The sequence below is a fragment of the Saccopteryx leptura genome, chromosome 2 (assembly GCF_036850995.1).
Source record: "Saccopteryx leptura isolate mSacLep1 chromosome 2, mSacLep1_pri_phased_curated, whole genome shotgun sequence".
Taxonomy (NCBI): Eukaryota; Metazoa; Chordata; class Mammalia; order Chiroptera; family Emballonuridae; genus Saccopteryx; species Saccopteryx leptura.
In genome coordinates, this window is record NC_089504.1 from 367562647 (window position 1) to 367684542 (window position 121896).

A 121896-nucleotide genomic window follows, 5' to 3' on the forward strand; every position below is an offset into this window, starting at 1 on the left:
GGGCACTAAGGATTGCTCCATGAACGTCCACTTCAGGTGCTAAAAATTGCTTGGTTGTGAGCTTAGCCCCAGATGGGCAGAGCATAGGCCCCAGATGGGGTTGCTGAGTGGATCCCTGTTGGGTCAGATGTGGGAGTCTGTTTCTCTATCTCCCCTCCTCTCACCTGGACAAAAGAAGAAAAAATACATATTATGTTTTTTACTCTTCTAACAACTTGTGTATAGAATTTTTATTTTTTCAGGGAGAAACATGGATCATGTAACTTGCTCAAAGTCACACATTTTGTAAGTTAGACTCAGCCTGTGCTTCTTTGTCTGGTGTTCATACTACACGTCTGAAAGAAGTTCCCTTTAGTCAGGCCCAGAAAAAAAAAAGTCAGTATTAAAAAGGAAGTCTCTGAGACAAGAAGTGAAATGGAGGGAAAGGTGAGCAAAAGAACTGTAAAAAAGCAAAGCATAACTAGCAAGAGGAAAATTGGGTTCCCAGTGGTGAATCCAGGCACACTAAGAGGATGGATTGTCATACACAGGAATCAACATAGGGAAAAACAAGATTTCTTAAAAGAAGGGCCCAACTAAGTTGCTAGGGGAGGAGGCCTTGATGATAAGCCAAAATTTTCACCCCTTGTTGCAGTACTTACAGGGTCCAGCTTTGTCTAGTTGACAGACCCTTGCCAGAGTTAGCCCTCCAAGATTCTGCATCTGGTTTGCTGCCCAACAAGCTAAGGAATGTGATTTGCCAAGGTTTTTTGGTTGTGACAGCAGTTTAACCTGAACAATTTGAAGCAAAAAAGAAATTTCTTCTATCATATAACAAAGTATTGCAGGAAACCGGAATAATTGGAAATTAGATAGTTAAAATTCATCATGGTTATCGCTCATCTCTCTTGCTTAGCTCCTGGTGTCAGCTTCATTTTTTTAAACCTTCTTACACTTTTTGATGGGATATGTATCATCGCTGGTCAATATAACTTCTTGTGGTGTGGGAAACATTCTATCCCTGTACTGCCAGATACAGTAGCTGTTAGCCACATGTGGCTACTGGACTTTTAAGTGTGGTTAGTTAGACTTAAGAAATAAATTATAAATTTTAATTAATTAAAAATTAAATAAATTTTAATTAATTAAAAATTAAATGTAGCTGGTGGTTAACATTGGGCAGTGTGGCTTGTCATTTAGGGAAGGGAAGAGTTTTGATGGAGCCAGTTTTAAAAAATTGTCTTGGTGAAAGACATAGGTCACATGTACAGCTCTGGATCAATCACTATAGCCAGGAGGATAGAATACTATCCCAGGCTGGACCATGTGCCTAGCCCCACAGCCACAGATGGCGCTGATCTATTATCAGAAGGAATGGAAGAAGGAATTATAAGCAGACAAACTAAAATCTTCTGAATGTAGAAGAGATGTATTCTATTTTGATCCTTCAAAAAATGTTAGTGAGCATTTATTAAAATACTATTACATGTATGCATTTTATATATACTACCTTAATTCTCTCTTTTAAAACCTACCCCACAAAAACTCTTGAAAGGTCAATTATTCCCCCTATATTAGAGATGAAGAATCAAAGACTCAGATCATGTGACTTGCACAGAGAGCAAATTGCATAGCCAGAGTAGAAATGGAAGTTTGTCAAGTTTCTGTTCCCTGTACTATAATATGCTGTCCTTAGACATTTGGGATATAGAACAGAACATGTGACGATTAATAATGAATAATTACAACAATCACAGTAGAACACACTGTGGCTAGTTTTCTTTAAATAGTTACCATGATACCCTGTTTTTATTCCATAAAAGATTTTTAAATTCCTCTTTTCAAATTGTTTTGGATCCTGCAACATATTTTTTAAGTATCTTTAATGATTGCAGTTTTTATACTTTAGGAGTATATTTCCTAAAAAACAGTCAAAAGTGTGATGAATAATATAGGTAACCATTTATAGATAGATAAAATCATTTGGGCCTAAACTCATTTTATTTAAAAGCAAAGTCTCCCATCTTAGTTGAGCTTCTATGGCATCAAAGAACAAATATCCCAGTGACGTTGCCATCACTGGAGAGGCACAATGCATGGATCTGGGAATCTGGCGAGTTCAAACACTGAGGCAACTTCTGGAACCAACTTTTGCAGGTAGTTCTGAATCTTCCTGCTTATCTGCTTCATTTTCCAATCTTTACCAATTGACTCCATTTTGATCATCTAAGGGGTCTCTATGTTACAAAAAATATAAAATCTAGTGCAAATTGGCATCAACAATAAATAACTTTACTGGATCACATATTTAAAATGTCTAGATATAAGGCTGTGTCGAGAGTTAGCTTAATTGAGAGGCTCAAAACTGTCAACAGGGAATAGGAAGTAAGACTTTAAATTGTCCTTAGGCCATCTCCTTGAAATGTTGCCAGTCTCTTTGATGGAAAGAAAAAGAATAATGGTAAGGAGGCTATAAATTTCAACACTAGGAATTATTTGGCCTGAGAGCTGTCAGTACCCTGGTCTCTGAGGCCTAGCAACACTCAGGGGTGTTCTAGTTGGGTTTTCCAGGAAGCAGAGCCTGACACCCAGCTGCATGTTCAGTATGTTCATCAGGAAGTGCGATTGAGATTGACACCCTGTAGAAGAGAGGAGGAGGAAGGTGTAGTGAGCAAAGGGGGAAGCTGAGCTGCGATGCAGGATACACAGTCTCAGCCAACCCTACAGGGAGCTCAGAAGCTGAAATGAAGGCCCATTAAAGTTGTTCCAAGTTAGGGAGAAACAGCGGACATTTACATCCTCATATGCATCAGTCACTGGATGTGGCTGCTTCTCAAAGGAAGCACGAAGCTACTCTCTTCTTATATTTTTATTTTTATTTTTTTATTTTTCTTAAGTGAGAAGCAGGGAGGCAGAGACAGACACCTGCATGCACCCTGACCCAGATCCAGCTGGCAAGTCCCCTACTAAGCGATGCTCTGCCTATCTGGGGCCATTGCTCTGTTGCTTGGCAACCCAGCTATTTTAGTGCCTGAGGCTAGGCCATGGAACCATCCTCAGTACCTGAGGCCAACCTGCTCCAACTGAACCACGACTATGGGAGGGGAACAGAGAGAGAAGGGAGAAGGGAAGGGTGGAGAAGCAGATGGTCGCTTCTCCTGTGTGCCCTGACCAGGAATCAAACCCAGAACATTCACACTCTGGGCCTATGCTCTATCACTGAGCAAACTGGCCAGGGCCATGAAGCTGCTCTCTGAAGCTGAGCCAGTCCCTGAAGGAGCTGACAGCCAAAGAGACAACAACTCTCCCAAAAGCTGAACTATCTGGTCAGTGCATCTCTGTCTATCTTAGATGAGTATTTGATAATATAGAGAGACACTGTTAATTTTTTTATCTTCCACCATGAGAAAAGAGAAAAGACTTCTGCATCCATTGATAAAATTAAAGAATCTTTTGCAAAGATCAAGACAGCAGATTCTATGGAAACAACTGGGCTTCACTGGAGCAGTCTGCTATTGGTGCATTGACAATGAAACGTTGCTGCAGTCTTGGTCTGCATAAGCAAGTGGAAGAGCTCTCAGCCAGCACTTAGTTATAAAGCTTATTTTGAGAGGCGAATAAGGAAGAGAAAGAACAAAGGACAGTGTTATGGTCTGCTTTCAGGACACAGCTCAGAACATTGGTTTGCCCTGGAAAATCCTGCTCAAACTTGGGGAAAAGAATGAAAGTCGGTGTGACTCAGTTGCCTGAGTTGAATTCCCATCATCCAGATCCCATAAGAGTTGGAATAGGCAGATTTCTACTTCTGTAAAGGTTCTTTTTAGGATAGGCTCTTAGCACAGATAATCAAGTTTTCTAATTTGCTGCAGGTGTGGGTCAGTCAGCCACAAGCAGATGGTGGAGACAAAACAGAAAATTTCCCTGTGATACTCAACAATCAGGTCTGTTTAGAGTGGACTGCTGCCAAAGGCCCATGATGTGGGGCTTTGAGCAGTGATGGCCAGAGATCCCCCAGCCATATACATCAGAGATTATTCAGCTCTGATGAGGAGTGCCCTGGACAGGGCCCCAAAACTCTGTTGCCAGCAACACCTATTCTTTCATATTTCTTAAAAAGACTGACACTTCCAAGCAAATAGTTCCCTAAGAAACCAACTGACCAGCCTGACCAGGTGGTGGCGCAGTGGATAGAGCGTCAAACTGGGATGCAGAGGACCCAGGTTCCAGACCCCGAGGTCACCAGCTTGAGCTTGAGCTTATCTGGTTTGAGCAAAAGCTCACCAGCTTGGACCCAAGGTCACTGGCTCGAGTAAGGGGTTACTCGGTCTGCTGTAGCCCCATAGTCAAGGCACATATGAGAAAGCAATCAATGAACAACTAAGGTGTCGCAACGAAAAACTAATGATTGGTGCTTCTCATCTCTCTCCGTTCCTGTCTGTCTGTCCCTATCTATCCCTCTCTCTGACTCTCTCTCTGTCTCTGTAAAAAAAAAAGGAAAAATAAAATAAAAAAATAAACCAACTGACCATACAGAAGATAAGCCTTGTGAAAAGGTCAGAATAACAAAAGTATAGATTTGTATGAAACCACTGGCACTAGACCTTGAGGTAGAGGGTTAGAGAGCAATGAATATTCAATAACACTTCTTCCCAGTGTTGGTGTGTGTAAATGTACAAATCAATGGCTCTCTCAAGTGGAGGCAGTTTTCTGTTCCTCACCCTTCTGGGTGGAGGTGGGATGGATTCTTGCTACTTGGTTACTCAGTGTTATTTATAAACCATTCTGCCTCCTTTTTCTTAGCTTCACCCCTCATTTTGCATCTAATGTTATTAGACTACAACCATCACTGCTTTCTTTCCAGGTTATACTCATCTAACCAACATTAGGTCTTTTCCTAAAATTCCTTGAAGATTGTTGCTCCTTGCTCCAGCCAACACTATTGTCACATATCATATTTCCCCATGTATAAGATGCACCCTTTTTGGAAAAATTTGGGGTCTAAAAACTGGGTGCATCTTATACAGTGGTTGTAGATTTTTTACTTGCATTTCACTCTTGTTTTTATTCTCATTGTTGAAGACAATGATTTGTCATCAGACACAGATGAGGACAAGCTAATGGATGAGAGTTTTGACAGTGATGAGGAGTTGTCTGAATTTTTTTTTGTTTGTTATTTTTCTGAAGTTAGAAGTGGGGAGGCAGACAGACAAACTCCCGCATGCGCCTGACCAGGATCCACCAGGCATGCCCACCAGAGGGCGATGCTCTGCCCATCTGGGTCGTTGCTCCATTGCTGTGGGGGCCATTCTGGAGCCTGAGGCGGAGGCCATAGAGCCATCCTCAGCGCCCAGGTCAACTTTGCTCCAATGGAGCCTTGGCTGCGGGAGGGGAAGAGAGAGACAGAAAGGAAGGAGAGGGGGAAGGGTGGAGAAGCAGATGGGTGCTTCTCCTGTGTGCTCTGACCGGGAATTGAACCTGGGACTTCCACATGCCGGGCCGACGCTCTACTGCTGAGCCAACCAGCCAGGGCAGGAGCTGTATGAATTTAATAATGAATAAAACTTGAGTTCAATAACTAAATGTTCAATAACATTTGTTTTTATTATGGGCCCCAAAATTAATGTGCGTGTTATACATAGGAGTGTCCTATACATAGGAAAATTTTGTTTATTTCAATAACCTTAAGAATAATCCATTCACAGGTCTGGCCTCTCATTTCTATGACCTCTTCTTCTCTAGGATCTTGTTCTTTAACCTACCTCAGTGCTCCCTCCTTTGGTCGAACCATAGACTTTGACAGTACCACTATCTGCAGCCCTTCCATACTCTCGGTTTCAAGCATCCCACTTTCAGATCACCACCTCTTATCTTTTCAGTGCATTCTTTCTAGTATCCTTCTCCAACAAACCTTAGGCTCACGTAGAAATCTACAATCTTTAAAAAAATTTTAATTTTAATTTATTGTGTTGACATGGTTCAAGTATCCCATTCTATATTTGATTTTACCAACTTTACAATGTTCCTTATTTCCCATTTGTTCTCCCTTCTCACACTACCTATCTTAAATTCCTTGGTCAGTTTTAATTACTTTCTTGCATTAATCTTTAACTCTCTGGCTCCTTTCTTGTTTGATGGAATATTTTGGCAAAAGCTCAATCCTGGTTAAAATAAATACTCCACCTACTTCATGCCTATAACCATGCAACTGAAGAAAAACACTCAACCATGCTGATTGGTCTCACTTTAAATTCAAAATCATGAATTTCACATGGGTGCTTTAAGGCCACTTCACAATTGTATGTGTCTCTCATTCATACTTCTACTCTTCACTTTTTTTTTCTTGAGACAGAGAGAAAGAGAAGGGAACATTGATTTGTTGTTCCACTTATTTATGCTTTCATTAGTTGATTCTTGTATTTTCCCTGACCAGGGATTGAACCCACAATCTTGGCATATTGGGATGATGCTTTAACCAACTGAACTACCTGGCCAGGGCCTGAACAACTATTTTATACAGTATCTTCTTTATTCAAACCTCCAACGGTTTTCATCTATTATATTAATGAACTTGCTTCCTATCTGTACTAGTTATCTCTTGCCATGTAACAAATTATCCCAAAATTTAGCATCTAAAAACAATAAACATCATGTCACACAGTTTCTGGCTGGGTGGTTTGGCTCAGGATTGCTTACGAGTTTGCAGTCAAGTTGTTGGCCAATATACAGTCTGTGAAGACTTGATTGAGGCTGGAGGATCCACTTGCAAGATAATTCACAGAGCTGTTGGCAGGAGGTTTCAGTTTTTTCTCATATGAGCCTTTTTATAGGGCTGCTCATGACATAAATTCTTTCCCCCAAAGCAAGTGATCTGTTAGAGAGTGGGAGTGAAAGCAAGAGTGAGAGAAGGGCACAGCATCTTTCATAACCAACCTCTGAAGTGACATACCATCACTTCTGCCATATTCTACTGGTCACACAAAATAACCCTGGTATAATGTGAGAGGACAGTATAAAAGGGTGTGAATACCAAAAGGTGAGGAAAATTAGAGGCCATCTTGTAGGCTGGCTACAATATTATTTCACAGAAAAAAATAGAGCAATCAGGAAAGAACTACAACAAGCTCCCATCACCATATTATCCAATACCCAGTATATATTCTGCTTTCGCTGCTATTGCTATGATGAACCATCTGTCCCTCTTGCTATCTAAGGCCAACACTTCCACCTGTTCACTAGGTTTCCTCTTTCCCACTTAAGGGCATAGATGCAAAAATTATCCCATTTCTCTCCTGCATCATCACTTTTCTCCTGTCTACTGGATAATTCCAATTATCATCAACAACAAAAAATACAGTATGCTGCACTCTTAAAGAAAGAACTTCTAATAGTCCTACCTCCTCTTTTTGTCACGCATTTCTCTGTCCCTTTACAACAAGACGCATTGAAAAAGTTGTCTAACATCGCTGTCTCCCAATTCCTCCTCTCCTCTCTCTTAGTCTGCCCCATTAGGCTTTTGCTCTTCAATTACTCTGAAAATACTGGTGTTTTTCTTCCTTTTTTTTGTGACAGAGAGAGAGAGAGAGAGAGAGAGAGAGAGAGAGAGAGAGAGAGAGAAGGACAGATAGGGACAGACAGGAAGGGAGGGAGATGAGAAGCATCAATTCTTCACTGTGGCTCCTTAGTTGTTCATTGCTTGCTTTCTCATATGTGCCTTGACCAGGGGGCTACAGCAGAGTGAGTGACCCCTTGCTCAAACCAGTGACCTTGGGCTCAAGCCAGTGACCAAGGGGTCATGTCTATGATCCCACGCTCAAGCCAGCGACCCCACATTCAAGTTGGATGAACCCGCGCTCAAGCCAGTGACCTTGGGGTTTTGAACCTGGGTCCTCTGCGTCCCAGATCGATGCTCTATCCACTCACTGCACCTTCCTGGTCATGCCAAAAACACTGTTTTTAAAGTCATTGATGACCTCCACATTGTTAAATCCAATAGTCAATTCTCAGTCCTCATCTTATTTGACTTACCAGCAGGACTTACCACAAATGACCTGTCCTCGTAAATGAAATATTTTCTTCACTTGGCTTTCAAAGTATTGAACTTCTAATTTTTTTTCTTAGATTACTGGCTGATTGCTGAAATTACTTTGCATAACCCTTCTCTTTTTCTCAGCCTCTTTAATATTGGAATACCTCTCTCACCCTTTTGCCCTCCCTGCCCTTGGGCTCAGTCCTTGGACCTATTTTCTTATCTGTTTATATTTAGTTCTTTGATGATTTTATTTGATCTTATGGCTTTACATCAATAGGCTAATAGCTCCCAACTTTTATACAGTGTGTCCGTAAAGTCATGGCGCACTTTTGACCGGTCACAGGAAAGCAACAAAAGACGACAGAAATGTGAAATCTGCACCAAATAAAAGGAAAACCCTCCCAGTTTCTGTAGGATGATGTGGGAGTATATGCGCATGCACAGATGATGACATAACACCGTGTATACAGTGGAGCAGCCCACGGCCATGCCAGTCAAGATGTGGATGGTACAGAGGAAAGTTCAGTGTGTTCTGGGGCTCGCTAAATTCGAATCCATGACCAAAGTGCAACGTGAATATCGGTGCGTTTATAACGAAGTGCCACCACATAGGAATAGCATTACTTGGATAAATAATAAGCAGTTGAAGGAAACTGGCAGTGGTGGAGAAACCCGTTCTGGTAGGCCATCAGTCAGTGACGAGTCTGTAGAGCAGGGGTCCCCAAACTTTTTACACATGGGGCAGTTCACTGTCCCTCAGACCGTTGGAGGGCCGGACTATAAAAAAAACTATGAACAAATCCCTATGCACACTGCACATATCTTATTTTAAAGTAAAAAAACAAAACAGGAACAAATACAATATTTAAAATAAAGAACAAGTAAATTTAAATCAACAAACTGACCAGTATTTCAATGGGAACTATGCTCCTCTCACTGACCACCAATGAAAGAGGTGCCCCTTCCGGAAGTGTGGCGGGGGCCAGATAAATGGCCTCAGGGGGCCACATGTGGCCCGCGGGCCGTAGTTTGGGGACCCCTGCTGTAGAGGCTATATGGGATAGCTACCTAAGGAGCCTTAAAAAATCTGTGTGTGAGCCCACATCGAACTGCACTGAATACATATGAAACTGGGAGAGTTTTCCTTTTATTTGGTGCAGATTTCACATTTCTATCGTCTTTTGTTGCTTTCCTGTAACCAGTCAAAAGTGCACCATGACTTTATGGACACACTGTATTTATATTCCAGAACTTACCCTCTGAACTACAGACACTGTTATCATACTACTTTCTTGAATGCCAATTAGATAAATAAAACTTAATCTGTCTCAAACTGAAATCTTTATCTGCTCCCTCCCAAACCTCTACTTCTTCCACCATTTCCCCCTTCTCAGTTATAGCAACTCCATCTTGTCAGTTGCTCAGGAGGAAATCCCTACAATTTTCCTTGACATTTATCTCTCTTTTGCTCACACGCAAATACACACACATGTGCATGCACTCATATGCATAATCTATATCCAACTTTCAACAGGTCCTGAAAATTCTGCCTCCCAAATATATCCAAAATGCAACTACATCTCAACATCTGTACTAAGACTTCCCTGATTCAAGACATCTCAATCTCCTATTCGTATTGGAATATTCTTTGAATTGGTCTACTTACTTATACCTTTCTCCTCTATTCAGTCTATTCTCAGCTCAGCATTGAGTAATTTCTTAACATTTGAAGTCACATTATGGCCTTCCTTTGCTCAAAACCCTCCAATTGCTCTCCATTTCAATGTCTTTCAGTGGCTTACAAAGCACTTACCCACTCCCTAACTTTTGACCTCCTATCTCAACACTCTACCCTCTCTTACTCTGCACTAGTCACTCAGGCTTCTTGCCAGGCTGGACCTAATCACCTCTGAGTGATTGTACTCGCTGTTCCCCTACCTAAACCATTCTTTTAATTTATAAAACTCTTGAAGTTTACAGTAGCTTGTTCCATTATCTCACAAGACTTTGCATTGGAGTCTTTGTTGGAGAGTACCTCAGTGAAGCCCTCACTGATCATCCTAAAATTTCATGTCTCCTCCCACTAACACACTATCCTTTTTTTTCCCCTGCTTTTACTCTACAATACTCATCGGCATCAGACACACTTATTTATTCAGGTGTTTATTTGGTTACTATTTATAATATTGTAAATTCCATGATCAAGGGGTATTTGTTTTGTTTACTCTTTATATTTCCAGTGCCCAGTACAATACTAGTAGATAAAAAGCTCCCAACTATATGTTAAATGAAGAATGAGTGGGTGTGATAATGAAATGCCCAGGATTATAACAGACCGTGGAGTAGGGACGGAGACCACTCACTAGGCTGCCATGTTCAAATACATGAATAAGTATGAATAGTATCGTAAACGTAATAAGGTGTACAACGGATCACCATGACTTATTGCTCCTCGGGGAAGGCTATTGGGCCCGCAATCTTCCTTCCCTTTCCCGCGCTCCCCTCACTTGGGACACCTGCCGCCCAGCCAGTGAGCAATCCACCCCGGCGTATCCCTTATCTTGGAGAATTTGGGACGGCCTCAGCCTGAGAACTACGGCCGCTCGCCAGCCTGCCGAATTGGTCGGTAACTCCAGGCCGCCAGCCCGCGAACTCACTCATCTCGAATCTGCTCCTCTCGCCCTTAGCGGAAGTGACGGACACGAGAGCGGAAACGGCTGTCACGCCCTCGTCCGGAAGGGGCGGGCTCAGGGAAACCGAGGGGCGGGACGGGGCTGCCTTTCGAGAAGTGGCGGTTTGCTAGAGGCGGTTACTTGAGTATCTTGAGTAGTTTCAGTCTGGCAAGTAGCGGGTTCTCTCTCAGCCGGCGTGCGACCCCGAGGCCTTAGGGGTGGGCTTCTGTCTGTGTCTCCGTGCCCAGCGTCTTCCCCGTAACCGGACACGGATTATCTGGACTCTGCCCCAGACGCAGGCTCTCGCCCTAGCCTCCAGCCCCTTTCTCTCTGGCTGCTACGGTCAGTCCCCTGTCCCACAGCGCCTTGCCACGGCTTGCAGCAGTCCTTGTCCTCTCCACCAGGTCATACTGTCCCTTCCCTCCCTTCCCCATTCCTTCCGGAAGGCACTCTCGAAGCCTTTCCCTCTTATTGGTTTCCACATCTCTTCCCTTCTTTCTTTAAGAATCGTCCTCGTTCTTCTACTCCCTGTCAGGCCGCTGCCTTCTCCACCTTCTTCACGATCTTCAAGGCTTCTTCTCTCCGTCTCAGGGGACTGTGGCTCACGTGTTAGGAAGTTGCACTTTTAAAGCGGTCGTTTGAAGATGTTAAGCTTTTCCTTTCTCCTAACCAGGAGTCACAGATGCCAGGAAGTATGGCCCCCTTCAAGAAGCGTCGAAATGCCACAAGGTTGCCCCTGGCTTTAAACCCCCAGAAGAGCAAGGCCGTGCTTTCGGTGCTGGCCGAGAGGAACCCGGCTGTCGTGCCCGTGGGGGCGTGGGTGGAGCCTGCCTCGCCGCACAGCTCGGAAATCCCAGCGTCTGTGAGTGTCAGTTTGAACCGGACGGTGGGCTTCCTACCCCACCTTTCTTTTTATTAACCTCTCCGGTGCTTAGATAAAGATGAACAGTCTGGGGATGTTGTTCCTATTCTGTCATAAATAGATATATTGCATTACGGTTACAGAACAAACACGTGTGTATTTGCCCAAACTTACATACACATATATACAGTATTTCAGTTTACTTCACAAACTTTTGATTGCTTGTTATGCACAATCAGTAGGCACTATTTTTCAGACAATCTACAATGTAGGCAGGGTGACTTTTGGCCACATTTCCTGTAACATTAGTTAATGCTTAAAGTTTTTGCTAAATTTGGTAATGAAAATTCAGGCAACGTGTAGTAATAGAATACTGGAGGAGAGATGGATTCTGACTGGGATTCTGATAAAGCTTAAGTATAAAGTCCATGAGGACATAGACCTTTATGTTCTGTTCATTCCTGTCCTGGTTTATAGTAGGTCTTCTGGAATTATTTGTTGAAAGAATGAATGAGGAAATACAGTTTGTTTTGTCCTTAAAGCATGGGTATACTTTAAGAACCAAACAAGGCAGTAGAGAGGAAGAAGCATTTCAGATGAAGGGGAAACTTGCAGTTTACACGTGTGCCTATGTATGTGATGAAGCTCATACATACTAATTAACACATGAGGAAAAATTTGTAAGGAAGATGGTTACAGTCTTTCACCAAACTGTTTCACTTAGCTATTTGTTTGAAAAAAAATTTTTTTAATTAAGTGAGAGGTGGGGTTGGTGGGGAGGCAGGGACAGACTCCCCCATGCACCGGACTGGGATCTACCTGGAAGCCCCCTACAGGGTAATGCTCTGCCCAACTGGGGCTGCTGCTCTAACACCCCCGAGCAATTTCAGTGCCTGAGGCAGATCATGGAGCCATCTTCAGTCCCCAGGGCCAACCATTGCTTGAACCATTCTGGCAGTGGCTGTGGGAGGGGGGAAAAGAGAGAGAGAGAGAGAGAGAGAGAGAAAGAGAGAAAGAGGGATGGGAGAGGGGTGGAGAATCAGATGATTGTTTCTCCTATGTGCCCTGACTGAGAATTAAACCCGGGACTTCCACATGTGGAGCCCATGCTCTTACTACTGAGTCAATTGGGCAGAGCTTATTTGTTTGAATTTTACTGTGGCACTTAAGTAAATTGTTTACATACCTACTCTTCCTAATGAAGTCTGAGCTCCTAGATCTTATCATCATATTTCCACCTTTATCTTAGTGCCTAATAAATATGGGCATTGAGTTAATATTTATGGAATGCACAAAATATGTAAAGATCTTCTGAATGTATAGACAGGGTGCTGAGCATGATGTTGAAAAATATGAGGTATGTTTACTTAGTGGTCCTTGATATCAGAAAAGAAACTAAATATATTTAAAGTAGATGTTAAATAGTAGTGCAATGTTGTATATTCATTTATATTATTTATGTTTGTATGTATGTATAAACATATTCATTTACTTATTTCTACACTGCCTATTTCCAGAAAGGACTTTAAGAGTTTGGGTTGTATATGATTAAGTGCTAAGACTATGGTATTTAAAGAAGAAAGATAAGACTTTGTGAATACTGATCAAGGACTCACATGAGATAAAATGTTCCAAATTGTTTAGAACATATTTTGGAATCGAACATTACATAAACATTGAATACCTTTATATTCAAGTCTCTGTGTTATATACTATAGAGGAAACAAGGTAGAATTAAATACATTTTTTGCATTCAAAGAGATCATAATCTAATGGAAGAACCAAGAAATACTGTACTCAATATTAATCAGAGGTCATAGCAGAAGAAGGCTTAGAGGAAGAAAGGATTGTGGAAGGTAATAGGAGGCAGGTTTTAGATGGTCTTGAAGATAGAGATTACAAAAAGGGCATGCTAGGTTAAAAAATGGAGCATAGGCCCTGGCCAGCTGGCTCAGTGGTAGAGCGTCGTGTGGAAGAGTGGTAGGCCTGGCGTGTGGAAGTCTTGGGTTCAGTTCCTGGCCAGGACACACAGGAGAAGCACCCATCTACTTCTCCACCCTTCCCCTTCTCCTTCCTCTCTATATCTTCCCCCCCTGAAGCCAAGGCTCCATTGGAGCAAAGTTGGCCAGGGCACTGAGGATGGCTCCATAGCCTCTGTCTCAGATGCTAGAATGGCTCTGGTTGCAATGGAACAATGCCCCAGATTGGCAGAGCATTGCCCCCTAGTGGGCATGCTGGGTGGATCCTGGTCAGGTACATGCAGGAGTCTGTCTCTCTGACTCCCTGCTTCTCACTTCAGAAAAATAAAAAAAAATAAAAAAAATAAAATAAAAAAAAGAAAGAAAGAAAAAAGGAGCATAATTCTAAGTATGAAAGCATTTTAGAATAAGACATTTTTGGTGAGTGATAAGCAATCTGCTGTATCTGGACTGTTTTACCCATTTTAGAAAATGTATAACGTAAGATAGATTTGAATTCATTAATAAAGTCAGTTAAAAAAATAAAATTGTTATCTTGGCAAAAAAAAAAAAAAAATCAATTGAATAATTAAAACATTTGGCCAGAAAAAGAAAGAATTAATGAAGATAACTTTATTTTCAGTTCAATGAAAAATTAAGATTTAATTTGAATACTCACAAATTCCAATTTTTACTTTGTGATTTGATTTTAAATTCTTGGTACTAACTAGCTATGTCTAGATTATCATCTCTGAACTCCTGTGATTTCCTTACTGGGAATTTTGGATTATAGAACTGAGTTATGTTTTCAGGATTGTTTCCTGACTGCTTTGTTTATAACAGAACTACAATGGGGAAAATGATTGACATTTAAGTTCATTTTCTGTCTTTTGTCTTGGTAAAGACTTCAGCATATATGATTGAAGAAGAACTAAAGGAACAGCTAAGAAAGAAAAAAGAAGCTTTGGAACATTTTCAGAGACAAGTCAAACATCGGGTAAATCAACAAATTAGCCTGAGAAAAAAGCAACAGCTTCAGAAGTTTTATGAAGCAGTAAGTTCAAAGTGAGCCCTGATTAAAGAATGAATGGACAGTGTGTGTTTTATGAGATAAGCTACTAGGCAGAATCAGATTACTTCTTTTGATTACATCCTTTGTGTATTGATTTGCTGGTGTGGGCAGTAGATTTGTATGTCGAGAAACTTTGTTTTATTCCTATGTAATTCTGATTCATTCTTTGCTTCTACTAGTTAAAAACAATGTCAGAGTTTTGGATTCAGATTTGAGTTTGAATTTTGGCTTATGCTATTTTTAAAGATTAAATTTATTGAGTTAACAGTTAATAATATATAATTTTCAGGTGTACAGAATAATTCATTATCTATATACTCTATTGCAGGGGTCCCCAAACTTTTTACACAGGGGGCCAGTTCACTGTCCCTCAGACCATTGAAGGGCCGGACTAAAAAAAAAACTATGAACAAATCCCTATGCACACTGCACATATCTTATTTTAAAGTAAAAAAACAAAACAGGAACAAATACAATATTTAAAATAAAGAACAAGTAAATTTAAATCAACAAACTGACCAGTATTTCAATGGGAACTATGCTCCTCTCACTGACCACCAATGAAAGAGGTGCCCCTTCCGGAAGTGTGGCAGGGGCCAGATAAATGGCCTCAGGGGGCCGCATGTGGCCCGCGGGCCGTAGTTTGGGGACCCCTGCTCTATTGCATACTCACCACCCAAAGTCTAGTTTCCTTCCATTACCATATATTTGACCGTCTAAACCTATTTCACCCTTACCATTTTGTTGTCTGTTAACTATGAGTTTAATTTTGTCTTGTTAGTTTGTTACTTTTCTGTTTGATATTCCACATATGAGTGAAAACATTCAATTTTTGTCTTTTTTCATCTGACTTATTTCACTTAGCATAATACCCTCAAGACCTATCCATGTTGCTACAATGGACAATATATATATTTTTTAATGGCTGAGTTCTAGTATTCCATTGTGTGTATGTGTGACTGTGTGTGTGTATGGGTATGTATTTTATACACCCATACACACACACACACATACACACGTACCCACATAGCGCATCTTTTTTATCCATTCATATATCCGTTGACACTTAGGTTGTTTTCCTGTCTTGTCTATTGTAAATAATGCTGCAGTAAACACTGGGGTACATATTCTTTATGAATTAATATTTTTATATTTTCAGGTAAATACCCAGAGAGGAATTACTGGGTCATATGATAATTCTATTCTTAATTTTTAAAAGAATTCCCATACTGTTTCCCACAGTGGCTGCACCAATTTACATGCCCTCCAACAGTGTACAGGTCTACCCTTTCTCCACATTCTAACACTTGTCATTTTTTGTCTTTTTGATAGTAGCCATTCTAACAGATGTGAGATGGTCTCATTGTGGTTTTGATTTGCATTTCTCTAATAACTAGTGATATTGAACCTCTTTTTATGTCTGTTGGCCATCTTATGTCTTCCTTGGAAGAATGTCTGTTTAAATCTTAATCTGATTTTTTGTTTTTTGTTGTTGAGTTGTATGAGTTCTTTATATGTTTTAAATGTTGACCCCTTATCAGATGTGTCATTTGTGAAGATCTCCTACCATTTGGTTGGTTGCTATTTATTCTGCTGATGGTTTCTTTTGCTGTACAGAAGCTCTTTAGTTTGATGTAGTCCTAATTTATTTCTGCTTTTGTTTTCCTTGCCTTTGGAGTCAAATTCAGAAAAACATCTCTGAGACCACTGTACAGAAACTTAGTTTTTTTTCTATGTATTTTATTGTTTTGGGTCTTAGATTAGGTCTGTTAGATTTTAAGTTAATTTTTGTGTATGATGTGAGATAGTGATCTAGTTTCATTCTTTTGCATACAACTGTCCAGTTTTCCGAGCACCATTTATTGATGAGACTTTTCTTTCTCCATTGTATATTTTTGACTTCTTTGTTGTAAATTATGTGTAGGTTTATTTCTGGAATCTCAGTTCTGTTCCATTGGCCTGTGAACCTGTTTTTCTGCCATATTATTTTGATTACTATAGCTTTATAGTATAGTTTAAAGTTGAGGAGCGTGATACCTCCAGCTTTGTTATTTTATTTTTCTTAGGATTGCTTTGGCTATTCAGGTTTTTTTTTGTGGTTCCATACAAATTTCAGAGTTTTTTGTCCTAATTCTGTGAAAAATGCCATTGGGATTTTGATAGGGATTGCACTGAATCTGTAGGTTGTTTTAGGTGATATGGGCATTTAAACAATATTAATTCTTCTAATCCATGAACATAGAATTTTTCAATTTCTTTGTCCTTCAATTTATTTCAACAGTGTCTTATAATTTTCAGTGTACAGGTCCTTCACCTTCTTTATTAAGTTTATTTCTAGGTGTTGTATTTTTTTTTTTTTTTTTAAGAAGGAGAGACAGAGAGATAGGAATATTGAGCTGTTCCTGTATGTGCGCTGACTGGGTATCGAACCAGCAACCTCTGCACATTGGGACAATGCTCCAACCAACCGAGCTGTTCGGCCAGGGCTTAATTTTTTATTGATTGGTTGGTGTTTAGAGAGACAGAGAAAGGAGGGGAGAGAAGAGAGGAGGGGGAAGGGAAGCATTCATTTATTGTTTCACTCAGTCGTGCATTCATTGGTTGCTTCCATGTGTGCCCCAACCAGGGATCGAACCCACAACCTTGTTGTTTCAGGACAATGCTCTAACCCAGTGGTAGTCAACCTGGTCCCTACTGCCCACTAGTGGGCATTTCAGCTTTCATGGTGAGCGGTAGTGGAGCAACCAAGTATAAATAAAAAGATAGATTTAACTATAATAAGTTGTTTTATAAAGATTTATTCTGCCAAACTTAGCAAAAATCTGACATAAAGTACTTGATAAGTAATTATTATTATATGCTTTAACTTGCTGTAACTCTGCTTTATAAATTTTATAAGGTAAAGTTACTTCCCTACTTTATAAATCACCATTACTGTGGAACTGGTGGGCGGTTAGAAAATTTTACTACTAACAGAGATACAAAAGTGGGAGGTAGGTATAAAAAGGTTGACTAGCCCTGCTCTAACTGACTGAGTTAACAGGCCAGGGCCCGTATTTTATCCTTTTTGTTGTGATTGTAAATGTATTGTTTTCTTTATTTCTTTTATATCTTGTTAGTATAATAGAAATGCAACAGAATTTTGTATATTGATATCCTGAAACTTTCCCATACTTGTTTTTTACTTCTAGTAGTTTATTGGTGGAGAGTTTAAGGTTTTCTTTATATAAAATTATGTCATTGCAAATAGTGACAGTTTTTCTTCTTTCATTCTAATTTGAATGCCTTCTTTTTTTTCCTTATCTAATTTCTCTGGCTAGCCCTTCTAGTACTATGTTTAATAATAGGTAAGAGTATTTTGTCTTGTTCCTAATCTTAGAGGCAGAACTTTCAGCTTTTCATCATCGAATATGATTTTAGCTGTGGGTTTGTCAGATTAGCCTTTATTGTGTTGAGATACTTCCTCTTATTACTAATTTTCTTTTTTTTTTTTAGGTGAGAGAAGGGAGATAGTGAGGCAAACTCGTGCATATGCCCTGACTGGGATCTACCCAGCCAACCCCATTTGGGGTCAATGCTCAAGTCAACTGAGCTATTTTTAGCACCTGAAGCTGACATGCTCAGACCCACCGAGCTATCCTTAGTGCGTGAGGCCATGCTAAATGAATTAAGGCATTGGTTGTGGGAGAGGAAGTGGGAGAGAAAGGGGAGACAGAGGGAGGGAGAGGCAGATGGTCGCTTTTCTTGTGTGCCCTGTCTGGGAATTGAACCTGGGATGTCCATATGCCAGGCCAATACTATCCACCAAGGCCAGGGCCTTACACTCATGGGTTTTGTTTTTTGCTTTTTTTTTTTAGTTTTTTAAAACCATATGTGTATATAATTTGTCAAATGTTTTTTCTGCATATCATCTGTTTTGTTAATGTGGTATATCACATTGATTGATTTGCAGCTGTTGAACCATCCTTGCATCACTGGAATGGATCCCAGTTAATCATGGTATCTGATCCTTTTAATGTATTGTATTTGATTTGTTAGTATTTTGTGGAGGGATTTTTTCTTTTCTTTTTATATTGTGTGTTCATTACCAAATTGTAGTAGTCATAATTATATTTAATGCTTTCCCCCCTTTTAATCTAAAGTTGTTGACCAGTAATTTTCTTTTTGTGTGTTTTCCTTGTCTGGTTTTGGTATCAGAGTAATGTTGGCCTTGTACAATGACTTAGGAAGCATACCCTTCTCTTCAATTTTTTGGAAGAGTTTGAGAAGGATAGGTATTAAATATTCTTTAAATGTTTTGTAGAATTTACTGTGATGCCACCTGGTCTTCAACTTTTGTTTTTTGGGAGGTTTTTTATTTCTTACTAGTTTTTTTACTAGTGATTAGTCTATTCGGTTTTCTTACTAGTGATTAGTCTATTCAGGTTTTCCAATTCTTCAAAATTCACTCTAGGAAGGTTGTTTGAGTCTAAAAATTTGTGCATTTCTTCCTGAATGTCCAATTGGTGGTGTATAGTCTTTCTTAGTATTCTTGTATTATCTTCTGTGTTCTGTGTTATCTGTTGTTACTTCTCTTTCAGTTCTGGTTTTACTTATTTGAATCTCCTCCCTTTTTACTTTGTGCATTCATTACCAAATTGCAGTAGCTATAGTTATTTTTAATGCTTTATTCCTCTTTAACCTTTATGCTATAATTGTTTAATACCCATTCTAAAATATAGTTGGAATTTTCTGCTTCTGTCTGCCACCTTATTCAAACTTTTGTATACATTTTATCTTTTTGTTTCGGGTAGAAGAGCTCCTTTTAACACTTTTTTGTAATGCAGGTCTTCAGGTGATAAATTCTCCCAGCTTTTCTTTGTCTGGGAAAGCCTTTATTTCTCCTTTGTATTTAAAGGATAACTTTGCTGGATATACAGTGTGTCCGTAAAGTCATGGTGCACTTTTGACCGGTCACAGGAAAGCAACAAAAGACTATAGAAATGTGAAATCTGCACTAAATAAAAGGAAAACCCTCCCAATTTCTGTAGGATGATGTGGCAGCATGTGCGCACGCACAGATGATGACATAACACCGTGTATACAGCGGAGCAGCCCACGGCCATGCCAGTCGAGATGTGGACGGTACAGAGGAAAGTTCAGTGTGTTCTGTGGCTCGCTAAATTCGAATCCGTGACCAAAATGCAACGTGAATATCAGTGCGTTTATAACGAAGTGCCACCACATAGGAATAACATTACTCGGTGGGATAAGCAGTTGAAGGAAACTGGCAGTTGGTGGAGAAACCCTGTTCTGGTAGGCCATCAGTCAGTGACGAGTCTGTAGAGGCTATACAGGATAGCTACCTAAGGAGCCCTAAAAAATCTGTGTGAGCCCACATCGAACTGCACTGAATAGGTATGAAACTGGGAGAGTTTTCCTTTTATTTGGTACAGATTTCACATTTCTATGGTCTTTTGTTGCTTTTCTGTGACTGGTCACAAGTGCACCATGACTTTACAGACACACTGTATTATTCTTGGGTAGCAGTTTCATTGTTTCAATATTCCATTCTCTTCTGGCCTGTATGGTTTCTAATGAGAAATCTGATGATAACCTGATAGGGTTTCCTTTATAGGTTACTGTCTTTTTTACCCCTGGCTGCCTTGAGATTTTTTTTTTTGTCATTTAATTTATAGTAGTTTTAATATAATGCCTTGTGGGAGGTCTTTTTACATTTAGATAATTAGTGTTCTGTTAGTGTCTTGTACATTTGAGAAGCTCTCACCAGTTATTTCTTTGAATAGGCTCTCTCTTCTTTTCTCCCTCTCTTCTCCTTCTGGATACCCATTGTCCCTATGTTGCTCTTTCTAATTGTGTCAGATTGTTCTCATAGCATTCTTTCATTTTATTTTTTAACTCTTATTTCTCTCCTACAATTGGTCTGCTGTATTTCCAGTGCTTTCTAATCTTTTCGTCTTGATTTAATGAATTCTTCACTTCCAGAATTTGTTTCTTTTTTATTGTTTCAGTTTCTTTAGTAAAGTATTCCTTTTGCTCATTAATTTTATTCTTGAGACCACTGAACTGCATTTTTGAATTTTCTTGTATCTTGTTGAGTTTTTTTTTCTTTTAATTACAATTTTGACTTTTTAATTTAAATTAGTCTTTTGTTTCTTTGAGTTTGTTTTCTGGAACCTTTTTATTTTCTGAGTTACCTTGTTACCTTGGTTATTGAAGGAACTTGATGGGTTTTCCCTCAGCTTTTGCATTTAAGGTAGTGGATGCTTTTTGTTTAGATACTGTTTTGATCTTAACAATTCAGCAGGTTGCTAATTAGAGGTCTTTCTTTTGTTTTCCAGTAGATGGTGCCATAGCACAACTTTTTGTTTTCTCTTACCTGTGCTACTTGAGCCTAGGAAGATTACAGTAGAGTGGTGTCGCTGTTGGTGTGAAAAGTGACTCCTGGGTGACTGGAGTGGTTGGTGTCCCACTGTGTCTAGGTTGCCTTGGTCTTTGGGCACCCTCCTGTGTGGGGGGGTTATGGTGGGTAAGGAGGAGCCAGGTTTGCAAGCCCACAGTGCTGCCTCCTTGTTCCTAATGGCTACCAGCACCCTTGTGCTCTTAGACACATCTCTGCTGCTGCTACTGGGTTCCCTTCAATGAAAGGTGGTGGTGGGGAGACAGAACCAGATTCTTTGGCACTGATGCTACTTTTTCCCTCTAAACCTCTACTTGGCCATAGTGTGGGGACTGAACTCGAACTCCTTTACCACTACCCTGTTAGCTGTGGTCACAGTGGCTGTCCAACTGCATCTGTAGACACCGTCCTTACTCTTCCCTCTATCCTGCCTCCCCTATGTATTTCAATATGCCCATTTCTAAATGTACCGATGTGTGGATCTCTCAAGTGTGTTTGTGTGTTGAACAGAGGGATCTTGGTTGGATTATAGATGTTTGACTTGCTTTAAATTTAAGGGGAGATACAAGGTGGTTTTCTCACTTCTTCATGATGCTGACCTGGCTTATGCTATTAAACTAGCAATGTGACCTTGGGCTAATGACTTAACTTCTACAAACTGTAGTTTCTTCACCTATAAAGTGGGGATAGGATACTTGTCTCATGTGACTGTTGTAAGAATTAGATGAGATAATATAAATTATTAGCACATAGTAAGTGCCTGGTAAATGTTAGTTTCCTTGCCAGCTAAAGCTTTCTGCTACCTCCTCCTAACATCAATTTTATATCCTTTGGGCTGCTTATAGGTATTGTTTAATTGCACTGGGTTGGAGTGGAATCTCAGTAGAATCATGTCACTCTTTCTTCCTTTGTGTAGGCAGAAAAAGAAGGCTCTATAGCCATGCAGTCTTCAGATCCAGCACACTCAACTTCTAAAAGAACAAGTGTTTTTCCAAACAATTTGAATGCTGCTCGGTTACCTCATTCCCAGATGCTTGGGGATGGAATAGAAGATAGAGAGAATCAGAATCAATTATTCCAACAAGCCCAAGCTGTAAGTACATATAAAATTTATTTTATGTATGATTTTTTTTAAATGAGGCATTTTGTTTGATTTTTTTTTTCTGTCCTTTAATCTGATTATCACAATAAATAGATCTAAAAGTCAAGTGATAATGTAGGAAACTCTCAATTAACATAGTCAGAGCTTTTTAAACTGTAACTTTTATTTAGAGATTAATTTTATATATTGGATATTTAAACGTTAACCACCATGAGTAGTTTCATCCACTCAATTCACTTGATGCCATTCAATTAACTCCCCTTTTAGTGTACCTGAACTTTTGTCCATTTGGTATCAAATTTTTTAGCTCTGCTATGAAAATTATTCTTCATCTTGTCAGTTAAAAATCGTATTATATCCCAAGAGCACCATATCACTGATTCAAAAAAAGAAATGCACCCTCATGTTTATGGCAGCATTGTTCATAATAGCGAAGATCTGGAAACAGCCCAAGTGCCCATCGGTGGACAAGTGGATTAAAAAGCAGTGGTACATATATACAATGGAATACTATGGGGCCATGAAAAAGAATGAAACATTAACTTTTGCAACAACATGTATGGACTTGGAAACTATTATGTTAAGTGAAATAAGACAGGCAGAGAAAGAAAAATATCATATGACCTCACTCATTTGAGGAATCCAAGGAACAATGTGAACTGAGGAATGGAATTAAACCTGAAGGGAAGGGGGGAGGAGCTGTTGGGAGAGGGTTAAGGGAGAAATTGAAGGGAATATGAGGGAGGGGGGATGCATTCAGGGAGACACTAAAATCAATGTAAACACACACACACACAAAAATCATATTCCTAGAGTGAGAGGAGAGTAAAATGTGGAAAATGATAATATGAAAATAAAAATTTTGTGACCACTAATGTGCTTGGTCATAGCATGAAGCAGTAAATAAAATGTTATAAAAATTTAAAAAGTTTTTATAATGTTTTTTCTTAAAAGATTTAACTACTGAAGAATGTTCAGTGACTTGAACTACTTTTGCTTACACAATACCATGACAATAGAAGTTCTTTTTGAGCGAGAGAGAGAGAAAAGGAGAGAGATGAGAAGCATCAATTTGTAGTTGCGGCACTTTAGTTGTTCATTGATTGCTTTTCGTATGTGTCTTATCGGGGGACTCCAACTGAGCCAGTGACCCCTTACTCAAGCCAATGACCCTGGGCTCAAGCCAGAGACCATAGGACCATGTTGATGATCCCACATTCAAGCCAGTGAACCCATGGCTCAAGCTGATGAGCCTGTGCTTAAGCCGGTGACCTCAGTGTCCCAGGTCAATTGCTCTGTCCACTGTGCCACCATTAGTCAGGCGACAATAGAATCTTTTTAATTTTATGGTTTCTGTTTCCATTTTTATTCACTAGAGGTCATTAAGAGTTAGACAATGAGACTGATCTAGCACTGACTGACCTTTGGGTTTTCTAGAACTGATTGAGTACATGGCGAATGCAATTCACTTTATGAATGTTAGTGTACTTTTCAATTTTCTTGTGCCTTGGAGAGGTTTTAAAAGTTCACCTGACATATTGAAATATTTAAGGATGAAATGGTTTGACATCTGGGTTATATTTCAAAATAATATAAGGGTGAGGTGAAGTAGGGGTTTATGAATAAAGCAAGATTGGCCAAGAGTTGGTATATTCAAGCTGATTGATGTGTATGTGGGGTTTGTTATAGTATTCTGTCTACTTCTATATGTCTTTGAAGTTTCCAATATGTTTGAATTTATTTTATTTTAAGTTAAATGTTAGAAAAGAAAAGATATTATTCAGTCTATCACTCTTTAAGGAATTCTCTCTATAATGTCTCAAATATATATGTGGCCATCTGATTTCTGTTAGAACACTGTCAGTGTTGATCAACTCACTTTTTAGACTTTAATTTTTAGAAGGTTTGAAATTATTACAAGTATTTATATATAGAGGAGGAGAGATAGATTCCTGCATGTGCACCAACCAGGATCCACCTTGCAATCCCCTGTCTGGGGCTAATGCTTGAATTAATTAATTAAGGCCAATGAGGTATCTCATCACCTGAGGCTAATGCTTGGACCAGCTGAGCTATCCTCAGTGCCTGGACCCAACACTGAACCAGTCAAGCTACTGCCTGCAAGAGGGGAAGAGAGGGAGAAGGGGGGGGGGGAGCAAATGGTTGCTTCTCATGTGTGCCCTGACCAGGGATCGAACCCACAGTGTCTGTACTCCAGGCTGATGCCCTATCCACTGAGCAAACTGTCCAGGGCCTATTCAATATAGTGAGTGAAATCTTTTTCCCTATAATTTTTACCCTTTGGGCCTATGTTTGTACTCTCAAGTAATAGAGAATAAGATACCGTGGTGATCTCTTAAGGACATGCCAAGTATTTGATTGTAGCTATCATTTTTCTCCTTTTGGATTTCTACATTCCCTATGCCTACTTGTTCTATGATCAGATAAGATTAGGTACCTAAAGTGAGGAACTAGAATCATAAAACTAGTTCCATAGAAGAAATGACAAGTGTTTCCTCATAAAGCAGAACTAGCTCAGCCCCCTGCTTTTTGTAGAGCTGATATTTATCTCTAGGGATTGAGTTTCAGTGGTGTCCCTTGATAACTTCATTTTGGTGGGGAATTGTAGAACAACTCATCATTCTCACCATGTAATAACTTTATTTATCTGGAGATTATTAAGTTTGCTACTATTTCTCTTCTAGTGTGGTATGTCTCATCTTTTTCTTTCTCATTGAATCTTTTATTATCTTGTTTTTCTTTTTTTGAATTAAAAAATTTGTTTTTTGAAATTAAAATTTTTATTTCTTTTTCTTTTTCTTTTTTTTTTGTATTTTTCTGGAGTGAGAAGTGGGGAGGCAGAGAGACAGACTCCCGCATGTGCCCGACCAGGAGCCACCTGGCATGCCCACCAGGGGGCGATACTGTGCCCATCTGGGGCATAGCTTTGTTTTGACCAGAGCCACTCTAGTGCCTGAAGCGGAGACCATGGAGCCATCCTCAGTGCCTGGGCCAACTCTGCTCCAGTGGAGCCTCGGCTGCAGGAGGGGAAGAGAGAAATAGAGAGGAAGGAGAAAAGGAAGGGTGGAGAAACAGATGGGCGCTTCTCCTATGAGCCCTGACTGGGAATCGATCCCAGAACTTCCACATGCTGGGCCGACGCTCTACCGCTGAGCGAACTGGCCAGGGCCTTTGAAATTAAATTTAATGGAATAACATTGATCCACAAGAGTACATAGGATTTTGCTGAACATCTTTATAACCTTTAAGCTACTGACTGTGCTGCGTGTCCACCATCCAAAGTCAAATTTTTAGTCACTATTTGTCCCTCTTTTCTCCTCTCTCCCACCCTCTCTCCCAAGTAATCATTTCACTTTTATCTATGTCCATGAGTCTCAGTTTTATATCCCACCTATGTGTGAAATCATATGTTAATAGTTCTTAGCTTTTTTTGATTTACTTATTTCACTTAGTATAATGTTCTCGGTCCATCCATGTTGTTGTAAATGGTAATATGTTGTCAATTCTTATGGCTGAGTAGTATTCCATTGTGTACATGTACCATATCTTGATCCAGTCCTCTGTTGAAGGACATTGTGGTTATTTCCTTGTCTTGGTCACTGTGAATAATACTGAGATGAACATGGGTGCATGTGTCTTTGAGTACCAATGTTTTAGACTCTTTTGGTTGATATCTGGTAGAGGGATTGCTGGGTCATATGGTAATCCTATTCTTAATTTTTTGAGGAACTGCCATATTTTCTTCCATAATGGCTGTACCAGTTTACATTTCCATCAGCAGTGAATGAGGGTTCCTTTTTCTCCCCAGCCTTTCCAACACTTCTTATTACATGTTTTGTTGATAATAACCAGTCTAACAGGTGTGAGGTGATATCTCATTGTAGTTTCGGTTTGCATTTCTCTAATAGCGAAGCTGAACACCTTTTTATGTATCTGTTGGCTTTTTGTATGTCTTCTTGGGAGAAGTACCTATTTAGGTATTCTCTCCACTTTTTAATTGGATTATTTGCTTGTTTGTTGTTGAGTTCTTTTTTTAAGTGAAAGGAGGAGAGATAGACAGACACACTCTCTTGCTTGCACCCCGACCGGGATCCATTTGGAAACCTCTATCTGGGGCTTATGCTCTGCCCATCTTGGGCCATGCTCGCAACTGAGCTATTTTTAGTGCCTGAAGTGGAGGCTCCATGGAGCCATCCTCAGCACCCAGGTCTCTTGAACCAATCAAACCATAGCTGTGGGAGGGGAAGAGAGGAGAGAGATAGAGATAGATAGATAGAGAGAGAGAGAGAGAGAGAGAGAGAGAGAAGGGGGAGGAGTGGAGAAGCAGATGGTTGCATCTCCTATGTGTTCTGACTGGGAATCGAATCTGGGATATCCACACTCTGGACTGATGTTCTACCACTGAGCCAGCCGGCCACGGTCTATTCTATTTCTTTAAACAATGACATTGGGAATTAATGAGGATTGCGTTAAATTTGTTTATTGCTTTGGGTAATATGACCATTATAACTGTTCATTATTCCAGTCCATAAACATGGAATATTTTTCCATTTCATTGTGTCTCTTTCAATTTCTTTTAATAATGCTTTGTAATTTTTAGTATATAGGTCCTTCACATCCTTTGTTAAGTTTACTCATAGGTTTTGGCTTTTTTTTGCTATTTTTTTGTTGCTATTGCAAAAGGAATTGTTTTTTTTCAGTTCATTTTCTAAAGTTTCATTGTTGGTGTATAGGAAAGCAGTAGACTTTTGAATATTGATTTTTTATTCTGCAACTTTACTATATTTGTTTATTGTTTCTAATACATTTTAGTGCAGTTTTGGGGGTTTTCTATACATAGGATCATGTCATCTGCAAAAAGTGAAATCTTTACTTTTTTCCCCAATATGGATGCCTTTTATTTCTTTCTCTTGCTTGGTTGCTCTAAGACTTCCAGTATACGTTGAATAGGAGTGGAGAGTGTGGGCATCCTTGTTTTGTTCCTGATTTTAGAGAAAAGGCTTTCACTCTTCCACCATTTAGTATGGTATTGACTGGTGGTTTGTCATATATGGCCTTTATTATGTTGAGGTACTTTCCTTTTATTCCCATTTTATTGAGTGTTTTAAACACAAATGGGTGTTGTATCTTATCGAATGCATTTTCTGCATCTATTGAGAGAATCATGATTTTTGTTCGTTTTGTTGATGGTCGATTTGCATATGTTGAACTATCCTTGTGCTGCTGGAATGAATCCCACTTGATTGTAATGTCTTACTTTTTTTACCGTGTTGTATTCTGTTTGCTAGAATTTTGTTTAGAATTTTTGCATCTGTATTCATTAGAGATATTGGTCTGTAGTGTTCTTTTTTTATATTGTCCTTGCTAGGTTTTAGTATCAAGGTTATGTTGGCCTCATAAAATATGTTAAGGAGTATTGCTGCTGCTTCAATTCTTTGGAAGACTTTGAGAAGGATAGTTACCAAATCTTTGAATGTTTGATAGAATTCACTAGTGTAGCCATCTGGTCCTGGACTTTTATTTTTGGGGAGGTTTTCAGTATCTTTCTATTTCCTCCCTTCTAATAGGTCTATTTAGGCTTTCCACTTTTTTGTGACTTGGTCTAGGCATTTATCCATTTCTTCTAGATTGTTGAATTTTGTGGCATATAATCTCTCAGTATTCTAGTATGATCCTTTGTAAATATATGATGTCTATGGTACTGAAATTTTTTTCTCTTTCATTTCGTAATTTTAGATGAGTCTTTTCCCTTTTTTCTCTGCTTTTATTTCTTCTTTGACCCATTTTTTAGAAGTATGTTGTTTAATTTTCACATTTTTGTGGGTTTCTTTACTTCCTTTTTGCTATTGAATTCTAATTTCAAAACCTTATGGTTAGATGCCTGACCTATGGTGGCACAGTGGATAAAGCATTGACCTGGAATGCTGAGGTTGCGGGTTTGGAACCCCAGTCTTTCCTGGTCAAGGCACATTTGGAAGTTGATGCTTCCTGTTCTTCCTCTTCTTTCTCTCTCTCTCTCTCTCTCTCTCTGCCTCCTCTCTCTCTAAAAATGAATAAATAAAATCTAAAAAATAAAAGCCTTATGGTTAGAAAATAGGCTTGATGTAATTTCAATATTTTTAAATTTGTTGACGTTTGTTTTGTGGTCCAACATATGATCTATCCTTGAGAATGTTCCATATATGCTAGAAAAGAATGTGTAATCTGAAGTTCTGTGATGAAATGTTCTGTAAATGTCTGTTATGTCCACTGGGTTTAATGTGTCATTTAAGGCTGATATTTCCTTATCGATTTTCTGTTTGGATGATGATCTGTCTAATATCTAATGCTGTCAATGTTGTGTTGAGATCGCCCAACTATGATTGCATTTTTGTCTGTTTCTATTTTTAGATCTGTTATTAGATGCTATATATATTTTGGTGCTCCCTGATTTGGTGCATATGTACTAAGAGTGTTATATCTTCTTGATATATTGTCCTTTATGAAATGTCCATCTTTGTCTCTTTTTACCTTTGTTGTCTTGAACTAGGTATTATCTGATATAAGTTTGGATACATCTGCTTTTCTTTGGGTATTATTTGCTTGGAGAATTGTTTTCCAGCCTTTCACTTTGAGTCTACTTTTATCCCTGCAGCTTAAATGTGTCTCCTGAAGGCACGATACTGTTGGGTTTTGCTTTTTGATCAAATCTGCAGCTCTATACCACTTTATTGGTGAATTCAGTCCACTTACATTTAGGGTAATTATTGATGTATGGGGATTTCCTATATCCATTTTATGTTTTGTTTTCTAGTAGCTCTGTGTCTCCTTTGGTCTAGTCTGTGTTTCTGTCACTTGTTTTTGTTTGGTGGTGTTTCATGCTTCTTTCCTCCATTTCTTCTTTTTTTAAAGATATGTATTTCAGTTTTGTTTTTTTCATGGGTGGTTACCCTTAGGTTGTTGAGAAAAAAGTTTCATATATACAAGAGTCCTTTGTCTTATGAGTGCTTTTGCACTCTATTCTCCTTTGCTACTTTTAGACCCTTATCTTCTCCCCTTTTATGTTTTTGTTGTCACAGATTATCCTTGTTTATATTGTAATCCTGTTGGAGCTTTTACTTGTAGTTTTGTGTTGTTTTATTCTTTGTATCCAGTGGAATAACCCCCTTGAGTAATTTTTGCAGTGGGTGTTTTCTGGTGATAAGTTCCCTCAGCTTCTGTATTCTGGAAAAGTTTTAATTTCTCCTTCATATTTGACAGGCACCTTTGATGAACGTAGTCTTCTTGGCTGGTAATTCCTCTCTTTCAGGACTTTGAATGTTTGGGTCTACTCTTTTTTGGCTTGTAGAGTTTCTTCAGAGAAGTCTAATTATAACCTGATGGGCCTTCTCCCTAACTTCCTTGAGGATTCTTTCTTTGTCATTGATTTTTGACAGTTTTATTACATGTGCCTTGGAGAAGGCCTGTTTGGGTTAGGTAACTAGGTGTTCTGTTTGCTTGTTGGATTCAAGGATCTAACTCTTTCCATAGGCTTGGGAAGTCCTCATCAATTATTTGTTTGAATAGGCTCTCCATTCCCTTCTCCTTTACTTCTCTTTTTGTTCTGAAATACTCATTATTCTTATATTGCTCTTTCTGATGGAGTCAGACAATTCTTGTAGAGCTCTCTCATTTTTTAAAATTCTTGAGTCTCTACCTCATTTTTTAGTTCATGTGTTGAATTCTTTATCTCTGTTTTTAAAGTTTCAATCTCCTTGGTGAGGTATTTGTTTTATTTTCTGAGTTCATTAAGTTGTCAATTGGTGTTTTCTTGCATCTTGTTGAGTATTTTCAGAAAGTCAGTTTTGAATTCTCTATCATTTAACTCCAAGGTTTCCATGTGATTGATATTTTTTTTCTGGAGATTTTTTATTTTCTTTCTTAACTGCGTCTCTTTCTTGGGTAGTCATGGTATTCCTTTTCTGCCTTGAGGCCATTTGAGAGTGGTACTGTTAAAAAAAATCAAGCCTGACCAGCCAGTGGTGCATGGATAGAGCATTTGCCTGGAAAACTGAAGACCCAGATTTGAAACCCTGAGGTTACCTGTTTTAGCATGGGATCATAGACATGACACCATGGTTGCTGGCTTGAAACCCAAGGTCACTGACTTGAGCAATAAATCATTGGCTTGGCTGGAGTCTCCCAGTCAAGGCACATATGAGAAAGCAATCAGTGAACAACTAAGGTGCTGCAACTATGAGTTGATGCCTCTCATCTCTCTTCCTTCTTGTCTGTCTGTGTTTCTTCCTCTCTCTCTCACTCTCTTTCACTAAAAAACAAACAAAATTCTAGCAAAGAATAACAACAAAAAATATAAAAATAAATTTTAAAAAGTTAAATTTAAAATTAAAGAAAAAGATTGCAAAAAAGCAAAAAAAAAAAAATCTAGCAAAACCGATACAACAACAATCACAAAAGAACTAAAGAGGCCCTGGCTGGTTGGCTCAGTGGTAGAGCGTTGGCCTGGCGTGCAGGAGTCCCGGGTTTGATTCCCGGCCAGGGCACACAGGAGAAGCACCCATCTGCTTCTCCACCCCTCCCCCTCTCCTTCCTCTCTGTCTCTCTCTTCCCCTCCCACAGCCAAGGCTCCATTGGAGCAAAGTTGGCCTGGGCACTGAGGATGGCTCCATGGCCTCTGCCTCAGGTGCTAGAATGGCTCTGGTTGCAACAGAGCAATGCCCCGGATGGGCGGAACGTCACCCCTTGGTGGGCATGCTGGGTGGATCCTGGTCGGGTGCATGTGGGAGTCTGTCTGACTGCCTCCCTGTTTCCAACTTCAGAAAAATACAAAAAAAAAACACAACAACAACAAAAACAAAAAACTAAAGAAAAACAAAAAGTTAGTAGAAAATACATCCAAAAGGTTTTTCTCTTTTTCTTGTAGGTGGTACTGTATTACAGGTTTTAGTTCTGTAAAATCCCTGAACTCTGCTGAGAAGCTACTATCACGAAAGTGGAGGCAGGGCTACAGTCATGATGATGGGTGGGACTTGGGAGGGCTTTGTGGCATTGGCAATGGTGATTTCGGCTTTTGCGTGCTCCTCCCTGCATCTCAACAGAACAGGGGATCAAACACAGAGCACCTCTGTTTTTTCACCAGTGTGGTATGTCTCTGCCACTCTCCATACCTGTGAAGGGAGGGAGGCAGTTTCTGGGAGGCTGGGGGGCTGCACTTTGTATTTTTGTATCTCTGTTGTATTGTGGGCTGTGGCCATGCTGGCAACACTGATGGTGACCCCATGCTCTGCTGCTTTGGTTCAGGAACACACCAGATTCCCCCCAATCTCTCCACTCCTCACAGCGGAAGACCCAGTCACTCTGGGCTTCTTTCTATCTCTGGAGACAGAGAGAGAAAAAAACCCCAGACAGTCAGGGCCTCTCTCCTCTCCAGAGCTGACCACGAGTGTGTCTTATCTTCTGCCCCCCTTCTCAACCCTTCCCACCTGTAGTTCATTGGGTGTGCAGATCTTTTAGGCAAGTCTGTGAGCCCAGATGGGATTCCTTCACTGAGTTATAGCTGTTCAAATTGTTGAAATTTTAAGGGGAGAGATGAAGGGTTATCTCTTAGGCCCCCATTACTCTAATGTCATCTCATTTATTCTCTTTATAATGCAAAATTTCCAGCTTTTTCAAACTGGGAAATAACAATTAATTTTGGTAGTTAAGTAAAGGTTTAAGAGATGTGAAATAACCTGCTAAGGATTGTGTTTGTGTCATCTATCATTGAAAAAAAAGCAGTGTTTCAGTGAGGCATTTAAGTGTACATTTATTTTAAGAATATGCATTGGGTAATAAAGACAGTGTCACAAACTCACACGAGTCTTCACTCTCCTAGGTAGTCTGTGGACAGGGAGTTTTTCTGGATCTTAGGTAGCTGCAATGATCCCAACAGCATGAGATCTTTGACTTTCACACTACTGTTTGATCATTAATCAGATTGATTCACTTGTTCTCTTAGGGTGACCAGCCTTCCAAATTTGCCTGAGATTGAGGGGTTTCCCAGGGGTTTCAGTGCTAAACCTGGTAGAGTTCCCAGCAAATGGGGAAAATTCGTCCCCCTGTCTCTTCATACGTGCTTCTCTTATTTACTGATTTTCCCACTATTAACTGGTATTGACATCATCACAGCTTCAAAATTTTGCCATGCTGGAGGTTTCTTTAGCCTTGTTTTTACAGCTTAGGACCTTTAAAGTTTAGGTCCTATCTCTGACTACTTCCTAGTTCATTTAGTAAGATAAGGAACCTTTTTTGGCCTGGCCTGCCTTTCTGTATTAGATTACTAGCTAGCCTATAGCTTGGTATGCCTACTTAATGGTAAAAGAAAGCTAGTGCAATTGATGTATTGCATTAAGGTTCATGGGCTATAATTAGGGACTCATAGCGGTTGAAGTTTTAATTTTATGGTATTTTTGTGGCCATTGAAATTTGAATACATTTAAAAATCAGTCTGCTATCATTTGCAAATAAACTGTATCATACTTGGGGTATAATTTTGGGTAGATTTTGATGGCATTAACATAAATTTTAAATTGACATTAGGCCTACATAGCAGTAGAGTAAGTGAAATTCTATAAATGTAAGGATTATCTATACCTTTTTTCTCATGACCTACATAGTATCACTACACTGATTCATTTATATAGTTACATATAAGTTCTTTTTTTATATTTCTTAATTGTCTAAAAATATTACATGAACAAATTAAAGAGAATTGAAGAAAATATGATCTGTGAATGGGGAACAATACCATAGATATGTAATCTATGTATTTGTCAAATTGCACCCTACATACTTGAAGTTTTTTTTGTTTTTTTTTTTCAGAGACAGAGAGAGAGTCAGAGAGAGGGATAGATAGGGACAGACAGGAACGCAGAGAGATGAGAAGCATCAATTATCAGTTTTTCGTTGCGACGACTTAGTTGTTCATTGATTGCTTTCTCATATGTGCCTTGACCGTGGGGCTACAGCAGACCTAGTGACCCCTTGCTTGAGCCAGCGACCTTGGGTCCAAGCTGGTGAGCTTTGCTCAAACCAGATGAGCCCGTGCTCAAGCTGGCGACCTCAGGGTTTCGATCCTGGATCCTCTGCATCCCAGTCCAATGCTCTATCCACTGCACCACCGCCTGGTCAGGCCATACTTGAAGTTTTAAATTTTGTCTTACTGTATGATCATTGTTTGCTTTAGATTTAAGCCTCAAAATTAATTAATTAAGTGAGAGATGGGGAAGCAGAGAAGACAGACTTCCTGCTTGTGCCCGACTGGGATCCACCTGGCAAGCCCCCTACAGGGCGATGCTCTGCCCATCTGGGGCTGGTTTTCTGTTGCTTAGTAACTGAGCTATTTCAGCACCTGGGGCGAGGCCATGGAGCCATCCTAGTGCCTGGGGCTAACTTGCTCAAACCAATCTAGGGATGGCTGTAGGAGGGGAAGAGAGAGAGAGAGAGAAAGAAAGAGAAAAAGAGAACATGGTTGCTTTTCCTGTGTGTCCTGACTGGGAATCAAACCTGGGACTTCCACATGCTGGGCTCTACCACTGTGCCAACTGGCCAGGGCCTCAAAATTTATTTATATAGTACATTTTTATTTTATCAGTCAGAAATTCTTTTGCTTATTGATAGTTATATTTACTGAGTTTTCTATATAATTATGAATAACTCATTTTCATCAGGGAATTTTTAAGTCTTGGATAAAGATTCAATGCCAGTCTTATTATTAATGTTAACTGTGGTCCTTGTATTAATTTTCAGTGACTGCTGTAACAAATTATCTCACACTAAGTGGCTTCAAATGACAGAAATTTATTTTCTCACAATTCTGGAGGCCAGAAGTCCAAATCAGTTTCATTGAGCCAAAATCAAGATGTCAGCATGGTTCTGCTTCTTCCATGGAATCTAGGGAGAAATTTGTTCCTTGACTCTAACAGCTTTTGATATCTGTTGGCATTCTTTTGTTTGAGGCCATATCATACCAATCTCTGCCTCTGTCTTCATTCACATCACCCTCTCCTCTTCTGTTTGTCAAAAATTTCTCTACCTCTTATAAGGATATTTGTGATGACATATAGGGCCCATCTGAATAATCTAGTATTATTTCCTCATCTTGATATCTTTAACTTAATCACATCAGCAAAGACCCCTTTTCCATATAAAGACACATTTAAAGGCTTCAGGGATTAGGACCAGTTTTCTTTGGGTAGCCATTGTTCAGCCCTCATAGCAGGTGATCAGAAGGGCCTTTGGGTTGAGGTTTGATGAAGGGTTTTGGTAATGACAGAGAAACAGAATGAATATAATGTACATTCCAACTTCTGGACCAGTTGAAATTCCTGCTTAAGAGACTGAAATCAACCTGTGACTCTAATTTATGGTTTAGGTTAATGGGAAATGAAAATTATGTACCCTAATTTAAATCTGTTACATTATGCAGCACAATAACATGCATCATACTTGGCAAAGAGTAAAAACAGGCATGTTCATGGTTTAGAATTTTTTCATAATCTCAACTGAACATATATCTCTTTTTGCATTGTAAGTATCTCCATCGTGACCCCTTTAGCCACTGTGTGCTAACCAAATGTAGAAATCTTCATCTTAGGAGAATTAAGGATGATGTTTTAAGCTGATTTCTCTGGCTGGAGCTATAGACCTTATGGAAGCAAGGACAAAATAGAAGTGATATGCTGTAAGGAAATTGGGCTGGTAGTAAGAAAGTATTTTTTATCCCTTGCTCACTATTAGTAAAAATCACAAAGTATTTATTTATTTTTTGTATCTGTAAATCACAGTCATGATTTCCCTTCAAGGGAGAATTAATCTCATTAAACTTTCACTGTTTGGGTTACTAACCTTTCCCACACTTTGCTTATTTTACCATAAAAATAATTAAAATGATAAATTTATAAAAATACCCATATATTGCAAAATTCCATGATATAGCGAAAAATCTGCGATACAAAATTAGATATATACAATTTAAAAATCCACGATACGGTGAGACCGTGAAAAGTGAACCACGATATGGCAAGGGACAACCGTACCTTTTTTCCATATGATATAGCACTCAGCCTAAAAAATATGGGACTTTGTTGAGTTTTGTATTTCCTTAAAAGACCATTCTCTACAGACTTGTGAAATACAAAGTACACTGTGCTTTTCTGAAAAAAGAAATTAAAATAGGTGCTTACTGGAATTATTAGGTACAGATTAGGAGTGAACGCAAAGTTTAATATCAATACGCATTGGTACTGTTGAGGTTGTTTGAGTTTGTGTTCTCAGTTAACTTAAGAAAAGACTTCCTAGAAGAAGGGAGATTTGAGAAAAGACTTTAGCTACAGTTTTTGTTTTGTTTTTTACTTTTCCAAGTGAGAGGGGGGAAGATAGAGAGGTAGACTCCCGCATGCTCCCTGACCAGGATCCACCTTGCAACCCCATCTGGGACCATGCTCACAAGGGAGCTATTTTTTTAGTGCCTGAGGCATAGGCTCCATGGAGCTGTCCTCAGCACCTGGGGCTGCTGTGCTTGAACCAATCTAGCCGTTGCTGCAGGAGGGGAAGAAAGAGAGGGGGAGGAGGAGAAGGGATTGATCACCATATGGTCACCTCTCCTGTGTGCCCAGGAATCAAAACTGGGTCATCCACACACCAGGCCGATGTTCTGCCACTGAGCCAACCAGCTAGGGTCTACAGTTTTCAAATGTGGAAGTGAAAAAGGGGTTCATGTAAATAGGAAGAAAGGCTTTTAGTAGGACTAGGAATACAGACGTCTTGCAAGGAGTGATAAAAGGTAATTAGGCATGCAAGGACCAGTTGAAGAAATAATTCCTCATTGAGAAGATGAATAGAAGGTAAGGAATATGTCTATTTAATAATTTCTAACTGTGTTAATTAAAACATTTAGGTTCTGATATTCATGTGTACATAGTATAAAACAAATTATTAAAAAACAGCCTTGGCGGGATGGCTCGGTGGTAGAGCGTCAGCCTCATGTGTGGAAATCCCAGGTTCGATTCCCAGTCAGGGCACACAGGAGAAGCAACCATCTGCTTTTCCACTCCCCCCTTCTCTCTCTCTCTTCCCTTCCCACAGCCATGGTTCGAGCACATTAGCTCTGGGCACTGAGGATGACTCCATGGTCTCACCTCAGGCACTGAAATAGCTCCATTCAGAGCAGCGAGCAGCAGCCCTCGATGGGCAGAGCATCGCCCCCTAGTGGGCTTGCTGGGTAGAATTCTGTCCGGGTGCTTACGGGACTCTGTAGATCTGCCTCCCTGCCTCTCACTTAATTAAAAAAAAAAAGAAAAGAAAAAGAAATACAGTACAGTCTCTTAGTATAATAAAAATAATGTAGAAGCACTGTCAGCAGATCACAGTCTCCTTTGCAAGTAATCCTCTTGTTTTAGGTCTGGCATTTTTTAATAATAGGGGCCTATTTTCCTGTTGGAACACTTTAGTGAATTGGGTATTAAGACTATCCTGTTTTTGTTTACTTTTCCCCCCCTTTCCCTGACAGCTTAGTCAAACCATGAAACTGGCACGTCACCGGCTGGCATCCTTTAAAACTGTGAGTCACGAAAAGGCATCAGTGTCTCTGGATGATATAAGAAAAAGTTTTCTCACCCAGGAGGTAAATTAATTTTTAATAAATTATTTTTAAAAATAGAGGTAGAAATACAGATAAAGATTTATTTATCTCATCTGAACATTATCAAGAACTATAATATAATTTGAAATAACCTTAAATATCCAATAGTAGAGAATGCTTAAAAAATTATGATATATGTAGCCTGACTGGTCATGGTGTAGATAGAGCTTGAACCTGGAATGCTGAGGTCACCAGTTTGAATCTTGAGGTTGCTGGCTTGAGTGTGGGCTTCCTGGCTTGAGTGCGGGCTTGCCAGTTTGAGCGCAGGATCACTGGCTTGAGTGTGGGATCGTGGACACAACCTCAAGGTCACCAACTTGAGCCCAGAGGTTGCTGGCTTGAAGCCCAAGTTCCCTGGCTTGAATAAGAGGTAGCTGGCTCAGCTTGAGGCCAAGGTCGCTGGTCCAGCCCCCACTCAAGGCACATAGAGGAAGCAATCAATGCGAAATTAAAGTGAAGTAACAACTTAATGTTTTTTTCCTCTTTCTCTCTCTCTCTTAAAAAAAAAAAAAAAAAGATGTTTATCTCTCTCTTTCTGAAATCAATCAGTAATTAAAACTTTAAAAATATTTATGATAGGCCCTGGACAGTGAGCTCAGTCGGTTAAAAGCATCATCCTGAAACAACAAATAGATGTTCCTGTCTCTCCTTCCCTGACTCTCTCTTCTCAAAAAGAAAGGAAAAATATATATATATATATATTATGTGATATAGCTATATGTAGTCATTCTAAGAAATATGCTTTTGCCTGACCAGGTGGTGGCGCAGTGGATAGAGCGTCGGACTGGGATGCAGAGGACCCAGGTTCGAGACCCCAAGGTTGCCAGCTTGAGCACAGGCTCATCTTGTTTGAGCAAAAAGCTCACCAGCTTGGACCCAAGGTCGCTGGCTCGAGCGGTTACTCGGTCTGCTGAAGGCCCGCGGTCAAGGCACATATAAGAAAGCAATCAATGGCCCTGGCCGGTTGGCTCAGCGGTAGAGCGTCGGCCTGGCGTGCGGGGGACCCGGGTTCGATTCCTGGCCAGGGCACATAGGAGAAGCGCCCATTTGCTTCTCCACCCCCACCCCCTCCTTCCTCTCTGTCTCTCTCTTCCCCTCCCGCAGCCAAGGCTCCATTGGAGCAAAGATGGCCCGGGCGCTGGGGATGGCTCCTTGGCCTCTGCCCCAGGCGCTAGAGTGACTCTGGTCACGGCAGAGCGGCGCCCCAGAGGGGCAGAGCATCGCCCCCTGGTGGGCAGAGCGTCTCCCCTGGTGGGCGTGCCAGGTGGATCCCGATCGGGCGCATGCGGGAGTCTGTCTGACTGTCTCTCCCCGTTTCCAGCTTCAGAAAAAAATACAAAAAAAACCCAAAAAAACAAAAAAAAGAAAGCAATCAATGAACAACTAAGGTGTCACAATACGCAATGAAAAACTAATGATTGATGCTTCTCATCTCTCTGTTTCTGTCTGTCTGTCCCTGTCTATCCTTCTCTCTGACTCTCTCTCTGTCTCTGTAAAAAAAAAAAAAAAAAGAAATATGCTTTCAAAGAACATCTGAAGACAAATGAATTGTGTTATAAAGTTCAGTGAAAAAAGGATACAAAATTATATACGATATAATCTCAACTTATTTTTTTTTTTTTGCTTTGAGAGAGAGACAGGAAGGGAGAGAGATGGAGGGAAGAGAGAAAGAAGCATCAACTTGTAGTTGCTTCACTTTAGTTGTTCATTGATTACTTCTCATACGTGCCTTGACCTGAGGGCTCAAGCAGAGCCAGTGACTCCTTGCTCAAGTCAGTGAACTTGGGATCATGTTGATGATCCTGTACTCAACCCAGCAACCCGGTGCTCAAGCTGGTGAATTTAGGGTTTTGAACTGGGGCCCTCAGTTTTCCGGGTTGATGCTCTATCCACTGCTCCACCCCTAGTCAGGGGAATATAATCTCAATTTAAAAAATTAATTCAACAAATATTTATGGAAAACCTGCAGTTGCCAAGGCATTGTTTTAGGAGCAGGATTTACAGTGATGAAAAGATAGACAAAGATCCCTTAAGGAGCTTCTGTGGTACTAGGGAGGCATATAAAAATAAACAAGCAAATAGGTATCTGTTATATACTATATAATGATAAGTGCTATAAAAAAACCCCAAAATACATAAAAAGATGGGGAGAGAATGTTATGTGAATAGACAAAAGCCTAGAAAGAAGTTGACCAGGAAGTCTTAATACTGGTTTATTTCTGGGTAGTATTATAACAGGTGATTTTTATTTTCTTCCCTTGGTTTTCTTTACTTTAAAATTTTTCTATAGCAGCCCAACCTGTGGTGGTGCACTGGGTAAAGTGTCAATCTGCAATGCTGAGGTCCCTGATTCAAAACCCAGACCTTAAACGTGAGAAGCAACTACTATGAGTTGATGCTTCCCGCTCCTTCTCCACCTTTCTTTCTCTCTCCTCTCTCTAAAATAAATCAATAAAAATAAATAAAATAAATTTTTTTTTTTTTTTTTTGCATTTTTCCGAAGCTGGAAATGGGGAGGCAGTCAGACAGACTCCCGCATGCGCCCGACCGGGATCCACCTGGCACGCCCACCAGGGGGCGATGCTCTGCCCCTCTGGGGCATCGCTCTGTTGCATCCAGAGCCATCCTATCGCCTGAGGCAGAGGCCACAGAGCTATCCTCAGTACCTGAGCCATCTTTGCTCCAATGGAGCCTTGGCTGCAGGAGGGGAAGAGAGAGACAGAGAGGAAGGAGAGGGGGAGGGGTGGAGAAGCAGATGGGTGCTTCTCCTGTGTGCCCTGGCCGGGAATCGAACCCGGGACTCCTGCACGCCAGGCCGATGCTCCACCACTGAGCCAACCGGCCAGGGCCTAAAATAATTTTTATAGTGTATATTTTGCTTTCTAATTAGGAAAAAATACCATTAAAGAAAATATTGTGTTGATTCAAAAGATAAGGTAAAAGTAAACAATTAGAACCCAAATGTAGAGCTAGGCTTCAAAGAATATTTAAGGCTATATTTGTAAAATAACATTGTTTTGGTTCCTACTTATTTCAGTGTTCACAAATTTGGATGCTAAACTCATGTACTTTACTGTGTTTACTTTATTTGAGGATTAATTTCAAGTTTTGATAAGCAGCATCTAAAAAAATGGACCATTAGGCTGTTTTACTCTATTTTTTTTGCCATCATTAACTCGGTCTTATTTAGGTCTTTCTCAGTAAGTATCTCAACATAGCAGTCAAAAACATTTCTCTTATGTTTCTAGTTGGTAGAGTACTAAACTATAATGTCTCCTTCTCCAGTGCTAATTGAGAAGTTTGTAGTTAACTATAAAAGTACAAAGTGGGCGTGGCATGAGTATGTGTTCATATATGGCATTTTATCTTGGATGCTTTCAGAATGGTTACCCTTTTCTAGCATTGCCTTATTGTGACAGAAGGTGGAGTTTCTTTTGTATCTAAATTCTTTTCAGTGGCTTGGTATCTTGACAGTTTTCATACCTAACCCGGATTTGGCTATACTACTGACTCAGGGTACCATAAGAATGAGGTGATTGGACACATTCTAATAAACCAGAAAAAAAATGTTATCAGATTCTAGAGACTGATATTTTATATTTGTGGAAGGAACATGTTTCAAACAGCTCAATTGTTTTTCCATGGAGTACTGTTCACGGGTCTGACTGAAATAATTATCCAATAAAAGGGAGAAAGATTAAATCTGAGATAACATCCTTGAATAAACCAGTTTTATGCATCAAATGTGCCATTTAAGTATAATACATTATTATAACAATGATGATTTTAAAGAATCATTTTGACTCCAAAGAATGCATGTATATTTTTCAGGTTTAATTTTAGAAACAAATCTCCATTTAATTGAGAATGATTGAGAAATTAATAAAGTTTTTTTAAGTTTTCTGCCTCCTCAGTTGTCTGAAGTGGGAAACTTCCAGTCAGAAAGGCAAACAATTTATAACCTATTTGAACTCTGATTTCATTTCCTTGTTAGACTTACTTTTACTGACATTAGAATCTGTCTGGTTGTTATTGTTGTTCCAGATTTGGAGATATAAATAGAAGATATACTTGTTTGCCCACTGTCAGGTCACCAAGACAAAAGTCATAAGCCTTTCAAAATTGTTCCTGGCTAGTATAGGAGCAAATTGTCATTTATAAGTTTAGTGTTTCTCCTACCAGCATGTTTCACTCCATTTGTTTGATGTGTGAATGACTTGTTTGTACATTTCCTTTATTATATATTAGACTACCATAACCTGCTAAGATCACTTCAGATCTTTCACAAAAGCTCAACTTATTCTCATCAGTAAGTTTTCTCTAGACTGTATTGCTTTCTTTAGACCATTTATATTTGTATTGATTTTTTTTTTTCTGGAAAGCACTTCGTAGGAAATCAGAATCCATCAGGATAGGCCCTGGCCGGTTGGCTCAGCGGTGGAGCGTCGGCCTGGCATGCGGGGGACCCGGGTTTGATTCCCGGCCAGGGCACATAGGAGAAGCGCCCATTTGCTTCTCCACCCCCCCTTCCTCTCTGTCTCTCTCTTCCCCTCCTGCAGCCAAGGCTCCATTGGAGCAAAGATGGCCCGGGCGCTGGGGATGGCTCCTTGGCCTCTGCCCCAGGCGCTAGAGTGGCTCTGGTCTCGGCAGAGCGATGCCCCGGAGGGGCAGAGCATTGCCCCCTGGTGGGCAGAGCCTCGCCCCTGGTGGGCGTGCCAGGTGGATCCCGGTCAGGCGCATGCGGGAGTCTGTCTGACTGTCTCTCCCCGTTTCCAGCTTCAGAAAAATACAAAAAAAAAAAATAAAATAAAATAAAAAAATAAAAGAATCCATCAGGATAAATATAGGAACTAAATGAGAATTACCCTCTAAGAATTACCTTTATTAAGGTCTTTTAGATACTGCATACTACCAGAAATTTATGGAAAATCAGGTGGGGTAGTGTAAAGAGTAGAGGGAAAAAAAATAATGGCTTGTTAAAACTATCCAGAGCATTGAAGGATGGGGTTAAGGGTTAAGCTTATCACTTCTAGTATTGTTTGTTAACAGTTCTATTGAGATATTATTCACATACCAAACAGTTCACCATTTAAAATGTGTAATTCGTCCCTGGCCAGCTAGCTCAGCGGTAGAGCGTCGGCCCAGCGTGTGGAAGTCCCGGGTTCGATTCCCGGCCAGGGCACACACACAGGAGAAGCACCCATCTGCTTCTCTACCCTTCTCCCTCTGCTTTCTCTCTGTTTCTCTCTTCCTCTACCACAGCCAAGGCTCCATTGGAGCAAAGTCGGCCCTGGGCGCTGAGGACAGTTCCATGGCCTTTGCCTCAGGTGCTAGAATGGCTCCAGCTGCAACAAAGCAATGCCCCAGATGGGCAGAGCATCGCCCCCTGGTGACCATGCCGGGTGAATCCCGGTTGGGTACATGTGGAGTCTGTCTGGCTGCCTCCCCGCTTCTAACTTTGGAAAAATACAAAAAAATAAAATAAAAAAGTATAATTCATTGGTTTTTAGTATATTCATAGGGTTGTGCACTGTCACCACAATCTAACTGAGAACATACTCTTCACCCCTAAAAAAAACCCTGTACTCATTATCTGTCACTCTCAGTTCCCTTCCTAAGCACCCACTAATCTTTGTTTATAGATTTGCTTACTACAGTATTTCATATAAATGGAATCATAATACTGGCTTCTTTTACCTTGCATAGTATTTTCAAAGTTCATTCATGTTATAGCATATATAAATATTTCCTTTTTATTGCTGAGTAGTATTCCATTGTATGGCATTATCACATTTGGTATAGCTGTTCATTGGTTGATGGACATTAGGGTTGTTTCTACTTTTTGGCTTTTATGAATAATTGTGCTATGAGCAGTTGTATATACTTGTATGTACATTCATTTCTCTAGCAATAGAATTTCTGGATCTTGTCATAACATCATGTTTATTATTTTGAGGAACTGCCAAGCTGTTTCCCATCAGCAATACATAAGGCTTTCAGTTTCTTCACATCCTCTCAAATACTTGTTATTGTCCATCTTTTTACTTTTGTTTTTTAAAGTTGACTTTAAGAGGTGAAGGGAGAGAATGAGAGAGAAACATCAACTTGTTGTTCCACTTATTTATGCAATCATTGGTTGATTCTTGTATGTTCACTGATTGGGGATCAAACTTGAAACCTTGGCATAATGGATGATACTTTGTAACCAGCTGCTAACCCACCTACAGTGTTATTGTCCATTTTTTTGATTATAGCCATCCTAATGGGTGTGAAAGAAAGGTATCACATTGTACTTTTGATTTGTATTTTTCTAATGACTAATAATCTTGAGCATCATTTAAAATTTTTTTTTTTATTTAGTGAGAGGAGGGAAAGCAGAAACAGACCCCCACATGCACCCTGACACCCCGATGGCGATCCACCCGGCAAGCCCACTAGGGGTGATGCTCTGCCCATCTGGGGCCCTCAATTTATCTATTTTTTCTTTTGTTGCTTGTGCTTTTGGTGTATCAAATAAGCCATTCCTTAATCTGAGATCATGAAGATTTCCTCCTCTAGGTTCTAATAATTTATAGTTTTAGGTCTATATTTCATTGTGAGTTAATTATTCTATATGGTGTGAGGAATTATTCTAACTTTATTCTTTTGCATGTGGATCTGTAGTACTTGTCCCAGCACCACTTGTTGAAAAGATTATTCTTTCTCCACTTAATTTTCTTGACTCTCTTCTTGAAAATTAGTTGACTGTATTCCTGACCTGTGGTGGCGCAGTGGATAAAGTGTCGACTGGAATGCTGAGGTTGCTGGTTTGAAACCCTGAGCTTGCCTGGTCAAGGCACATATGGGAATTGATGATTCCTGTTCCTTCTCCCCCTTCTCTCTCTCTTCTCTCTAAAATGAAAAATTAAAATCTTTTTTTAAAAAGGAAAATTAGCTGATTATAAATGTATGAGTTTATTGTCTTCTGAGAGTCATGAAGATGGGGTCTTTCTATTTATTTTGATCTTTTTAAATTTATTTCAACAATGTTTTATAGTTTTCAGTGTACTTTCTTGTACTTTTTTTGTAAAGTTCTGTTTTTATATTTGACTCTACTGTCCTACTAAAATTATATTAGTAATGTGCTGAAGCCTAGGATTTAATTGCTATCACACTGTTTTTACCTGTAATAGATACATTTGGGGTCTTTTTATTGTTTGGGGGATTGAAAAAAGTTTTGTTTATATTTTTTAGGAACCTGACTTGGAGGAATCTTCATCTATTATGATAGACAAGAAAGAGAGAGAAAATTTGATTTGTTGGGACCAACAGGATCTCCTTTCTGAAGAGAATGACAAACCTTTCAGTAGAGTTCAGGTAAAGCAGAGTAAAAAGAGATAGTGTACTAGAAATAAAACTAATTATGACTTAGACTAGGGATGCCAGGACTGTGTACTACTGGTTTGGGATTGTAGATCTAGGTTAACTTGAGCGGAGACTGTAATTTCACATTTTATTTTAATAATTTGTTTGATTACCATATCCTTTTAAGATTATTTTAGGACTCTCATGGAAGACCTAGATTGTTGCTGCTGCCTGGCATTCTATATTTGATGTTTATGTTCACTTTTAGAAAGTACAGTTCAAAAACCCATTATTTGCTGTGATGGAAGAGGAGGAGGAGCTACAGAAGTTACATCTTCAGGGTGTTCAGAATATTCTGCCAGAAACTCAGGATTACCTTCCAGAAGCCCAAGGTGATCTGCTGGAAACTCAAGGTGATTTGACAGGAGTCCAGAGCATTGAACTGGCAGCTCAGAATATTGAGCCACATACCCAGGCTTTTGAGCTGGAAGGCCAAGCTGTTGAACCCAAAGCCCAGGTTGTTGAGACAAAAAATCAGGATGTTATGCTGGAAGCCCAGAGTACTGAACTAGAAGATGGAAATATGTTGGAAGTCCAGGATTTTCAATTCCCAAATCAGGCTTTGCTACCCAAACACCAGAATATTCTACCTACACGTCAGGACCAAAATTTTCTATGCGAAGACCAGCATGTTCTCCCCAAAGACCAGCATATTCTACTCAAATTTCAAGACCAGCATTTTCTACCCAGAGACCTGTGTGTTCTCACCAAAGATCAGTGTGTTTTCTCCAAAGAACAGAATACTCTGCCCAAATGTCAGGACCAGGATTTTCTACCCAGATATCAGGTAAAATAGAGTGGAAAAGAGATATATAGCAAGAAAAAATAAGCTGCTTAAGGTTTGGAGTGGGATTTGCAAGGACTACATTACAGCTGATTTGGAGATTCATAGTTGGAAAAAATAATTTCCTGGTTGATAAAAGAGTTTTTGTTAAGTCTTAAAGTAATATCAGTAGCATATTACCCCTATCTGAACAATTTACTTTTTAAAAAAATCTTCTTTATTAGGAAAACTATTTCTGGCAGCTGTCTGCTTTGACAGCTGAAAAATGGATAAAGGAGTGGCTTGCAAGTGTCCAACAATATCTTTTTACTCAGGTTCCAAGGCCAGCCCTCTACCAGAAATCAGACCAAAAGGGAAAGGAAAGAGATCAACAAGAAGTCAATTACTTGAGGATGTGGCTGGGCTTATGTGGAATAGAGTATAGTGTTTTGTTTGATTCCATAAGATGTCCAGTTATACTATGATCTCAGATAACTCCAGGATTTTCACTACAGCCTAAAGTATTATTTGTTAACCCATCTTTGTTAACTGAACAATTGATATTTTGTGTTTGTTCTTTTTTAGAAAGCAATTTAAAGCTGTCAGTATCAATTTTAATAGGTAGGAAAGGAAGAGAGGTCTTTCCTTTGAATGTCCATCAGGATCTTCCCCATAGGCATTAAGATCAGGCCTCCATCAAGGGCGAAGGAGAACAGGAGAAGAGAGCCCAGAAAGAACTGAGTTGTTTAGGTTGAGTTTGGACCTTGCAAAGCTTGTTCTCAGCTGGACTTTAGAACTGACAAAAAGTATGTTGTTCAGTTTTATCCCGTAGTATTTCACATTATTCTGACTTTAAAAAATTACTGTAGGGTTCTCAATATTCTATCACATTACTCGTACTAGATAATTTGCAGTTTGTATTTTTTTCTTTTAGAAACTATGCTTTAAGGAGCCATATTCTGATATGATGAGTGAGAAAGAGAGAGGTGACTTTGCTCTGGCAGGTTATCCGTCTCTGACTCCTCAACTCCAGGACCAGGCCATCGTCAGAGATCAGGTAAAGCAGAATAAGAGAGAGAGAAACAGGAAATAAAATGACTGGATTTTAGATGTTCTCAACAACTGGTTATGTGAAATGTAGAGTAAGGTGCGAAAGTCCCTGATCTCGTGAACTGTATCAGTCAAATCAGTTCTGTCATTCAGAAGGCTGATAAATCATGTTCTTATTCTTAATGTAGAATTAATTAGACTACTATTTTAATTTAATAGGATGACATTACAACTTTTGCTGAAGCCCATGGAATTACTTTGTGGTAATTGCCCCTACATGAATAATGTAGGAAGAAGTAGCAGATCCTAAATTACTTAAAATTTGAGGAGTTTGTTCATTTATTCTGTACATGGTTTGGGACTAAAAAGGTCTACAGAGTTGACCTAAAAGTGTAACATCTTGTTCAAATCAAAATGTATCAGAATATCTTAATCTGGTACCATTTTCCTGGAGTTCTCACTGAAGCCTACAATATTATTATGATTAGCATGTTTCCTGATTACTTCTCTGTTTTTGTTGTTCTTTAGAACATGTTTTTAAAGCAGTCATCATCTTTTTTTTTTTTTTTGGTACCTTTCTGAAGTTGGAAACGGAGAGGCAGTCAGACAGACTCCCGCATGCGCCTGACTGGGATCCACCTGGCATGCCCACCAGGGGGTGATGCTCTGCCCACCTAGGTCGTTGCTCTGTTGCAACCAGGGCCATTCTAGCGCCTGAGGCAGAGGCCACGGAGCCATCCTCAGCGCCCGGGTCAACTTTGCTCCAGTGGAGCCTTGGCTGCGGAAGGGGAAGAGAGAGACAGAGGAAGGAGAGGGGGAGGGGTGGAGAAGCAAATGGGTGCTTCTCCTGTGTGCCCTGGCTGGGAATCGAACTCGGGACTCCTGCATGCCAGGCCGACGCTCTACCGCTGAGCCAACCGGCCAAGGCAAAGCAGTCATCATCTTTTATGAGAGATGAGAGAGTGAGAGCTGCATGGCCTCTGGAGTGTTGTCATGTTGACTGTTGACTCTAAGACCAAGTCTTCCCTGGAGATCAGATAGAGCAGCATGTAGTGGGCTGACTGTCACTTTCCATGAGAATAACAGACGAAATTACTTAAGATTTGGGTTGCAACTTGTCAAACTAGCTTGTTTGTAGGATACATAGAATTAAGGCTTCTAGAGTTAGGCTAAGAATATAATCTTTTCAGTAATCTCAGAATGAGCCCATTCTAAAGACAGGTTAGAAAGCATACCTCTGTCATTTGAGTTAAACAAGAGACAGGTTTTATATAATATTGATTGGTTAACAGTAAATTGTTTTTTATTTTTATTTTTTTATTTTCCAAGATTAAAACACCTGGTTTATTGGGGGAAAATTCATAATAAAAACTGTAATGGCTTATTCAGCAATTTACAAAATAATAATTTGATATATCAAATGAATTGGTTTTCATTATGTAAGTACAAATGGTAAAATAATAATAATAATAACAATAATCCATGTGATATATCTTATATTCCCCATTCAGAGATCTCACATCCCTGAATTCTCCTGTTGTGGGTTTTACATCAGATATTTTAAATCAGTTTACTATGTAAAACCAGGTTTTTAACTTTAAGTTTTTGCTTTCGACAAGCTTAGTAAATTGTTTTTTAAAACTCAAGCTCTTTAGCATATTTATTTGGCCTTATATAAATACATTGTTTTATAAATACTGAAGGGCTTCTGCTCCTGGTCAACTGAAGCACTACCCCAAACCCAGGCATCCAGTTTGCAAACCAGTTATGATAAAGGATAAAACAAGCTGTTTGCTGCCTCCAAATGTCCCAAACTTTACCACCTCCTGTATTTATGCATGGAATTATTGGGGACACCAAGTAGGAGTACTTGTGGAAATGACACCAGCTTGTCTACTGGCTTTCCTCTGGGAAAATGTTAGAACATCATAAAAATATTGCCTGTTGCCTTATCTCCTTTCAGATGTATTGTTGAATAAAGAGTTTCCCCATGCAGGAAATGAAGTGACAGTAATCTGGAGTTTGCTTTAAAATACTCCAGGAAAAAAGTGAGAGAAAAGATAGATGAAACATTAAATATTGGTAATTGTTGAAGCTGGTGATGGGTATTTTGGGATTCATTATACTTTTATTTTCCCTACTTTGATGTGTGTTTGGAAATTTTACATTAAACATATACATGTACATCCCTAACTGTTAAATTATTCTACCTAGTATTATTATTCTGAGGTTGTCACTGAAGTCTACATTATTGTCACTATTTTTTCCTTTTTTTATAGAATGTATTGGGGTGACATGGGTTAACAAAAGTGAACAGGTTTCAGGTGTACACTGTATTGTGAGTTCACCACCCCAAGTCGAGTCTCTGTCCATCACCATTTATCCCCTCCATCATTTCCACTTAGACAATTAATTTTGCATTTTGTTGTTTCTTTAAAACAAGTGTATTGAGCAACCCTCATCTTTTGTGAAATGGAAGTTTGAAAGAAGGATTGCTTCTGGAGTGCCTTTGGCGTATTTCACCCAGTTCAAGACCTAGCCTCTCCCAGAGATTAAATAGAGCATGCTATAGTGAGGAGAAGGCAGCAAAGAGTAAATTACTTAGGTTTTGGCTCAATATTGACAGGGCAAGGTAGTAACTGCTTTAAGGGTTTAGTTTTAAGGTTAATAATATTGGACAAAGATATAATATTCTCTTGTTCTGTGATTTACTACACCATTCTGACCTATTAAAACTATTTCATGCCTTTTCATTGAAACTTTTACTGTTGCCCTGGCATGATGCTCCTGTTTGGAAAATTGATGTTTAATGTTTATGTTGTCTTTTAGCACAGGAATTTTGAGCAGGCCTCACATAGCATGGTAGTTAGGACATGTAGAAGGGAGTTATTTCTGGAGTGCCATGAATATGTTTTACGTGGAATCCAGGGTCCAGGCTCTGCTGGAGAACAGGTAGAGCAGAGTGTAGTAAAGAGTAAGCAACAGAGCCTGACCAGGTGGTGGCACAGTGGATGGAGCGTCAGTCAGCCTGGGATGCTGAGGATCCAGGTTCAAAACCTTGAGGTTGCTGCCTTGAGTGTGAGCTCGTCCGGGTTGAATGTGGAATCACTAGCTTGTGCGTGGGGTTGCTGGCTTGAGCATGGAATTATAGATATGATCCCAAAGATCGCTGGCTTGAGCCCAAGGTCACTGGCTTGAGCAAGGGGTCACTGGATCGGCTGGAGCTCCCCAGTCAACACACATATGAGAAAGCAATCAATGAACAACTAAGGTGCTGCAACTACGAGTTGATGCTTCTCCTCTCTCCCCCTTCTAGTCTGTCCGTCTCTGTCTGTCCTCCTCTCTTGCTAAAAAAAAAAAGAAAAGAAAAGTAAGCAACAGAAAGTAGAAAGTACATTGGAGTTTGATCTGGGTTTGCCAGAGGTATGCTACTAACAATAGTGGTGATGATTATGATGTTAATGTATAATTATGACTAACAGTTTATATCCTTAAGTACTTACCATAACTAAGATTGTTCTAGAACTTTGTGTCTGTTATCTCATTTAATTCTCGCAATAACCCTTGGAAATATATAGATTCTATTATTTTCCTTGTTTTATAGATAAAGCTTATGATTGCTTTGTGGATACTGTTAAGATCTATAATAGTGGAAAGAAGTATAATGTCTACTTCTATGCTATAATGTAACAGACAAGTCTGACCTACTTAGATTACTGCAGGACTATCATTGCAGCCTATGGTATTCCATTACCATTGTGCCACTGCTCATGCAGTTTGATGAGTGCTTTTGTATCTTCTAGAGCTCATACTTCAGGCAGCAGCCACCTGTTGTGATAGCTGAACGACGGCAAGATTTACTTCTGGGTGGCCATCAGTATCGTCCGGTATCTTCCACCAGTATCAAGTACCAAAGAGAGGCTTCCAGCGGAAGACAGGTAGAGCAGACCATAGAGCAGGGGTCCCCAAACTACGGCCCGCGGGCCGCATGCGGCCCCCTGAGGCCATTTATCCGGCCCCCACCACACTTCCTGAAGGGGCACCTCTTTCATTGGTGGTCAGTGAGAGGAGCATAGTTCCCATTGAAATACTGGTCAGTTTGTTGATTTAAATTTACTTGTTCTTTATTTTAAATATTGTATTTGTTCCCGTTTTGTTTTTTTACTTTAAAATAAGATATGTGCAGTGTCCGTAGGGATTTTGTTCATAGTTTTTTTTATAGTCCGGCCCTCCAGTGGTCTGAGGGACAGTGAACTGGCCCCCTGTGTAAAAAGTTTGGGGACCCCTGCCATAGAGTATGAGCAGTAGAACTTAAGCAGGATTATAGGCACTTACTGGGAGTGGTAAGGCTGAACAAAAAGCGGACTCTTATTTTATTTCATAGTGTGTAAAATCTGTCCTGACCTAAGATTACTCTAGAGCTGTCAATGAAACCTAGGGTATTGTCAGGAACACTTGTTCTCTGTTGGAAAAATTATATTTTATATGTATGTTCTTTATAAAATATATTTCTAGTGGCCATTGTCTTTGATGGTGTGAGAGGAGAAGAAATGAGTGGTTTCTGAGGGGGAGGGGCTAGGAAGATCTTCTACCCATTGACCAGACTACTGCTCTCCATCAGTAAGCTGGTAGAGCATAAGGCAGGATCACTAAGAAATGAACTATTCAGAGTTTGGGCTGGTGCTTGTTAGGGTTATGTTATATTGCCTAAGTTTTGGTGTAATGTTTTAAGGTCAGTAGTTTTTCAAGAGAATATTAAAATACCCTGGCCTAAAGATTTTTCCATGGCTTAAGTGAAGTCGAGTTCATTCGCATTAGAATTTTACCACTGTCTGAATAATTTCTATCTGTGATTTTATGTTGTTATTTTAAAAATAGCTACAGGCAACCAGTATTAAGATACAGGTGGGACAAAAAGAAGTTTACAGTTGTTCATATGGAAAATAATACAATAAATAAATAACAATACAAGAATAAGCTCTGTGTTTCATGTACTCACAACTGTAAACCTACTTATGCTCACCCCTGTATATGAAAGAGATAAAGAGAAATTTCCTCTGGCCCATTTAAGAGAGCAAGAAGAAAAGGAGGCATAAAGGCGGAAAGTAAGATTTGGACCTGACCAGGTGGTGGCGCAGTGGATAGAGCGTTGAACTGGGATGCGGAGGACCCAGGTTTGAGACCCCAAGGTCGCCAGCTTGAGCGCAGGCTCATCTGGTTTGAGCAAAGCTCACCAGCTTGGACCCAAGGTCTCTGGCTAGAACAAGGGGTTATTACTTGGTCTGCTGAAGGCCCCTGGTCAAGGCACATATGAGAAAGCAATCAATGAACAACTAAGGTGTTGCAATGAAAAACTGATGATTGGTGCTTCTCATCTCTCTTTGTTCCTGTCTGTCTGTCCCTATCTGACTCTCTCTCTGTCTCTGTTAAAAAAAAAAAAAAAGAAGAAAAAAGATTTAGGCTGAGGTTTTTAGGAAACTGCCGCTCTTTTGTGATTTTTCGTTTGGGTCTATAAGGTTGGCCTAAGGGTATGTATACTGTCATGTTTTATTCTGTTTCATCATTTATATATCTTGATCTATGCCCAGGTTCTTTCTTACCTGGGTCTTTTTCAGATTAGTTTTCCTCTACCTGAATATTCTTCCCTTTCATCTTCACAAAGCTGGTGCTTTTTTATCCTTCAAGTTTCAGCTAAAATGTCACCTCCTTAGAAAAGACTGCCCTGAATAGATTATAAAAAATAGGTCTCCTCTTGTTTATTTTTTTAAAAAATTTCTCAATTCTATTTCCTTCTCAGTACACAAAACACTTTGTACCATTTGTAATTATTTACTTGTTTACATGTTTTTCACTGTCTATAAGCTTCACTAGGGGGGTGCCACCACATGTACTTTGTTTACCAGTGTATGGGCAGCCTTTAGCACAGTGTTGATACCTAATAGTCTGTTGCTAAATGTGTTTTTTTTTTTTTTTTAGAGGTCTTGGAATATTTTTTTTTCTTTTTTTCTTTATTCATTTTTAGAGAGAGAGAGAGAGACAGAGAGAGAGAAGGGGGGAGGAGCTGGAAGCATCAACTCCCATATGTGCCTTGACCAGGAAGCCCAGGGTTTCGAACCGGCGACCTCAGCATTTCCAGGTCGATGCGTTATCCACTGCGCCACCACAGGTCAGGCGCTAAATGTGTTTTGAATGAATTAGTCCAACATTTATTGAGCACCTGTAGGTGTTAGCCATTATTTAGGAACTAAATATCAGAGACAGAGATCTGAACAAGACACAGCACTCACATTTCTAAAGAAGAGAGATTGAGACATAACACAGATGGTTATGAAGCAATATAACTACCATGTTTCCCTGAAAATAAGACAGTGTCTTATATTAGTTTTTGCTCCTAAAGATGTGCTAGGTCTTATTTTCAGGAGATGTCTTATTTTTCCATGAACAAGATTTCACATTTATTGTTGAACAAAAAAAATCAACATTTATTAATATACTGTAGTCATGTCATCACAAACATCAGCATAACCAGCCAAACTCTGAATTCCATCAAGAATTTCTTGTGGGCCCTGGCCGGTTGGCTCAGTGGTAGAGTGTCGGCCTGGTGTGCGGAAGTCCAGGGTTTGATTCCCGGCCAGGGCACACAGGAGAAGCGCTCATCTGCTTCTCCACCCTTCCCCCTATCCTTCCTCTCTGTCTCTCTCTTCCCCTCCCGCAGCCGAGGCTCCATTGGAGCAAAGATGGCCCGGGTGCTGGGGATGGCTCCATGACCTCTGCCTCAGACGCTAGAGTGGCTCTGGTTGCAACAGAGCGACGCCCCGGATGGGCAGAGCATCGCCCCCTGGTGGGCATGCCGGGTGGATCCCTGTCGGGCACATGCAGGAGTCTGTCGGACTGCCTCCCCATTTCCAGCTTCAGAAAAATACAAAAAAAAAAAAAAAAAAAAAAGAATTTCTTGTGACTCTATTTCCATGTACAACAATCTACCCTGTTTCCCCGAAAATAAGACTGTTTTATATTAGTTTTTGCTCCTACAGATGCGCTAGGTCTTATTTTCAGGAGAGTCCTTATATTTCTAAGCTTGAAAAAAAATTGCAGTAGGTCTTATTTTCCAGAGATGTCTTATTTTCAGGGAAACAAGGTTTGTAGAGGATGCGTAGGGCATTAACTGAGCACAGAAGAGGCGTGCGTAACCCCAACTCTCCAGTGGAGGGTGCAGCTTTGTAGTTACAACCTCTTCTTGTCCTTCTGCCATAGTAGCCCTGAAAATTCTCAAACCTCAATCAGTCCTTTCTCGCTTTAGGTTCCCAAATAACTGAGCCTTATGGAAGAAAACACTTTATATTCATATAGATTCAAACCACATTTATACTAGTGTTTACAATTCCAGCTGGGTCTCCCAGTGTTGCTTAGCATTTTTCTTGCCCGCCCCTTCCATAGCCCACACTGATAATTCTAAGCCTTAAACACCTGTTAAAGTTCTTGCTGTTTCCCTGTACTCTGGCTTTCATAAAGGAAATAGAAGCCATCACGCAATCACAGCCTCAGCCATTTACTTTTTGCCATTCTTCTAGTCCTACTATCTCAGAGGACAAGTTATCTCTCTTTGGACCCATATTTCGGATTCTCTTGCCACCTTTGCTTTTGAGTCTGATTTTGAATGTTATATTGTAAGACTCTGGTTTCTGTTAAAATCCTCTAAAGAATATTGCATCTTTTTTGTTTGTTTGCATCAACCTGGTTAGGTCCAGACTCTCAGTAGTTTCTTACCTTCTGTGAACTGTGGCTCCAGTGTTAGTTCGTTGTCCTTCTCTAGGTCCCCCCGCCCCCGTGCACATTCAGCTCAGGGTGATTCTGGTGTATTTACCAGTTTATATACAGAATTAGAAGGTGCACTTTTCTACCTCACTCTTCTTCAGGCTACCCACCCCTGACACTCTCCAGATCTCACGGGCCACATTTTTAGTTATAATCAGTGAGAGGGAGAGAGGCCAATAGTGGGCTTACTCCTTCACCAGTGCTAGCTATCCAGTTTTTCTTACTGTTTTGAAAGCAGAAAACAATTTTATTTTTATTGTAGCAAAAATAAACACAAAGAATAAAACCCCACAAAAATTCCAGATTTTCCAGTTTTGTCTATAACAAATAACTTTAAAAACAATCGCCTTATTTCCTGACCTGTGATGGCGCAGTAGATAAAGTGATCTGGAATGCTGAGGTTGCTGTTCGAAACCCCGGACTTGCCTGGTCAAAGCACATATGGGAGTTAACGCTTCCTGCTTCCCTCGCCCATGCCTTCTCTCTCTCTCTCTTTTTCTCTGTCTCCTCTCTCTAAAATCAATAAAATCTAAAAATAATATTAGCTTTATTGAGTTATATAATTGTCTTTTTTTTTAATTGATTTTAGAGAGAAGAGAGAGAGACACAGAGAAAACAAAAGAGGTGGTGGGAAAGAGCAGGAAGTATCAACTTGTGTTTGTCGTTTCCCGTATGTGCCTTGGCCGGGCACGCCAGGGATTTTGAACTGGTATCAACTGTACCACCATAGGTCAGGCCAGTCGAGGTTTGTTATTCACAGTAGCTGTGTTCTACAAAGTTGCCTCAGACACCAAGCCATTGCTCCTAGGGGAATACAGGGTTAGGTTCCTGTGAGCCTGTGATCACATTTTTGTCAGCTGCTCAATAATATATTATCTTGTTTTGTGTGAATTTCTGCTTATAGACCCTTTATCGCTCTGGCCAGGTGGTTCGGTTGATTGGAGTGTTGTCCTAGAGTGTGGAGGTTGCTGGTTCAATTCCCTGGTCAGGGTACATATAGGAGCAGCACAGTGTTCCTGTCTCTCTCTCTCTCTCTCTCTCTCTCTCTGCCTCTCTCAAAAAAAAAAAAAAAAAAAAAAAAAGTCACAGAGGCAGAAGAAGTGAGCCAGCTGGAATGTGCAGACTCAGGAAACAAGTTGCAGAGGCAAAATAAGACCCCTTATTTAATATACTGGGTGGGGCAACAGTAGGTTTTCTGCTGTGAGTATGCTAAACACAGAGTTTATTCTTGTATTATTATTTATTCATTATTGTATTACTTTCCATATAAGCAATTGTAAACCTATTTTTGCTCCCTCTGTAAAGTATTGACTCATTAACATTGAACTCAGGGCTTATAGCTTATACCTGCATGAAGCTTATCTAATACACATATATTCTTTATAAGGCACATTGCAGTCTTTTTTTTTTTTTTCGTATTTTTCCAAAGCTGGAAACGGGGAGAGACAGCCAGACAGACTCCCGCATGCGCCCGATCGGGATCCACCCGGCACGCCCACCAGGGGGCGATGCTCTGCCCCTCCGGGGCGTCGCTCTGCCGCGACCAGAGCCACTCTAGCGCCTGGGGCAGAGGCCAAGGAGCCATCCCCAGCGCCCGGGCCATCTTTGCTCCAATGGAGCCTTGGCTGCAGGAGGGGAAGAGAGAGACAGAGAGGAAAGGGGGGTGGGGGTGGAGAAGCAAATGGGCGCCTCTCCTATGTGCCCTGGCCGGAAATCGAACCCGGGTCCCCCTCACGCCAGGCGGATGCTTTACCGCTGAGCCAACTGGCCAGGGTTTTTTTGTTTTTTTTTAACAGAGACAGAGAGAGTCAGAGAGAGGGATAGATAGGGACAGACAGACAGGAACGGAGAGAGATGAGAAGCATCAATTATCAGTTTTTTGTTGCAACACCTTAGTTGTTCATTGATTGCTTTCTCATATGTGCCTTGACCCTGGGCCTTTAGCAGACTGAGTAACCCCTTGCTCAAGCCGGCGACCTTGGGTTCAAGCTGGTGAGCTTTGCTCAAACCAGATGAGCCCACACTTAAGCTGGCAACCTCGGGGTCTCGAACCTGGGTCCTCCTCATCTTAGTCCGATGCTCTATCCACTGCGCCACCGTCTGGTCAGGCACATTGTAGTCTTTTTATGCTTAGGAATACTAGATAGTTCTGTAGCATTGTGCTTGGGGGCAATTTTAAACAGCAAAATCACCAACATAAAGCAAAAATCTTGGCACTAACTGTATCTTGAAAAGGATGCTTGTTTACAGTATAAAGGCTGAAACCTCAGATGATAATGTGCACATTTGGCAATTTAAAATTTTCGCAGCTCACTGTGTATCTGTAAATGACCACAAACACACTGTGAGTATTGATTTTGGTATTACAAGTAAATTTTAGCAAATAGATGAATTCATAAATAAGTAATATGTGAAAAGGAAGATTAACTGTAGTTTACATACCCTAAATTCACCCATTTAAAGTGTACAAGTCAGTGTTTTAGATAAATTCAAAAGGTTATGCAAATATTACCACAACCAGTTTCAGAACATTTTTATCACCCCAAAAAGTCTTGTACTATTAGCAGCCCTTTTCCCCTCACTCCCACCCCCAGCCCTAGGCAACCACTAATTTACTTTCTGCCTCTAACCTGTGGTGGACCTTTTTTGGGCATTTCATATAAATTGCATCGTGCAATATCTGGCCTTTTGTGATTCATTTATTTTATTGCTCATCATGTTTTCAAATTTCATTGACCTTGTAGCATGTAGCAGTACTTCATTCCTGTCCATTGGCTAGTATCCATTTAGCACATTTTATTTATCCATTTATCAGTTGGTGCACATTTGGGTTGTTTCCATTTCTTGGCTAGTTGTATAATGCTGCTGTGAACGTTTGTGTACAAGTTTTTTGTTGATGATATGTTTTTATTTTTCTTGGGTGTACACATAGGAGTGGAATTCTGGGACATATGCCACTTTGTGCTTAACTTTTTGAGGAAGTGTCACACTGGTTCCCGGAGTGGCTGTGCTATTGTTCATTCCCACTAGCAGTATGTGAGGGTCTAGTTCCCTACATCTTCACCAGCACCTGTCTTTCTAATTATAGCTATATTAGTGGGTATGAGGATGTATTTCATTGTGGTTTTGATTACATTTTTTTGATGGCTAATGATGAGCATTTTTTCATGTGCTTATTAGCCATTTGTATACCTTCTTTGGAAAACTGTTAGATTCTCTGCCTGATTTGTAGTTGGGTTATTTTGTCTTTTGATTATTTATCGAGTTATGTGAGTTCTTAATTTATTCTCCATACAGGTTCTTTATTAGTCCTATGTAGTGTAAGAACAGTTTTTAATTTTGATGAAGACCGGTTTATCAATTTTCGGTGTCTGTGTGTATGTGTGTTTGTGTATTTTGATTTTAGTGTCATGTCTAAGAAACCATCGCCTAATCCAAGGTCATAAAGATTTATGTGTTACTGTAAGAATTTTATGTCTCTTACATTTAGAGCTGTGATTCACTCTGAGTTAATTTTTGTATATGGGATTAGGTAGGGATACAACTTTATTCTTTTCATGTGGGTATCCAGTTATACTAACACTATTTGTTGAGAAGATTATTCTTACCCATTGAATTTTCTTGGTACTCTTGTCAAAAATCATTTGAGTGTAAATATAAGAGTTTATTTCTGAACTATCATTTCTATTTTGTTGATCTATATATCTGTCCATCTTTATGCTGGTACCACACTGTCTTTTTTTTTAAATTTTTATTAATTTTAATGGGGTGACATCAATAAATCAGGGTACATATATTCAAAGAAACACATTGTCTTGATTAATTTGTTTTATAATAAGTTTTGAAATTGGAAAGAATGAATCCTCCAACTTTGTCTTCTATTTCAAGATCATCTCAGCTATTCTGAGTCCCTTGCATTTTTATAGAAAATTAAGAATTATTTTGTTAATTTATACAAAGAATTCAATTGAAATAAAAAAAAATCCATTGATTTGAGTTTGGGGAGGATAGGAGGAAAGGAGAAAGAAAGAGAGAGAAGCATCAACTGGTTGTTCCACTTAGTTGTGTACTCATTGATTGCTTCTTGTGCGTACGTGGACTGAGGGTCAAACCTATGACCTTGGCACACCTGGAGGGACGCCTCATCCACTGAACCACCCTGCCAGGACCTCAACTAAATGAAATTTTGATAGTGACTGCATTAAATCTGTTGATCAGTTTGGGAATACTACCATCTTTTTATTTATTTATTTATTTATTTTATTTATTTATTTATTTTTTTTGTATTTTTCCGAAGCTGGAAATGGGGAGAGACAGATAGACTCCCGCATGCGTCCGACTGGGATCCACCCGGCATGCCCACCAGGGGGCGATGCTCTGCCCACCAGGGGGTGATGCTCTGCCCCTCCGGGGCGTCACTCTTTTGCGACCAGAGCCACTCTAGTGCCTGGGGCAGAGGCCAAGGAGCCATCCCCAGCGCCCGGGCCATCTTTACTCCAGTGGAGCCTCCGCTGCGGGAGGGGAAGAGAGAGACAGAGAGGAAGGAGAGGGAGAGGGGTGGAGAAGCAGATGGGCGCTTCTCCTGTGTGCCCTGGCCGGGAATCGAACCCGGGACTTCTGCATGCCAGGCCGACACTCTACCACTGAGCCAACAGGCCAGGGAATACTACCATCTTAACAATAGTAAGTCTTCTGAGATATGAACATGAGATGCCTTTCTGTTTATTTAGATCTTCTTTAATTTCTCTCAACAATGTTTTTTTAAGTTTCAGAGTTTAAAATTTCCACTTTATTTGTTCAAAATTTATTCCTCGCTTTGGTTGGATAGTTCAGGTGGTTAGCACATCATCCCAATAATCAAAGCTTGCAGGTTTGACACCTAGTCAGGGCACATACAGGAACAGATAGATGCTCTGTTCTCTCTCTCTCTCTCTCTCTCTCTCTCTCCCTTCCTCTCTGTCTCTAAAGTGAATAAATTAGAAAAAATATTTCTAACTATTTCTTGGTGGTATTGTAAATGGATTTTTTTCATTTTCAGATTGTTCATTTTAGGTATATAGAAATACAGTTGATTCTTGTATCTTCAAACTTTCCTGAAAGATAAATTTTAAGCTAAAAAGATATAAATAATTTTAAGCTTTTATTTCTAAAAGTTAGAGATCATAATTTGACCCATATGATGTCCAAGTAGGTAAACCAAATTATGTCATAAGACTTTCTTAATAATACTTGAGAAATTAGCTCAGTTTCCATGCTGCCATGTCTGTCAATTGTTTATGATAGACTCTTCTTCTCAAGAGAGTTGTGTAAATTGAAAATGTTTATATATTTGACACATTAAGGGAGCTGGTATTATATCTTTGATACTATTCCAAGCATGTAAGTGACTACTTTAGAAGAACTTTCATTCTGAACATTTTGATTTGTTATTAATTAATTTATGTTTTTGACTTGAATCTTTTTCTTTGGTTATTGTTTTTTATTTGGTTAATTTCTTCTGAAACTCTTCCTTTCATTCTTTTTTTACTTTATTCTTTTATGTATATATTTTGGTTTTTTATTCAGTTGAACTTAAGGTTGCAGATGAAAAGAATCAATAGATGAAAATATCAAAAGCATACATGGGGCTAGCTTTTGGCAATTTTGTCACTTTTTGTAACTGAACTTTTTAACAGGTTTATGATAAATATCAATCAGGATTGAACACTGAATTCCAGACTCCACTGGCGCTTCAGTTTGGAGTAGATCAAGAAGAGGATAAGAAAGAGGTATGTGATGATCATTGTTTTTGGACACCAGTGTTTCTATTATAACAGTATGTGTGAAATTGGAAATAATTTGTTGTGTCATAATAATTAAGAGATAATACTACAAATTCCATAGTAAAAGGCATAGAAATTACTTTGAACATTATAATAGGTTAAACTTCACTTCTTTGCTCCTAGGATTTAGATACCTTGATGTGACATCAGAGATATGATCTTAGTGAATTTGTTCAGTGATATTTTCAAAATGACTTACTTGAAGAGATTTAATTTATGGCTTCCTTTTTTTCCCCTTTTTAATCCAAAGTTAGTTTAAACCAGCAATTTTTAACACTAGCCATGCTCCAGAATCAGATGAGCTTTTTTCAGATATATTTTTTTGTATCTGAAAAGGTAGGGTTGGGGCATCAGTGTTTTTAAAGTACCATGATGATTGTGCTGTATCTTCAGTAATGAGAACTGCTTTTAAGTAGCCTGTGCCCTTAAAAGAGAACATATAAATCTAGAGGTATGAACGTATCACACACATAATAGTAGCACTTGCTTTTATTATACATACTAATTCCCTTTAAAAGTATGATGCTCTTATATTTCTCAGTCCTCCTCTCCTCCCCACCATGTTAGGCTAGGCTTAGAGTATGCTTCTGTGGTATGGTTTTAATTTTGAAAAGTTAAAGTGACTATTGTTGTTATAAAATGGTATTACATTTATTCTGTGGCCCTGCTTCTATGGTACTTAATACTTGGGAGTAATAAATAACAGTATATATTTTATCATCAAATAATAGTCATTTCCTCAAGTGTTGACAAGGGACTATACTAAGGGAAAATTTAATTAGTACTTCTTTCTCTGACTTGTCTATAACATCTGATAACTGTGTGCTTGAAAATATAAAGCTCTTGCTGTATGTGATATTATTCTGAGCCACCACAAATAGAAGGAAATTGAGGACTTAGTACCATGTGACTTCTGTATCTGATAGTTTTGTTGTCTAAGTTCTCAAAGGTATTTTTCTTTCCCTTGAAAAGTCCTCTGAGAGCAGAAACTTAACAATTTTAACTTCTTTCCTTTAGCGTCAAAAGCAGTATCTGAGATATAGACGACTTTTCATGGATATTGAAAGAGAACAAGTAAAAGAAGAACAAAGGCAAAAAGAACACAGGAAGAAAATTGCAAAGTGAGTTCTTTGATCCTCATTGTGATCCTTACCTTACCAGTTAAAATGATTTTGGAAGCCAAGTTTTAGAAATATGTAATCAGTTAGTGGTTTTTTTGCCTTCTGATCCATAGTGGGAAGAACAATTTCTGATCTGGATAGAAGTATTAAATGGTTAAGAGCTATGTATTTTAAATAGACTTTATTTTTTTGAAATAGTTACAGGTTCACAGCAAAGTTAAGTAGAAAGTACAAAGAGTTCCCATTTGTCCCCTATCTCTACACATGGACTGCCTCTTCCACTGATAACATCCTGTACAACAGTAGTACATTTGTTACAACTGATAAACCCACACGGACACATTATAAGCCATATTTTACATTCAGATTCACTCTTAGTGTAGTAGATTCTTACAGTTTTGACAAATGTATAATGACATGTATCCATCATTACAGTATTGCACAGAATAGTTTCAGTGCCCTAAAAATTCGTGTTCCACCTGTTCATCACTCTAACCTAACCAGGATCCACCCAGCAACCCCCATCTGGGACCAGTGTTCTGCCCATCTGGGGCCAATGCTCACAACTGAGCTATTTTTAGTACCTGAGGCAGAGGCTCCATGGAGCCATCCTTAGCACCCAGGGCCATCATTGAGCTCGAATCAATCGAACCATGGCTGTGGGAAGGGAAGAGAGAGAAGAGGAAGGGGTGGAGAAGCAGGTGGTCACTTTTCTTGTTTTCCCTGACCAGAAATCGAACCCGGGACTTCCACACACTATGCTTATGCTCTACCACTGAGCCAACTGGCCAGGGCCAGAGCATATTTACATTTGATAGAAACTGCCAAACTTGCTGTACCATTATGCATTCTACAAGCAGTGAATGAGGGCTCTTGTTGCTCCATATCATCATCAACATTTAATGTCAGTGTTTTGGATTTTGGCCATACTAATAAGTATTTAGTAGTACTGTATTTCATTTTAATTTGCAAGATGATATATGTAACATCTTTTCATATCCAGTTGACCCTGAAACAATGTAGGAGTTACCGGCACTGACTCCACCGCACAGTTGAAAACCTGCTTATTACTTTTGACTCCCCCAAAACTTAACTCAGTATCTGTGGAAGATTAGTTCTAAGGCCCCTATGGGTACCAAAACTAGTGGACACTCAAATCCCTTATCATATATAGTGGCAAAGAACAATGCACATGGCCTTTGGTATCCACAGAAAATACTGTTTTCCATCTGTGGTGGTTAAATCCACACATGTAAACCTGGGGAAACAAAAGGGCCTAAAGTATGTTTACTGAAAAATATCTACTTATAAGTGAACCCACACAGTTCAAACCCAGGTTTAAGGGTAACTGTACTTATTTGTCATTTGCATATCTTTTTTGGTAAGATGCCTATTCAGATCTTGAGCCCATCTTTTTAATTCAGTTTTTTTTTATTGAATTCATTGACACATAAGATAATTAAATAGGTTTCAAGTATACAATTCTTTAATACCATATTTCCCCATGTATAAGTTACACCCTTTTCAAAAAATTTGGGGTCTAAAAACTGGGTGCATCTTATACAGTGGTTGTAGATTTCTTTTACTCACATTTCTTGCTTTTTTGCACTTGTTTTTGCGCTCATTGTTGAAGACACTGATTCTTCATCAGACACCGATGAGGACAAGCGAATGGGTGGGAGTTATGACAGTGAGGGGGAATTGTATGAATTTTATGATGAATAAAACTTGAGTTCAATAACTTTATGTAATACATTTTTTTTCAAATTTTGGGCCTAAAATTAAGGTGTGTCTTATACATGGGAGCGTCTTATACATGGGGAAATACAGTAGATTATCTGTATATTGTATTGTGTGTTCACCACTTATGGACTAGTCTCCTGTCACCATTTATCCACTTCTTCACCCTCTTCTACCTGTTCCCACCACCCTTTCCTCTGGTAATCAACACCTGATGTCTGTGTCTTTTTTTTTTTTTTTTTGCTTAATCCATTCATTTTGTTTATTAGATTCCACATAGAAGTAAAATATTTTATTTGTCTTTTTCTGACTGGCTTATTTCACTTATCATAACACCATCTAGGTCCATCCTTGCTGTCACAAAAGGTAAGATTTCCTTCTTTTTTTTTTTTATGGCTGAGGCAGTATTCCATTGTGTCAATGAACCACAGTTTTTTTTATCCACTCATCTACTGAGGGGCACTTAGGCTTTTTCCAAATCTTGGCTATTGTAAATAGTGCTGCAATAAACATAGAGGTGAATATACTCTTTTGAATCAGTATTTTGGGTCTCTGACTATATTCTCAGAAGTGGAATTGCTAGGTCATAAGGCAGCTCCATTTTTAATGTTATGAGGAAACTCCATATTGTTTTTCACAGTGGCTGCACCAATCTGCATTCCCACCAACAGTGTACAAGAGATCTCTTTTTTCCACATTCTTGCCAAAACTTGTTGTTTGTTGATTTATTGATGCTAGCCATTCTGACAGGTGTGAGGTAATATCTCATTGTGTTTTTGATCTGGATTTCTCTGATTAGTGACTTTGAGCATCTTTCCTACATCTATTGGTCATCTCTGTGTCCTCTTTGGAAGAAGTGTCTTTTCAGGTCCTGTGTCCATTTTTTAATTGGATTATTTGTGTTTTTAGTGTTTGTTTTGAGTTCTTTATAACTTTTGTATATTAACTTCTTATCAGATATATCACTGGCAGATATGTTCTTCCATTCAATGAGTTGTCTTTTTATTTTGTTGATAGTTTCCTTTGCTATGCAAAACCTCTTTATTTATTTTTAATTTTTATTTATTTATTTATTTTTTACAGAGACAGAGAGTGAGTCAGAGAGAGGGATAGACAGGGACAGACAGAAACGGAGAGAGATGAGAAGCATCAATCACCAGCTTTTCATTGCGCGTTGCAACACCTTAGTTGTTCATTGATTGCCCTCTCATATGTGCCCTGACCACAGGCCTTCAGCAGACCAAGTGACCCCTTGCTGGAGCCAGCCAACCCTGGGTTCAAGCTGGTGGGCTTTCCTCAAACCAGATGAGCCCGCACTCAAGCTGGTGACCTCGGGGTCATGAACCTGGGTCCTTTGCATCGCAGTCTGATGCTCTATCCACTGTGCCACCGCCTGGTCAGGCACTATGCAAAACCTTTTTAGTTTGATGTAGTCCCTTTTGTTTATTTTAGTTTTCCTTGTCCAAGAAGATGTATCAGAAAAAAATAATGCTACTAGATATTTTACTGTCTGTATTTTCTTTTAGGATTTTTATGACTTTGAGTCTTATATTTAAATCTTTAACTTATTTTGAGTTTATTCTTGTTTATGGTGTAAGAATGTGGTCTAGTTTCACTTTTTTGCATGTGTCAGTACAATTTTCCCGACACCGTTTACTGCATAGACTGCCTTTACCCTACTATATGTTCTTGCCTCCTTTGTCAAACTTGCTGAGGCTATAATGGGTGTCTTGTAGTTCTATATTAAATTTTGGAATATTCTGGTTCTGTGAAATATGCCATTGTTATTTTGTAGGAGTTACATTGAATTTATAGATTGCTTCTGATAGTATGGACATTTTAAAGTTGTTAATTCTTCCTGTTCATGAGCATGTGCTTTCACTTATTTGTATCTTCCTCGGTTTTTTCTTAAGTATCTTATAATTTTCTCAGTACAAGTCTTTCACATCCTTGGTTAAATTTATTCCTAGGCACTTTATTTTCTTTGTTGCAGTTGTAAATGGGATTATTTTTTTAGTTTCTCTTTATAATAGTTATTGATGTATAAAAATGGCACCAATTTCTGAATATTTATTTTGTATCCTGCTACTTGACTGAATTCATTTTATCAGTTCTTGTAGTTTTTTGGTGGAGTCTGTAGGATTCTCTATATCCAGTATCATGTCGTCTGCAAATAATGACAGCTTTATTTCTTTCTTTGTAATTTGGATGCCTTTTATTTCTTTTTCTTGTCGATTGCTTTGGCTAGAACTTTTAATACTATGTTGAATAATAGTGGTAAAACTGGATATCTCTGTCTTAATCCTTATCTAAAAGGACATGCTTTTAGTTTTTGCCTGTTGAGTATGATGTTGGCAGTGGGTTTGTCATAGATGGCTTTTATTTTATTGAAGTATGTTCCCTTTATTCCCACTCTGCTGAGAATTTTTATCACAAATGGGTGCTGGATTTTATTAAATGCTTTTTCTGTGTTTATTGATATGATCATGTGATTTTTATCCTTCACTTTTTTTGTGTAGTGTATCACATTTATTGATTAGTGAATATTGTACCAACCTTGCATCCCTGAAATAAATCCTACTTGATCATGGTGTATGATCTCTTTCATGTATTATTGTGTCCAGTTTGCTAATATTTTCTTGATGATTTTAGTATCTATGTTCATCAGGAATATTGGCCTCTAATTTCCTTTCTCTGTAGCTTCTTTATCTGGGTTTGAAGTTAGGATAATGCTGACCTCATAAAATGAGCTTGGGAGTCATCCTTCATTTTGAATTTTTTGGAATAGTTTCAGAAGGGTAGATGTTAGTTCTTTGAATGTTTAGTAAAATTTACCTGTGAAGCCATCTATTCCAGGACTTCCATTTGCTGGGAGTTTTTTTATTACTGTTTTGATTTCGTGAATTGTAATTGGTCTATTCATATTTTCTTATTCTTCCTGATACAGTCTTGGAAGAGTATATGTTTCTAGGAATTTATCCATTTCACCCAGGTTATGCAATTTATTGGCATATGGTTGTTCGTAATATTTTCTTACAAGCCTTTGTATTTCTGTGGTGTCAATTGTTGCTCCTCTGCTTTTATTTCCATTTTATTTATTTGGATTTTCTTTCTTTTACTTTATGAATCTGGTTAAAGGTTTGTCTATCTTGTTTATCTTTTCTAAGAATCAGCTCTTGGTTTCATTGATCTTTTTATTTATTTATTTATTTTTAGTCTCTCTCATTTTTTTCTGCTCTAATTTTACTTTTTTTTTTTTTCTGCTTATTCTGGGCTTTGTTTTTTTCTAGTTCTTTTAGCCATAAAGTTAGATTGTTTATTTGAGATTTTAATTTTTCCTTTTAGAGGTAGGCCTGTTATGCTATGAATTTTGTTCTCAGGACTGTTTTTTCCATGTCCCATGAATTTTTAGGTTGTTGTGTATTCATTTTCATTTGTCTCAAGGTAACTTGTTTTTTTCCCTTGATCTTGTCATTGGCCCATTCATTGTTTAGTAACATATTATTTAGCCTCCATCTGTTTGTTTATAAAGTTTTTTCCTTGTAATTGATTTTTAGTTTCATACCATTGCTGTTAGAGATGCTTGATATGATTTTAACCTTCTTGAATTTATTGACTTGTTTTGTGTCCTCATATGTGGTATAGAGAATGTTCTGTGTGCCCTCGAAAAAAATGTATATTCTGCTACTTTGAGGTAAAATACTCTTAAATATCAATTAAATTCGTCTGTTCGAGTTGTGGTTTAAGCTGCTGTGTCCTTGTTGATTTTTTGTCTGGAAGATCTACCCATCAGTGTCCATGGGATATTAAAATCCCATACTATGACTGTGTTATTATCTATCTCTCCCTTTATGTCCATCAAGATCTTCTTTATATATTTAGGTGCTTCTATGTTGGGTGCATATATCTTAACAAGGGTTATATCTTCTTGTTGGACTAACCCCTTTTCATTATGTAATATCTTTCTCTTTTTTTTTTGTCTCTTGTTGTAGCCTTTGTTTTGAAATTATTTTGTCTGATAAAAGGGTTACTAACCCAGCTTTTATTTCGTTTCCATTTCTATGGAATATCTTTTTCCATCTCTTCATTTTTAGTCTGTGTATATCTTTTGTTCTGAAGTGGGTCTCTTGTAGACAGCATATATGAGTCTTGCTTTCTTATACATTCAGCTCTTTTTTGGAGCATTCAATCTGTTTACATTTAAAGTAATTATTGATAGGTACTTATTTATTGCCATTTTATCCTTTATACCTATGTTCCTCTCCCCCCTCCCATCTCTTTCTCCCTTTCTTTCTTTATTTTTGAAGAAGACTGTATAACATTTCTTGTGATACTGGTTTGATGATAATGAATTCTTTTAGTTCTTTTTTGTTTGTTTTTTGCTTGAGGAGCTCTTTATTTTACCTTTAATTTCAAAATGATAGCCTTACTGGGTAAAGTAGTTTTGGTTGTAGGTCCTTGCTTTTTATCACTTTGAATATTTCATGCTAAGCCCTTCTGACCTGAAGTGTTTTCTCTTGAGAAATCAGCTGACACCTTATGGGGGCTCCCTTGGTGGTAACTAACTGTCTTTCTGTAGCTGCTTCTCTCTTCATCTTTAATGTTACCATTTTAATCTTATTTTTCACTGGGGACTCTCTGTGCTTCTAGGACTTGTGTCTCTTTTTCCTTCATTAGGTTAGGGAAGTTTTTAGCCATTATTTATTCAAACAGGTCCTTGATCCCTTGCTTTCTCTCTGTTCCTGCTGTTGCCCCTATCATTCTATGATGTTACGCTTGCTGTTGTTCCAGAGGTCCATCAGACTTTCATAAAAAAAAATTCTTTTTGTCGTTTTGCTTTGATGCTTTATATTAACTTGTCTTCTACATCACTGATTTGATCCTCTGCAACCTGCTGTTGATACCTTCCAGGGTATTCTTCATTTCTTATACTGTATTCTTTATTTCTGACTGGTTCTTTTTTATGATTTCTGTGCCCTTTTTTATGTTTACTATGTTTATGTTTATGTTATGTTGAGGCTTTCACTGAGTTCATTCATTCTTCTAAGGTCCTTGAGCATCCGTATAATCATGTTTTGAACTCTACATCTGGTATCTTGGTTGCTTCCATTTTATTTAGTTCTTTTTCTGGAAATTTCTCTTTTTTTTTCATTTAGGACATGGTTGTTGTTTTTTTTTGTCTCCCCATTTTGTCTGTCTTTTTATCTTTGTCTCTGTATATTAGCTAGATCTGCTATGACTCCCAAAACTTGTTAGAGGGGTTTTATGTTGTAGGTGTCTTGTGGGGCTCAGTGGCATAATCTTCCAGATCACCTGAGCTAGGTGCTCCAGGAATGTCTCTTCTGTGTATTATGTGTGCCCTCTTATTGTAGTTGAGTCCTTTTTTAAAAAAATAGTTTTATTTAGAAAATTAAATTTAACAGGGTGACATTGATCAATAAGAGTACATGGGTTTCAGGTGAACATTTCTATAGCATTTGAACTGTTGATTATGTCATATACCTAAAACCCAAAGCCAAATCATTTTTAGTCACCTTATATTTGTCCATTTTTACACCCTTCCACCCACCCCTCCCCCACATACCTCTACCACTGGTAACTATTTCACTTTTATCTATATCTACAAGTCTCAATTTCACCTATGTGTGAAAACATACAGTTCTTAGTTTTTTCTGATTTACTTATTTCACACAATATAATGTTCTCAGGGTTCATCCATGTTGTCATAAATGGCAGTATGTCATCATTTCTTATGCCTGAGTAGTATTTCATTTACTATATGTACCACATCTGCTTTTACCCAATCCTCTATCGAGGGACAGTTTAGTTGTTTCCATGTCTTGGCCACTGAATAATGCTGTGATGAACATGGGGATGCGTGTGTCTTTACGTAGCATTGTTTTTGAGTTTTTTGGGTAGATACCCAGTAGAGGGATTGCTGGGTCATATGGTAGTTCTATTCTTAGTTTTTTGAGGAACCACCAAACTTTATTCCATAATGGTTGTACTAATTTGAATTCCCACCAGCAGTAAATGAGGGTTCCTTTTTCTCCACAACCTCTCCAACACTTACTACCTTTCTTGTTAATAACAGCCAATCTAACAGGTATGAGGTGGTATCTCATTGTAGTTTTGTTTTTATTTTTTATTTATTTATTTTTTTAGGGTGGAAATTTTTTTCTAAATTAATTTTAATAGGGTGACATTAATAAATCAGGGTACATATGTTCAGAGAAAACATCTCTAGGTTATTTTGACATTTGATTATGCTGCATTCCCATCACCCCAAGTCCAATTGTCTTCTGTCACCTTCTAACTGGTTTTCTTTGTGCCCCTCCCCCCCAATCCCCTCCTTCTCCTCCCACCCACCCTGTAACCCCCACACTCTTGTCCATGTCTCTGAGTCTCATTTTTATGTCCCACCTATGTATTTGCATTTCTTGAATAGTGAAGATGAGCATCTTTTTATATATTTGTTGGCCATTTGTATATCCTCTTGGGAGAAGTGTCTGTTCCTGTCCTCTTCCAATTTTTTAACTGGATTGTTTGCTTGTTTGTTGCTGAGCTTTGTGAGTTCTTTATGTATTTTGGATATTAACCCATTATCGGAGCTGTTGTTTGTAAATATTGTCTCCCATTTAGTTGACTATTTGTTGTTTTGTTGTTAGTTTCTTTTGCTGTGCAGTTGTTTTTAAGTTAGATATAGTCCATTCATTTATTTTTGCCTTTACTTCCCTAGCCTTTGGGGTCAAATTTATAAATTGTTCACTACTGCCAAGGTTCATAAGTTTAGTACCTATGTTTTCTTCTATATAATTTATTGTTTCAGCTCTTATATTTAGGTCTTTGATCCATTTGGAATCGATTTTTTTGCAGGGGGACAAACTGTAGTCAAGTTTCATTCTTTTGCATGTGGCTTCCCAATTTTCCCAGCACCATTTATTGGAGAGGCTTTCTTTTCTCCATTGTGCATTTCTGGCTCCTTTGTCAAAGATTACAATATATATGTGGTTTTATTTTTGGGCTTTTGATTCTGTTCCATTGGTCTTATGTCTTTTTTTCTGCCAATACCATGGTGTTTTGGTTATTGTGATGGCTCTGTAATATAATTTGAAGTTAAGTAGTATGATACCTCTGGCTCCATTCTTTTTTCTCAGGATTGTTTTGGCTATTTGGGGTCTTTTATGGTTCCATACAAAGCTGGTGGCTTTTTGTTCTATTTCTTTAAAAAATGACATTGGGATTTTGATGGGGATTGCATTAAATTTATATATTGCTTTGGGAAATATGGCCGTTTTAACTATGTTGATTCTCCCAATCCATGACATGGAAGATTTTTCTATTTCGTTGTGTCTTTTAAAATTTCTTTTAATAATGTTTTGTAGGTTTCAGTATATAGGTCTTTCACATTTTTTATTATTATTCCTAGGTATTTTATATTTTGTTGCAATTATAAAAGGAATTGGGTTTTTTAGTTCATTTTTTGAAGTTTCATTGTTGGCGTATAGGAAAGTAATAGACTTTTGTATATTGATTTTGTGTCCTGCAACTTTACTGTACTGGTTTATTGTTTCTAATAATTTTATGGTGGAGTCTTTGGGATTTTCTATATACAAGATCATGTCATCTACAAAAAGTGATACCTTTACTACTTCTTTCTTGATATGGATGCCTTTTATTTTTCTCTTGCTTGATTGCTCTGTCTAAAAAGTTTTAGAACTTATCCAACTTTTATGTTGAATAAGAATGGAGAATGGGCAGCCTTGTCTTCTTCCTGATTTTAGAGGAAGACCTTCTTTTATTTTTACCATTTATTGTGATAGCTGATAGTTTGTCATATATGGCCTTTATTGAGGTATTTTCCTTCTATTCCCATTTTCTTGAGTGTTTTAAACATAAAGGGATGTTGTATCTTATTAAATGCCTTTTCTGCATCTATATGATTTTTGTTTTCTGTTTTGTTGATATGGTATATTACGTTGATCGATTTACATATGCTGAACCATCCTTGTGCTCCTGGAATGAATCCTACTTGATCATGATGTATTATTTTTTTAATGTGTTGTTGTATTCGATTTGCTACTATTTTGTTTAGGAATTTTACATCTGTAGTCATTAGAAATATTGGTCTGTAGTTTTCTTTTGTTTCTTTGTCCTTGCAAGGTTTTGTTATCAGGGTTTTGTTGGCCTCATAAAATGTGTTAGGGAGTTGTAGTTGAGTTTTGAATGTTGTTGGCTCTTTTTTGAATGGGGATAGACCTTCATTTATAAGGATAGACCTTGATCCACTGTGCAGTATATTAGCTACTATGCAGGCGCTTTTCCCTAAGGTGCAGTTGTTCCAAAAAGGTTCTGGTGCTTGCAGGGACACCCCCCCCCCCCAGTGTGCCACTTGTGTTGCTAGTTGTATTGGTTCTGGGTTCCCTCAGACAGGGTTCCAGTGCAGGTTACTGTCAGATACTGCCTGTAACTGGCCTTGGGCTGTCTTTCTGGAGATACTACACAGTCCACTCTTTCTGGCTTCCTCTCCTAGGCCTGGGCATGCATGGTAGGAGCTATAAGAGTTGACTTCCTCCAGCTCTGAGCTGAGAGCAGATCAGTAAGAGGTCCAGGACATCCTGAGTTCTGCCTCTACCTCTTGGCTACTCCACCATCCCCTGAGGTTGTCTGATAATTGTCAAGAGCTTTCCACAACAAAACTGTAGAGTGGGCCTAGGCTGGCCATAAGCTACAGATTCTTCCCAGCACAAGCTTTATAGGGCAGGGCAATTGGTGTTGGGAGGATGGGGCTAGTGGGATGCTGCTTGGTGACAGCACAGTCAGGCACTCAGTGGCAGAAAAGTAGCCCCTATTCCACAGCCATACCACTCAGCCTCTCTAGCCCTAGCTTCCCCAGGAGTAGCAAAACTCAAGTTCAGGTTGGGTGTAGCCAGTGGCCCCTCTGTGGGAGTAAGGTCATCAGGGAAGAGCCCCCAGGAGTCAAAAGAACAGGTCAAAAGTGTTTCCTATTGGAGGGGTAGCCCTGGCTGAACTTGTAGGGGAGGTAAAATTCCCCCTTCCCCCTCACTGTAACTGCACAATCCAGCACCTGTCTTGAGTCCCAGACAAGAGTCCAAAGGTCCCAGCTTTGCACAGTGCAGTCTGATATCCCTGTGGGTTTGAGCTAAGGAGGGTAAGGCCACCCAATATGGAAATGACTCACCAAGAGAATTACCAGGTATATGTGTGACAGGGAGTATAGTGGAAGTAGGTGGGCACAGGCCATGTGTGTACAGGAAACAGGGAAAAATGGCCCTGTTATACAGCTGCAAAGCTAAATGACTGAGTCTTCTCCAAGAGCGTCTTCAGAAAAAGAGCGAACCAAAGGTCCCTGTTGAGTGAAATCAGACCTTTCTTTAGGGCTCAAGCTTGGCAGTATGGTGCTGCCAGTAGTTGGAGGACCAGGCTAGTGCACTCCCCAGGCTGGTGCTGTAAGAATAGGAGCTCTTGACCCTGGGAACATCGCTTCTGAGGGCAGTGTGGGATAGAGACTCAGCACAGGGACCTCACTGTGTAATCCTCCAGATTTCTTCTTGGGGCCAAGCCACCCAGATCTTCTTTTTATGACTCCTATATTCCCTGGATTGCCTTCACTCTACCAGTGTCCTGGATGAGTTTCTGAGAGCAAGATGCTGGGCACTGTCCCTTTAAAAGAGCACCTGGATTTCTAGCAACTCCCTTCCATTTCAGGCTGACAGAGTCCCCACTAATTTTCACAGCCAGATGCTACACAGGCTCCTCTTCCCAGCTCTGTTTGGGATCTCTGTGTGGAATTGAGACCCCCATGCTCTTCAGGAGGAACTTTTGCAGCTGAGAATTTCTCTGGATTTTCAACCACTTCATACAGGTGCAGGGGGCCAGCTCTTTCTGCATCTCCGTACTTCTTAACAGTCCCTACGTGGCTTCTTCTGTAAATCCTTGGTTATAATACTTCTGCTCAGTTAGCCTTCCATTGGTTATTCCAGTTCATTGCTCTATAACTTACCTATAAATCCAGTTTGGCACCCAGAGGAAATGAATTTAGGTTCCACCTACTCCACGTTCATCTTGGAATCTCTCAATTGAGTTTTCTTATTCTTGATTTTTAAGAGTCTTTGTATATTTTGGATAATAGCTTGTTATCAGATGTGTCTTTTGCAAATATATTTTACTAGTATCTGGTTTAAATTCTCATTGTCTTGACATTGTCTGTCAGAGCACAGAAGTTTTTAATTTTAATGAAGTCCAGCTAATAATTCCGTCATGGATCATGCCTTTGGTGTTGTATTGAAAAAGTCATTGCCATACCCAGTCACCTAGGTTTTCTTCTATGTTTTCTTCTAGGAATATTGTGGTTTTGTGTTTTATATTTAGTTCCATGATCCATTTTGAGTTAATTCTTGTGAGGAGAGTAATGTCTGTGTCTGGATTTACTATTATTACTATTTTTGCACATGAATATTCAGTTGTTTCTGCACCATTTGTTGAAAAGACCATCTTAACAAATATTAGTAAACCAAATACAACAAAATATTAAAAAGATCATACACGGTGATCAAGTGGGATTTATTCCAGGTTTGCAAGGTTGGTACAACATCCAGAAATCAATAAATGTGATACACCACAGAAGCACAATGAAGGATAAAAAATACATAGTGATACCAATAGATGCAGAAAAAGCATTTGATAAAATCTAGTACCCATTTATGATCAAAGCTTTCAACAAAGTGGGAATAAAGGGAACATACCTTTATATAATAAAGGCCATATATGACAAACCCACAACCACTATCATACCCAACAGGCAAAACCTAAAAGCATTTCCCTTAAGATAAAGAACAAGACAGGGATGTCCAATTTTACCACTGTTGTTCAACATAGTACTAGAAGTTCTAGCTACAGCAATCAAACAAGAAGTATTGATAGAAATAAAAGACATCCACTTTGGAAAGGAAGACATAAGGCTGTTATTATTTACAGATGACATGCTATTGAATATAGAGAATCCTGTAGACCCCACCAAAAAAATACTAGAACTGATAAATGAATTCAGTCAAGTAGTAGGATACAAAATAAATATTCAGAGATCAATTGCATTTTTATATACCAATAATGAACTTATCAGAAAGGAAAACTAAGAAAACAATCAATTCACAATTGCTTCAAAAAGAATAAAATACTGAGGAATAAATTTAACCAAGGATGTGAAAGACCTGTGCTCGGAAAATATAGGACACTGAAGAAAGAAACTGAAGAAGATACAAATACTTGAAAGCACATACTGTGTTCATGAATAGAAAGAATTAATATCAATACAGTGTCCACAGTACCCAAAGCAATCTATAGATTCAGTAGCGCAGTTTGTATCAAGATACCAATGGCTTATTTCACAGAACTAGAACCAGTATTCTAAAAATTCATATGGAACCACCAAAGACCATGGATAGCAATAGAGATCTTGAGAAAGAAGAACAAAGTTGGAGGATTACTACAAGGCCATAGCAATCAAAACAGCATTGTACTATCATAAAAACAGACATATGGATCAGTAGAACAGAATAGAGATCCCAGAAATAAACCCATTCCTTTATAGTCTATTAATATGTAACAAATGAGGCAGGAACATACAATGGGGTAAAGGCAGTTATTCAATAAATGGGGTTGGGAAAATTGTACAGATACATGCAAAAAATGAAACTAGACCACCTTTTTACACTATGCACACACACATACACGCACACATAATGTAATTATGTGAGATGATGGAGGTATTAACTAAATAACCTTGTGATAATCATTTCACAGTATATATGTATTATAAAATTATCACATTGTGCACCTTAAAGTTGTACAATGTTACTTATCTTCATAAAGTTGGGGTGGGGGAGTGTGAGTTCCAAGGTGAGGACGTCCCCTCTCATCCAGGTGACTGATTCTGCATTTATTCAGCAAATGTTAATTTGGTGTTTTTCATATTCTGGTACTGTTGTAGGCATAGGTAATACAAAAATAAGTAAAATGTGTTTTTTTCTTGAAGAACTCATAATCTAAGCTTAATGGGAGGACAATTATATACATATTAATAATATAATTAATATAATAGAAGGAGTAAGTACAAAGTCCCTGAGAGCAAAGATAAGGGATTACTGATCCAGTCTGGAGGGTTAGAGAAATTACAGTTCAGTTGGGCATAGATGAATAGGTGTGTGTTTATCGGAGATGTGGATAAGGATGGCTAAGTATAAAAATCAAAGGAAACTGAATCAAGGTGGAAGAAAATAAGAAATAAAATTCTTGCAGAGTTTTATAATATGTACTTTTCTTTTTTTCTTTTTCTTTTTTTTTTGCACAGTGAGAGATGCGTTTTACTTTGCTCTCCAGTATACAGACACACTACAAGTGTGTTTAATTTTTTTTTTTTTGTATTTTTCTGAAGTTAGAAGGGGAGGCAGTCAGACAGACTCCCACATGCGTCCAACTGGGATCCACCTGGCATGCCCACCAGGGGACGATGCTCTGCCCATCTAGGGCATTGCTCCATTGCAGCTAGAGCCATTCTAGTGCCAGAGGCAGAGGCCATAGAGCCATCCTTAGCGCTTGGGCTAGCTTTGCTCAAATGGAGCCTTGGCTGCGGGAGGGGAAGAGAGAGATAGTGAAGAAGGAGAGGGGGAGGGGTGGAGAAGGAGATGGGTGCTTCTCCTGTGTGCCTTGACCAGGAATCGAACCTGGGACTTCTACACCCCAGGCCAATGCTCGACCGCTGAGCCAACCGGCCAGGGCTATAATATGTACTTTTCAACCTCAGAATAAGCATTTATGGAGAGCCTACCATATGCTAGGCACTGTACTATATGTCAAGAATGTAAACTTTGAATATGTGGTGTGGTAGTGGTTTATAGCACAGATTTAGAATAAAATAAACTTGTATTTGAATTTATACTTATTACCTGTGTAACCTTGCACACATTTCTTTACCACTGAGATAGCCTATTTTCTACCTCCCAGTTTATTGAGATATTATTGAAGTTCAGCATTGTGTAAGTTGAAAGTATATAGCTTAATGATTTGACTTACATATACTGTGAAATGATTACTGCAATTAGTTTAGTTAACACCCATTATCTCATGTAGATACAGGTAAAAAAAGTTTTTCCCTTATGATGAAAACTCATAGGGTCTACTCTCTTTTTGTAAATTATTATTAATTAAATTTACTGGGATGGCACTGGTTTGCAAAACCATACATGTTTCAAGTGTACAACTCAATGTAACACCACCTGAATACTGTATTATGCACCCTTCATCCCAAGCAAAGTCTTTTTCCACCCCCATTTTCCTTCCTTTGCCCACCTCCTCTTTGCCCTCACCCCTTTTCCCTCTGGCTATTGCCATCCTGTATTTTGTCTGTGTTTCTGTGTTACGTTTATATATTTTTTGGATAATCTTTTCACCTTCTTTCATCCAGTTCCCTCTTCCCCCATGCCTCTGACAGCTATTTGTCTGTTCCATGTGTCCATGCCTCTATTTCTGTTTTGTTCATTTGTTTATTGTGTTCATTAGATTCCACATATAAGTGAGATCGTATGGTATTTGTCTTTCTCTGCCTGGCTTATTTCACTTAGCATAATGATCTCCAGGTCACCTCATCCATGCTGTTGCAAAAGGCAAGATATTTTTTATTATGGCCGGCCACCTTTCACATATACCGTACATAAGTATTGACTATAATCATCATGTTGTACATTATATTCTTAGTACTTTAAATTTTTTTAAAATTAAAATTTAGTTGGCACAGAATATAAAATGAGGGCTATAATACCTGTTTCCTAGGTTGCTGATGGAATTAAGTGGAGAAATGTATATAAGGTACTTAACATTGTGTCTGGCATTTAATCAAATCACTGTAAATAATACTTATTACTACATGATGATAATGGTGATGATTTTGATGATAGTGTTGGTGATGAAGATGGTGGTGAATAGGATAAACACCAAGGGAGGCCAGGCAAGTAGAAAAAAGGCAACAAAAAGAATAATAATAATGACACATGGAAAGTGAGACAGGGACACTTTAGGAAGGTCAAGAAAGGCTTTGTAGATAAGTTAACACTCAAGCTTGGTCTTGAAGGATGAGTTGGTATATCTGGAAAACAAAAAACATGGGATGGCCTGACCTGTGGTAGAACAACAGATAGAGTGTTGACTGGGAATGCTGAGGTAATCAGTTCGAAACCCTGGACTTGCCCAGTTAAGGCACATACGAGAAGCAACTATTACTATGAGTTGATTCTTCCAGCTTTGCCCCTCCCCCCCTCCCCTTTCTCTAAAATTAAACAATAAATAAAAAAGCATAGGGTGCTACACTTGCAGAAGTGGACTGGCAGAGAGGCAGGCTATAACAAAGCTATTGAAATATTTTATGAGAGAACACTTATGATCTGATTTGCATTTTAGGAAGATCACCCAGCAGCAGGGGAAGTAATGGTGTGGAGAGGATAGAAAAACAAAACAGTTCATTTGAGAAGTTATAGTAGTAATGTAGGAGATGATGAGGGTATTGGAACAGAGAGTCATATATTTTAGAAATATAATCCATAGGACTTAATGACTAGTTGGGTTTGGTGTTGAGAGAGGAGTCAAACGTAGTTTCTAACTTTCTTCTTGGATAACTGAATGAATGGTAATACTATTAACATAGATAGGGAATGCCGAGAGAACAGAATTGACAGGCAGCAAGGGAATTCAGTTTTGGACATTAAATTTGAGAAGCCTATGGAATGTTAAGAGAGGGCTGACTTACATACATTTGGAAATAAGGAACTGGAGTTCTGGGAGCAACAGGAACTAAATTTTCAGTATATGTTTCAACATGAATTTGGACTAAGCACAGGATTATTGCTAGGAACAGAGAAACAAGCAGAGCTTTTGTTAGTCTTCAGAAACTGAATTAACAAGATTGGAGATTTAAGGGGTCTCAAACACTTTGATTTCTTCTTAAGACACTTGTATAAGTCTAAATTTGTGCTGAAAAAGAAGGCTGAAGGGGTAAGTTGAAAACATCTGGAAAGCAGAGAAAAACTTTCTGTAGTCTTGAAGTGCTGAGGAGATGTAGAGTTCAAGACCCACTGGAGAGAATTAGTGAAACGAGGACCCAAAGTATCAGGCTTTAGTTGATAGCCATGAAGAGTTCTACACTAAGATGGTCTAGGGACTTTTGGTCAAGATGGCAGAGTAGATAAATGCTATGCTTACCTCCTCCCACAACCACATCAGAATTACAACTAAATTATAGAACAGCCACCCTTGAGAACCACCTGAAGACTAGCTGAACAGAACCCCTATAACTAAGGATATAAAGAAGCCATGATAAGACTAGTAGGAGGGGTGGAGATGGAAGATGAGCTGATCTTCCACCCACATGTATTGGTTAAGAATGGGGGAGGATGTCTTGGCTATGCCGGTCTCTCCTGAGGAGTGAGGGGTATCAGCCACACACTAGGCTACCCATCCCAGGCCAGCAAGGCCAGGAAGAAGTCTCCATATCTGGCTGTGAGAATCAGTGGACATTCCATCTAGGTGAGATGGAGGGTTGCTTGAGTTCCAGGCATTTCTCTTAAAAAGACTCATGCACAGACTTACTTACTGATGGATTCACTTGCTTTAAGCTCCAGCACTGAAGCAGCAGCTCAAAAAGTGCCAGGGACATAGGAGGAACTGAGTTGTCTGGTTTTAGGATGAACACTGGAGGGGCAGCGCTATCTGGGACTAAAGAGCTTTGTTCCTTTGTTGAGCCCTCTTCCCACAGAGCCAACAAGCAGGTGCCATTGTTTCTTTGCTGAGCCCTCCACCAACCCATCCTGTAGGCTCAAACAGGCAGCAAATCTGAGTCTCCATCAAATTTTCCCTGCCCTAGTGATTCCCTAAGAAATCACCTCACTCAGCTCATGCATAGGTCAGAACCTCTTTCTGACTCTTACACAGAAGTGGCCTACACCTGCATGTGCTGTGGACTTTCATAAAATTTCTGAAAAGTTCAAAAACTCCTTATAAGCAGAGGCTGGCCTCAGTGTGCCTTGTACCTCTTGTTAAACAACTCCTAGACAGGCACTAGTGGCAGCAGGTCTCGGGCCACAGCATAACCTCTCCCAGGCATTTCCAAGCAAAGCACAGTCAGTTACCAATGCACATATCTTTGTAATTCCTACCAGCTGGACCCAGGAAGGGTATAGACAGTGACTCGGGCCTGGTCCTACACCTGAACCACTTCCAAAAGGCCCCAAAATCATCACCTTTGATGGCAAGCTTTGGACCACACCAGAATACCACCCAGTTAGCTCCACACATTATATACCCAAAGGATGATCTCTGTAGGCACCAGAGTCCCACTGCAGCGAATCCCACTCAATGGGGTTAGCCCCACAGAGTGCCATATACACAGCTGACCTATACTATAGTCATAACCAGTCCATACAGCCAGTCAGCTGAGGGTAAATCCTGTGCACTGACATGCCAACAGTAATCCAGGCTCAACTACAACAGGAGGGCACACACAACCCACCCAAGGGACACCCCTGGAGTATGCAGCTCAGTGACCAGGGAGACCTTGTTACTCTGATCCAGAGGACACCTACTACATAAGGCCACCCTGCCAAGACTGGGAGAAGTGCCCCTATCTATCTATCTATACATAGAAACAAACACAGGGAGATACTCAAAATGAGGAGACATAGAAACATGTCCCAAAAGGAAAAACTCCAGAAAAATAACTAAATAAAATGGAGGCAAGTAATCTACCACATGCAGAGTTCAAAATCACTGTTCTAAGGATGTTCAATAAACTTAGAGAAAGACTAGATGATGTCGGTGAGAACTTATAAAGAGAAAGAAACCTTAAAAAAAGCAGTCAGAAAAAGAATACAGTAATTGAAATGAATATATTAGGTGGACTCAACAGCAGATTAGATGAAATAGAGCATAGAATTAGTGATCTGAAGACAAGGTAACAGAAAACACCCAGTTGGAACTGCACAAAGAAAATAATGATTGATTGATTTTAGGGAGAGAGAGAGATATATCAATTTGTTTCAGTCACTATGCATTCATTGGTTGATTCTTGTATGTACCTTGATGGGGGATCAAGCCCACAAGCTTGGTGTATCAGGATGATGCTTCAGCCAAATGAGCTACCCAGCCAGGTTAAAAGAATTTTTTAAAATGAGAACAGTCTAAGGGACCTCTGGGACAACATGAAGGGTAACAATATTTAAATCATAGAAGTACTGAAAGAGAAGAAAGAGAGCAAGAGGTTGAGAACCTACTTGAAAAAATAATGACTAAAATTTGTCTAACCTGTTGAAGGATATAGACATACAGTTCCAGGAAGCACAGTCCCAAACAAGATGAACCCAAATAGGCCCACATGAAGACGTATTGTAATTAAGGTAGTAAAGGTTAAAGACAGAATCTTAAAAGCAGCAAGAGAAAAGCATTTACCTCCAGGGAAGCTCCCATAAAACTGTCAGCTAATTTCTGAACACAAACTTTGCAGGTCAGAAGGAATTGGCGTGATATATTCAAAGTGATGAAAAGCAAAGACCTACATCCAACAGTATTTTGTCCAGCAAGACTGTCATTTAGAATCAAGGAAACATAAAGAGCTTCCCAGAAAAGAAGAAGCTAAAGGAGTTCATTGCCACCAAACCAGTATTACTAGAAATGTTAAAGGGTCTTCTTTAAGAAGAAGAAAGGGAGAGAAAAAAAAAAAAAGGAACATAATTAAGAATAAATGGCAGTAAATAAAATCACTTTAAATGAGAAAGGATTTTTAAAAAGACCCATATATATGCATTCTACAAGAGACCCACTTGAGATCAGAAGGCATACAGAGTCTGAAAATAAAGGGATGTAAAGTACAGCAGGGGAATCTAGTCAGTAATATTATAGTAACTGTTGGTGCCAGGTGGGTACTGGAAACTTTATGGGCAACACTTTGTAAAGTATATGATTGTCTAAGTATTATGCTGTACACCTGAAACTAATACAAATAATACTGACTATAAACTCTAATTGAAATTATTTTTAAAAAAAGTAAAAAAGACTAAAAATTAGTTTTAAATTTCTATCTCAAGAAGCTAGGAAAACAGCAAATCAGACCAGAAGAAAGCAGTCATAAAGAGCAGAAATCAGTGAAATAGAAAATAAATGTATGATGGAGAAAATCAATAAAGCCAAAAATTGGTTCTTTGAAAATGTAGTTTTGCAAAGTATATATATTTTTACTAATCAATAAAAAGACAAGAGAAACCGCAATTTATCAATATTAGGAATGGAAAGGAGCCATTACTGCAGAGCCTAGAGATATTAAATATATTGTGAATAGCTTTACACTAAAGATTTGATCATTTTGATATGACAGATAAAATCTTTTTGAAAAATGAAAATGGATGAAAGAAGAAATAGAAATCTGAGTATTCCCATATCTCTTAAAGGAATTAAGTTAATTATTTAAAAATTTAGGTTCAGGTCCAGGCTCAGTTGTCTTTTCAAGCAGATTTTTTCCAAATATTTAAGGGAAAAAGTATTGCCAAGTTTTAAATAAACTATTCTAGAGAATGAGAAACAGGAAATACTTTCTAAATAATTGTAGAGACCAGAATAACCTTAATAACAGCCTAATAAGGACATTATGAGAAAGCAACGTTACCGATTAATTTCTCAGGTGAACATTAGTGTGAAAGTGCCAAGTAAAATATTAGCCCGATGACCTTTGTTGAAGAGCATTACTGAAGGCCCCATCCTTGGAGCTTCTGCCTGAGCTTTTGCCTCCTGCCCCAGGGCAGCTTCTTTAACATCCCGAACTTCCCCTAAGCCATGGACCCAGTGAAAAGAAAGCTTTCTGCTTACAGCACTGATGATGAAAAAGTGACTAAAATAAAACATTCCAAGAGATTACTAATTGTCTTTGGTTGGTGGAAATAAATAATTTTTTCTAGTCTTTTTGCATTTCTTAATTTAAAAAAAGTTTTTGTTTTTTTAAAAATCATTAGTATATTTGACTTTGGGAACCTGAGCAATATTTGCATTGTAAGGGGCCCCTCGCTGCTGAATGTCGTGTTTATTTTGCAATAGAGAGTATAAGGACTTCTAAAATATTTATATGGTCAATCCACTAATGAGAATTGTGTTCTTGTGATGTGTTTAATAATTCCTTTGATATGTTTTTATTCTCAGATGCTTTCTTTTTCTGTTGAGATATGTTATAATACTGTTGTCCTTAAAACAACTTGACAAAAACTGTTGCAATAAAAAAAATTTGGGTGTGTATGTGTGTTTTGGATTGGGATAGAGGAGGCTTGGAAAAATTCTCATGAAGTTGTCTAGGGTAGCTTTTCGGCAGGATTCTATTTAAATATTTTGAGGATCTTTTCTGTTCCTGATGTTCTTTAGGATAAAATTATATAATCTCCCTGGATAACAGTTTAAGAATCTAAGGATGTTGACTCTCAGCAGTTCATTCCTATATGTAGACCATATTAGTCTTACTATTAGCTAGGTTCATAAGGCAAAAGATAGAATGGAAATTTAGTTAAGTTCATTCAACTGAAGCCAAGACATCCTTGCTATGGTTATTTTATGTCTAAACTAAACCTTCTTATGACATGTCTACCACATGGCATAGTCAATGGGGAATCCTTTTTTAGCTGTGCTGTTGACCTTTTTTGAAAGCTTTTCTGCCTAAGACTTTTGTTTTATTGCCATTTTCTCAATGCATAATCTTTTTCTTCTTGGATTTATATGCTTGACCCTAGAAAATATATGAAGTTCTCTCTTACAGATAGTTTCAGAAAATTAAATCTTGTTGACAGTTTACAAAAATTATTTTTGACTTTTTTCTGATTGAAACTAAATCATTTATGTCTTCTTTTGCATGGAGGTTATATGATTTAACTTAAAAGCTCTTTAGCAGCATTTTAAAATATACATCTGCTTTCTAAACAGAAACTGTTACAAGCTGCTTTACCTCATTCAGTTATAATAAGAATCAAAAGATATACTTTTATTCACTTATTTAACAGCTATTTATTAAGCATCTGTTAACTGTTAAGACATGATGCTAGACTTAAGGGATGCAAAAAATGAAAGACATCTCACTTTTCAGGAATCTTACTAGATATATTTTACTGACTAATGGGGAGGCAGGTAAACGAACAGATAATTACAATACCATATATTAAGTAGCTATATAACAAGGCAGTATAGCATGTCATTAAGAACATGGAGAGATATGTATTCAAGTCTCTGCTCTGCTGGCTACCAGCTCTGTGACTTTGAGAGTTACATCTATGAGCCTAAGTTTCTTCTATATAAAGGATTATTATCATAATGCAGTGGTTCTCAAACTTTTTGAAGTCGAGGCATATTTAAAATCCTACAAATAATTGTAGGCACACTATATACAAATTTCTGAGAAATAGGTTATAATAATTAACTCAAATATTAAAGAAAAAATGTAAAGTCCAAGAGTGCTTTTATGGTAATTAAACAAAATAAATACGACAAAATTAAATTTATTCTGACATTAAAAAATATTTTTATGTTACATTTTTTTTTTCTTTTTGCATTTTTCTGAAGCTGGAAACAGGGAGAGACAGTCAGACAGACTCCTGCATGCGCCCGACCGGGATCCACCCGGCACACCCACCAGGGGTGACGCTCTGCCCACCAGGGGGCGATGCTCTGCCCATCCTGGGCGTCGCCATGTTGCGACCAGAGCCACTCTAGCGCCTGGGGCAGAGGCCACAGAGCCATCCCCAGCGCCCGGGCCATCTTTGCTCCAATGGAGCCTTGGCTGCGGGAGGGGAAGAGAGAGACAGAGAGGAAGGCGCGGCGGAAGGGTGGAGAAGCAAATGGGCGCTTCTCCTGTGTGCCCTGGCCGGGAATCGAACCCGGCTCCTCCGCACGCTAGGCCGTATGTTACATTTTTTGAGTTATGCTTTTTAGAATTCATAAAAAGGGGTTAAGAAATTAAAAAATGACAATAAAGTTATCTTTTTATATATATAGATACATTCTTAGTAAGATTTAGTAAATTCGGCAAGTCCCAGCGTGAATGTGTTAAGTTTTTTCTTTCTTGTGTTTATGAGAAACATGAGCCTGATGTGTCCTACCAATTTCTTCAATGTTTGGGCATATATATGAAAGGCAAACTCTCATTTCCTCATCAATACATTGAAGAATTCCTCTCTTTTTAATCTTGTGTTGAGTGCAGAAAACCCCCACCATACATATCATCTTAACTTTACACCAAAGGATAAAAGAAACTTGCCTCCAGTCTTTCCAGGGAACATGGGGGATAGTGTAAACAATCTAGCACCATGGCTTGACAGCCTTTTGCCACCTAATCAGGCAAGTGAGATGAAGGGTTGGGTAGACTGTCAGTTTACAGCCAATTCCCCACACCTCTGTCCCCCCAAAATCAAAACTCCAAAATCCCTGTTGGTATTTTGGTCTCCAACAGGCAAATATTTCTCTGGAACACTATAGGGTGCACTTGGAAATCTTTTAGGATGCACCAGTGCACCCTGGTGCACACCTTGAGAACCACTGTCATAATGGTATATACTTCATAAAGTTGCTATGACCATTAAATGAAGTAACATGTAAATGTGCTTAATACAGAACCTGGCACATAGTATGTGTTCAATAAATGTTAGTTGCCAAATATTTAAGGGGGAAAGTTACACCAAGTTTTACATAAAATATTCAAGATAATGGAAAATGAGGAACCTTTCCCAAATAGTTATAGAGGCCAGTATAACAAAACCAACCTAACTTGCACATTTATTTTAAAAAATACCAAAAACAGTGTTACAGATTAATTTCTCTTATAAAAACCTCAAGTAAAATATTAGTAAAATAAAATATTTTCATAATGCCATTAGAAGAAAAAAGTTTCAATATTATATGAGAGCACGGAGACTTTGATTTGAACCCACAATAGGGGTATGATGTAGCAGGACGTGGAAGACTTCCTGACCTGAGTTTTCAAAGACCAGAAGCAGTAGTATGCTAAAAATGAAAATTGAGTTGGGGAAAAGAATAGATGGGAATTCTACCCAAAAGGAATTGCACTGGAAAGGATTGACTCTTGAGAGAATATGATACTTCTGGTTGGGATTAGGGCTAATGTAATGGCAGAAGCTGAGCCTCAAGAAATAAGGACAGATAAGATGGTAAAGAGCTTTGTATGTCATGAGAAGGAATTTGGATTTTATCCTGAAAAGAGCTATTTAGAGGCATTGTGGAGAATAGATAAAATGACTGAAAGTAGATGTTAGGACCGGCATGGCCAACATACGGCCCGCAGGCCAGATCGGCTCACATAATGAGTTTATGTGCCTGCGATTAAATTTTTAATATTCTCCGCTACTTTAAAATCTCAGCTACTCAGAAGCGGAAGCATCTTTGATTATTGGAAATTGAGATATTTAAGAAGATAGTGATACGCGGAAAAGAATTCCACATTGACTAATCTAGGGTTAACTTCCAATAATTGGTTGAATGGATTTGCGATACTTCTTTATTTTTTTAAAAAATTCCATTATAAAGATTTACAGCCTGACCAGGCAGTGGCGCAGTGGATAGAGTGTTGGACTGGGATGCAGAGGACCCAGGTTCGAGACCCTGAGGTCGCCAGCTTGAGCGCGGGCTCATCTGGTTTGAGCAAAGCTCACCAGCTTGGACCCAAGGTCGCTGGCTTGAGCAAGGGGTTACTTGGTCTGCTGAAGGCCGTGGTCAAGGCACATATGAGAAAGCAGTCAATGAACAAGTAAGGTGTTGCAATGAAAAACTGATGATTGATGCTTCTCATCTCTCTCTGTTCCTGTCTGTCTGTCCCTATCTATCCCTCTCTCTGACTCTGTCTCTGTTAAAAAAAAAGATTTACAACTTTTATATTTGTCTGTACTCAATATGCACTGTATGACATTTAGCAGTGATATGAAACCCACATTCTTTTAGGCGGAGTTTGCCAATGCGCACCCAAGGTCAAACAATTCGTTATTTCTGTGGTCATGTGTGCTGAATCAAGTGGCATTGTAGCATAGACAATAGCTGCAGTTGATAACGGAAAACGTGTCCAGGCTGTTTGTAAAACAAAATAATTGTTTTATTTGCGATATAACCCCTTCAAAGCTCATTCTATTAATTAAATATTGTTTCGATTGATTGCGATATAGTGTGGATATTTATATGATATGTAATTATATTTTTATTAAAATAATATTTTTATTAAAATAATATTTTTATTAAATTTTTTCATTCACATTTATTCATAAACAAATTACATAATAAAATTTTGTTTACTTAAATAAATTGTTGGTCAAGTAAGTTTGTAAATATCATGTATATGTTTGCTCGCTTATAGTTTCCATTGGGTGTGGGGGACAGGCTGTAAGCAGGCAGGGTCGTTATAGCCTAAGGCTTAGTTTTAAATAAGCCTTTCCCTCCCTACGTGAGACTTCCTTGTTTGTATATTGGATTAAAGTTTTTGATTTCTGTACTATAAAGTGGGGCAGACCAGGAGCTTGCTCTCTTGGTTCCTGAGATTAGCATTAGAGGAGAGAGCAGAGAAAGGAGAGCAGAGAAAGGCCACATGGAGGAGGCCAGGAAAAGCAGCCAAGATGGTGGAGTGCTGAAGGAGAAGCCAGTTTGTGCAGAGTTTGTGCAGAGAACAGAGGTGAATAAGGCTAGTGAGCTAGAAACCTTTGATTCTAGGAAACTTGGATAAGTCAGTAGCTTTGTGAGCACTGAATGAATGGGTTTTGGAGCCCAGTGTGTGTTTTTACTTGCCCACTGGGTGCAAGCTAGGATAAAGGTAATGGCTCACCAGTTCTTAGCTCCGTTGTTTCATTACCGTCTGTCCGAATCTAATGCGAACCTGCATGGGCCAGACAGTTGTGATGATGGCTGTGGCTACTGGCTTTACACGAATCATTTTTGTATTTAACATTTTTTTAATTTTAATATTTTGTCCAGCCCATGAAAAAAGGTTTCTTTATAATCTGGCCCGGGGGCAAAAACTGTTGGCCACGCCTGTGTTAGGAGATTATGTAAGTCAATACACTTAGAAGATGAGAGATGAAATTAAATTTTTTTAAATATTATAAATTTCTTGCTGTGTGTCAACATTTCACATAATCATCTCTAATTGATATATAATCCCGCAGGGTAGGAGTAACCACCATTCATTCATTGAGCATTGAGTGTTTACAATGTGCCAGCCACAGTGTTGAGTGTTTTAGAGGCATTAGGTCATTTCCTCACTCCAGTAACTTTATGAAGTAAATTTTATTTTTTCATTTTACCAATGATAAAATGAACTCTAGAGAGGTTAAGTAACAGGTTCAAGATCTTACTTAGCAATGGCAGAACTGGGATTCAACCTCAGATTTATTTGATTCCATCATCTAACCTCTTTGGAGTCTGTAAAGTTTTATCTGGCCTTTCAGATGAGCCACTGCTGGGAATGTAATGAGGAGGAGCAGTTTTAAAAGCATGAGTAATAGAACTGATAACATTTTGTCAGAGAATTCAAAAACAATTCCCAGGTTTATAGCTTAGTGCACCAGGTAAATGGAGTACCATAAAACAGATTTGCCAGGAAGGAAGGATGTGGAGGTGGGTAGTATACATTTACCTGCTTAAAGGAAATCCAACTAGAGTCCAATAGGAAATATTCAGTTATTTTTTAGTAGTGATTTCAGAAATCAATAGGAAGAATACTCTCAGAATCAAGAAATGGGGAGACAGAGAGAAAGGTTGACCAGAAAAACAGAATCAACAGGCAAGGATTTAGACCATGCTAGATTAGACCTTAATCCTGTTCTGTCAAAGAGGAAGATTCTTCCACCTCTTTGAGAAGTTATTTTTCTAACAGGGCACCTCTTTAACCTCTTAAATAAATTTGTTTCTTAATCTTAGTAACAAAATTCCTTTTATTTGAAGATAATGATATTAGTAAATTTCTGTGATTGCTCAAGAAGAAAGAATCCAGGCCCTGGCTGGTAGCTCAGTTGGTTAGAGAGTTGTCCCAATATGCCAAGGTTGTGGGTTCGATCCCCAGTCAGGGCATATACAAGAATCAACCAAAGAATGCATAAATAAGTGGAACAACAAATTGATGTTTCTATTTCTCTCTCCTCTCTTAATAAATAAAAAAGAAAAGAATTCATAGAGACCAAACAAAAAAGGTTTGTCTCTATTTTATTTTAACTTTGTAAAGGATTAATAGTATACATTATCATATGGCAGATGACTGAGTAACAAGAAGAGTCTCTGAGTTGTTGAAATTATAAGAATATATTTTTAATGCAGTTTGCCTGTAATATTTTCAGGAGTCTCTTCAAAATGTAAATATGGATGTCCACTTGTTTTGTTGTGCAAACATCCAGGGTAGCAATGTTTTATATTCTTACTCCCTTTTGGAAAAAAAATTTTTTTGAAACACAGTTGACATTCAATATCACATTTGTTTCAGGTGTACAACATAGAGGTTAGGCATTTATATAACTTAGAGTGTGAATCCCTCCTAATAGGTCTAGAACCAGCCTGGCACCATACATAGTTATTACATTATCGACTGTATTCCCTATGCCAGGGGTCCCCAAACTTTTTACACAAGGGGCCAGTTCACTGTCCCTCAGACCGTTGGAGGGCCAGACTATAAAAAAAACTATGAACAAATCCCTATGCACACTGCACATATCTTATTTTAAAGTAAAGAAAACAAAACGGAAACAAATACAATATTTAAAATAAAGAACAAGTAAATTTAAATCAACAAACTGACCAGTATTTCAATGGGAACTATGGGCCTGCTTTTGGTCATAGCAGATATTGACCATATGAGATGGTCAATATCCAGTTCCATATTTGTCACTGCTAGCTGTAACAAGTGATATGACATGTGCGTCCCACGTCACCGGAAGTAGTACAGTAGGTGAGCGATGCTGCGCTTTGCTCACTGACCATCAGTGAAAGAGGTGCCCCTTCCGGAAGTGCGGCGGGGGGCCGGATAAATGGCCTCAGGGGGCCGCAGTTTGGGGACCCCTGCCCTATGCTGTACTTGACATCCCATGACTATCTTGTAATTGCCAATTTGTACTTCTTAATCCCTTCACCTTTTCCACCCAGTTCTCCAGACCCCCAAACCCTTCCTGTCTGGTAACCATTAGTTTGATCTCTGCAACCATGAGCCTGTTTCTGTTTTGTTCATTTATTTAGTTTTTTAGATTCTCTATGTAAGTGAAATCATATGGTATTTGCCTTTCTCTGACTTATTTCACTTATAATACCCTCTATGTCTATTCATGTTGTTGCAAATGATAAGATTTCATTCTTTTTATGACCAAGTAATATTCCACTGTATGTATGTACCATCTCTTTATTCAGTCATCTATCAAATATGTAGGCTGCTTCCATATTTTGGCTATTGTAGATGAAATGTCCTTCTTTATCTCTTGTTATAACCTTTATTTTAAAGTCTGTTTTGTCTGATATAAGTATTGCTACCCCAGCTTTTATTTTGTTTCTATTTGCATGAGATATCTTTTTCCATCCTTTTCCGTCTGTGTGTGTCTTTTGATCTGAAGTGGGTCTCTTGTAAATAGCATATATATAGGTTTTGTTTCTTATCTATTCAGCTACCCTGTGTCTTTTGATTGGAGTATTTAATCCACTCACATTTAAAGTGATTATTGACATATTTATATTTATTGCCACTTTATAGTTTTGTTTCTCTTTTTTCCTTCTATTTCTGATTTCCTTTTGTTGGTAGTATATGGAATTGCACAGTTGATTTTTGGGTATGGATCTTATATCCTGAGACCTTATTAAACTTACTTGATTCCATTGGATTTTTAAAAAAATATTTATTGATTTTAGAGAGAGAGGAAGGGAGGGAGAAAGAGAGAAAAACATCAATTTGTTGTTCTACTTAGTCCATGCATTCATTGGTTGGCCCTCGTATATATGTGTCCTGGCTGGGGATCAAACTCGCAACCTTGGCATATTGGGACTGGGCACTCTAACTGACTGAGCTACCAAGCCAGGGTTCATTGGATTTTTTAACATGATGATCATTTTATCTTCATATAAAGATAATTTTAGTCCTTCCATTAAATCTCAATGTCTTTTATTTCTCTTTCTTGCCTGATTACGCTGGCTAGAACCTTTAATACAGTATTGAGTAGAAGTAATGAAAGTGTACAATCCTTGATTTTAGAGAGAAAGCATTTAGTCTTTCACCATTAAGTATGATTACCATTAGCTGTAGCTTTTTCATAAATTCCCTTTACCAAACTGAGAAAGTTTTCTCATTTATTGAAAATTGTTATCAGGACTGGATGTTGTATTTTGTCATTTTTTTCTTTCTAAAAAGTGAGATGATTTTATTTATATATATATATAAAGTTGACCCTTGAATATATGGATTTAAATCCATATATGTGACCCACTTAGTTTAAATCCCTTATTGTTTAAGGGTCATCTGTAGTTTTGCTTTCTTAGTTTGTTAATATGGTAAATTGGGTTCTGAGACTCAAGTCCAGCTTGAGGAGGTCAACCATCACACCAACAAACAATTCTTGAACATCAGCAGAGTGTCTTAAGTATTACTCAGTTTTGACACTACCTACCCATAGATAGCATTAGATTCCATAAGTTAAGGGTTCAGTCCTACAAGACCCAGCTGCATCCCCCAACCTTCAACCATCAGTCACAAGCTCAGGCAGTATGTTACATTTTATTTAAAAATGTATAATAAATATGTATTTTCCGATGGCTTTAGGCGACCCCTGTGTTTTGGCTGTTCGACCCCCGCCGGGGTCGTGACCCACAGGTTGAGAACCACTGGACTAGCTATAAATTAGAGTTTTCAGTGACTTCTTGGCAACTCAATTCTGATGCCAGTTGCAAATCTAAGTTGTTACCTGTATTTCTCATAACCCCCTTTCCTTGGGTTTGATTCATTTGCTAGAATGACTCACAGAACTCAGAATAACATGTTACTTACTAGATCACTGGTTTATTGTGAAAGGAAGTATAGCTCAGGAACAGCCTGATGGAAGAGATACATAGGACAAGATATGTGGGAAGGGGCTTGGGGTTTCCATACTCTCTCCAGGTGGACCACCCTCCCGCCTTTCACATGTTCACCAGCCCAGAAGCACTTTGGATCTTGTCCCTTTGGGTTTTTATGAAGGCTTCATTATAGTCATAATTGATTAATGGCTGCTTGATTTAACCTGTAGGCCCTCTCCTCGCCCCAGAGGTCTGGGATGGGACAGAAAGTTCTAGCCCTTTAATCATTTTGCTTGGCTCCACTGGCAACCAGTTTTGACCCTTAGGAGCAGTTCAGAAGCCATCTAATTAACATAACAAAAGACACCTTTGTCACTCTCATTGCTTAGGGAATTCTAAGGGACAAAGATCAAGATTTGGCAGTTATAAATAAAGCTGCTATAAAGATTGATGTACAGGTTTTGTGTGGATGTGTTTTTAACTCTGGGTAAATATAAAGTATTAAATAGCATGATTGCTGTATCATATGTCAAGAGTATGTTTAGTTCTGGCCAGCTAACTTGGTTAGAGTATTGTCCCAGTACACCAGGATTCCGGGTTCAGTCAAGGAACATATAAGAACCAACCAATGAGCCCTGGCTGGGTTGTTCAGTATATAAAGCATCATCCTGGTGTGCCAAGACATGAGTTTGATCCCCAGTCAGGGCATGTACAAGAAGCAATCAATGAATACAACTGGATGGAACTACTAGGTGGAACAATGAGTTGATGCTTCACTCTCTCTCTCTCTTTCTCCAATCAATGGAAAAATTAAAAAACATTTTTTAAATCAACCAATGAATGCAAAAATGAGTGGAACAACAAACTGATGTTTCTCTCTCTTCCTTTCTCTAAAATCAATAAGTAAAATAATGTTTTTAAAGAGTATGTTTAATAAAGTGGCTATACCATTTTGCATTTCCACCTGCAACGAATGAGAGTTCCTATTGCTCTGCATCCTCTCTGGGGTTTGGTGTTGTCAGTGTTCCAAATTTTGGCTATTCTAATAGATGTGTAGTGATATCTTGTTTTTTTATTTGTTTTTAGTGAGAGAGAGAGAGAGAGAGGGACAGACAGATAAGAAGGGAAAGAGATGAGAAGCATCAACTTGGCACTTTAGTTATTCATTGATTGCTTTCTCATATGTGCCCTGACGGGGGTGGGGGGTAGGGTAGCAGGAGGCTCCAGCTGAGCCAGTGACCCCTTGCTCAAGTCAGAGGTTTGGGGCTCAAGCCAGCGACCATGGGGTCATGTCTATGATCCCATGCTCAAGCCAGCAACCCCACACTCAAGCTGGTGAGCTCGTGCTCAAGCCAGCAACCTCAGGGTTTTGAACCTGGGTCTTCAGCATCCCAGGCCAACGCTCTATCCACTGTGCCACCACCTGGTCAGGCTAATAATCTCATTTTAATTTGCATTTCTCTAATGTCATATGATATGGAGCATCTTTTCATATACATATTTGCCATCTGTATACCTTTTTTGTTAAGGTATCTGTTCAGGTCTTTGGCCCATTTTTTAATTAGGTTGTTTTTTTTTTTTGTTGTTGTTTAGTTTTAAGGGTTCTTGATATATTTTGGATAATAGTCCTTTATCAGATGTGGGGGGTTGTGCAAATATTTTCTCTCAGTATGTGGTTTGTCTTCTCATTCTTTTGTAGAGCATAAGTTTCTGATTTTAATGGAGTCCAGTTCATCATCTGTTTCTTTTATTGATAATGGCTTTGGTGTTATATCTAAAATGTCATCACTGTATCCAAGATCATCTAGATTTTCTCAAGTTAGTTTTGAAATTTATAGTTTTGTGTTTTATGTTTAGCTCTATGACCCATGTTGAGTTAGTTTTTGTGAGGGGTTTAAGGTCAGGGTCTAGATTCAGTTTTTGTGAGGGGTTTAAAGTCAGAGTCTAGATTTATTTTTTTTCATTTGAATGTTCAGTTGTCCCCATACCATGTATTAAAAAGACTATCTTGTGCTTTGTCAAAGATTAACTGACTATTCTTATTAGGGTCTACTTCTGGACAATTTGTTTTGTGTCACTTTTCTATTTGTCTGTTCTTGTACTGTCTTGGTTACTATAACTTTACAGTAAGTCTTGAAGTTGAATATCATCTTTCCTCCAACTCTGTTCCTCCCCTTAAATATTATGTTGAGTGTTCTGGGACTTTTGCCTCTCCGTATAATCAGTTTTTCAATATTTACAAATAACATGCTGGGATTTGTATTAGGATTGCATTGAATCTATAGATCAGGTTGAGAAGAACATAAACAATCATGTCATCTGTAAACAAAGACAGTTTTATTTTTCCCTTTTCAATCTGTATGTAAATCTTTATTTCCTTTTCTTGTCTAATTGTATTAGCTAGGATTTCCAGTACTATGTTGAAAAGGAGTGGTGAGAGGGGCATCCTGGTCTTGTTCCTGATCTTCAGGGTGAGAAAGTATCTTGGTATCTTGTTTCTCATGTTTCTCACCTTTGAGTATGATGTTAGCTATAGTTTTTTTTTTTGTAATTATTCTTTATCAATTTTAGAAAATTCTCTTCTATTCCTAATTTACTGATTTTCTGTCATAAATGGTTAGAGTTTGTCAAATGCTTTTTCTGCATCTATAGCAGGGGTCGGGAACCTATGACTCGCCAGCCAGATGTGGCTCTTTTGAGGGCTGCATCTGGCTTGCAGACAAATCTCTTATTAAAAAAATGTTAAAAATATAAAAATTCTCATGTATTACAATCCACTCATTTCCTACCTCTCATGTTCATGGTTGCAGGTGGCTGGAGCCAATCACAGCTGTCCTCCAGGACAGCACCAAATTTTTATTGGATAATGCGTAACGTACATGGGTCGTTATATGGCTCTCACGGAATTATATTTTAAAATATGTGGCATTCATGGCTCTCTCAGCTAAAAAGGTTCCCGACCCCTGATCTATAGAATGTGATTTTTTAAAAATAATGTAGGTTGTTGATGTGATCGATTGATTTTTTTTATGTTGAACAAGCCTTACATTCCCGGGATAAATCCCACTTGGTGGTGGTATATACCATAATTCTTTTTATATAGTGTCAAGTTTGATTTGCTAATATTTTGAGGATTTTTGCCTCTGTGTTCATAAGAATTATTAGTCTTTAGTTTTCTTGTAATATCTTTTTCTGGTTTTGGTATTAGAATGAGTTAAAAAGTATTTTTTTTTTCTCTGAAAGAGATTTTAGACAGTTGGTATAATTTCTTCCTTAATTGTTTGGTAGAATTTACCAGTAAACTTGTATAGGCCTGCTGCTTTCTGTTTTGAAAGATTATTGATTCCATTTCTTTAATAAATACAAACATATTCTTCAATGTATTTTTTATCTTACAAGTTGTTAGTTTTGTTGAGGTTTTTTAAAATTAAGTTTATTAATTTATTGTCTTAACATGGATTCAAGTGTCCTACTCAATATAAGACCCTCACCCCCCAACAATGTGCCCCCATTACAGCCCCTTTGTCCCCCTCCCCCTAACTCCTTCCTCCCTTCCCTCTGGGATTTGTTGTCCTGTTATCTGTATCTGTGTGTTATGTATATATAATTTCAGTAATCCCTTTGCCTTCTCTGATCCCATCTGTTCACCCCCTTTCCTCTGACAGCTGTCCCTCTGTTCCATGTGAACCCATCTCTGCCTCTATTCCATTCCTCAGTTCACCATGTTCATAAGATTCCACATCTAAGTAAGATCATATCATATTTGTTTTTCTCTGCCTGGAGTATTTCACTTTGCATAATAATCTCCAGTTCCATCCATACCATTGCAAAATGTAGGATTTCCTTTTTCTCATCTGTGTAGTATTCCATTGTGTATATGTACTACAGTTTTTTAATCCACTTGTCCATCAATGGACACTTGAACTGTTTCCAGATCTTGGCTATTGTAAACAGTGCTGCAATAAACATGGGAATGCATATCCTCTCTTGAATCAGTGATTTGGTATTCTCAGAATATATTCCTAAAAGTAGGATAGCTGGGTCAAAAGGCAGTTCCATTTTTTTTTTTTTTTGAAAGATAAGAATTTTATTTATTTTTCTTTTTTTTTGGTATTTTTCTGAAGTTGGAAACGGGGAGGCAGTCAGACAGACTCCTGCATGCACCCCACCGGGATCCACCCGGCATGCCCACCAGGGGGCGATGCTCTGCCCATCTGGGGCATCGCTCTGTTGTAACCAGAGCCATTCTAGCACCTGAGGCAGAGGCCATAGAGCCATCCTCAGCGCCCGGGCCAACTTTGCTCCAATGGAGCCTTGGCTGCGGGAGGGGAAGAGAGAGACAGAGAGGAAGGAGAGGGGAAGGGGTGGAGAAGCAGATGGGTGCTTCTCCTGTGTGCCCTGGTCGGGAATCGAACCTGGAACTCCTGCATGCTAGGCCGATGCTTTACCACTGAGCCAACCCTGCCAGGGCTGAGGCAGTTCCATTTTTAAGTTTTTGAGGAAGCTCCATACTGTTCTCCACAGTGGCTGTACAAGTCTGCATTCCCACCAGCAGTGCAGGAGGGTTCCTTTTTCTTCACACCCTCGCCAGCACTTACTGTGTGTTGATTTGGTAATGAGCGCCGTTCTGACAGGTGTGAGGTGGTATGTCATTGTGGTTTTAATTTACATTTCTCTGATGATTAGTGATGTTGAACATTTTTCATATGCCTATTGGCCATCTGTATGTCCTTTTTGGAGAAGTGTCTATTCAAGTTTAGAAAACTTTGCCCATTTTTAAATTGGATTGTTTACCTTCCAGGTGTTGAGTTTTAGAAGTTCTTTATAAATTTTGGTTATTAACCCCTTACCAGATTATTGGCGAATATGTTCTTCCATTGTGTGGGTTGTCTTTTTATTTTGTTCATGGTGTCTTTTGCTGTGCAGAAGCTTTTTAGTTTGATATAGTCTCATTTCTTTATTTTATCCTTTATTTCACTTGCCCGTGGAGATAAATCAGCAAAAATATTGCTACAAGAGATATTGGGGAGTTTACTGTCTATGTTTTCTTCAAAGATGTTTATAGTTTTGCAACTTACATTTAAGTCTTTTATCCATTTTGAGTTTATTTTTGTGAATTGTGTAAGTTGGTGGTCTAGTTTCATTTTTCTGCATGTACCTGTCCAGTTTTCCCAACACCATTTCAAATGTGTCAAATATCAATTGACCATAAAAGTGTGGGTTTGTTTCTGGGTTCTCTGTTCTGTTCTATTGATCTGTATGCTTGTTCTTTTGCTGGTACCAAGCTGTTTTGATTAATATGGCCTTGTAGTATAACTTGATATCAGGAAGTGTGATGCCTCTCACTTTATTCTTCATTTTCAAGATTGCTGAGGCTATTCGTGGTTTGTTTGGGTTTTTTTTTTTTTTTTTGGTTTCATATAAATTTTTGGAATATTTGTTCTATATCTTAGAAGTATGCCATTGGTATTTTAATAGGAATTGCATTGAATCTATAGATTGCTTTGGGTAATACAGACATTTTAATGATGTTTAGTCTCCCTATTCATAAACACAGTATATGCTTCCACTTGTTTGTATCTTCCTTAATTTCTTTTTTCAATGTCTTATAATTTTCTGTGTACAAGTCTTTTACCTCCTTGGTAAAATTTACTCCTAGGTACTTTATTTTTTTGTTGTTGCAATAGTGAAGAGGTTTGTTTCCTTAATTTCTCTTTCAGACAGTTTATTGTTGGTGTATAAAAATGCCACTGATTTCTGAATATTAATTTTATATGCTGCCTCCTTGCCAAATTCATTTATCAGGTCTAGCAGTTTTTTTACTAAGACTTTAGGGGTTTCTATGTACAGTATCATGTCATCTGCAAATAATGATAGTTTTACTTCTTCTTTTCCAATTTGGATGCCTTTTAATTTTTCTTCTTGTCTGATTGCTGTGGCTAGAACTTCCAGAACTATGTTGAATAAGAGTGGTGAAAGGGGGCACCCCAGCCTTGTTCCTGATCTCAAGGGGATTGCTTTTAACTTTTGTCCATTGAGTATGATGTTGGCTGTTGGTTTGTCATAGATGGTCTTTATTATGTTGAAGTATGTTCCCTATATTCCCACTTTGCTGAGAGTTTTTATCATAAATGGGTGCTGGATTTTATCAAATGCTTTATCTGTATCTATTGATATAATCATGTGATTTTTATCCTTCCTTTTGTTTATGTGATGAATCACATTGATTGATTGGCAAATATTGTACCAGCTTTTCCTCCCTGGCAAAGTGGAATAAATCCCACTTGATTATGATGTATGATTTTTTTAATGTATTGCTGGATCCCGTTTGCTAGTATTTTGTTGAAAATTTTAGCATCTAAATTCATCAGGGATATAGGTCTATAGTTTTCTTTCTTTGTAGTGTCTTTACCTGGTTTTGGAAGGAGAATAATGCCTCATAAAAGGAGCTTGGAAGTCTTCCCTCCTCTTGAATTTTTTGAAATAGCTTGAGAAGGATAGGTGTTCTTCTTTGAATATTTGGTAAAATTTGCCTGTGAAGCTATCTGGTCCAGGACTTTTGTTTGTTGGGAGTTTTTTGATAACTGTTTCAATTTCATTTGTTGTAATCAGTCTCTTTAGGTTTTCTGATTCTTCCAGATTGGGTCTTGGAAGATTGTATGTTTCAAGGAATTTATCCATTTCACCAAGGTTGTCCAATTTTTTGGCATATAGATCTTCATAGTATTTTCTTATAATCCTTTGTATTTCTGCAGTGTCAGTTGTTACTTCTCCATTTTTATTTCTAATTTTATTTATTTGAGTTCTCTCCCTTTTTTTCTTGATGAGTCTAGTTAAAGGTTCATCAATCTTGTTTACCTTTTCAAACAACCAGCTGTTGGTTTCATTGATGTTTTGTATTTTTTTTTAGCCTCTGTCATTTATTTCTGCTCTGATCTTTATTATTCCCTTTCTTCTACTTCCTCTGGGATTTATTTGTTGTTCTTCTAGTTCTTTTCAATGCAAGGTTAAGTTGTTTATTTGAGTTTTTTCTTTTTAAGGTATGTCTATAATGCCATGAACTTCCCTCTCAGGACTGCTTTTGCTGTGTCCCATAAATTTTGAGTTGTTGTATGTTCATTATCATTTTTTTCAAGGAAATTTTTTATTTCCTCCTTGACCTCATTGTTAACCTATTCATTATTTAATAACATGCTATTTAGCCTCCAATTGTGTGAATGTTTTTCAATTTTTCTATTGTAGTTGATTTCTAGTTTCATGCCATTGTGATCAGAGAAGATGCTTGATATGATTTCAATCTTTTTAAAAATTTATTGAGACTTGTTTTGTGTCCTAACATGTGGTCTATCCTAGAGAATGTACCATGAGCACTTGAAAAGAATGTATATTCTGCTGCTTTGGATCTGAAGATATTTATTAAATCTAATTGATCTAGTGTATCATTTAAGGCCACTGTTTCTTTGTTTTTTTTTTTTTTGTTTTTTTTTTTTGTATTTTTCTGAAGCTGGAAACGGGGAGAGACAGACAGATTCCTGCATACGCCTGACTGGGATCCACCCGGCACGCTCACCAGGGGTGACGCTCTGCCCACCAGGGGGCGATGCTCTGCCCCTCCGGGGCGTCGCTCTGTTGTGACCAGAGCCACTCTAGCGCCTGGGGCAGAGGCCAAGGAGCCATCCCCAGCGCCCGGGCTATCTTTGCTCCAATGGAGCCTTGGCTGCAGGAGGGGAAGAGAGAGACAGAGAGGAAGGAGAGGGGGAGGGGTGGAGAAGCAAATGGGCGCTTCTCCTATGTACCCTGGCCGGGAATCAAACCCAGGACTTCTGCATGCCAGGCCGACGCTCTACCACTGAGCCAACCAGCCAGGGCGGCCACTGTTTCTTTTGTTTATTTTCTGTCTGAAGGATCTACCCATTGATGCTAGTGGAATATTAAAATCCCCTACTGATATAGTATTGCTATTGATCTCACCCTTTATGTCTATCAAAATCTGCTTTATTTGGCTCCTAAGACCAACGGATAACTACTATCCTTTAAAAGCTTGAAAAAGCCGTGGTTTTGGGCGCGGTGACATGAGTTAGCAGTTCTTGCATACTTCTTTGGTAAATAAGGGGGTTTAGACCCTATTACTAGATTCACAATCTAGGGTTTTTATTAAACTATATTTACAGTATAGTGTACCCAGGATGATTTTTGGATTGATTGATAGGAAGAGGTGCTCCTATTTTAGGTGCATAAATATTTACAATGGTTATATCCTCCTGTTGGCTTGATCTCTTTATCATTATGTAGTGACCTTCTTTATCCCTTACTATAGCCTTTGTTTTAAAGTCTGTTTTGTCAGGTATAGGTGTTGCTACCCTAGCTTTTTTTCATTTCCATTTGCATGAAATACTTTTTTCTATCCCTTCACTTTGAGTCTATGTGTATCTTTTGTTCTGAGGTGGGTCCTGTTTTCTTATCCATGCTGCTACCCTATATCTTTTGATTGGAACATTTAATTCATTTACATTTAAGGTTATTGTTGATGTATATTTATTTATTACCATTTTATTCTTTAACTTTACAATCCTCTTTTTCTACATTTTTTTTCCTTTGCTTTTTTTTTTTTTTTTTGTATTTTTCTGAAGCTGGAAACGGGTAGAGACAGTCAGACAGACTCCCGCATGGGCCCGACCAGGATCCACCCGGCACGCCCACCAGGGGCGACGCTCCACCCACCAGGGGGCAATGCTCTGCCCCTCCGGGGCATCGCTCTGCTGCGACCAGAGCCACTCTAGCGCCTGGGGCAGAGGCCACGGAGCCATCCCCAGCGCCCGGGCCATCTTTTGCTCCAATGGAGCCTTGGCTGCGGGAGGGGAAGAGAGAGACAGAGAGGAAGGAGAGGGTGGAGGGTGGAGAAGCAAATGGGCGCTTCTCCTATGTACCCTGGCTGGGAATCGAACCTGGGTCCCCCGCATGCCAGGCCGACGCTCTACCACTGAGCCAATCGGCCAGGGCCCTTTGCTCTTTTTATAGCAGGCCCCTTAACATTTCTTGTAGTACCGGTTTGGTTGTAATGAATTCCTTAGTTTTTTTTTTTTTTTTTTTTGCCTGGGAAGCTTTTTATTTCTCTTTCAATTTTAAATGATAGACTTGCTGGATAAAGAAGTCTTGGTTGTAGGTTCTTGTTTTGCATCACTTTGAATATTTCTTGCCAGTCCCTTCTGGCCTCAAGTGTTGCTGTTGAAAAATTGGATGTCATCCTTATGGGGGCTCCTCTGTAGGTAATTAACTGTTTTTCTCTTGCAGTTTTTAGTATTCTTTCTTTGCCTCTTAACTTTGGCACTTTAATTATGATGTGTCATTGTGTAGGCCTCCTTGGGTTCCTTTTTAATGGGACTTTCTGTGCTTCTTGAACTTGTGTGACTTTTTTGTTCTTCAATTTAGGGAAATTTTCAGCTATGATTTCTTCAAACAGGTTCTCTATCCTTTGTTTGTTCTCTTCTCCTTCAGGAATCCCTATTATATGGACGTTGTTTCTCTTCATGTTGTCACAAAGCTCTCTTAGAGTTTCCTCAGTCTTTTTGAGCCTCTTTTCTTTTTGCTGCTCTGCTTCTGTTTTTTGGTTTATCCTGTCCTCTAAATTGCTGATTCAATCCTCTGCTTCATCCAGCCTCCCTTCTAGTGCAGTCTTCATTTCTGATATTGTATTTGTCATTTCTGACTGGTTCTTTTTTTTTTTTTACAGAGACAGAGAGTGCGTCAGAGTGAGGGATAGACAGGGACAGACAGACAGGAACGGAGAGAGATGAGAAGCATCAATCATTAGTTTTTCATTGCACGTTGCAATACCTTAGTTGTTCATTGATTGCTTTCTCATACGTGCCTTGACTGTGGGCCTTCAGCAGACCGAGTAACCCCTTGCTGGAGCCAGCGACCTTGGGTTCAAGCTGGTGAGCTTTTGCTCAAACCAGAGGAGCCCGCGCTCAAGCTGGCGACCTCGGGGTCTTGAACCTGGGTCATCTGCATCCCAGTCCGACGCTCTATCCACTGCACCACCGCCTGGTCAGGCTCTGACTGGTTCTTTTTTATGATTTTAATGTCCGTTTTTTTTTTTTTTTTGTATTTTTCTGAAGCTGGAAACGGGGAGAGACAGTCAGACAGACTCCCGCATGCGCCCGACCGGGATCCATCCGGCATGCCCACCAGGGGGCGACGCTCTGCCCACCAGGGGGCGATGCTCTGCCCCTCCGGGGCGTCGCTCTGTTGTGACCAGAGCCACTTTAGCGCCTGGGGTAGAGGCCAAGGAGCCATCTCCAGCGCCCGGGCCATCTTTGCTTCAATGGAGCCTCGCTGCGGGAGGGGAAGAGAGAGACAGAGAGGAAGGAGAGGGAGAGGGGTGGAGAAGCAGATGGGCACTTCTCCTGTGTGCCCTGGCCGGGAATCGAACCCGGGACTTCTGCATGCCAGGCCGACGCTCTACCACTGAGCCAACCGGCCAGGGCCTTAATGTCCTTTTTGATGCTTGCTATCTCTTTATTTAGGTGCTCATTATGTCCCTCCATTGTTTCTCTAAGATCTTTGAGCATCCTAACAATCATTATTTTAAACTCTGCATCTGGTAGTTTGCTTACTTCTATCTTATTCAGTTCTTTTCCTGGGGATTTCTCTTGATTCATTTGGGTCGCATTTGTCTGTTTATTAGGTAGCTCTATCTGGCTTTGAAATTTTTGTGGTGTCTTTATGAAGAATATGGGCTTGGTGGTACTGACCTCTAGGCCACCTGTTTTTCTTGTTCTAGGAATGCTTCTTGATGGTACTATTTTCCCTCTTGTTGTATGTGAATATTAAATGTAGTTGGTCCTTTAGTGGGTTTGGTTATCCCTTCAGGCTACTAGCTGTAAGAATCAACCTTGATCATGTGTATTACACACTGTGCAATGTCTGTCCTGTTGGGTGTATTTATTCTCCACAGTGTCTGGTGCCTGCTAGACTCCACCTTTGGGCATGCTGCTTGTGTAGGTAGCTGAGTCTAGGATTGGTACTGTGTGCCACCCACTACCAGTTGTGTTGGCTCTAGATCTTCTTGGGTTGGCGTCAGCTGTTGTTTTTAACCCCCTGTGGGCTACCTGTTTGCCGCTACTGCACTTTTTGCTGTTTGTGTCTGCATATTCTGCGCTTGAGTAGTGTGGGAGGGGCCAACCTTTGTATAAGGATCCTGCTTAGAGATGACAGCAGCTCCGTAAAAGCTCAAGCTCTGTAAGATTTGTCTCCACTTTTCAGCTGCTCCTTCTCCTCTGCAGCTGCCTGATCTTCCCACAAAGTCTTCTGTAGTAAGACTGTAGTATGGGCTCAGACTGGCCTCACCCAACCAACCACTCTACAGGTTGCACGCTTGGTGGGTTAGGGCAGCTGAGGTTGTGAAAACATTAGCAGGACCCCCTACTTCAGGGATCTCTTGCTCAGGAGCTTAGTACAGGGAATGTGGCCCCTACTCCAGAGCTTAATCCCTCAGCTACTGCTGGATATTCAAATTTTATTTCTCCCCAGCAAGGTGAGCAGCAGGTTCAGACTGAATGTGGCTGACAGTCCCCTCTGCAGAGGTTCTTTCGCTGGTGAGACCCTGATCTCAGGAAGGAAGACTGAGAGAGTCCTCTCCTGTGGCTGACTGTGCCCCTGCTGAAGGTGGCTAAGCCCCTCAACCAGATCCAACAATAGACTCACAGGGACCCACACATTAAATGTCCATGCTCCAAGCCTCTCTCCTTTCCCCCTATGAAATCTAGCCTAGCAGGACAGAATATCCAGTGCCCTGGCCGGCTGGTTGTGAAGCTCCACCCTATCTAATGCACATGAGCCTCTGTGCCGGTGCTGATCACAGACAGTGGAACTCACCTCAGTTGGGCCTGGTGGGAGGAGCTTTTCCTTAGGATACCACTCTAGCAAGGGTTGTTAGGACCTGAACTGAAGCTTTCCCCAGCTGGCCCCTGGATATGCCAGTCCTGGGCCTCCCTGGCAGGAAGCCAGCACAGACCAGGGGGAGGCACTGCCCATGACTGGCCCTCAGCAACCTTCTTGGAGCTACAAGCATTCTAGAGTTTGTGGCTGCCTCTGCTGGGCCCAGGTGCACATAGAAATACCAGCTGCATACCTAGCCTGGCTTTTACCCACTCTGGGCCTGGGGGAAGGTCTACTTAAAAGACCAAGTTCCCCTAAGTCCTGATTCCTGCTGCCTCTGTCTGTTGGCTGCTTGTTGGGCTTGGTCACTGAAATAAAACCTCTGGTAGAGTCTAGCAATGGTTCTCAAGCTTTTTGAAGTCGGGGCGCATTTAAAATCCTACAAATAATTGTAGGTGCACTATATACAAATTTCTGAGACATATGTTATAATATTTAAGTCAGATATTAAAGAAAAAAATATAAAGTCCAAATGTGCTTTTATGGTAATTAAACAAAATAAATGACAAAATTAAATTTATTCTGACATTAAAAAATATTTTTATGTTACATTTTTTGAGTTATGCTTTTTAGAATTCGTAAAAAAGAGGAGTTAATTAAAAAAATGACAAAAAAGTTCTTTTTATATATATATAGATACAATCGTAGTAAGATTTAGTAAATTCAGCAGGTCCTGGCACGAATGTGTTAGTTTTTTTTTTTTTCTTGTATTTGTGAGAAACATGAGCCTGATGTGTTTTAGCAATTTCTTCAATGTTTGGGCATATATTTGAAAGGCGAACTCTCATTTCCTTGTCAATACAGTGAAGAATTTCTCTCTTTCTATTCTTAATTGTGTTGAGGGTAGAAAATCCTAATTCACATAAATAGGATGTTGAAAATTGTAGTAAAATGTTCAAAGCTTTTTTAGATATGGCCACATATTCTTCTTTTATAGAAATCCAAAAAGCTTCAAGAAACAATTTCTTATGTTTAATCATCAATCCACGATCAGTGGATGTAGCTGCCAGTTCTTCTTCTGTTAATGTTTAACCAAAATCACTTGAAGCTTCCATGAATGGGTTTCTAATCCAATTATATTGTTCAGTGTTAAGTGATGGAAAATGCTATAAATTAAATTCTGCCCGTCAGTCTTCAAGTTCTATTTTATTTACACTTAACTTTTGCTTACTTCCAGAATCATATTCTTCAATATCACTCTTCTTTTTGAAAAATCTATCCATTTTATTTGAGTATATTTATCTAAAAATAATATAATGATGTGTTAATAATAGATATAATATGTTACCAAAAGGCAGTATTTCCATATGAAATGGTATAATAGAGTAACTATATTTATTTTTATATCTGGACATATGCCGTGAACAAGTGCAACTAGTAATTCCAGGTCCCGAGTGGGAACGGTATGGAATTAAGAAAATACACAGAATTAAGAAAATATGGGGTTGGGAGGGCCCTGTAATTGCTGGCAAGAATAAAGCATGCCCCAAAACAGTATCTTGCTTTATTTATAGGGCAAAGTGAGGCCGTTAGCAAATCAATGGTCTCTGATCACGTATCCAAGGCAACCCAAGAATTTTACCAAGTACAGAAAACCCCCATCATACATATCATCTTAACTTTATACCAAACAAAGGATAGAAGAAACTTGCCTCCAGTCTTTCTGGGGAACATGGAGGGTAGTGTAAACAATCCAGCACCACAGCTTAACAACCTTTACAACCTAATCAGGCAAGTGAGGTGTGGGGTTGGGCAGACTGTCAGCTTACAGCCAGTTCTCCACACCTCTGTCCCCCCAAAATCTAAACTCCAAAAACTCTGTTGGATTTTTGGTCCCCAACAGGCACATATTTCTCTAGAATACCATAGGGCGCACCTGGAAATCTATGGTGCACCAGTGCGCCCTGATGCACACTTTGAGAACCACTGGTCTAGAGCCTAGGGTAGTTCTGGGATTAGGAAGGGTGGTGGGTGTAGCTTCATCCCTCAACCCTAGGTGTCAGTCTGTTAAGACTTTTTTCACAGACCTCAGAAGGGTATGGCCACCAGGAATCTGGTAGGTGTGGCCTCTGAAACCCAGAGATGTGGTCTGCCCACAGTCCAGACAGTTTCTTCTGAATCTCACATGAGGCAGAAGCAGCAGTGATAGTCTTGGGAGCGTGTGGGGGAAAGCTCCGGCCTCAACTCCAGAAAACAGAGTCACTGATGTGACCCTGCTTCCTGGCTGTCCTCTCAGAACGGCCCAGTCTTCATAGGGTAGGGCAGGAGGGATTCCCAAGAGTGCGGCAGTTGCTTTCCCCCAGGCTGATACTGCAGGGAGAGGACTGCTCCACCCAAGAAAGATGGCGACTGCAGTATTGGAGAATGACTCAGCACAGGGTTCTGGTGGCTGTCCCCCATGGTGTCTCTCCCTGGGCAGCTGATTTCACACTCTCCTCACGCAACTCTAGCCCTCTCAGCCCTCCCCCACCAGAGCCCCAGGTTAGTGGCTGTGAAGGAGATTTTCTGTGCTGGCCCTTTAAGACAGAACCTGCATCTCTGAGATGTCACTCTTTTTCTCGCAGACAGAAACCTGGGCTCCTTTCACCACCAACTGCTGTGTGGGCACTTCCTCTAGTCTGGTGCCCTAGGCTAGGATGCCAGGCCTGGGGCTTAGGACCCACACCTCTCAGGGCGAACTTCCCCGTGATGAAAGTCCCTTCAGACCCTCAGCTGCCGCTCATACCTGAACGCGGGCTGCCCTTTCCATATCTAGACCCTTCCTACCTGTCTCAGTGTGGCTTCTTCTGTGATCCTTGGTTATGGACTCCTCTTTTAATCCACAATTGGTTTTTCAAAGTGGTTGTTCTTAAATTAAATTGTAATGCAATTTGGTCCTGGGAGGTTGTGCTGTACAGGAAGTGCAAGTACAGATGGATTTTAGAGAGAAATTTATTACGAATAATAACAACAAATAAGGCAAGAAAAAAAAAGTTTGAATTTATGTAACCTAAAGTAGAATAAAGAAAAAGAATCAACATCACCAGACAAAGAAACATCAGCCTGGGTTAAAGAGTAATAGCTAGCTAGTTAAAGCAATAGACTAAGAAAAAAAGAATTATGAGTATGTAGAAACCTCATCAAACCATGGAGGAACACATCACTAGACCGGGAAGCTTCAGCCTGGGCTCCAAAGTCGGCCACCTGTCCTGTGTATCGAGGAGAGGTTCTCTAGAGCTTCAGGGGTGGTCTGAGACCATACCTTTTTTATAGGGAAATTCTGGCTGGAGGCTATTGTGCAAGGGCCCTCTCAGTGGTCGGCAAACTCATTAGTCAGCAGAGCCAAATATCAACAGTACAACGATTGAAATTTCTTTTGAGAGCCAAATTTTTTAAACTTAAACTATATAGGTAGGTACATTCCTTATCGAGGTAGTGCCTGCATGTGGTATTTTGTGGAAGAGCCACATTCAAGGGGTCAAAGAGCTGCATGTGGCTAGCGAGCCGCAGTTTGCTGACCAGGGCTCTAGGAACAGAGAAAGGTCACCATATTCTAGGATAATTAACTAGACCAGGAATCAAATGATTAAGAACATCCTTCCTGGTTTCTGGGGAAACTACAGCAGGATGTTTCATCCCACACTGAGTAAATAACTCAGTCATTCCTGCAGCCATCTTTTGTGGGCCTTACTGTTCATGTTCAGTTGAGTTCAAATTTATATATTTTTTAATATACTGTTCTTCCACAGAAGTGGCACTTGGAATGTCCACCTACTCTGTTGCCATGTTGGAATCTTGAGAAGTTTGATTTCAGTTTCTTTATATCTTAACTTTTAATATTCTTGTGTTCTAATTCTAATAATTGTCTGTTCTATATTGGTTTTGATTGATTGATCATTCTCTTCATTATGAGTTGTGATTTTCTTCCTCTTTGCATGCCCGATAATCTGATTAGATGGCCAGCATTGGGAATTTAGTTGCTGGATATCTGTTAGTTGCTGGATATCTTTGTATTCTTATGAATTTTCCTGAGCTTTGTTTTTGGAAACAGTTACTTCAGGGCTTTGCTTTTACAGTTTGTTAGGTGTGTCTGGAGCAGAGTGCTCTGTCTAGAACTAATTACTGTTCTCCACTAATGAAGTAGATCTTCCTGAAAATTCCACCCAATGCCCTGTACATTATGAGTTTTTCAAGGCTGACTGTGGAACAGGCACTATTCCCTATTCTGTGCAAGCACAAGGCACTGTTCCCAGTCACCCTTTTATATGGCTGTGTCTCTCGCCTTAGGTCCTTTCCTCACTTACATGCATAGTACTCTGCTGTGTATTAGAAGGAGCCCCTCTGCAGATCTCTGCACAACTCTCTCTAGTATTCTGTCCATGAAGTCTAGTTACCTTTGTATCCCCGGACTCTTTTAAGTTTCATCTCTCCAACTCAGAGAAGACACAAAGCTCCACCTCGATTGCCCTGCCCTATATTGCTGCCTGGAAACTTTCAAGTCAATAGTGCTCACCTCATTTGTCAAGGATCATTGTCTTTTATTGCCCGATGTCCAGAATTTTGAAAACCATTGTTTTTTGTATATTGTCTGGTTGATTGGTTGATTTGTTTATTTATTTGGTTGTTAAAGGTGGGAGGGCAAATCTGGTCCTTGTTACTCCATTTTTGCCAAAAACAGAAGTGCTGTCTACTTTTGTAGTTTTAATCTGAGAAAGCTCTTGTACTGGGATTCTTACAGAAAAACTCTTGAGTAGTAACCATTGGTCATTTCCATTTGAGACGCTATATAGATATATATATGAGCTGTAGGATAAACTCAGATCAGCCAGCAGGAGTTTTTGAAGCTATTTTAGGGGTTGTTAAACTGGTTTTCAAACTACCTTGTTTCTGGAAATTTCTTGAGTTATTTGCACCTAAAAGCTAATTCTAAATAATGGTTTTATAAAGTTCCTAACCATTTTATGATTTTATTCTCAGAATTAAGAAAAAGAAAGAGCAGCAACGTTATGACGAAGAGCAAAGAATGTTAAAAATGCACTTTTATGAAGAGCCATGTTCAGGGGAGAAAATGAGTGAGATGTTAGCCCAGCTACAGCTTGAGGAAATAAAAGAAGCCAGAGAAAAACGGCAACAAAGAGGAAAGGAATGGCAAAGGTACTTCGAAAAGTTTTGCTTGAAATTCTGTATCTAGAAGAGACTTTTGGAAATCAGTGTTCTTATTTTTCCTTGTAAGACTTGACTGTGTCTTCTCATATTTTAGGGGGTGCAGAACTTCACCAAATACCTCTTGGGAATAGCACTACATATTTCTAGTGCTATTCCCAATACAAAGAGGAAGAGTCGGGGCACGGAGGTGTGGGATAGTTACTCCCAGTTAAAGCTGGTAGTAAAATAAAGACTCATGCTCATTATTTTTCTACTGGTTCACTAATAACACTTTATTTCTCTAGATATATAGAAGCTTTAAGGGTCCAAATCCAAGAGAAAATGCAGCTGTATAATATTACTTTACCTCCACTGTGCTGCTGTGGTCCTGACTTCTGGGATGCTCATCCTGATACCTGTGCCAACAATTGTATTTTCTATAAAAATCACAGAGGTAAGTTACTTAAAGGAATGGTTGGGGCTGGTGTCAATTTTTTAAAAAGTAGTGATTGTAGTAATTTAGCATTTGTTGAGTGCTTAACTATATATCAAAGACTGTTATGACCACTTTACAAAACAACTCTAAGGCAATAATAATAGATTATAGTGAGTTATGTTTCTCTTTGAGATCTGTTATTGTCTTGTCTCCATTTATGCAGGGTAAATATTTGTGGCTTACTGTAGACTGGGGTTCCAGGTTCTCCTATAAATGAAGAATTTTAGAGCTTGCATTTTATGGCCATTAAATTAGACCTCTGTCTAGTTGAATTTCCTGGCTTTTTGTTTTTGTTTTTATTAAGTGAGAGGCAGGGAGGCAGAGAGACAAACTCCCACATGCACATCCACCTGGCAAGCCCCCTACTGGGTGATACTCTACCCATCTGGGGCTACTTCTCTGTTGCTCGGCAACAGAGCTATTTTAGCACCTAAGGCAGGTGCCCAGGGCCAACTTGCTCAACCACTGGAGCCATGGCTGCAGAAGGGGAGAGAGAGAGAGAGAAGGGGGAGGTGTGGTGAAGCACATAGTCACTTCTCCTGTGTGCCCTGACTGGGAATTGAACCCAGGACTTCCACATGCTGGGCCGATGCTCCACCACTGAGCCAACGTGCCAGGACCCTCAATGGATAGTTCAAGTTAATATCTATGAGACTGGGTAGAGAAGCAGTACTAACAGGAAAGAGGTTGAGAGAGTTGTTAGAATGTGACTTCATTCATCACTGTGCAAACCTTTATTTGTAGCATATACCCGGGCACTACATTCAGTCATCAATTCCTGTGATATCCCTGAGGGGAACTCAGCTCTTCGAGTCGCAATTCATTGTTTTGCTTCTGCACACAGACGGACTTTAAAAAATGTATAATAAGAATCTGAAATCAACTGTTAGTAATTCAGCCTTTACTTAAAATCAACTCTGAGAGATTATTTAAGAAAAGCTGTTAAAGTGTATAAGATGTGTTATCTAGAAAGAAAGACTGTCCCACGTAACAACTATCTTCATAATTAGATCGGACTCATTGTTTCCGTCTCCACCTTGGGATCATGATGGAAGTTTGACTTCTAAACTTGTCTCTTTGCTGTGAACCATATGGAGTCTATTGTTTTAAAAATGATCAGTCAGACCAGTAAGGTTTCTCTTACTTTGGTCTGCTATGATCAGAAGACATCTTGAGAAATATTTGAGATTATGTCACTTATTGTTTTTCTAAAACTGTATCTTTGAGTCTTGACACAATTAAAAATGTCTGAATGAAGCAGAAAAGAAGATGATGAAATGAGCTTCTGAGCATCAATGGTCATCTTGTTTGCTGTTAGCTTTTCTAGTAGTGTATAACAATTAAAGATGAGAAGAATTTGAATTTGACGCACATATTTTTCCTCAGAATCTTCTTTTTTTAAAAAACTTATTACCTCTTATCCCATTCAGTAACATGGGTCATAAGACAATTTTATCATTGTCAAAGAAAGGAAAATAAAACTTCTGTCTTTTGAGCACCTTCTATGTGAAATAATTGTGAGTGACATTTCAAAAAGTGAATCTGAAGTCAAAGTGAGTAAAATCCTTCCTTTAGTTGCCTGTCTTTTAAAAATTTGGTGAATGGTATACTTATAGAGCAGATGAAATAAAAATTGCTATAGTTAATATGAATTTGTTATTTCTTCATAGTACTTTCTGATACAAAATATGAAAAGGTTTAATACTGTGAATTAAAAACATGTTGGCAGTTATTTTTTCATACTTTCTCTAATGTTAAGTGTTGAAGAAGCACTTAGATAATGTCTGTAAAATACCTAAACATCACTAAGGTCATTGGAAATAAGAGTCAGGCTTCCCCAGGCAGTGGTGCAGTGGATAGAGTGTCAGCCTGGGCCGTGGAGGACCCAGGTCGAAATCCCGAGATCGCTGGCTTGAACAGAGGCTCAGCCGGCTTGAACATTGGGTCTCCGGTTTGAGTATGGGATCATAGACATGACCCCATGGTCGCTGGCTTGAGTCCAAAACTCACTGGCTTGAAGCCCAATGTCACTGGCATGAGCCCAAGGTCATTGGTTTGAGGAAGGGGTCACTGGGTCAGCTGGAGTCCCCTGGTCAAAGTACAAAAGAGAAAGCAATCAATGAACAGCTAAGGTGCCACAACTATGAGTTGATTCTTCTCATCTCTCTTCCTTCCTATCTGTTCCTGTCTCTGTCCCTGTCTGTCCCTCTCTCACTAAAAAAAAAAAGAAAAGAAGAGTGAAAATTACCTGTACGAATAGATTGATTGGTTATTAACCAGATTCATTGTTCAGGTCAAAATGCTTAAGTAACTCTATCTTTGAGTAAGCCTTTAAGAATTGTATTTTTTTGGCCTGACCAGGCGGTGGCGCAGTCGATAAAGCATTGGACTGGGATGTGGAGGACCCACGTTCAAGATCCTGAGGTTGCCAGTTTGAGCACAGGCTCATCTGATTTGAGCAAGGCTCACCAGTGTGAGCCCAAGGTCGCTGGCTCCAGCAAGGGGTCACTAGGTCTGCTGTAGCCCCCAGTCAAGGCACATATGAGAAAGCAATCAATGAACAACTAAGGAACCGCAACAAAGAATTGATGTTTCTAATCTCTCTCCCTTTCTGTCTGTCTGTCCCTCTCTCTGACTCTCTGTCTCTGCCACAAAAAAAAAGAATTGTATTTTTAAACAGCTTTATTGAGATATAGTTCATATACCATATGATTTACCCTTTTGAAATGTACAATTAAATGGTTTTTAGTATGATCTAGGGTTGTTGCAGCTATTACTACTATTAAATTTTAGAACATTTGTCATTCTAAAGAGATGCCTCCATGATTCATCAATCCCACTTCTGGGGCTATATCCAAAAGAATTGAAAGCAGGGTATCAAAGAGATATTTGCTCACCCATGTTTATTGCAGCACTAATTCACGATAACTGAGAGGTGGAAGCAACCCAAATGTCCATATACAAATGAATGGATAAACAGGATGTAGTATATGTATAAAATGGAATAATAATATTATTCACCCTTAAAAAGTAAAGAAATCCTGTTACATGCTATAATATAGATGTGCTTTTTAAATTTTTTTTTATTTTTATTTTATTTATTCATTTCAAAGAAGAGAGAGAGAGAGAGAGAGAAAGTAGGGAGGAGCAGGAAACATCAACTCCCATATGTGCCTTGACCAGGCAAGCCCAGGGTTTCAAACCGGCGACCTCAGCATTCCAGGTCAAGGCTTTATCCACTGTGCCACCACAGGTCAGGCTAGATGCGCTTTAAGGAGCCATAATCTGAATGGAGTAAGCCAATCACAAAAAGATATATTATGTGATTATATTTATATGAGGAACCTAAAGTACTACAATTTATAGAGACAGAAAGAATGGTCATATACAGGTGCTGGGGGGAGGGAAAAATGGGAAGTTGTTTATTGGGTAGAGTTTCAATTTTTACAAGATGAGTAAGTTTTGGAGATCTGTTTCATAACAATGTGAATATACTTAACACTGCTGAACAGTGCACTTAAAATGGTTGCAATGGTAAATTTTAGATTGTGGGCTGTATTTTTTTGTCACATTTAAAATTTTTTAATTAAAAAAATAAAATACCCTATACCCATTTAGTCACTTCTCATCCCCCCCCCCCCCCCAACCCTGGGCAATCACCAACCAACTTTCTGTCTCTATAGATTTGCCTATTCTGGGTTTTTCATATAAATGGAATGATACAATTGCTAACCTAAAAATAAAAGGCCAACATGAGAGACAACAAGTGTTTATTGAAGATCCAAAAGAATAGCTCTTCTGGAAGCACTGATCCAGGCAGAAACCCAAATAGTGTTTTGATTAGGAGAAGGCAAGGGGTGTTTATGAGAAAGGGAGGGGGAATAATTCTGATAATAAAATGAAAGAATTTCTATGTGTGTTAATAAGCTAAGGAATGAATTTCTGTAGGTGCCAATAAGCTAACATAATGATGATAATTCTAAAGAATGTTTTTAATTTTCAGTTCAGTAGTCATAACAAACAGTTGTTTGGGATACAGTGCTGCTTTAGGCCTGCTCCAAAGATTATTTTATCCAGTTTTAACATTCCAAAGGTTTGAGAAATTAGACATGCAAGTCAGTTCCTCTGGGATGGCATCTCTGATTCCATTTTAAAGTGGCTTCATTTATATTATTTTTTACACAGTGTATGGTCATTAGTGACTCAAGTCTTTCATGTAGTTTAATCTTTTATAGATTTATCCATGTTGTAGCATATATCAGTGCTTAATTGCTTTTTATTGTCAAATAATATTTCACTCTATGAATAATAGTTTATCTATTCATCAGCTGAACATTTGTGCTGTTTCTGCTTCTTGGCTAGTATGAATAATGATGCTATGAATATTTGTTTACAAGTTTTTCTGTGGACATGTGTTTTTATTTCTTTTAGCTATACCTAGGAATGGATTTGCTGGATCACATGGTAGCTGTATGTTGAAAGTTTTGAGGAACTGAAAACTTGCAAAGTGGCTGCACTGTTTTACATTCCCACCAAAGGAGTATGAGTTCATATTTCTTCACATCCTCTAACACTTCTCATTATTTGTCTCTTTGATTATAGCCATCCTATGGTGTGTGCAGTAGTGGTATCTTATATGGTTTTAATTTGCATTTTCATGATGGCTGATCATGTTGAGCATCTTTTCATGTGCTTATTATTATTAGCCATTTGTATAGCTTTCTTTTTGAGAACTGTCCCTTCATATCCTTTGCCCATTTTGTAATTGGGTTATTTATCTTTTGAGTATTGAGCTCTGAGTGTTGTTAATATATTCTGTATACAAGTCTTTTATTGGACATATAATTTGCAAATATTTTTTCCTATTTTAGAAATTGTTTCTTCCCTTTCTTGATGATTTCCTTTGCAGCACTAAAATTTTTAATTTTGATGAAGTCTAATTTATCTACTTTTTCTTTTGTTGCTTTAACTATTACCTAATCCAGGGGTCCCCAAACTTTTTACACAGGGGGCCAGTTCACTGTCCCTCAGACCGTTGGAGGGCCGGATTATAAAAAAAAAACTATGAACAAATCCCTGTGCACACTGCACATATCTTATTTTAAAGTAAAAAAACAAAACGGGAACAAATACAATATTTAAAATAAAGAACAAGTAAATTTAAATCAACAAACTAACCAATATTTCAATGGGAACTATGCTCCTCTCACTGACCACCAATGAAAGAGGTGCCCCTTCCGGAAGTGCTGGGAGGGCCAGATAAATGGCCTCAGGGGGCCGCATGTGGCCCGCGGGCCGGGCCGTAGTTTGGGGACCCCTGACCTAATCCAAAGTCACAAAGATTTACTCCTATATATTCTTCTAAGAGTTTTATAGCTTTAGCTCTTACATTTAAGTCTCTGATCTATTTTGAGTTGTTGTTTTTTTTATGGTGTTATTAGGGGTCCAACTTCATTCTTTTGTGAAGATATTCAGTGTTCCATCACTGTTTGTTCAAAAAACTATTATTTGCCCCATTGAATTGATGTAACACTATTGTTAAAAATGAATGGGCCATTAATGTATGGGTTTATTTTGAATCCTCAGTTCTCCATTAATCTTTGTTTATCCTTAACCAGAAAAACTTGTCTTGATTACTACTTTGTAGTAAGTTATGAAGTTGGAAAGTGTGAGTCCTCCAACTTTGTTCTTCTAAGATTGTTTTGCTCTTCTGAGTCCTTTGAATTTTTCATATTAATTTTAAGATCACCTTCCTGCAAAAAAGTGAGGTGAGATTTTGATAGGGATTGCATTGAATTTATAGATCAGTTTGGGCGCTAGTATGATATGATCTATGAACATGGGATGTCTTGACATTCATTTAAATGTTTAATTTCTTTCAACAAAGTTTTGTAGTTTTCAGAGCATAAAATTTGTACTTCTTTTGTTAAATTTATTTCAAAGTATTCTTTTTTATACCATTTAAAATAGAATTGTTCTCTAGATTTTATTTTTAGGTTTTCATCACAAGTGTATAAAATACAGTTGATTTCTAGGTATTGATCTAGTATACTGTACCTTCCTGGACTCATTTTTTATTTCTAATAGTTATTAGTGAGTTCTTTAGGACTTTTTATACAGTAAGATCTTCTCATTTGCAAATAAAAATAGTTTTATTTTTACCTTTCCAATCTGGATGCCTTTTATTTCTTTTTCTAGCCTAATTGCCCTGGATAGAACAACCAGTACACTATTGAATAGGAGTGATGAAATGGACATTCTTGTCTTGTTCCTGATCTTAGGTGGGAAGCATTTAGTCTTTCACCAGTAGGTATGATATTAACTGTGTGTCTTTCCTGAATTACTTTTATTAGTTTGAGAAAGTTCCCTTCTACTATTAGTTTATTGAGTGGTTTTTGTTGTTTTGTTTTTGTATTTTTCTGAAGTTGGAAACGGGGAGGCAGTCAGACAGACTCCCGCATGCGCCCGACCGGAATCCACCTGGCATGCCCACCAGGAGGAGATGCTTGGCCCATCTGGGGCGTTGCTCTATTGCAACCAGGGCCATTCTAGCACCTGAAGCAGAGGCCATGGAGCCATCCTCAGCGCCTGGGCCAACTTTGCTCCAATGGAGCCTTGGCTGCAGGAGGGGAAGAGAGAGAGAGGAAGGAGAGAGGGAGGGGTGGAGAAGCAGATGGGCGCTTCTCCTGTGTGCCCTGGCCGGGAATCGAACCCGGGACTCCTGCATGCCAGACCGATGCTCTACCACTGAGCCAACCGGCCAGGGAGTTTATTGAGTGTTTTTATTATGAAAAAGTATTGGATTTTGTCAAATGCTTTTTTTGTATTAATATTGCCATATGTTTTTTGCCCTTTTCTCTATTAATAAGATGAATATTATGTTAATTGTTTTTCAGATATTAAGCCAAACTTTGATTCCTAGGATAAGTGGTATTAGTTTTCATTTGTTTATTTGTTTCTTTGGTCTTGTACAAGTATTTTGCTTTTTTTTTTTAAGTTTGATTGTTTGAATTAAGTGAATTGACTTGTATGGTATAAAGTTAATAGTAGAATGATGATGCCATTCAATCTTGCATAGAATAGGGGATTTTTCAAGTCTTCTTTCTCAAGGTTCAGTCTGTGACTATAAATCTCACCTGAGACCAAGTATGTTTTTTTGTATTGTAATTTGGTCATTATAGATGTGTTTAATGATTCTGTCTTTTGTGTGAGGTTAGAGAATGGAATAGCTAGCAGCTATCAAGGAGGAAGCCTAAATTGGATGAATGTGTTTTGAAAAGGAACCTAGAATATAAGAGTTTGGCTGTATTTATAAATTTGTAAAATCATGATTGGGAAATGATTGGTTATTTATCTTGTGGTTACTGAAGGGAAATTCTACAAGTTTTCTAAATTAGCAGAAATCTATAAGGAAGAAGAGGTCTGAAGATAAGAACTGAACCTAAGTGAGATAGATTTTGATTTCTGGAGGGAAAACCCAGAATTAAATTCAGATCTGCTATTTCAAATAGCAGATGGCAGACATTTCAAGTGAAAAATGACTGAATAACACTTTCCTAGATAACTTTTATTTGTTTACTGTCCTCAAACTTCCTATAGGTTTTTCCTCATACTCACAGTTGGTGGCGATGCTTTCTGTATCACTAAACAAGCAATTAAACAGGAATTGCCCTGAGCTTCCACCGTCATATCTGTCTACCTACTGGTATATGTTAATCCTGTTAAATGGATCAACTGTTTCTTCTGTCTTAGGCCTACTCTGACTTGTGGCTAGATCAGGGGTCTCGAACTCACGGCCCGCCGAACAATTTTGTGCAGCCCGCAGACTAATCCACGAAGTTCAAAATATTTTGGATAAAATTAAGTAAGCCTAGGGGCCTACTTGTATTTTTCATTTCTCTAGCATCCTAGCTAGATATTAGCTTAGTTAACAGCAGTTGTGATGCGAACTACAGTTTCTGGTCGTTTTGTGACACTGAGTAAACTGCATGTACGATTGTGCTTGTTGTACTGATTTTTTTTTGTTTTCAACTGCAGTGAGAAAAGTGTTGCGTAACAGTTGCCTTTTGTAGACCTAGTGCGGCCCGCCGAAAGGCTGTGATCTTGCTCTGCGGCCCACATGCTGAGTTGAGTTTGAGACCCCTGGGCTAGATCCAGTTCACTTTCACCTGCTTAAGGACATTGCCTTGGCATTTCTTCCCCTTCCCTTGTGCTGTGCATCATAACTTTACCGTAACTACTAGAGTATTCTTGTCAGCGTATAAACATGCTACAATTTCTCCCACCTTAAAAATAAGCCAACATAAAAAAAGGAAGAAGAGAGAAAGTAAAAGGAAGCTATTTCTTCTTTACCCCTCATTTTCCTTCAGCCACCACTAACCTTCTCTGCTCCCCTTTACGTCAGAACTCCTTGAGTTGTCTGTTTTCCTGTTCTCTGCTCATATTCCCTCTTGAATGCATTCTAGTAAAACTCTTTGCCTTTACCTCTCCAGTGAAAGTGTCCTTTTCAAAGTCATTAATGACTTCCACATTGCTAAATTCCATGGTCATTCTCACACTTCATCTTGACCTATCAACAAAATTAATCACAATTGATCACTCCATTATTTGAAGTACCTTGTCACTTGGCTTCCACAGCACCAAGGCTTTTGATTTTTCTTCCAACTTCAACTAGTCATTGCTTCTTAGTTTTCTTACTGTGTTTTTCCCATCTCCAATATTTTAATGTTAGAGTGTCCCAAGGTTCAGGACTGAATGTCTATCTATACTTGCTATTGGTGACTCTTCCAGTCTCATAGCTTTAAATATTATCTATGTACTGATGACTCCCAAGCTTATATCTCTGGTTCAGACCTCTCTCTAAAACTTCAGACATTTATAATCCTAACTGAATACTTGACATTTCCACATTGTTGGTATCCCTCAAATTTACTTTTCCCATAGTCTTCCCCACATCAGTTAATACAAGTGCCATCTACCTACTGAGTCAAGAACCTTACTTATTTGTGTATGTATGTATGTATGTATGTATGTATTTTAAGTGAGAGGAAAGGAGATAGTGAAACAGACTCCTGCAAGCACCCTGACCAGGATCCACCCAGTAACCCTGTCTGGGGCCGAGGCTGGAATCAACCAAGCTATTTTTAGCACCTGAGGCTGACATTCAGACTAGTCGATCTACTGGCTGTAGGAAAGAAAGAGGGAGAGAAGGTGGACTGGGAGGGGGAAAAAAGCAGGTGGTCTAGTGTGCCCTGACCAAGAATTAAGCCCAGAATGTTACTCTATCCATTGAGCCAGCTGGCCAGGGCTGAGGTCAAGAACCTTAAAAAAATCATTTGACTTCCCTTTTTCTCTCTTTCATCCTTTATCAGCAAATTGTGTGTCATCACTACCTTCAAAATAATATCTTCAATTCACATTACTGCCAGATACCTGGTTCAAACCACCATGTCCCTCCCTCTCTCCCTCCCTCCCTCCTTTCCTTCCTTTTTCTTTCTCTTTCTTATTTGAGAGAGAGAGGGAAGGAGAGTGAGAAGCGATCATAGTTGCTTCACTTTTAGTCGTTTTTTGATTGCTTCTCTTACGTACTTTGACTGGGGTGCTTAAGCTGAGCCAGTAACCCCTGGCTCAAACCAGTGACCTTAGACTTCAAGCCAGTGACCTTTGGGATCAAGCAGTAGAGCCTGTGCTCAAGCCAGTGACCTCGGGGTTTCAAACCAGGACTTAAGTGTTCCAGGTTGACACTCTATCCACTACACCAGCATGATCAGGCAAACCTTGTGAAATTTTTAATACAGTAGCCAAATTTAACACATCCAAAACCAATGGTTCTCTGATCTCCACTCTCTACACACACATGCACACACGAACACATGCACACACGGACACCAAACCACAAAAAAATATGTTCCTCCTGTAGTCTTCTCCATCTCAGTGAAATTCTATCCTTTTAGTTGCTCTGGTCAAAAAAAGTATAGAGTTGACCTTCACACTTGTCTTTGTTATACAACTCACATCCAATTCTTATTGATTGTACCTTGAAATTATCTTTAAAATACAACTCTTTTTCAGTATTTGCCCCATTACAACTCTGATCTAAGTCATCATCCTGTTTTATCAGAATTACTACAATAGCCTCCTAAAGACTGTTCTTAGCACCACAGCCTGAGCAGTACTTGCAAAAAAGTAAGATTACACACACATACACACACACACACACACACACACATATATAATCACTTCTCTGCTCAAAATCTCCTTTGGCTATTTGTTTTACTCAGGAGAAACCAGAATCTTTAAAATATTATACAAGACCTTGAAAATCTGCCCCCAATTACTTCTGAAGCTTTAGCTTCTCTTTGTTCATTCTGCTTAGATTCATTGACCTTGTGCTTCTCTGGACATTTCAGCAATTTTTTGTGTGTTTTTTTAAGGGATTAAAATATTTTTCTATTACAATTTCACGAGCTATTATTTTGTATTAGTTTCAGGTGTATTGCATAGTGGTTAGACAGTCATACAGTTTACAAAGTGATCCCTCCAAAATTTTAGGTACCCACATGGCACCATGCATAGTTATTACAATATTATTAACTATTCCCTGTGCTGTACTTTACATCCCCATGACTAATCTGTGACTACCAATTTATACTTCTTAATCCCTTCACCTTTTCACCAAGCCAACCAGCCCTCCTTCCTTCTGGCAACCATCAGTCTGTTCTCTGTATCTATGAGTCTGTTTCTATATTCTTTCTTTATTTTTCTTTTTAGATTTCAAATGTAAGTGAAACAATATATTTGTCTCTTGCTGACTGACTTATTTCACTTAGCATAATACCTCCAGGTCCATCCATGCTGTTGCAAATGGTAAGATTTCATTCTTTTTATGGCTGAGTAATATTCCATTGTGTAAATATACCATCACTTTTTTTATCCACTTGTCTATTGATGAGCACTTGGGTTGTTTTCATATCTTGAGCTATGTAAATAATGCTGCAGTGAACATAGTGGTGAATATATTCTTCTGAATTAGTGTTTTGTATATCTTCAGATATACAGGGTAAGGCAAAATGGGTTTGCCATGGTGAGTATGTGAAACAGAGTTGACTCTTGTGTTATTATTTATTATTATTGTATTACTTTCCATACAAACAACTGTAAACCTACTTTTGCCTCATCCTGTATAGCCAGAAATGGAATGGCTACGTCTTAAGGCAGTTTATTAACTGTACTATTTTCCACAGTGGCTGTACCAATCTGCATTCCTACCAACAGTGCACGAGGATTCCCTTTTCTCCACATCTTGACAACACTTGTTTGTTGATTTATTGGTGATAACCATTCTGACAGGTGTGATGTAATATCTCATTGTGGTTTTAATTTGCATTTCTCTGGTGATTAGTGACATTGAACATCTTTTCATATGTCTGTTGGCCATCTGTATGTCCTCTTTGGAGAAATGTCTACTCAGGTCCTCTGTTCATTTTTGAATTGGATTTTTTGTTTGGTATTGATTGTATGCATTCTTTATAAGTTTTGGATATAAACACCTTATCAGCTGTGTATTGGCAAATATCTTTCTTTATTCAGTAGGTTACCTTTTCGTTTTGTTGATGGTTTTTCTCTTTGCTTTGCAAATACTTTTCCATTTGATGTGGTCCCATTTGTTTATTTTTTCTTTTGTTTCCCATGCCCAAGGAGATATCAGAAAAAATATTGTTAAAAGAAATGTCAGAGATTTTACTGCCTATGTTTTCTTAGGAGTTTTATGGTTTTGAGTCTTACATTTAAATCTTCACTCCTTTTTGAGCTTATGTATATGATGTTATATATATCTATCTATATCTCTATATATATCCATATATAGATATTATTTTATTTTTTGCATGTATCTGTCCAATTTCCCCAACACTATTTATTGAATCGACTGTCTTTTTTTTTTTTTTTTTAAATAAATTTTTATTAATGGTAATGGGATGACATTAATAAATCAGGGTACATATATTCAAAGAAAACATGTCTAGGTTATTTTGTCATTAAATTATGTTGCATACCCCTCACCCAAAGTCAGATTGTCCTCCGCCACCCTCTATCTAGTTCTCTGTGCCCCTCCCCCTCCCCCTAACTCTCTCCCTCCCTCCCTCCCATGTCCTCCCTCCCCCCACCCCTGGTAACCACCACACTCTTGTCCATGTCTCTTAGTCTCGTTTTTATGTTCCACCAATGTATGGAATCATATAGTTCTTGTTTTTTTCTGATTTACTTATTTCACTCCGTATAATGTTATCAAGTTCCCACCATTTTGCTGTAAATGATCTGATGTCATCATTTCTTATGGCTGAGTAGTATTCCATAGTGTATATGTGCCACATCTTCTTTATCCAGTCTTCTATTGAAGGGCTTTTTGGTTGTTTCCATGTCTTGGCCACTGTGAACAGTGCTGCAATGAACATGGGGCTACATGTGTCTTCACGTATCAATGTTTCTGAGGTTTTGGGGTATATACCCAGTAGAGGGATTGCTGGGTCATAAGGTAGTTCTATTTGCAGTTTTTTGAGGAACCACCATACTTTCCTCCATAATGGTTGTACTACTTTACAGTCCCACCAACAGTGAATGAGGGTTCCTTTTTCTCCACAGCCTCTCCAACATTTGCTATTACCCGAAATCGACTGTCTTTACCCCATTGTATGTTCTTGCCTCCTTTGTCAAATTTGCTGAGGCTATCTGGGGTGTTTTGTGGTTCCGTATTATTCAGCCTCCATGTGTTTTCTATTTTCTAGTATTTTTTCTCATAATTGATTTTTAGTTTACTACTATGACTGTGTTTGGAGATGATGTTTGATATTATTTTATTCTTAAATCTATTGAGACTTATTTTGTGTCCTAACATGTGGTCTGTCCTGGAATATGTTCCATGTGCACTTGAAAAGAATGTATATTCTGCTGGTTTGGGGTGAAATGCTCTGAAAATATAAATTAAACCCACTTAGGTTAATGTGTCATTTTAGGCCACTGTTTTCTTGTTGATTGTCTGGGAAATCTAGCTGTGATGTCAGTAGGGTGTTAAAATTTCCTCTGACTGTTTACTGTTGATCTGTTTTGTCTGATATCAGCATTGCTACCCTAGCCTTTTTGTTATTTCTATTTGCATTAAATATCGTTTCCATTCCTTTATATACAGTCTCTGTGTGTCTTTCAATGTGAAGTGGGTCTTTTGCATACACATGTATTATGTTTTCTTATTCATTCAGCTACCCTATGTCTTTTTATTGGCGCTTTTAATATATTTACATTTAAAGTGATTATTAATATGTATGTAATATTTGTTGGCATTTTATTCTTTATAATTATGTTTTTTCTTCTTTTTCTTAATGAGAGCTTGTTTAGAAAGTCACAGAGGTAGAAGAAATGGCCTTTAGGAAACAAGTTACAGAGGCAAGGAAGGGAAGCTGTTGGGCAGATAAAATGTATTATGCTCACTTTGTTAAAGTGGCGCTGCCCACGTGGAGGCCATTGCCCAGGTGATATTAATGTGTTTGTAGCCTGGGGCTTGGTTTTGGGATTAAGCCTTTCCACCCCTTTTGATGTGGGGTGGTACAATCCAATCAGGCTTCACAGAAGTGACTTTGTATTAGAGACTTCCCTATTTTGTATATTGGATTAAAGGTTTGGATTTCTACACTATAAAATAGGGGCAGAATAGGAGCTTGCTCTCTTGGTTCCTGGGATGATTAGCATGAGAGAGCAGAGGGAGCAGAGCAGAGAGC

The 121896-nt window shown here is 38.9% G+C and overlaps 1 protein-coding gene across 5 annotated transcripts; it reads left to right on the forward strand.

The window, feature by feature from the left end:
- The first annotated feature begins 10702 nt into the window (after positions 1-10702).
- CCDC15 (coiled-coil domain containing 15) lies at positions 10703-109773 on the forward strand. Of its 5 annotated transcripts, XM_066366469.1 has the most exons (14): positions 10706-11022; positions 11354-11542; positions 14405-14554; positions 21889-22065; positions 36623-36736; positions 43988-44110; positions 44367-44945; positions 45856-45978; positions 49775-49909; positions 59462-59554; positions 60626-60729; positions 107464-107640; positions 107937-108085; positions 108872-109773. In XM_066366469.1, the coding sequence occupies exons 2-14, from the start codon at positions 11363-11365 to the stop codon at positions 108991-108993; spliced, it is 2226 nt and encodes a 741-aa protein (XP_066222566.1). In that variant the 5' UTR covers positions 10706-11022; positions 11354-11362; the 3' UTR covers positions 108994-109773. The 5 variants fall into 5 exon arrangements, with proteins under 5 accessions (XP_066222570.1, XP_066222568.1, XP_066222569.1 ...); XM_066366471.1 differs by lacking the exon at positions 45856-45978 and having other exon boundaries at positions 10704-11022; XM_066366472.1 differs by lacking the exon at positions 49775-49909 and having other exon boundaries at positions 10705-11022.
- Positions 109774-121896: the final 12123 nt, after the last annotated feature.

Excerpts from the sequence above, each read along its gene's own strand:
- CCDC15 (XM_066366469.1), top strand. The coding sequence starts at position 11,363 with ATGCCAGGAAGTATGGCCCCCTTCAAGAAGCGTCGAAATGCCACAAGG. Across the intron at positions 49,910-59,461 it reads AGGCTTCCAGCGGAAGACAG|GTTTATGATAAATATCAATC; the intron begins GTAGAGCAGACC and ends ACTTTTTAACAG. Across the intron at positions 59,555-60,625 it reads AAGAAGAGGATAAGAAAGAG|CGTCAAAAGCAGTATCTGAG; the intron begins GTATGTGATGAT and ends TCTTTCCTTTAG.